Raw genomic sequence first — 109887 nt, 5'->3', positions numbered from 1 at the left:
ATGAAATTGAATTAAAATCAAAGTTGCAGGAAATGGAGGAGACTTGCTGTATGCTTGTATTTTGCATTCTCCTCGTGGGTAAAATAACTACAGTAAATAACTTACTTCAAGGAAGCAAGTCGGTTAGATAAAATATACTATACATGTAAACTATAGAGTTTGTTTGCAAAAACCGATAAGTCCATTTTTGACGATTTGAAGTACGGTTTCTGTCATAAAGTACAAAATAATACCTTTTAAATGATATATTGGTCACTACATATACAGGTATATTTTTGAAGTTATGGTCAAAAGAAGCAAAAAATTTCTTATTATTCTCTCTATTTTTCTTGACCTTTAATTGCAAATATCTCCATTTGACAAATGGACTCATCGGTTTTTGCAAACAAACTCTTCATATATACAATGTATATGTGTGTGTGTGTGTGTGTGTGTGTGTAAATAGGGCCTATATAAGTACACACACTTCGTGTATACAAACAAAAAGAGTGGAGGAAAAGAAGAAAAAGAAGGAAATTCTCTTGGAAGGAGAAACAGAAAGAGACATGAGGACACTATACAGATTGCAGGGAAAAGGCAAGAAGGGAGAAGAGATGAAGGGTCTATACCAGCACACGCGAGGCACAGGATGTATGGATCACAGTGATAAATATATACATATAAAAAAAAGGAATAGGTAGAAGAAAATGAGTATGTCGAATAAAAAAGAGAACTCAAAGTTAAGGCTAACTAAAATGTAACTCATTCCACTATATAAGAATTAATGTATGAACAACTTCTTCAATTTGAATGTGAATGTGTTTAAACTTATACAGAGCTTTACTATTATCGAGAGAATTCCAAAATTTGGGGCCAGTAAAGGAAAACATATACTTAGCAAAAAAATAAGAAATGAAAAAAAGAAATGAGTTGGATTGCCGGATACATAGGGTAAAAATGAGCAGATTTATATTTAGTGAACATGGGCTCACTACAGATGGGAGAGAATTGTTGGTAAATTTGTACACAAATTGTCCTAAATGTAAAAATACAATTCTTTTAAACCTTTATATTGTATATTGTCATGAAATAAAACTTTAGTGTGACTCAGTTAACTTCTCCATGTTTACGAAGAACTTTTATTCTGTAACAAAAATAATTATTCTTTCTAAATGCGAGATATGTGTTTCTCCTGGCGAGTATACCATAACTTAAATGATATATAATGATAAATAGACTCTCATCATGAGATGAAATAAGCAGAGACTCCAACTCTCCCGTTTTCGACGGGAGATCTCCCGCCGAAAGCCCATTTTTGCAAAATCTCCCGTTCTCCCGTTTGAGATTTGATTTCTCCCGCCCTGGCTCTGTGTCTCCCGTTGGAAAGGATTTCTTACTTATTGCTATCGTATATCGGGTGAAAAAAATAAGCCTTAACATCTAGAACCCTAGGAACTTCGCGCTTCGCACACATCAACTTGGAGTCTCCCGTTTGCTAGGGGTTTCGGGCGGGAGAATCTCCAGATCAGAAGGTGCTTGGGGTTGGAGTCTCTGAATAAGTGAGATCAATGTGACAATAAAAGGATACGTTCTTGGGTAAACAACAGCTTTGATTTCATCACACCTAAAAAAAAAACAAAAGTATTAATTTTCTTGAACTTGTACGGCTTATGGAGTCAATATTCCAAGTGAGTTTATGGTCAAGAATCAAACCTAAAATTCTGATTGAAGAAACTCATTTTCAAAAGAATTGCTGAAAAATATACATTTAGTTTTTTGAAGATATATTGACAATTTCTTTGCTCTTATCAATGAGATTTCATTGTTTTAGTTACTCGTGATGGTGTGATTGAAGGAGCATACCTGCCTCATCATATTAGAAAGAAAACAATTCACCTAAGATTTTCTAAATTTTGTAAAAGGATTGTATTAGTCAAACGCGCGACACCTTCGAAACAGTCGATCCAAACGTCCTCGGCTGTCTCCTCGGGTAAGACCGTTTCGAAGGGCTTCGTGTGGCTTTTATAATCAATTAATGCCTTCAATACCAATGCATGATTCATGTGTATATCCAACAGTATGAAGGTTACTGTCAACGTGAATGATTTTGATTGGAGTGCGGATATCGTCACCATTAGAATGAAATAAGTCTTACACTTAGCAATTGTGAATTAATTCTCGAAAGAAATTATTCTTTTTCATCAGTTTCATTTATTATCGAATTTGAATACATATTAAATTAATTCCTTGACAATATTCAGTGCGAATTGATCGAGCCGAGTATTTTCGTGTTCACTTCTTGTAAACGATTTCTGCAGGGTGAAAGTCCGCCTCAGGATGTTTTTATTGTGGACAAGAATAATCATAATTTATTATTCTATTTTTATCGACGGAGCAGTATCTAGGTGACATGGCCATGGAGTGTAGAAATTCACGCAGGTGTGGCAGTGGCTTTTGACGCGCAGCTGCAAAGTAGCAATTAAATTAATGGTTAGGTCCCACGCTTTTCTCGGAGCTGTGTGATCATGGTGGGAATGAAACATGAAAAATTTGAGATTTTTTCCCCCTCCCTTTTGTTTTTGCCCCAAAAGGAGAAGCAGTCGAATTGGATAATGTATTGATCACACAATGAAATCAGTCATTCGTGAAAGCCGACAGTTTGCGAGGACTGCCGATCACCGGCGCGGCGGCGGGTGGCGGTCACGGAACTCTTCTGTGGTGGCGGTCCGTGTGAAGCGCACACACAGCAGTCTGCTCGTTGTATCGTTATCACAGGATTAGCCAATCAGAACACGGCTAGGCTTTGGCACGAGTCCGGGGGTGGTATTCTGTAAGCGCGATCCTTATTTCAATCCTAGGAGCGCGCGTAGGACAGAAAATAGGATACCCTTAGGACAGGCAAAATCGGTATTCTGTAAGCCTGTCCTAAGCCTATCCTAGGACAGTCATTTATGAATAATGAATATTAATGAGGAAAGACAGGACACGCCCTGCGCAGTATCTATAAGCCAATCATCTGGCTAATTTTACGCAATGCGCGCCCAAGATCTACATTGCTCAAACATGCGCTTCACGCAGCTTTACTGTGCAAGGAGTTTAAAATGTATTGTCAGTCTAATTTTAATAATAATAATAATAATAATAGTGGCTACTTGTATAGCGCACAGGTCCACTTTTCAGTGCTCATGGCGCTTCAAAAATGAAAAGATATCATATATCATATCATTTTACAGTTAAGAATACAATTTTGATTATCAAAGCTTTAGCACGCACTTAGCCCACCATAGTAAATGTGACCTTACGAGTTCCATTAATTTGCATTTAAAGTTTTTGCAGAAATTAGCTCAAATTTTGAACTTTTGGAGGATTTGATTTGATTGATTTGATTTTATTGTTCCACATCTCAAAGCATCAAACACGATACGATCGATTGAACATAAGATTAAACATAGCGTCGTAATTACAAAGAATACAAGAGAAGACAATTTAACAAACATGAAATGTGGGGACTTACTAAAAAGCAAAGCTTGTAATGTATAGGTCCCTGTATATATGAAAGTGTTGGTCTTCTTAAACAACCTAGTAACGAAAACTATGAAAGGAAGGAAAGGGACGTAAAAGAAAAGAGAGCAAAAAGAGCAAGAGAAAGGAATAAAATATACGAAAGCATAGCGAAATACAAAGTAGCCACCTGTATTGCGCTTACAAGACTCCTTGTCACCCGAGCAACAGTTACGTAACTGTAAGAATGCGCAAAAATGCATATGATACATAATGATTCATTAATTCAGGAATAGCCTTGACATAAATGACTCAGTAAAAAGAGACCGAAAAGCAAACTTGGAATACATATAATAAACAACGAATCTGATAAAGAAGAGGGAGTTCAAATAAAATTGCATGTTGTATTATTAGGTATAAGCCTACACATGGGATTTTTTTAGTTTACGTTTAAAACAATTCAGTGACAACGATTCAGTAATGTCGGAGTCAAGGCTATTCCATAATGTCGGACCTGTATGTACTATTGTTTTAAGAGCAAATGCATTTCTCACGGGAGAAAAGTGAAATGAAATTTTCCTGTCTTGTAGGGTAGGAATGTGTATTTTTTACAAACATGGCAGTGAAAGCATAAGGTAATTCGTCTTTAGTTAACTGGTTTGTAAATAAATATCCCAAGGGAGTAAGAATATACATCAAAAATCTTTAAGAGGTTATTACTTTTGAAGAGTGGGCTTGTCGGTGCTAAATAATTGGTACAATTGATAATCCTTATAGCTCGCTTTTGTATTCTAAAGATAGACTCCAGGCGTATTTTGGAACAATTCCCCTAGGCCAGTATGCTATAATGAAGATACGGCAATAACAAAGTCGCATATATAATGTACGTAATATATATATATATATATATATATATATATATATATGGGGAAAACATGCTTAAGCTTCTGTATAACACCCAAATTTCTTGATAATAACTTACATACATGATTTGAAGAGTTTGTTTTAAAAAACCGATAAGTCCATATTTGCCAAATGGAGATATTTGCGATTAAAAGTCAAGAAAAATAAAGAGAATAATAAGAATATTTTTGTTTCTTTTGACCATAACTTTAAAAATGTACCTTTATATGTAGTGACCAATATATCATTTAAAAGGTACTATTTTGTACTTTATGACAGAGACCGTTACTCAAAATCTTCAAAAATGGACTTATCGGTTTTTGCGAACAAACTCTTCATTTGTTTGTTCCTGCCAAGATAATTTACAATCAATTAAAAGACTAAGAAATTTAACTGAATTTGTCTGTTGTAAGTTTACTCCTGTGATTGAAATTGAGCCAGGTAACTAGTGATTGTATTACTAAGCACCATAAAATTAGTTTTGTTTAGATTTAGGGATAATTTGTTACTTTGAATCCAATCATTGACGTGATTCAACTCAGAGTTAAGCATATCAAGTAACTCAGTAGGATTTTTGTGCGTCAAAAAAAGACTTGAATCGTCCGCAAACAAGAGGAAAGAAAGGAGTGCGGACGACCTGGGCAAATCATTTATGTACACAATAAAAAGAAGTGGTCCCAAAAGGGAGCCTTGTGGAACACCACATGTTATATTTGCTGTGCTTGAATCAGAATCATTACTGTGTACAAATTGTGATCAATTTGTGAGGTAATCTCTGAACCACTCCAAGGCGCTGCCACGAATCCCGTAATGAGATAGTTTGTACAGTAATATTTCATGATCAATAGTGTCAAACGCCTTGGAGTGGTCCAGAAAAACTCCAACAGTGTGAGATTTAGCTTCGATAGCTTGAACAACTTTATCTATTAACAACAAAGCGGCGTGGGTAGTCGAATGTTTTTTGCGAAAACCAAATTGAGTGTCTACTAAGATATCATGATCATTTAAAAACTTGATAGTTCGGGAGTAGAAAACTTTTTCAAGTACTTTGGAGAATGATGATAAAAGAGATAGGTCTATAATTGCCCAGGTCGTCCTGTCTGCCTTTCTTAAAAACATGAATAATCTTGGCAACTTTCATTTTACTAGGAAAAAGGCCAGTCATTAAAGACAAATTAAATACATGGGTCAAAGGTGCGGCTACTTCATAAATGATTTGTTTAAGAAGAAACAGTGAAATACCATCATAGCCTGAGCTTCCGGCTTTACAATTATTTACAATATCAATAACATCCAATGCAGCTACGGGCGTGAAAAATATAGAACTAGGATTGGGATTCACAAGAAATGAATGAAATGTTTTTTCCGTTAGTGGAATATTTCTGGCCAAATTTGACCCAATATTTACAAAATACGTGTTGAATGCTTCAGCAATACCACGGGAGTCATCAATTATCGTTCCATTTTGTATCATTTTATCAATTCCCAGTTTCTTTCCATCATTCTTTTTTAATACATCATTTATAACTTTCCAAGTATAGACTTGATATCATTTCTATGGATTTGAAATTGTGCAGAAAAATAATTTTTTTTTCTCTTTTTTTTTTTTTTTGCTTTACGTAGCACAGAAGTCAAAGTATTTCGGTAAGCTGAGTATTTGCGTTTTGCTTCTTCTGTGCCACTGGACTTATATCTATAAAATAAATTATTTTTACGATTTATAGATCTCAAAATTTCAATTTCATTGAATATATCAAAAGCTATATCAGCGTCATTCGTATTATAAACAACAGACCAGTCGGTATGATCAAGACTCATTTTAAAACTTTCTATACGTTGTTGTGACATTACTCGAAATCCCTTTTATTATAAGTTGTTTTACCTTTTTCAAAAATATCATGTAACGTCACAAATATAGGGAAGTGATCCGATATATCAGAAACAATGATTCCTTGATCGGCAACGTGAGATAAATTTGTAAATGAAGAGTTTGTTTGCAAAAACCGATAAGTCCATTTTTGAAGATTTTGAAGTACGGTCTCTGTCATAAAGTACAAAATAATATCTTTTAAATGATATATTGGTCACTACATATAAAAGTACATTTTTGAAGTTATGGTCAAAAGAAGCAAACATTTTCTTATTGTTCTCTTTATTTTTCTTGACCTTTAATCGCAAATATCTCCGTTTGGCAAATATGGACTTATCGGTTTTTGCAAACAAGCTCTTCAAATATGTTGTCAATTAGTTGTATCAGAAACCCTTGTTGGTTTCGTGATACAAGGTATAAATGAATTATACATCATTGTATCTAAGAATTCCTGACACTGGGGCTTTTCATTATAATGAAATAGATTAATACTAAAGTCTCCCATCATATACAATGCTTGTTCATGAGAGAGGGAGAGTCAAGTATAGTTTGCAATACACCAACAAAATCGTTAAAATTACTATTTGGTGGCCTGTAAATTTCTCCAACTATAAGGTTTTTCGCATTTGGTATAACAATTTCTATAAAGACACACAAGGATGTTGGGTAAACTGGGATATCATCACTGCATGCCAAACTTCGCCCTTAATTCCAAGTTATTATAAAATATATAAGATTTTCTTAAATAAATATAAAGAATGATAATAATAATAATAGATGCACACACAGACACACACACACACACACACACACACACACACACATGCGCTCACATTATTCTATGATCGATATTCTTGTAATAATAATGTCTTGCTTATAGTTACTGTTTGTCCCACTTAAACCAAACCAATGTTCCACTTCTCCCAGGAAAAAAAAAAACCAATGATAACACAAATATGAGACTTATAGGAATATAGCGTAGCAACCCGTATGGCTAGCATCAAAAGTCTTTTGGTCCGATACATGTGTGCCCCATTCTAAATATCAGAAAGTTATTCGAGAAACTTCATCAAATCACAATTTTTGTCCCACTTAATTCACCCCGCTAGCTCTCCCCTATATATCTTTATGGTAGTATAGACTTACATGCAGGGCAATGATAGCAGAATAAATAAAGGAGATTATTGATAGATTAAACAAAGATATAAACATGGAGCTACTATATCTCCATGATATCCTTGTATACGGGTGCTGTTCGTTATTCCGAAGGTTCGCTATTCCGAAGGTTCGTTATTCCGAAGGTTCGTTAATCTGAAACACACAAATTCTCCATACCTAGAGGTTCGTTAATCCGAAAATAAAAAAGGGTTCGTTAATCCGAAAATGAAAAAGGGGTCGTTAATCCGAACATTATATTTGTGGCGTTATTTCGAAGGTTCGTTATTCCGAAGATTTGTTAATTCGAAAATGAAATTCGGAATAACGAACCTTCGGACTGGAAGAGCCTTCGGAATAACGAACCTTCGGAATAACGAGCTGTAACCGTACAAAACACGTAAGTTCACTACATTTTGATAAAAAAAAATGTTAACCCATGCACATGGATTGTTAGGTCACCGGGTTGCGTCACACACTATACGTACGTCTTAATAATAATGTGAGCGTATGGATCCTTGCGTTACTAGTACTTTACATGGCCGGCGGAACCGTGGGGGCCGTGGGGGCTCAGGCCCCCACACTTTTTGTGCACCATACAAAGAAATACATAAGGTGTCATCACTTTGGGCCCCTACAATTTTTTTTAACCCGGAAGTACGTAAGTGGCACTTAATAGAAATAGATAGAGATCTTGAAGTGTAGCGCGGTAAGGTTATGTTTTTCCAATGTAGACCTTTTTTTTTTTTAATTCGCTTGTCAGCTGAAGAAACCCTGAAATGGAAAGGGTGAGAGAAGCTGAGGACCTTTTTTTTTTTTTTCTTGTTAGCTCATGAAACCAGGAAGTATAGGCCCCCACGCTTTTAAAAACGTTCCGCCGGCCCTGCTTTATTCTTCACGCGACCTAGAAGCACACTGCCTACGTTTCTTTTTCTTTGGTTACTAGATCTTCATAGCAACGACTTCGAGGGTCTTGCAATGTGGGCGGCGAAGGTAGGCTACTTGCACTGCGTCCGCATGACGTTCGGGCAGACGTTGAGCATAATAACAATGATAACAACAATAATGACAATAATAATAATAGTAATAATAATAATAATAATGATAATAATAATCATAATCATAATCATAATAATAGTAATAATAGTAATAATAACAATAATAATGATAATGATAATAACAATGATAATATTAATAATGATAATAATCATCAATATTACAATATTAATTATAGATATAATAATAGCTTTTGTTGTTACTGTGTACATAATGTACTTTTTATCTATTTTGTGCCGAATAAAATGAAGTGTGAATTGAATTGAAAATGGCGAACAACAAACAAATAAACACATACCAGCTAGATAAAGAATACAATTGTTTCGAACATTATAGACTGCAGTTTTAGAATCCTCAGTATGAGAGGAACAGATAACTCTCTTGTTCATTTTCTTGTTCATGAATATACAAAATAAGAGACAGTGGGTCGTCAGTAGGCCTATATTCGCAATAGCCCGGCATAATCGCCAGAGAAAGATTGCCTAGAGGCTATCCTTATTTTTGCTCCTAAACTTGATCCTACTTGTGCTTACAGAATACCACTTATCTTAAGATCTCATTAACATCTAATTACATCTAATTAACATATCAAGTTACGCCCCTATCCTAAACTGGGAGAGAAATAAGGATCCCTGACGTCACTATCCTATTTCTCCTCCTACGCGCGGTGTTACAGAATACCAATCGCGTATTTAGGAGCGAGAGCTGTCCTAGGATCCTTGCAGAATACCACCCCGGCTGTTTTGAATTCAGCACATTATTGCACGAGACACTGTGATACCCGAACCGTGCTGTGTGGGTACGACTGACAGCGTGACAGGTGAGTACCATCAATATCGCTCTGGACCGGTACAGTTGATGTTTTGCGGACGTTTTTACAACCGGCTGGTGGTAGGGAATTGGGATGTGAAGAACACCGTTGTTGTTGCTGGAATCCATAGGCGGTGCTACTGTGTTTTTCTACTGCTGCAGAACACTGTATAAGGAGCGCGTGACCATTTTTAAAAGGTTTGTTGAGTGTTTTAAACTGTTTCAAAAGCAGTGGTTAGAGACAGAGTATTTCCTTCTCGGTGTCCTATTCCTTTGATTGATTTACGAGTAAGTTGTCAGTAATCCGCACCGATCAAGAAGGGGGCGGTGGCGGCGGACAACCGGTCTGAATGGTTGAACCGGCCCAGAGGACCTGCGCCTAGCTAGCGCTAGCTATGTGGATGAGCTTGCATGGGAAAAAATATGGGACAGATTACCAAAGGCAAACATCGCATGATTGTAAATTGACCGAAAGATCGGTCTGTATCTGTCCGTCGGGGAATGTTGCGCGGAGACTGCGTCTGGCTTCAGGAGGACAGCGTTAATGGCAAAATATGAAAGAGTCCTCCGGACAGACGGATCTTTCTGTCTAGAGCCTCTAGTCTAGATTGTAAACTGACTGGCTGACCTTACAGCTTAATAAAGGAACTTACAGTACTGGTTGAGGTGAGGATTCAGGTTTACAAGTATAACATTCCTAAGTGAGATAATGAGAAACCTCATGAAATATGAAAGAGCATGTAAATGTTAATGTATAGACTACATTTTAAGAAGGATTCAGTGTTTATTTGATGAAAATTGGTTTCTAGCTGAGATATATAAAAAAAAAGCGATAATAATAAAAGGCGACAGGCCACGCCTTTTATTAGGATCTCTTCACCTTGTTTTGGGATATCTCAGCCATTTCAAAAACCGATTTTCATCAAATAAACTTTTGATTCCCCTTAGAATTGTTTCTGAATATCTGGCAAAACAGATCCTTGCCTCAACCAGAACCGTACAGTCCCTTTAAAAAGACAAATAACAGGTATACAGTGTACTGCAGTATCATGGCTAGCTACACGCAGCCGCTGTAGCGACAGCGGCTGCGTGTAGTTATATCATGGCCAAATGTTAGGGGCCTGGCTAGCATAGTACTCTAAGTAGCAATCCAATGCTGTGCTGCCAGGTATAAAATGACAATAACTGACACCTGTTATTGGGAATTGGCCCTATTCCTACAAAAATGATGTTTGTTTATGATAGCCAAACCTCTAAATAAGATAAATAATAATAAAAGTGAATTGTGAGAATCATTTTTAATTCACTTTTCATCTTTAGATAGACCTAGAACTATTAATTAGTAGTACTAGACCATTATGAATGATGGCTAGCAATTCATGTGTTCATACACATTCATAAACTTCATAATTTGCATATTACCTGGTATGTATTGTCAACATTTGAAACCCTGATCCGTAGGGGCGTAGACGATCTGATGACACTTGATACAAACTATCAATTATATATACTATAGACACTACCGTTACTGTAAAAGTGGATATTTTTGTGCGACTAATTTTTTGCGCTCGGCGGGGCTAAGAAGAGTTTCGCATGTTTTTAATTCCATGGAATCAAGACATCAACTACTGGAACATATGGCAAGCAAAAATATTCGCGCTAGTTTAGGGTTGTGCGAAATGCGCGAAAATTTCAACACTGCAAAAATTTCCACTTTTACAGTACATTAGTCAGTAGAGACATCTAAGAATAATCTTTTTTATTTTCTACCCTGAAACACTGAGCCAGCATGTTCCATGTTTTTTTTTTTTTTACTGATCTTGATGAAGAATGCGCATTGATAAAATAAGAGACTATGAAATTTTTCATTCAGCAATAGGCCTACCATGAATGGAGATGTTCATACCCAATTGTTGGTGTATCCTGCATAGATCTATGGAAATCCACGTGGTTTAATAACACAAACACAAAGGTGAACTAAAGTACCCAGGTATTTACTTTGAACACCCAAAATGTTGTGTTATATGTGTAGTATATTACTGGATTATGCTTGAGTGCAGTAATGCTTGTTCTATATTGTGATGTAAATGAAGCGTACTTGTCTGCACCTGTTTTGTACTTTGAAATGGTGGGTCTCAGTTCAAGCACTTGTTCTGTCACCATGTTACGTTGCGCGGAATCGTGTTGCATTACAGTACATTGTTGCTACGAGATGGAAAACAATTTAAAGAAGATAAACTTAGTGTAATAAAAAAAGAAATCAATTAGAATAAGTCATAACCAACAAGATGACAAGATCACAGTAACTTGCTTGCATATGTATTGTATCTGGATATGGAGTTGCTCGCATAGTAGCCATTAACCTGGTAGAGTGTTGAGGATGAGTCCCGAGTATAGGCCTACTTAGGCAAGTGTCTATGGAAAATGCGTGCTGTAGCAAAATCAGTCCCTCCTCAATGGGTTAAAAACCACTGTGCATCCATGAAAGAAATTTGATATGAGCCTTTCAGTAAGCTGCGTAGTTTGTATGATCATCTCTCATTATCAAAATCTTTTCATGTGGTTGTATGATTTTTTTTTCCAGCTAATACCACTTTGAGAACAGATCCATGCAAGCATTTGTGTGTATGGGGGGGGGGGGGGGCTATACATTGTAGCAGTCTAGAGTAGGTGAGAAGGAAAGTTTTTTATAATACAACTTTTGTAAGTCTAAGTTTCAGTCTAAACTCAGCACATATTTGATTATTAAAGTAATATATTCAGTTTCAGATTCATTACAAGTGTTTCTCTGAAGGTGCATGGAAGATATGGGTAATGAAATATTGGAGATGGGTTTGATTTTTTATCAAAGTATCTAAAAAGTGTTTCAGAAGCTAAGAGGAAACTGAGATGAAGTGTCAAATAAGTTTAAACAAAAATTCACCAGACTTTGAAATCAAGTTCTGTGTGAAGAGATAAAAGTCATTTCTTATACACCAATATTTTATTGTCTGATTGTATTCTTTATTGCACTGTGAAACATTAATTTAATTCTCCGTGGCTTCCGGCTGTACACATGTAGGGATGAATGCATTTATCAATTGATGATTTTTTACATATTGTGTGAATGGGTGTTAACTTCTCATCGAATGAATGCCATATGTGTGACCTACTTTACTGCCACTGCGTGGCAGGTTGTACTGATGTACCAAGCCCACAGAATAATCGGTTGCCTGTCGTGACCGTGAAGACTGTTGGCTCCAAGTAAGGAAATCAATCCCTTTGCGGCCTAGCTGCCCTTATTCGGAGCTCTCACGTGACACAGATCAATAAATCTCATTGTCTTATGTATTGTGAGTACCTGCCATTCACCAGATGATTCAAACCTTCTGCAGCGATGGGATTTGGGTCAAAGGTAAACAGCGCCCTCATAAGACAAAAAGTTTGTAATGGGCTACATAACCTTGCTCTCTTGCCTTGGGTTCACATCTACTTCGATCCGTCCTTTGTCTTTTGCTTTTTTCTTTGTGTTGAAACCACAAATTGGTACATTTAACAGGCCTGATTTTTAATCGAGGATAAAGACAAGGACTTCTCAGTCAATTGAATTTCATTGAGTTGGATGGTATTTTGAAATAAGATTTTGTACATGGAGTGGGTACACAGTCTTGGTTTATAATTGTGGACACATTTGTTTGTTTGTTTTTTTTACATTGCTCTGATCATTGTGTGTTCTTGAAATGAAAATAAAGCTTTGAGGGTTTCAAATACCTGTAACTATCATTTCTTCCGAATATGACAGAGTGCTCGAAATACAGTGTATACATTGTAATTGTATGTTTGCATGTCACTGATCTTCCCTTTGCCTACAGTATTTTCAGAGACTCCAACCCAAAGTACCTTCTGATCTGGAGATTCTCCCGCCTGAAACCTCTAGCAAACGGGAGACTCAAAGTTGATGTGTGCGAAGCGCGAAATTCCCAGGGTTCTAGATGCTCTCTGGTGCTATCTAAGGCTTATTTTTCAACTTACGATAGAAATATGTAAGAAATCCTTTCCAACGGGAGACAAAGAGCCAGGACGGGAGAAATTAAATCTCAAACGGGAGAACGGGAGATTTTGCAAAAAAATGGGTTTTCGGCGGGAGATATCCCGTCGAAAACGGGAGAGTTGGAGTCTCTGTATTTTGTGGAAAAAAAACTGTGATGTCATCCCTAGCTAAAGGTATATTTCATTTCTCATCATAAATTAATGTAGGAATTCAAAAATTTTTGCAACAAACTTGAATGTGTGATGAGTCACACATTTTATACATTGTCTCAACCTTGTTATGATGACCCCTGATTCAAGTGTAACTGTTAATACACAAGGATTCATTTCATTCACTAGGTTAGTCTTCAACAAAGTCTGTTTGTCACACACACAAAATGAGAAGCTGCCAATAGGTACAATGTACCAAATGTTGGACCTGTGTTGGTCCTGTTGGACAGATAGCCAAGTATTATTACTACCAGACAATGTTTACCGGTAGACCTGAAACTGCATGCAGTGGTGCAAAGTTATTTTCCACATTCCAAGTGCAGATCATTCACAAATTCTTGCAATGCACAATTGATACCTTTGTTGCCAGTAAATGTCTCACTAATTCGCATTTACTCTGCGAGAAGAAATTCTTTTGAGAGTCAGTCATTTGTTTATTAAGTGTTTGTTTAGGAAGCTATCAACCTTGGGTAACCCCCGGGGCTACAAAACTTTCAAAAACTTGCAGGGCACTGTAGCGTAACAAAAACATGGATATCAGATTCTGTAACATGAGCACCAGGCATTCAGAAACGTGAAAAGACTAAGTTTTGCAATCCTAGAAAATAAAGTATAGATTTGTTTGTTTCTTCAAAAAACAACATACAATGCTGTTTAAAGCTCTCTTGTTGTGTCCCCTTCGATAGATATATGATAGATAATAATTTGCAAACCACCTGTGGCCCCCGTCACACACAATGCAGCTCACAAAGAAAAAAGAAGAACTTTCCTTGTGTACTTTATTTAGAATCTAATTCAAAAGGACGACATGGCATATGGGTAATTCCATGAAATAGGGACCCACTTTGTGACATGCCTATTTCGCCAATAGAATCAGAAAATCAGATTTTTGTTCAACATAACTTTAAAAAACATTCATATTGAGTAAGTCCCTTGAAAACTGACTGAAAATTAACATTTTAAACTGAAATTGAAGGAAGTCAGCATACCAAATTGCAGTGTATGGGGAAAAACTGGTTCACCTTGTAAAGGGGACACCATTGGTGTCCCCCTTACACGGTGAACCATCCATTTTGGCATCTTACCACATATTTCAAACTAGTTCTATGTTTGTTTCAATAGAAGTGATTATTTTGAAGTAAGAAATTAAGTATACTACTGAAAAAATGACACAACCCCTATTTTGGGCCAGGAAAAAGATTCTTCAATGTTTCTCATGTAAGGGGATACCAAATATTATTTTTGCATTTTTTTTTTTCAATTAATAGAGTGGTCAATTTTTGATACCTATTACAAAGAAACCACAGCTACATTGTAAAATATGCCAATGAGGAGCATTTATTGTTGAGATAAGACACAAAAAATTAGCTATCACTGTGCCCCGACGTAATATTTAGGGGGACACCAAAGCCACGTGTGTGAAAATTATAATTTGGTCTTTTTTCAAATGTATTTGTTTTACCCCAATTTTCTCTTTAAATCTTTAAAGCTATATGATTGCTACCAAAATAACAACAAACAGTTCAACACTGGTCCTTAATATGGATTCCACACTCATAAATCAAGGTTTCTCGTGTAAGCAAGTATGGGGACACCAAAACGTACACGTGAAACGTCTTTCTTGGGATTTACGTGCGCAAATGTGTATCAATTGATGCATGAACTATATTTATAGTGTTCAAAATTTGCTCGTCTTTTATAATTTTTGACCCCTTAAAATAGAGTTTAATCCACAAACAAGCTGTAAATCCGTCTAACTGGTGTTAAAGTAAAATGTCACAGAATTTTGCCCAAAAACGTTGTGATTTTGCACTTTTTGTCAAAATTCATGTGGAACTTTGAAGAAGCAATTTCTATATTTTACTTTGAAAAGGAAGATACTTACCTGAATAAGAGTATTCAGAAGTAAAATTGATTTAGGGTATGTAATTTTTAAGCAATGATAATATGAAGCAAATAGAAGGGGCATTTAACTAGTGGGACCCTTTTTAATGGAATTGCCCATATCCAGGGATCATAGTTAAGAAGATGACCACAAGGAAAAAATGTAAGTCACTAAAATATAATCTGTAAGATGAGAAAGAAATACAATTTAAACAGCCCTTCATCTTGTATTTCACTATTTTCATAGTTCTGTTTTGGATACAGTCTGACAAATTTATAAACACACTACAGAGTCACATATCTTTCATTGGACCCATAGATATTTTAATTCAAAATTGCCCACAGGATATTGATGTACTGTTCTTCAGCCTGCAGTATCTAACATAGAGCAGCCCCAAAAGTAACTTTGTACAAATAAAGATGAAGAATTTTGCATTGGCAATATATTTACACATTTATCTGAGATATCCAAAGGACACAACAGCCAGCTGATATCAATGATATTCATAATACAAAAATGCATTTTACATCAGCACAAATGGAATAGCTACTGAAAAGTAATCTCTTCGTAAGGAAATGCTTACATTTCAAAAATGAGTGTATAGACTGAAAAGAGAGAGAGAGAGCGAGAGGTTGAAATGACTCTTGATTTAAATCACAATTTTGGAGAGTTTCTGATGCATTTATGTAGCAGCAACACAAAAGGACTTACTGTCAGAGATCTTTCAGCACAGGCCAAATATGGCTGTATGTATCAGAAAGACAGTAAGATAATAATGATAATGAATAACATTTATATAGCGCTTAATACTGATGTTTCTAAGCGCATTCATCCGGAAAAAAAAAAGAAGTATGACATTAAAATAAAATACAGCATTATATAAATATACAAATTATGATATAACATGCAACAGCAAAACAACATAATTAAAGTTAAGAGATGAAAACTAGAAGCCACCAAAGTTACAGAAGTATACATAATGATGGTATCAGTGGATCCTGTTTACATACAACTGTAGCATGCAGAATGCTTCTGACTGTTTGTTAAGCTCTGCATTTTGTTGTCCCAAAGGCTAAAGCCTCTATTCTGCTATCAAGGATCAACTCTTATTCATCCAAGTCCAGGTGATCTTGTTTTGCGTTCTAGCTCCTCAGTATTGTGTTTTGTGAGGAGTGTACGCCCAAGAGGTTATTCATGAAATTTCCAAGAGAAGCAAAATAACTTACCGGTATATGTTAGAAATATATATCTTTGTAAAAGCCTTTCTTATCCCTGGGAAAATTACCCTGTGATGCCTGCATCACTCTTATGACTATGTTTTGTAGGTACTTGCTGTGCTCATTTACCACATGAGACCAATGAATTCTCAAGGACTTCACAGAAGACACTGATAATATGAGGACTATCACACATTACTGTACAATACTTTTGACTTTTTTGACATTTTAGAGTCCACTTTCCACTAAATATGTGTATGGAATACAGTTCTGTATGATATGCTGTATACATTTGGGTAATTCCATGAAGTTGGGGCAGTGTCCATGTAGCATTGTGATATTTGAAAAATACATTTCAGTATAACTCAATATTAATTATGCTATACATTTATTGTTTGTAGGCTTTACATTTGCATTGAGGCCACACATTTTCCTGGAAATTTTGTGCCATTCAGACTCAATTTTGATGAAGTTATTAAACAATATGTAACGGTGTCCTGTAGCATCATGACGTGTCCATGTAGCATCGTGAAATTTTAAAATTTGGTCCTAAGAGACAAATTATGGCAATTAGCTTGACCAAAATTTGATGCAATATGCATATTTACTAGATTAGGCAGATAGCTAAATATCTCAGATTTCCTGTACACAGTTCTAATTTTCTTGTAAAAGTAAAACTGTGGAAAGGAGAGTTAAGATATTTAGCTATCTGACTAATCTAGTAATTATGCATATTATATCAAATTTTGGTCAAGCTAATCGCATTAATTTGTCTTTTAGGACCAGATTTTAACTATCATGATGCTACATGGACACGTCACGATGATACAGGACACCGTGACATTTTTTAAAAAATAACTTCATCAAAATTGAGTCTGAATGGCACAAAATTTCCAGGAAAATGTATGGTCTCAATACAAATGTAAAGCCTATAAAGAATATATGTATAGCATAATTAGTATTGAGTTATTCTATATTGGCACACTTTGTGCCCCAACTTCACGGAATTACCCATTTACATAATGATAACATTGATTATGATTATTATTAGTAGATACAATACTCATACTATCTATAATACTACTGATATATTTCTTTTACTCTTTCTGATACATATTACTATGACTACAAAAGCAACAAAAATAACTGTAATAGTCGTTAAGTTTTTAATAATGAAGATGGCTTTTACATTGTATACTGTACTTCTTTTCCAATTTCCCTGTTCCTGTGGATGAGAAATTGTGACCTCCAGTTCCTGGATTACATGTCTGTCTGGAACTGTGAAATATTCATCTCTCTACTTTAATCAAGGCTGAATCAAACATGAATCACGTGCGACTGAAGTTGATTTGCGCATTTATAATTTAACACTTCTCATTGGCCATTTGTCGCTCCTTGTTGGTCATTTGTCATCCAGTTGAAGGAATGTCCCTGATATGCTCCGATTCCTCTGCACATGTATTGATTTCTAGCTACCACAATCCACCTTGATGTTGATTGATCTTTTTCCTCTTCATTATTCAATGCACATTATATATGGCAGGTTCAATATTCATGAGCTGAATTGCCTACAGTAGCTGCACACACCCTTTTTATTTTTTTTTATGTGTACTCATGTCTTTGGGTGTTTCTTTATTATTAATTTGACTATATTCACTGATCAAAATGAATGCAGAGCACATGTGCCTGTATTCTCTGTGGAGTGGAAGTATCAAAGTGTAGCAGAAAAAAAAAAGGTAATTGTCTGTGCTAAAATGTGTACAATTTATTTTAAATGTGGAATTAGTTTCTGTCACTACCTACTGTATATCTGTCTTTCTGTCTCCCTGCAGTCTTCTACCTCTGTCCGTCTGTCTGTCTTTCCCTTTCAATGTACATTGTATCTACAGATCCCTCACTTGCTCATCTACAAAGTATCTTGCACAGGGTTTAAAGGGAAAATCTCTCTATGTACCAACGCCAATTACTGCCACTCAGGTATTTAGGCGAACTGCTGGGACTGGCTTGTGTTGTCATGGCCACCCCGGCTGCAGCACTGGGTGTTGCCATGGAAACTGGAAGCCAACCCTGTCTCACCCCCCTCTCTCTCTCTTTCCCGGTGTTCCTATACGGTGTATTACCCCATGCTCAGGCTTGGCTATGTAATAAGCCACTGGATAACAAACAGCTGGGGGTTGTGATGGACTAATCCTTCTATTACAGTGCTCTGGAACACAAGTCCAAGTTGTGTGTTCAAAGATTTAGTTGCAGAAAAACTAGAAAACTTCTTCCAGGGCTGCAAGCACCCCTCATAGCTCAAAGTGATGTGGAAGTCATTGTAATACACTCTTCAAACACCCAAGGTCTTGTAGCATATGCCACTATGATCAAGTTCTATTCGTTCCATTTCATCTTTTATTCTTTTGCTGCTCAATACAAACACACTTTACAAAATATACAAGATGAATTGTAGTCTTCACAAATCTAATAAAAGGTGAATGAAAGTTGTTGCAAGCCATTAATATCAAGTATCACAGTGGAGAAAATGCATTTACAATTCAGATATGATTGTAATGAATGGTTTTGTAGTCAGTTTGTCTAATGACAATTAAATGGAAAAATCAACAGACACAATTGCCAATAATGTACAAGATATGCAGGGCACATTGTCACTATTCGTGGGACCATTTTGACACCGATATCACCTTCTAGCCGGAGTCTTTCTATTTGCTTGAACCGGGGATTGTTTGCTGGGCAAACAGAGGGTAGCGTCCGTTTTGGCTGTTTGCTCTGCACCCAGCTCTTCACAAAACATTGTATTAACTGGGAGCTCTTTTCAAATCATCCACTTGCTGTAATGAGTTTCACAAAATGAAGCTTGCTTTCGCCGGGGCATGCCAACCTTTGTCACTTTGGTGAGGTTCAATAATAGGTCCAATAGTGTATATCTATACAACAAGTTCTTCAGTAAATATAAATATTTCTTCATATCTTGAATGAAATAGTGAATTGTGTGGTGGAATAAAGAAACTTGACATTGAATAACCTCATAGGAGAGAACCTTTTTCCTAGCCGGCAGCAGTCATCTGCAGTCTCACCTATATAATGGCTACAGATTTTTCTCTTGATAAAGACAAAAAAAGAAGACTTGTGTCAGTATAGGCCTACATGATGTATCAAATTCCAACAAACTACCATGCACTTTACAGAGACAGGGAAAATATATCATGAGAAAACATCATGAGAAAACATTGAAATCCACTGTGAAGCTGAAACAAAGCAGGCAAAAATTGCTCTTATTGCTGAAATTGTAACAAACTTGTTTGTGCTCACAGGGAATAACAGTATATGTAGGTATGTAGGATTGATATCATTTTGATTAATAAAAAACACACATATTTATCTGCATGTTATACAGAATTTTGTCTTTTTGATTGGAATTTTCTCATCTGTTGCACACATAATATTTGTTGCAGCTAGCTTCCATGTGACTGTAAAGTATTAAAGGGACTGTACAGTACTGGTTGAGGTGAGGGATTCATGTTTTGAACAATTCTAAGTGAGATGATGAGAAACCTCTTATGAAATATGAAAGAGCATGTAATTTTAAGAAGGATTCATTGTTTATTTGATGAAAATTGGTTTTCAATTGGCTGAGATATCAAAAAAAGTGATAATAATAAAAGGCGACAGGCCACAACTTTATTAGTATCTCTTTGTTTCACCTTGTTTTTGGATATCTCAGCCAATTCAAAACCGATTTTCATCAAATAAACTTTTGATACCCCTTAGAATTGCATGCTCTTTGACATCTCATAGAGTGGTTTCTGAATATCTCGCAAAACGTTAAAAGCTAAATCCTGGCCTCAACCAGAACTGTACACACCCTTTAATAAGGATTCACATTAATGTTTGAATCTAGTATAATATTCTCTCTAAGTTTCCAAATACTTTCATACTTCTAGCTAGGAAGACATTTCACTTAATGAATGCTAAATTTACACAATGAATGTAGATCAGAAAATGTCTTCATGAAATGATATATTTGTCAGCTCCTTGCACAGTAGGCTCAAACAGTCGATGGCGTCCAATCCATGCTGTCAACACAACACCATGTGCTTCATGGAGTAGAATTTATCATATTTGCTGGGCAACTGGTAGCCTGTGTCAAAGACCCTTCGTTATAATAATTGTAAGAGGAGTGAGCGAAGGATTGTCCGGCAAGGCATATTTCAGCCACCATGGACAGGGCCTTTGGAGGCCAGTCCAAATTCCTTAACCCGTTCCATACTAAATTCTGAAATCCCCATAGCCTTGAATACCCAGGCCACCAGGTTCCTGTATGGAACGGGTTAACTTATACTTACCCATATTTGCATCAGCATTTCGTGGCAAAAGTCATGACCAGTCGGTGGGGCTCTGTTCCTAGAAACTCATGTATAATTCATGTTGCCCTGACAGAGGTATTATGGTTAACCTTGCAATGCCATTGGTTGAAGTGAGTGCTACACTGGCCAAGCTTCCTACCACCTCATAAATAATAATCACGTTGGCAGAGCTCAAAAGGCGCTCATGCTGATGCACTAGACTTCAGCTCTCTGTGCTTACAGCTTGATACATGCAAATAGCATAAGGGTCTTTGAGAAGAGGCCAGGCAGCTAGAAGATGTCTGAAAAGATATACAATAAAAACCAAAGGAGGTAATAAGTTCCCTTTCAGAGATGGATCCAGAGGGGGGCGCACCAAGTGTGCACCCCCTCTTTATTTTTTGTTAAAACAAAAGAAATAAAAAGGAAAAAATGGGAGGGGCGCGTGCACCCCCTTTGATTTTGTGAAGGCGCCCCCCCCCCCCTTTATGGAATTCCTGGATCCGCCCCTGCCTTTCCTTCTATAGTTTTAAGGAAGACATCACAGGTTTCCTATAAAGAAAATGAAACAAGGAGATATGATATATACTTCTCTAGCAATATGTCAAGTGTAATGAAGGTCGCTTCCACTCGGACTACAAAACATGGAAAATGTTTGATCTGATCATATTCACTTTGCCAATCTGATACAGTAGACTCCCATTATAATGCAGTCCTGAGGACCAGCAGTTTTCTTTTGTTATATCAAAATATCGCTATAACTGAACAATAAGTAATAAACAATTAACATTACATACATGTATATAGATCAGATAATGTTATAATTATTATTGTAATGTTATAATACTTAATGCTATTATTATTATCATTATAATGTTGCGACCTGAATTTTAATTTCGTTGTAACCAGAATTTCGTTTTAACAGTGTTCGATATAACAAGAGTGCACTGTATTAGATACTATTTTCAGATCAGAGAAAAAGAGAGAAAAGGGGAGGGGAGGGGGGGGGGGGGGGGGATAGGAGAGCACAAGAACAGAGATGGAGAAAAGGAAATAGAGGGGTGTAGGAATATTGGAAGAGCCAACACAAGAAGATAACTGCATGGTATGTATTTAAAAGCATAATTCCAAAGCAATTAGAGTTTCACTTTGGTGGACTCGGTATAATGCTTCAATATAGAAATATGATTTTTAGGGCATGAAAGAATTTACCAGTTGGATTATTTCATATCCTCTGAAAGCACCCTACAACACGTAGCTCAAACATCCTAATATTTTATTCCCATGCTGCTTTATCATCATTATTTCAAGAGTAAACGGTACTGTTGGAACTTGGGTCGTGGCATGGCAATTTGTTTAGTGCACCTCTTGATACTGCACTCATGCATTCCCGCAGAATTAATTGAAAAAATGCAATTTTAAATTTCAAGGATTTTAGCTGCAGGTATATTAAATGCCCTTGCTTGTTACAGTATTTAAGAGCGCTGAAATGAATCTATTTTGCACCCAAGTCCATTATGAAGATTGAAAGAATATGAAGCCAAATAGGTATTTTATATAGCAGAATGTGCAGCACAAATTTAGCTATAGATTATACATATCCTAGTGAAGCATGAAATAATTTTCAGCGTCAAGGTGTTACATGAATAATTAAGTTGATTAAATGGAGAAAAATTATTGTGTGGGGCCAAATGTGAAAGGGGGTCTGTTGTTTGAGACTACATGATGTGTGACCAGGCTTTGTTTCTCTTCAATATCTGGTTGCGCCACTTTGCTCATATTAAAAGCGCCTTGTAATGTGCCACTTTTGTGAAAGGGTCGCTGCACAAATTGAAAAGTGAACTCAGAAGGCAGCTCATGGGTATTTCATATATCTGAAAGGACTTCAATGGCATGGCTGGAAAGCTAGCAGACAACGATCAAAGTTGTTCATTAGGATGATTAATCCTATGAAATGTTAGGATGATAACAAATTAATCATGTAATTGCATGCTAAGATTCTTAACTTGCAAAACTATCCACCTGCCCAGAGATGCACTGAAGTTTTGATATATCTATAAAGTTACTCTGTGAGACTGCATTATCTATCAGTAAAGCATCTTAAACTAAAAAATACTGAAGACATGAAGACATTCCAGAAACAAGTTTTATGTGAGTGTTTGTGTGTGTGTGTGTGTTTTTTTTTTTTTTTTTTTGGGGGGGGGTTGTATTATGTCCTTTGTATCTTGTTATCACACACATTAATGAAACACCACAATCATACAGATATCCGTCAAATACTGCAAGCTGTCAGTCACTTATTAATACAGGAAGAACATATTCCATGTAGGGAAATATGCCATGATGTGTAGAAGGAATGATATGCAGTGATGATATGTGTACAAGTATATGTGTGTGCATGCAAGTGGGTGTGATGACATGCTTGGTTGTGAGTTTCTATTATAATGGCAGAGAAAATTGCAAAACTCCCTATAAAAGTGTGAATAGGCAAATATTTCTATATGTCAGCAGCTGAAACACAGGTAGAATGATGATTAAAGACAACAACAACAACAACAACTAACTTTAGTGTAGCATACTTGTAACTTATTCCCGGAAGAATTTGAGTCATTGAAGACCACACTTTGTGTGGGAAATCTTAGACCTGCTACTGGGTGTCTGTGAAGGGAAAGATCCCATTCACAATGACCTTTGACCTGAACATGAAGTCAAATCCGCAGAGAAACACAAGTGGGTATTATGTGTATTCCACTGACACCTCTTCACACGGCATGTGGGCATTGATTTTGGATTAAAGTGCAACAGGTTGGATCAAGTTCGGCTTCACCCGTGTCCTCTTGCTAACCGATGATGAAGGACGCCAAGAGATTGCGGAATAGCGGGCAAAGAGAATGCTGCTGGAACAATATCATACTGCAGGCCAGTGGAAGAGAGGAAATGAGCTTTCAATTTTCATAGGGGGCTCATTATGCAAGGCCAGGCACAGAGGTAAATAGAAGTGATGCAAGGGGACAGGAGGGTTTACTGGACGGCTGCATGGACTTTCCACAACCTATATATCTGATTTGTCCTGCTGCAAAAGAACTCTCATCCATTGTGCTCCCGCGGGTTAAACAAAAACTCAAGGTGGGAATGTTAGCAGAGTTTTGCAACATCACAATGACGGAGGCCTCGGCGCTGTGTTTGCCCAAATTGTGGGGCAGTACCATCAATACCTTTGAAAGTGGCTGCCGTGCAGGCTTTGCTCATGTTTGATGAGTACAAGCACTTATTCTGTGCCAAATCTCTCTGCTGCATATCAAAGTGCATGCTTCATGGAACTGTGCAATAACATCAATCTGAGCATCTGCTGCACTTTGTGCCTGTGGATATTTAGTGTGTGCGGGTGAGCTGAACACCTGGAGAGAATTACCTTCATAGAGATAATGTAACATAAGGAATACCATATGTGCTATCAAAATGAAGGGCACCCTCTACAGTCTGTCTGTGGCATGTCATGTGACCTAGAGAAATTATGCCCAAAGTGACGATCCATCTGACTATGATCGTAAGTATGATTAATCAATTCTGTTATCTCAGTGTAATTGCGTTGTAATTATCACTAGTATTTTAAAGCATCACCTCGATCTAGGAGATGCGCTAATTTGATGAATTATCAACAATTCTTTGTTTAATTCATTGTTTATGTAATTGTTTTGGATAGTGATTAACTGCAAACATTAATTTAATTGATGACTAATGATTGAACTACTAAAAAAGTTATTCCAGGTAACACCAAATGGTGTATCATTGTTTCCTCTTCTATACTGTTTTTTAAACTTTTCATTTACCAAGAAATTGTACTGACATTAGGGACCTACAGGTAATCAATAAATCATTGAAGGTTCGGGGTTTGGTTTGCATCAGAGTAGAAATAACTTGGAGGCCTATATAGGGGTAGGGGAGATGGGACGGGGAGATGGGACATAGTAATATATTTGTGTGTGTGTGTGTGTGTGTGTATGCATGTGTGTGTTTGTGTGCTCTGGGGGTCCAGAAATTGACATGGGAAATTGGAACCATTATCTCATATTTCATCCACATGACAAATGGAAGGTGTCTGTTTATAGACTGTGTGAATGCTAAAGGTCCATCCTACAACAACATCAACAACATGTCTCTACTTAGTCTCATTTTCTAGACTTATTATGACTGATGTGGAAAGGGAGTCATTTTCTCACTCAATACATATCCAATTCTCATTGAAAAACAATCTGGTATAATCTCTAAGTGGTATGTCAGCTTTTTCCAGACATAAAGCAATTTAACACAAAATTGGAAAAAAAGTTATTGTCATTTGGAGATATGAAGAAAGTGCAACTCACCTCTGTCATCTATAACTCATCAGAGATTTAGCCCACCAGGCTGTGACCCATTTGAATCGGGTGACTCCATTCCTAGACTATACCCTATGTATCACCAAAGAGCTCACTCGGTTCCAATTATGATTAGTAAGTGCACATTCATACAATTATGTGCAGTCTCTCAGAAAGATTAATTAATTTTTATAGATTACTTACATATACAGTATGTACATTTACAGTTTGGAAAAAGATTGATGAAATTTAAAGAAAATGGTAGCTTTTGGAAATCCTGCTGTATTTCTCATTTCTCTGTAGAATATAAAGATAAAAAGTAAAAATTATACTTTTATTTAAGATTTACTGAAGTGAGTTTAGCTTTATCATTAGTAAGCTGAATTTGTAACATACACATAATTCATGTTTATATTCTGCATGCTTTATGCATTTATCAATTGTGATTTTCAGTTAGATCATGTTCATGATTGCTTTTCCATTGAAGTGGTCAACATATTTACTTGAAGTAGATTGATAGTTACGCTCAATTGCAAGCAAAACTTTCTTATCTTGTCCTGGGAGATAGGCATCAATCGATCATCCCTATTGTGGGACTTTATGTGACTAAAATAGCATGCGTGCTTGCCTCAGGCCGGGTTATTTGCTTTTTCTTCCTCTTCTTGGGGGTGCCCGCTAAGTTTACTCTACTCTATTAGCATAAGAAAAGACAGACGGACGCTCGGTATCTCTTTGCCAAAGTTCTTAACTCGTTACCAAGCAACGCAACGCTTGAATCCAAGAATCTGCTGGGGGCCGCGTGGGTGCCGCCTCCCGTAAATTGACCTTTGACCTTGCCTCGTCGGTGTCTGATCGACGAGATCGAGTTTAGAATGGCTGCTGCAGCTACACTACACACACACACGTACACACACTCTCGATCTCACATGCATGCAGCGCTGATACGGTTGTAAACGCGCTGGCTATGCTGTAGTAAACGTGGGGGAGAGAAGAGGCGCAAGAGTTCGGAGAGCGTGGGAAAGGGTTCGTGTTGTGAATGGGATCAGGGCTGCTTTCACCGTACCGGAGTGATTTCTCTATACCTTCGGAAACACTGTTCAAGTGGGTACTGTAAATTTGATGGTATATTGTATATCGGATCATCTAAACATATTTTAAGCGCACTATCGTACCTGCTGCTGCTGTCGTATTTGTCACGGTACGCAACGGTTTACCGACTTCTTACCCGCCGCCGCGCTCCGCAGTATGTACTGCTGAGCTCACGTACCGCATATCGACCAGCTGTCGTTTTCTAACACGCCTTCATTTCGGCTCTGAACGGCCAAAATACGGAATTTGGGCGAACGCTGCACGTTCTAAACACAATCGATCGACCACCTTAACATATAATGTGCCAACATTTAGCTTCAATTTCGCTTATTTGACGGAGGATATAGCAAGGAAGCTAAAGAGCTAAAGCCAGAGTCGACTGTTGATTAAAAATGTCTGACAAGGACGAGCGATTGGAACGTGTTATACAGGTTAGTATCAAACAGTCCCAAACATTGCGATTTCTGTTGGTTGCAAGGTGAAAATGTCGCTTGTGTAAAATTTACAAGAATTGTACCTTGTATTGTAGTAGACACTCCATGACAGTTTGATTATGACTCTGAGATGGGTCATTGTAGCTGGTGGCACTTGTCTTAATTTAGGAATAGATTTCTAGAATCTAACGTTAATCGTCGTTAGATCTCTATGATGTTGAACTGAAATTGGAATTTAAACTTTAATTAAATTTAAATTTAAAATTTACCTTTTCTTTTTTCATTGCAGCTAAAACTCCTGTTTGTGTTGGGTGCAGATGAGTGTGAATGGTGCATTGTGAATTGCGCTACCACTTCAATTTTCATGTTGGACTTGTCAACCTGAAAACGGTGTGACTGAGACTTATGTTTCCCTTTCACTGTAATACCCTCGACTGTACTGATACTTTTTTCTTCAAAAGGTGAATAAAATGCTTGAGTGCTGTAGTGTATTGAAAGAGTGATGGTGTAACTTTTTGTACAAACAAGGAATTATCAGAATCACACAGAAACAGGGTTTGCCTCCTGAACACCTTTTAAGCATGTTCAGATTTTCATTACTGGCTGGACCATCGTACAAGTAAATGAGCATCACAGTACAATCTCCATCTGGACGTAGGTCTTATAATAAACACTCATTAACAGTTTGCATGTATCCACAACTGCTGGAGTCATAGCTACACCTAATCCACTGTAGAAAGGCACTAATTTACATGCCTAAAGTGCTATGCTTAGCTGTGCTCCCAGTATAGTTTCATGTACAAGTTGCTTCAAGGGATTACTACATCAAGGTATCAAGAAATCTGGCACATTGCCGTGTTCTCATCTTGTATACGATTACTGTACATGTGTGGCCAATGACAGGGTAAGCCAAATTTATCGAACATCACACTCTTTAAATGAAAGATATTATTCAGAGGGGAAGAAATTTGCATCTGAACCTTCACCCCCCCCCCCCCCCCCCCCCCCCTGAATAATATCTTTCTTTCATTTAATATGCCTTGTCCGCCTTGGACTACTTAACATAACAATGTCGGAATTTCGGAGCTTGGGTATTTGTTCCATGTTCATCGTGTCACTGCCGGCAACCAGGGACAGCCTGGTGGTAGTGTCGCTGCCCGGATAGCAGTAGATGACAGGTTCGAGTCCCGCTGGTTCCTTTTTTCCGACATGTTTGTCAATTTACAGATCAGCAGTTGCGATCTTAATTTGTAGAGGGAGACAAAGTGAAGAAATTTGCATCTGATCACACTCTTTGTTACTGAATATTGCTACAAATTTGTATGTGGGTGAAATGACATAATAGCGATTTTTTTGTTTAAACTTGAATAGTGAAACATTGAACATTATCTAAGGAGTGTGTGGCGGTGATGCTCCATGACCGTGTGGTTGAATTATGTGTGGCCGATCTAATACATACAGTAGCAGTACATTGTATCGGCACCCGCACCAAGGTTTGACCCTACGTGCAAAAGCATTTAGTTTCTACATAGAGCAGATGGTCGAGTTTTGGATGGTGTTGTGGTCGAATTGTGGGCAGCTTATCTTAATCCATTTAGTGAATAAAATTCACCCCCAAAAATTAATAATAATAATTCAGAACCGTCAGAAAAATAAGAGCTCATACTGTAATCTAATATTGTCAAGAGCTGCTCATATTGGCAGAGGCTAGTGGACAATAATTTCATGTTAAATTTCATCAAGACAAAACACTCATGATGAAAGTCTTTGACTTCGTACAACTGCAACATTTTTTATGCTGGGTGTATCACAGAAGTCTCCAGGCTTGTTTGTAATGGGTTTCCCCTGATCCATTGTGCATTGTTATAACTTTACTCTGGAGTGAGTGAAGCCTAGTGAGTACTGTACAGTGGTGCTTCTCATTGAAAGATATGCTTCAGTGCACACTTAAGGTACATTGTAGCTACAGGTGGTAAGGCCTAGCTACATTTGTATACAATTGACCATGAGAAACCTGGCTTTTTCTTCTTCTTTAGGATACGTTGCACATATTTAAACAAATACAATTATTATAAATTGTTTGAATAGCAAATATCAAAGCATCCTGATATTTTTCAGACTGCCTCTGAAATGGGTGTCCAATAATGAAAAAAAAAAAGATTTTTGGCAATGTTTAAATTTCATGTGTGTCGATCATGAAGAAATTAAATGTTTTGTTTTGCCTGAAATCAAGCTATTGATTTTTATGGAGAGTTGCAACTATTTCTATCCTGCCCAAAGTTGTCCTAGACAGCTTTGCTTTTAACTGGCAGTCATTCTAATAAAGTCAAGTCACATCAAGGCCAGCCAGAGCACTTTCTTTGTTATATCCAGTGCAGAGCAAATTTGGTTAGTAATTGCCCTTCTTAGGAGAGAAAGAGCTTTTGTAAATCAGCAAAGCCTGAAGATGTATTGTAATCCAACACAGGGTTCAATGGTATGCATGAATGGAGCAGGCCTGGGAGCTTTCCCTTACTGCTGAGAACAGATAATTGAAAAGGGGCTCTGTACTATTTTTAAAGTCCATAGCTTTCTTGGCGGGAACTGCTCAAGTCTTTGACTGAATTGATCCCGCGTAAATTTACATAACACTTGAAAGACATTAATGTTATTAGATGTTATTTTTACATTCCAGGGGACCTCCTTTAATGTCTTGTAAACTTGAAACCTTTTAAGAATAGTCTTATTTGCCATAGTGCATTGTACATTGTTATCCAAACATTTGACAGAAATTATATTGTGAATTTAAATTAAAATTGAGTTAAGGTAAGAAATATTGAATCTAAATGGAGTTATGTTTTCCCCCAAATGAGAAGTTTCCAGAACACAAAATGTACAAACGCTGTGACATTACAATGCGCTTCACGTATTTAGGATTCATACGTGTACAGTACAATAGTTTGTCGTGCTCAGTGGGCTTTCTTTGTGATTATACATGAACTACGGTGGTGTATACATGGAACAGTTCAGACCTTAACTGTATTACCCCCCCCCCCCCCCCCCCCCAAAAAAAAAAAAAAATGCAAAGTTCATTCTAGCTCATTCAAAGCTTCAGCTGAATTCAGAATTCAAGGAGCAGGTTAAAGCCCATTGCTGTTTCTGTGTAGTAGTATGCAGCATGTGGACTGTGTATACTATTCACTGTGCTTGCACCCCAATGGGATAATACAAGTACCTTTAGCTGAAGCTACAATAGAAGTACAAGTAGAGTCAACAAGAGATCATGAAGTAAACTGGATTATTCAAGCTTTACCACATCAAAGACTCAGTAAAACTATTAAGCTAATAAAGTCAAGTTTGTACAAACGTGTTTGCCTGTTATCTGTGCCCAGGGTGTGTGTGACATACCACAGTCTCCAGGCATTCTGCCCATGTGCACAGTTGGAACTTGTTTAGGGTCACCATGGGAAACTAACTCGAACTGAGTTTGAGGCTTTTGTTAAAGAAAATATGGTTATTTGAAATATTTGTTGGGAGAAATATGGTACACTGACAGTAGACTTTAATAGTGTATAATGTATGGGGTATGTGTAGACCTGTATTTTCCTTTGATGTTCTCAGCCTTTAATAGGCATTTTTTTTTTTCATTTCTTTTCTTCTTCTTCTTCTTCTTCTTCTTCTTCTTCTTAGATGCTGATAAAATAAGAATAATAAAGGAGTCACTATTGATTTGTATTGTCATGTGTGAAATCAGAAATATACTCATTAGTTCATATTCAGTAAATGCATGATACATCCCAATATTAAGATGTTGCATTAAACTATAGAATAACATAAAGTGTACTGCTAATAGCTTGTAATTTTTTAGGAGTGTTCTATTGTTTAACTCTTTGACAATGCACCATACCTGTATGTTCTATCAAAATCACATATTAAAAGAATCAATGTGACACATCCAGTATGAATGGCTTTGTTACATTCATATTCTATTGAAAGTATCTTTTATAGAAGATGAATGTACAATGTATACAAATAGCATCAACAGGGTACTTTGTGACTTACAGTCTGTGTTATTTGATTCCCTCTGTCAACAAAGCATCTTTCAACAAGCCAGCCGTTGAGGTCTAGGGTTCTTGGTTAAATATTCTGATGCTACCTGCAAAGTCTCAGATTTATTTTCTTGCAAATCCAGTACGTTATCGCTTTATGTTCCCCTTGCATTCATTGGACATATTTGGGAGAAGAGACGGGGGGAGCAAAAGATGGAGCAATAGAGAAAGGAATGAGGGGGAAAAGGAGAAGAAATATTCTTCCTACAATGTACTCTTCAAGTTTGGCTAGCCCTGCAGGGGGTTGCTGTTTCAAAGCTGCCGGATCAGTACATTTGGCTAAGGATTGGAGAAAGATGGACAGTTTGAATCCAGTTTGTCGTCGTGCACATGTCTGTCATGAGAGGTTGTGTTCAGTATGCCTTATGGCCTTCTGTATGATTTTCAAACTTCGGTCTTCAATAATATACTGTAGTTTAGTGACACTGGTGAGATGAATGTTCACATTCAGGTTGCAGGAAGAGTCAATTTCAATCTGATGGTAAGTGTTTCAATCTAACTATTAACTGTAGATCTGAATTACATGCAGTAGATTGAAAAGATTACAACGGACTCCCTCACTTTGATCTAATAGGGAAAGAAGATTTGTTTTTCACTTTAGAGAGAAAAAGAGTGAGTAGCAACTTCATGGACAAAATTGTGTTTTGTGAACTGTTAGTAGATATTCGTCTCAGTTTACATTGTAATTACCTTTCCTTTTGAACTCAGAAATTGGAACAGACTGTACTATCTCACGAAAGCAGCAACGGAGAGATCACACCCCCTGTGAAGGGGGAAGGGGACACCACCACCAAGGTACCGGCCCGCATCCGGGAGATCGTCACCAAGAACCTCGCGGCCGACGACGCAGACCTCGACTTTGACGGGATGGCGGGGCGCCACCCCGCCGTGGACTCTCTCCAAGAGGAGAACCGCATGCTGCAGAACGAGCTGAGCAGGGTTGAGGACCTCCTCTCGGCCAGCAGGGCGGACCGGGATGAGCTGGCCATCAAGTACCAGGCTCTGGCAGATCGGGTAGGTATTCCAGACATCACAACCATTCTGAATTTGGAGGAAAGAATCTGAATTTTGACCATTTCCAGCACCTGATTCAAGAGGAGTTTCCTATGGATTCTTCCAGATAATTTTACTACACACTTCTATGGGAACTGCTCTTTCTTTCCTACTTTTGAGCCAAATCATCCCTATTTTTCAGTCAGAAAAGTTTGGAGGTATGGAATTGCATGAACTTCGAGACTTAAAAACTAAACTTGCTATAGATTTATAAGTGAACTTTCTCATTACTACTGGCGGTCAGGTATCACATGAACTTTGAGACTTAGCACCAACTTGTCATTTCAGTTAACCTCAAAATTTTAAATTTCCACCAGCAGCTGTGAAATGTGCTGTAGGAAGACATCAGTGGTCTTTATGCATTACAGCAGCTTTGAGAGAATCCAGAGCACATTTGAAAATATTTCACCCGAGTATTACAAGTGACTGTTGGGCTTACCGTTAAATGAAAAGATGAGTCTTTATATGTGGGGATGTTAAATCTCATCATTTCATGTTTCAGACACTCACAATGTATGATGAGAAAATTGAGCTGGATGCTACTACAGTGCACTTGTACTTTTAGTGACTTTAGGGCACCATGGGTAAACTACCATGCCTGTGTGTTTGCGAGTGGTGTACATGTATTTGAACCAGAGTCTTCTGCAGATGTCTGTCTGGAATGAGGGAACAAAATGTTTACCTAATCTCCCACTGTGACACAGTCTGGTCCAGATACAGATATGATGTGCCCAACGAAAAAGATCAGTGACATGGCCACTATAAAATGCAAAACCATATTCAAAATAGCGGTGCTAGTTTCTGGCTGATGGTATACTGTAGATGTGTGCACCAGTACTATGACTCATTGTAGCTCTGTGTTTGTAGGGTTGCTGGTAGAGAATTTACAGATATCTGGGTTATATCAAAACACTATCTGTAGTTCACAATTGATAGTGTTCAAACCGGTTTTAAAGGACTATAAAATGATGTGTCTGTTTAAGCGATGCACTAAAATGCAGGTTTAAAAATGAGCCTATTTCTTCCAAATTATTGTGCATTGCTCCGTACGCATAAATTTGTGTAAAAGGAGTCTGCTGTGTGTAGGACAGACTGAATGATCGCTCTCACGTCAGTTTGGTCAAAGCTGGCATTAATAGAAATCACAGGTGAATACAGAATTTGCTCATTGAAGAGAGACAGAAAAGAAAAATATTCAAAAGTCGACTTCATGACATAAAAGTGTTTCTACCCCAAATAAAACGTTGACAAAATGCTCCTTAATATTAAACAACAAGTGTAAGAGGAGAGACAAGTTTTCATTTCTCTTCAACTATTGTACAATGTGTCAACTTTTAATGATGACATTTTAGTTTTGCCTTGGTATGAAATATCTGATATTTAACATACATTGCAGTTGTTTGCACGAATGCAAGCAGATGTTGCCTAGCCACCAGCATTGTCTACAACTGCAATCTTGAGTAGCTGACCCTTTGTGTATGAATCTGACTTTGATCTTTGTGGAGCCAGATGAATGTTTCTATCAAGATTTGTTTTGTGGCATTATACAATTCACCATTAACAAGCAAACTTCAGGAAATAATCCTGACAGACATACAAACTAGCTGACAAACATACAGACAAGCTGGTGTGAAGAGGAAGTTCACATAAAAAACATTTGACTGACGCCATGGAGTGATTGTGAAACTGAGCTAATGAGTCGAAAAAGCGACGGGTGAGTACAGGGCCATGCTCATTTTGACAAAAGGACGTCTGGTATTGACCCAAAGGACAAGTGTGATTCTGGTGTGCCAGTTCCAGGACAGGTACTATACAACCTTCTGCTTATTGCAGCACACAAAGACATTTATGTTTCCCTTTGCCTTGAGAAGAAGATGGAACATGGGCGCAGACAATGGCCACCATTGATCTGTTGATGACTGAATGCTCCATCCCAAGGTCTGGGCAGTTCCATAATGTAAACAGAACTGCCGGAAACAATGGACTGGTTCCCCTATTGGGTGTTTTTCAAAACTCCAGGGTTAAAAACGGACAAATGCGACGCGGACGATGCCTCAAACACGTTCGGTAGTAAAGTCACTTCGTGCGAACTTTGACCTCATCATGCAATCTTAAGTGTTTGACATTCACACAGTTACTTTGAGCTATCAGCTCAGAAGGGCATGATTTAATGAACCCAAACATCCTGCACTGTTATCTGTGTGCATGGAGTCCAGTTTATATTTGAGCGTGGATGTGATGGTTTATTCAGATAGCATGACAGTTGTTTCCAAATGCGCATTACCCTACTACATGTAATACTCTGTGCAAGAGATTCAATTGTACACAGGGAGTATGTACAGTCTTTTTCTCAGCAAGTTTAGCCCTAAAGGTGGAGATTGTATGTCAAGCTTTACACCTCCTATAGCTGAATCCGTCTTGATCCAGTGAAATGTCATATTTCGGTGTATAATAGAAATGAAGATTCACAAACAAATAATACAAATGAGGAGGGTCAGCTACACTAAGTATTCAAAAGCCACTATTGAACTTTAAGATATAGTGCATGGTTATTTGCGTATTTAAAATAAAGTGCATGGTTATTTGCGTATTAAATGCACAATGTGTAGAACACCCGCCTAAATGCCCATCTATGGAAGTGGGAACTTTTTTTGTATTATTTGATTTATTTTATTCTTATTTTTTTAATGCCTAAATGTGGTATTCTGAAAATCTTCCTTGAGAAGTTTCTTCCTAAGTCAGAATGTTAAAAAGTGCCTAGGAAAGACAGATTTGGTATTCTGAAATTTCTCCCGAGAAACTTCTTAATGCAAATTAGGCCATCCTTATCCCCACCCACTGTTCTTTCTTAAACCAATACGAAATGCCATGTCATAAGGAACCAATCAATGACAATTGCATGGTATCAGGTTAACAATACACATGTGCTTGGCAGACTGTCCCATTTTTCCATGCTCTTTTCGCTCATGGTATATAAAGCACATGTTGCGCGCAGTGAATGACAACTGCAAATCATGATGTTTTGCAGCTTGCTATTATGATCTTAGCAACGTACCCTCAGGACAGGGGTGGGGCTTTCCTAATAATCTTCCTAAAATTCTTTCCTAAGTGCAGTTTATCAACTTCTTCCTGTAAGTCAGAAATTTGCATATCTTTCTAGGATTCATCCTCATTTGCATATTTTCCTAAGTTTTTTCCTTAGTTTAGGAAAAAGGTTAGGAAGAAACTTAGGAAGATTTTCAGAATACCACTTTGGGGAAAAAATCCTGACTTCGGCAGAAAAATCTTCCTAGGAAGGATTTCAGAATACCACCCCTGCTGTTTTGCAGCAAACCGATGGCATTCCTTGGGTTAAGGTATATTTACTGTAGTTGCAAAGTAATTAAAAGTGCCTAATGCAAGGACAGAAAGTGGAAGCAAATAGGAGGCAGTTTAATTATCAAGAGAGAGAGAGAGAGATATTATCAATTAAAAAAGAAGCAAGCAAACAACTGTTCATTAGGAGTATTACATCCAAAGTATAGTTTCAGGGCCATCATGGCAGGTTGTAGTATTATGTTCCATAGAATGGGTTGGGCTTTTAGTCGTTGTAGCTCTCAGACGTGTGTGTACTGATGGGGAACGCAGTGAGTAGAGGTGTTACAGGAGTAATCACTTGGCAGTTGGCACCCCATCAAACTCTAGTCAAGCATATCGTCAAGGTGAATTTAAATACTTAAAAGCATGAAAATGTGGAAGTTTATATAATGCTTGTTTGTAGTCATCGAGGTGCTATTCACACAGAGAGTGTCCACTTGTGCTGAGAAGTTACAGGAAGTTGTTCTGTTCCTGTCGCGAGTTTCCCTGAAAGACCGGCTTGCCACGCTCGCCGCTGTTGACTAATGATTAGCTTGGCCAGTTCCTGGACACGTTGTCAGGCAGTCTGTTCCTTGGGAATCACTTCCTAGGTCGGCCAGCCAAACAGGAAGTTTCCAATCTTAACCCTTCTGTGCACACGCGTTTGAAGTGCTCTACTACAGTTGTAGTTTCGATGGATTGTTAGGGCTTTACACTGTATGTGTGTAGCAAAGGCAAGCGTCAGTTGGGCTGTGTTTTAAAGCTGAACGTGTCGCAGAGCCAGCGGCAAAAGTCAAAAGAGGCAGCTTCTTCTATGCTTCAGGATGTAAACTTCGGGACTGATACCTCAGAAATGTGAACAAGGTCCATCTGATTGTTAAAATCATGGTAAGAAGTAAATCTTCAAATTTCATCTTGTCATTTCAAAGTACACTTTAGGTTCAAGTTGAGATTATTCTTGGTACCATGAATAGTCAATATTGCCATGTACATGTATACAGCTATGTGTGCAGTCTTCAGTGGTAAAGCTAGATATAAAAGTGTATGATACAAGTGGCAGCATAAACTGTTACAGCTGATCCACACGCTAGCTACAGTCTGTTTTGTTGTTCCATTATAGATTTTAGTACCTGCTGCAAAGTATTACAGCTGTACATGGGATGCAATATTCTTTCGATGAGTGTTTAAAAGCTGTACTCTATGACTTCAGTAGCATGAAGCCCATCTGTAGCCTCTGCAGCATCTTGGATCCCATTACTTTGATGTAGCTTCCTACAGTTTTCTTGTATTTAATAGTGCAAGGAAGCCAGCTTTTAATAGAGCACTGTGTTAAAACTGAAAGTGGAATGGCTGATGTGAAGAACATTGTAGGCTCTCTTTGTGCGGTCATGCTCGTGAACGATCATTTTTATTAGATACAACTTGTATCTAGTCATATGTGCCGCGCTGCATATCGATGTGAGTTCACCACTTCCTGTTGTTTGTTCGTATAGTGTGAAGGTTTTTTTTTTTTTTTTTCCACTAGATTCAGAACAGTTTTCTTGGCAATGTGCCAGTGGAAACAATGAACACATAAACAAGAAAGCAAACAGTCAACTGTACATTATGATCCACATTACGTTGTATGTAGCCTTTTGTGCAGGCCTTTCACATTATATTAGTAGTGAATCACTTTGTAATGATGTTCCGAGTTTGCATAAAAGCACGCTTCGTCATTGAACTTTGGTCCGTCTGTCAATCTCTCCGTTCCTCGGGGAGAGTTAAAGTTTGAATGCCCGATGAGTGCACTCTTGTGTATTTAGTCTCATTAATCAGGAAGACTGGCTGACCAAAGAGATGATTTTAATAGAAAGAAAGCTGTAGAGGCGGAGTGCTCACAATATATCACTCGGTGAAGGAGACGCTGGTCTTCTGCTTGTAGTGAGACAGAAAGCAACTGTACAGTAAACTCCTCCCCACCTGAATGAGTATGTACACACAATCTATGCCTTTTTGAGCTGGTAGTGTGGAGAGAGTGTATTGTGCCTTTATAATCATGCAAAGTGTACATTGTAAGCATAATTTATGCAATATGGTGATGAATCAGATCATGCAATTTCAGCATTGTACAGTAATTTGTCATTTAAAATATTTTGTGAAGATGGTATTTCACAAGCATTTCAGATAATCTCTCAATTGCTCCAATTCATGAGTAAGAATCACATCTTTTGGTAAATGAGAAATAAGTATTGCCATGAGAAAAATTTAGTGATTTCCAACGTACATGTAGACGGCCTTTACATTTCTAGAGAGCACAGTTACATTTCTGTGGTAGTACAAAAATTTGTGTAGGCGATATTTTCACCAGTTAATTTCACGTCACTCAATTGATATGAATCAGAAAAACAAGAAGACTATGGCAGGCTGATGTATTGTGGAAAGTAATGTAATGAACTAGATTCAGAAAGACGATTGCTGTTATAGATCATGCAAGGGAAGTGGCCGAGTTACAACAAATGCACACTACAATGTACATCGAAGAATACGTGCTGTCCTCTTTTCACTTCTGAACAGCTGAAGTTGAGCAAACTCAGTTCTCCAGGCTGGTCTTCAAGTGTTGTATCCACTTGCCCAGACACCTGGAACAGCATTGTAGACACTGACAACAAATCATGAAATGTACTCATTCCGCAATGTATTCGTAGAGCTGCATCATTTGATCTTGTTGTTTTTCCTGGAGTTCAGTGCATGTACAATAAGTATGCAATAGATCCAGTGGGCTCCCTGAGGTGTTCTGGTAGTTGGCCAGGGTGATTTCCCTGTTGGAATCCTTGGTTTCCCTTTTCACACCAGCTTTCATGGTTTCCACGACTGCAATCTTCCTTTGTTCATTTTATTATGACTGAATCACATGATCCTTACACTTGACCTTGGTCTGACCTTTGACCTTGATGTAAGCGTATATCCGTGGTACCAAGAATTTCCTTCAGAGATGCGTGCATGAAGTGCGCTATGCAGGTGTGCATCTAGGCATGCATGCATTTGAAAAACTATTACGTCTCAATACCTAATTGAAGGCCTATACCACATTACTGAAATCAGGTTTAGGAGTAATACTCATTGAATTTTACACCTTTTTTTTTCCCACTATCAATACTTATAATACTTTTGTACATGTACAACTCTGTACCTAGTGAATGGTAAATGTCCACTACGTCCTGTTTGAAGCTATGCATTGTAAGATTTGTAAGATTTGTAAGATTTTGTAAGATTTTATTGACTCTATCAACCCCCTCTCGGGGTATGAGAGTACAAACATATTTACAATGCATACAAAAATATAAGTGGTATGTACATGTGAAAATAACAGATATGAATAAATATGTTTACAAAACAAAGCGTAAAGGACGTTTAATAACTACTCTACCACTACAAACATGTACGTGTACAAACATTCACATCTACTTTACTTTCTACAAAAATACTGTCTTTCTTCTTTGGTATTGAAGAGAACTGAAACATATAATAATTCTGACAAATTTGGCTAGTTTTTTCAAATGGCAAGCATTAGTTGAATTGAATAATTTGGCCATATGTAATGCACTTGGTCTACTGGCCGTCAAGCTACAATGTACTTGGTAAATATAGTAATCTCTCTTTGTTGAAAAAGGGACAAACAAAAATATAATGAAATTCATCCCCTATATCGTCGGATGAACAGATAGTACAATGCAATTCATCTGTCAAGCTTGCATCAAACCTGCCCTTATTAACGGGTAATCCATTAGATCTCAGAGTGTGTAGATTAGGAATTTTTGCATTATTTCTATAATGTACAGTACAGTGTACAAAGCTGGGACCACCATTGATTAGGAATAGAGAAAATCTCTCTCTCTCTTTTTTTTTTTTTTTTTGGTGCCAATTGGAACTCTATTGTACTCCCTGTAATAGCACCTGTATGCAGTGTGCAAAGTTTGAACCACCATTGAATAGAAGAAGAGAAAACGTGGTCTTGAGAATGAATGTTGCTCAGCATGATCATCATGTATAAGGACAAAATATTTTACCCAAATTGTCCTTCTTGACCAATCTGTATAAATGGGTGCCTGGCAATCCCAGGGTGGTCAAATTAACAATGACAGGTCCCTCAGGTAGAGCAGTAGTACAGTGGACTCCCATTATAACAAAGTCCTTGTGACCAGCTGTTCTCTTTCATTTTATTGAGACTTCATTACGACTGAACAAATAAACAATAAAAATGAATGTAGAGCTGATAATGTTGCGGCCTGAATTTTTACTTCGTTGTAACTGAAATTTCGTTATAACCGTGTTCGTTGTTTAGAGTGCACTGTAATCCCAAAGAGGGACCTCCCTTGATCAATAATACCATGTTATTTTGATCATGATTATGAGGATATGATGATGATGATGATGATGATAATAATAATTACGACAAGGAGGATGAGGACAAGGAGAGAGAGGAGGATTCTAGATCGGTCATTATTACCTATAAATAGGAGAAGGCAATGAATATCTTTAATATTTAGTCATATAGTAGTAGTAACGATGATTATACAAAGTAACATAGTTGATCTATCAAAGTAACCAGCATTGGGTGGGTTTGAGTGATTCAGAATGTCGAGTAGGGATAAAGAAAAATTTATTCTGACACCTGTTGTCACAGATTCAAACTGCTCAGATCTTATCAGATGTCCTACATTTCTGTAGCCCAGTTTGCATTTTCACTATAATTTTCCAGAAACTCATATGACCTTCACTTTTTGCTTTTGGCGCATATCATCATTTTATAAGAGCCTCCAATGGCCAGGTCAGCACCCACCTCGATTAACCCCCCTCTTCTTCTATAATGTCTTCTATTCAAGATGATAATGTAGATTTCGCACCCAAACAAAAACCTGTACCCATTCTGCATTGATCTCCCCTGGTCAGTGGAACGATGTCAGTCCATTCAACAGCACGAAGCTTGACCAATTGTCCACCCCTTCTTGCTTGAGTAGTTTCCGAAAAAATAATCCCCCTCCACTTCCTATAAGAGGATTGCTCCTGAGTGCCTTTCCCTCAACATCTCATTTGCATATGAAGGGGGAGGGGACGCCATCCCTCTCAATCATGTGACCCCCCAGCTGAGTCCAAACTGTTAACGGTTAAACAGGCTGCCTATGCATATTCATGAAAAGCCAGGCAGCCAATCAGGAAGCTCCTGACACTGAAGAGTATACCTTGGAACACCTTTTGACTGTATGATCTGAAAGTCCCTGACTTGAGCAGTGAGAGTTAAACGAGATGAAGAATATGGCAGTTGTGAGATGAAAGAAGATTAAAGGTGAAGGAATGTTTCATTCTCACCAATTTTGAAACAGGCACTTGTCACCAGACAGCGTCATGCTCCTCAAGGGGTGCAAAGTTAACCTACTTACATCTCAATCAGATTAAAATGTCACAATAAGTTTGTCTCTGTGGAAACTACTGCCTAGTATTTCAACAGACACCAACTTGTTGTAATATGAGAAGTAGAGAAAACGGATGATGTCCCAAAATGTATGAAAATGGCATTCACCTTCGTGATCCATATTTCCAGATGTAGCCCCTGTCAATTCTCATTCTAATCATCTACCTGCCGATCTCGATCGGGAGAAAAACATGCTTAATTTTACGCATTGTGGTGGGGCACACAGGTTGATTTAAATAATCAATACGACCTTTTGTCAATGCTGTTGTAAGGGACGCTACATGTACATCAGTACGTACAATAAAAAGCAACTGCAGTACCGTAGAATGGTTCCTGCCATTAGGCATTTGACTTTAACGGGCTGGCTGTAAACACGCCGTGTTTAGCAGTCACCTGTCGGCGCGGTGAAAGTGAAGTGCCTTTGAACTTGGATGCAGTGAGTGGCAGGGTCCAGACGAGAACTACTTGACACGATGGATTACTGAATTAATGGATTAGTTTGATAGAGAGAGAGATTAAGAGCGAGATGGATCAACATCAGAGGAGAGCGTTGGGAAACAGGGACGAGCCTGGATGGGTCAAATCGCGGATACAGCAAGCAAGTTTTATGCACGACCTCATTGCACTTTGCACTCTAACCACATGTCTATCATTAAAAAGCATTTCAATTACAATTAATTTTTTATCGCATTTGTTGTTTGTCAGGATTAACTTTTGTTCTCTATAAACTGAGAGATTGCCATCTGATATATGTGATGTTTTCAGATAAAAATATTTACTGTTTAGAGAATATGTTTGAATTTTCCAAACCAAACTTGAAAAGAAATTCAGTTCAGGATATATGTACATTGTACAAGTTTATGTTGTGCTGCATACAACATTTATATGTCAGTCTTCTTTTTTTCTTTTTTTGTGTGCAAACAAGCTCATCATTTCAGATGCAAAGAGACAAACCAGAAGAAAATATCAATGAATTTGTGGGCAAAGCCAAGCTTGACTATGTTAATATGTTATATTAATTCACTTGTGGTATTTTAAACAGAACTCCTTTTATGTCTTTAATGATAAATAAAAAAAACCCAGCAATATACTGCACTAAATTTTAGATCATTGAGGAACTAAATGGCAAACACTACGATCTAGTTCAAATTTTACTGAACGTTTGCTTTCGTGCAGTTCACCTAGTCTTGTCATGATTTTATGCAAACCTGGTGCTTGCTGAAGAATTGCCATTATGAATGATTATGTACAGTGCTACAGGTGATGTCCCTCTTGGTAGAATGAAATAAAACAAAACAAAACCTGAAGTATCGTTTCTTTACAAATTTTTAGATCTGAACTGTTTAGGACCATTGATATCAGACGTTTATGATAGCAGTATTATTTACTTTGTGTGTGATTGGTATAATAGAAAGATCAAGTAAACACCTGTTTGTTCATATGTCTATATACAATGCTAGTTTTCCTTCTTTTTTTTAAAAAAGTTTTTGAGGTAAAAGTTGCAATGGAGTTTTAAATCACTAATGACACCAACAGTGTGCACATTTTATTCCTAACTTTATGATTAACTAATTCTGTCCCTCTCATAACTTTCTGTTACTACCGATGATAGGGGTATTTGAGATGAAGAAGATATGAACTAAAACCTCTGGATACAGTGAAAGTGAATAGCTACCAGTACATTCTTCTTGGTGGATATGATCATTGACTGTAACACTGAAAATGAAGTGTTCTCCAAATTGTCCCACATAAATATGTATACATACAGTATCCCCACATATGTGAGAAAGAAAAATAGAATAGCATGCAAAATTGGATTATCTGTACTCACTACCTGTTCCATGCACAAATATATCATCTTCTACTATGAAGTGTGGCAGAGGTGTGTTACTGTTTACACCCACAACTATTTACACTTTGTATGTGGGCACATGGCATAACTTTGTAAATATTTACTCTGCCATTAATCAGCATTTTATTCGTTCATTGCCAAGTGCATTTGTCAAAGTGAGGGTATTTATGTTGCATGCATGATTTAACGTTTCTGCATTCCATCAAAAACTCCGGCATGCAAAGGTTGTATAGCTTGTAAGCATTAAATGCCAAAAGCATTGGGCAAAGACTTGTAGTTCAATATCTGCATACCCATACTCTGTAGTATTAAACCCAGTGTTGCATACTGGCTCTGCAATGTGTATTGTTGAGAAACACCAATAATAGCTGGCCTTGATGTAGAGGGGCAATAACTTTTTTATGCATAATGTATATTTGGTATTGAATTACAAAGCAGGTTTATTGAGTGTGTGTTTCTGTGTTATACAACTGTATGCAGTAATGTACTCTCATCCTATCCAGATACTTAATCCCACTTTACCTGTCTGCAGTTGCATAGTATGTATTTTTGTGTCTTCTCTTCTTTCTCCTTTTCTACTTTATTGGTATTGCTCTGTGGCTGTTTTTCTCTCAATATATTAGGATCGTTCTCTTTCAGTCTGTTTTGTTTCTGTTGTTTTTTTTATATGACTCTTTTCATTTCATATGTCCAGTTGTGTCTGTGTGTTTGTTTGTTTGTGCATTTGTGTGTTCAAATTGTGTCCTTGCATTTCCCAGTTTTAATTTCCTGTAGTTATCACTCCAATCCAATAATCAGGAGTAGCTGTGTGGTCGGCCCTGTGTGGAAAGTCCCTAACTTTGATACTTCTCAATCTATTATCCATAGCCTTGATTAGATTCTCCCATCATGATGCAGCCGCATTGTGCTCAGTTTTCATCATAATGAGATATGAATGGCAATTATAAGAGATTATTACTTTTTCTCATGGCCACGGCTGTAGCAGTAAAAGTTATGGCACAATCTCAGGCCTTGTGCAGAGCTGACAAATTGATACATTGGTGCAGTGCAATTGCCAGTGGCGTTGTTTATCCATTGCTCTGTCTATGAAGTCCCTTGGTATTATGGTGATCATTCACAACACACAAAGCACTGACACTGCACAGATGTTTGTTGTGACCCCCAACTTAATTTGCAGCACAGTTTTCATGTCAATGCACTTGATGTGTTTATGTTGTTTTTTTAAACCCTCTTCAACGAGACTATCTGTGGAGCTGTCTTGTGCACCATTACATTAGTGATCAGATTTAGGAAAAGTGACTGATAGTAGGATTTATGAAAAAGAAAGCTGTTGTGAGAGATACTAACAAATTCATGGTTCATTTTCTGTCAAGAAACTTTGCAGTGCAAAAGTGGGTAACAAGGAAAGTGGCTGATGAAGACACTGTGCAATTCATGCAGGAATTAGGATATGAAAATTGTGGGGTTCATCCAAAGTGAGCCCAAAACGCATTAAAATAAAAACAGCAAACCTTGTCTGTGTCTGAAGAGTTCTTATAGCAGAGGAAACTATACTTGTGAAAAATGGTTATTCAAAGAAGTCAGAGAATGTACTCAACAAATTTTGTCAAAGCTCATAGATCAGTCATTCTGTATTAGACATTATGGTTTTACAGACAAATTATAACAGTGATTGTGTAGTTGATAGTACAAAGTAAAACTTTAAAAAAAGCAAAGCAAAACAAAAGCAAAAGTTAAAAAAGAATTAGATTAAACAGGCCATGACAATTTATTTTCTTTTACTTGTATGTTTATCTACCAATATTATCTGTAGCAAATTACGGAAAGGTAGCATAAACCTCATATAACTTGGTTGCACCTCATTGCGATTTCAAATCTCCTCTGAAGCAGCTGGTTGATTGTGTTTATACTGCCATTCAGGTGAAACAATGCTCAAAAGTGACATATAATGAGGGCACCATTTACTAAGCATGGGTGGCCTGGATCGTGTTCAATAAGTTGCACTGCAAAGTGTCGAGACAGAAATGGCTTCATGTGACCTAATTGAAGTGTTTTCCTTGCACGCAAACACACGCGCACCCTCGCGATAGTGGGAAGACACGATCCGCAAGACAGACTCGCGGTACGCGGACGCGACGGACGAAGAGCTGACACAACATGTCCAGCACCTGCTGGATCAGCACGGCCACGACCGGCGGCACTCCGACTACAGCCTCATGGGGTTCTCCTACCTGCCGCCGAGCCCCACCCAGCAGGAGAGACTGTCGCCACGGAGACACTCCTCCCTGGTGGGCTACGCCCCCAAGATGCCCATGTACGAAGAGGGGCGGATGAGGTCCATGGAGCTCGAAACGCCCCTCGAGGAGGACGAACTCGAGGCGGAGAATCTCGAACGTGACGACGAACGCGGTGCCAACGGCGAGGCGGATGGGGACTTCGACAGCGAAGACCACAATCACAAACATAACATGTACAATGATTACATTGACGGCAATAATTACATCACTCATCATCAATCAGATTGGTATGAAAAGGAACATCTAGGTCCCCATGAGGGGATGGACTTCGACGAAGACCCAGAAGAAAACGCTGCAGAGCAATATGTATATATTACGATGGTGAATGCCAGCTGTGATACCAAAGAGGTGCTTTTTTTCACTCATCTTTATCTTAACCACCTATTTGTCTGATTATTGCCTAATTCTTTTTCTTTTTTGGGGGGAGGGGGGACAGGTATGAAAAAAAGATCAGGTGACCTTTTCCTTTTGGCAATGTCCTGGTTTGATACATTTTTAAATATTCACTCATGTTCTAATGGTTAAAATCTGGTTTGCAAGTGATGTAAGGTATCCATGGCAGTTTAGAGGACTTTGGTAACCAATTCAATCTGGGAAAGATCATCTTTGCTCTGCCATAAAAAAAAGACTCTGCAATAGATGCAAAGTGTCTGGCATCTGGAAGAGAGTAGATACAAGTGCTTTTATTCTCATGTCTGTCTTGGTTACAGGCATTCGTCTCTTTGGTTTCTTGTGATGTACTACTACTTCCAGTCGAGTCTGCTGTGCAATTCTAACATTTTGATGTCTACAGGTCAATCAGAGTTCAGAGTTGTAAGTGTGGAAGGGGTATTAAACTATGGTGCATTTTTTGAAATTCAGAAAAAAAAAATGGCAAAAAAAAAAATCTTGCACGCAGCATTTTTTGTGTAACTTAGGATGCCCAGTCTCCTAAAGAGGGGATGACAAATACTCATTGAGTCCCATTCTGACAGTCTCCAAGCTTGTTTCAGTCTTTGATAAATTATGTGTGTAGTTAAACTCTTTGTAAATTCTGTCCACTTCGCAGCGTGTGGTAGAGGTGAGACTCGTAGTTTGCTTGCGCACAAAAAGATTGAGCTGGAGGAAATAAAAGATTCAATCAATTGCCAGTCTCTTTGTTCTGATTGTAAAATCCCACTCGAGCAGAACAGACTAACAAACAATGTTTTTGAATGAATTCTAGCTCTCCCTCAACTCCATTGATGGTCCGTATCAGTCCATGTTTGTATTTTTATCAAAAGTTCGACGGCATTTATCAATTGCCAAGGTTTTTACTGTTGCTTTTAATATCTGTCTGATATGACCGTATCTTTCTGTTGTCTGTCTATTCTGCTTGAGAATTGGCTGTGTATAGACTGGCCCTATCTGCACTGACCGCTCAAGCTGATCAGTGTTTACATTCACAAAATAATGCCACACCATTTCATGCATATCAGTAGACCTCTGACTTCCTAGACAGGTAAAGCATGCATAGTATTTTGCAGTTTTCTATACCATGTGCTCAAATTGGTGTCAGAAATTTCCATTGAACAGCTCAGTGTATACATGCTGTGAAATAAGGACAAGGGGAGGCAGCATTTTGACATCATAATTCATGATACTGACAAGTTTTATTCATTTTTCTATTTATTCATTTTCTGTACCCAGGGTAGCCCCATCAATGGTTTATACACTTGGGGGCCCTGCAACAAACTAACAACGTAGCAATTAATTCAAGATACACTAGGTAACAAATCAAGAATGGTATGTTGATAAACCAACTCCTGTTACCACTTAACACTTAACATGTGGACTTTGTTTGATTAAGCATTGGGACAGAATACAGATCCGTTTCTCAGAAAATGATTTTTTATGACCAAGAAGCTATGAATGACCAGTGATAGTTATACTTTGTAAAGCATCGAACAAGCTTTACATAAACAAGCTTGTATAACTATCTGAGTTCAATGATCAATGCTACAGTTCAGTCCCTTTGGAATTCCTTGAACTTGCAGGGGGTAAATACAAAGTCTACACTTGTACAAATGTACTTGCATCTAGATCAAAAGAATTGGTAGAATTATTCACTTTCATTGACTATTTTATTCCAGATCTGAACTCAGATATGGGTGTCTAGTAAACTGGTTGATAAAGAATACATTGCAATCTTTGACTTTTAAAGATGTTGGATAGGTCGATTGGTTAGGTGAGTTTTGTAGCTATTTTTGTACAAGTTGCAGCCTGTGTACAACAGTTTGGTTTGAGACTGTCGCCAAAAGTAGGAAAAATTTATAGTACCTGGTATCTTTCTTATTGGATTCCAAACTACAATGTTGACATTTCATATTCGTAGCAGCTGTTACAGGAAAACCTTGCAGTGGGGCTCACTCTTTATGAAGCTCTGCAGATGAACTTGCAGCTGTTTCTGGTTTCTCTGTTTGGGTAGTGATGTTAAATTTTATTTCAAATTTAAGGCAGAATTTCACTTTTTTCCCCTTTCAACCTCAGATTAATTAAACTCAGTCTCAACCAGTGCCTTTACTGGCCTGTCACAGCTTAATGACACGTAGACCACCTAGTGTGTGTGTGTGTGTGTGTGTGTGTGTGTGTGTGTGTGATGATGAAGGAGATGTACACTGTAGCCCCCTCTCCCTTAATTACAACAGCATAGACGGGACTCTGTCAGCCAAATTGGCTACAAAGATTAATGGCAGAGGAGGAGCCGTTGCAATATGTCTGTGCTACCACTTAGCATAACAATATGAATTTGAAAAAGGAACAATTTAAGCTCTAACCTTGAAAAACAACTAGTCATCAATTTCAATACGTAGTGTTAGTCTAATGTTGCAAAGAAAAATATACTATATTTGGGTTGATGTTAAGGTGTTATTAGTTTTCGCTCAGTAAAAGTGCAATGGGACGATGACATGCAGTGTGCAACCTGTACGCACGCAAAGTGATAGATTACTCTGCGGTCGTTTCCCTCCTTCCCCGCCTTTTGTGCCTATAATGGTAGTGAGAAAGAGTGGACCGATCTGACGATGTCATTCTGAATATTCAAGTGTGTGATTGGATAATTGCCGGGCATGTCCACTGCAACTCAATCCTCGCTAATGGCATTAATATGTGGAGTCACGTGTATGTTTGCTGATTTGGCCGTTGTTTAAATTGCTTGTGTGTCATTTCCATTCACAATTAGTTTGAATCAGCTCTTGAGTTTTAGGAGATTACTGGTAATTTATTTGTGCGTGTGGCTGGTATGATGGAGAGTTATTCGCACTGTGGTGCAATGGCATTTGGATGCCATGGAATGCACTTTTAAATTTGAACAGCAGGTGTAGATAAACTACAAATGGATGCCCTCTTGAAAACAAAAACCATTCAATGCATGATAATCATTTTTTATTTGTAAAATATTCCGTAAAGCAGGGAATACATGAATATTGATACATTGGCTATTGTATTTGTCATGGTTCAAGATGTAGAGTTTGACTTATGCCTACAAGTATATCCCAGTAGTTTTTCTTTGTGTGTGTGTGTGTGTGTTTGTGTGCAGAAGTGTTAAAAAATGGTTAGGATGACATACGAAACCACTTGTGCTGGATTACAGCATGCTTGTAATTTACTTCTCTGATGCTGTAATCATTGATATTTTCAATTAATTTCTGGCACTGAGCTGCTCAAAAACATTTTGGTGGGTTCTTGAGTTTACGCTTTGCAATAGTCAACCCATTGAAAATGAGCAGAGAAAATTGTGAAGATATTTTGCAGGTTTAGAATTTGTGCTTGCCAAAAATAGCGCAAAATATGTGAAAATTAATGTACGCCACAAAAATTGAACTGCATTTACAGTAAAAGATACATTGTGCAAGTGGTCAATGCACAAATGAGTCGAAAACCTTCTAGGATTTCTGCTTTTAAAAGACATTTGATACAACAACATTGTGAGTGATCTTGATAATGAGACAACAAAGTGTTCTCAGCCTGTCACTTTTTCATTAACATTTTATGCAGTACTGTACTGCATCTGGCAATGAGAGAGGTTAGATTTTAGTCTTGCTCATTGCCTTCGTAACAAATTATACCCTGTGAGTGTGAGGATGGAGATACAATGTATAATACCCCCTAAACCTGCTATCAGATTCAGCCATGAACATTTTCGAAGAAATTAGTCACATTGTTGAGAGTTGTTGAAAAGCTGGCGCAGAACGTGTCGGGTTACAAATGCTCGCAGATCTCAATGATAGGATTTCAGGGGCCTCCCGTGGAACTCTTGTGCGCCTGTGATTTGAGTTTTGTGATCATTCAGCCTTTTGATGGGATTCATCGCTGAACTTTTTCAAAGTCTAATTTTGGAACAAAGTATCTTATGTATCACTTTTACTGTATTTGGCCCCTGTACGTGTATGGATCTGATCGTATAATTGCTTGACACAGCTTGGGAAGACTCATTCTTTGTATGGAAGGCTATGCATGACACGGTGGATTTTGCTGTGCCCGTTTAGTAGAGTTTCTAATGTGAGGATCATTCCCTGTGAGCAGTTGTGATATATTACTCATGTATCTCATCAGCTTCAAGCGTTTTGGAACTGTGAGTGTGTGTTATTTTCATCCAGTGATAATGCTATCTTGTTTTAGTATTTTAGGGAGTAGAATGAGGTTTGGTGTGAGTTTACAGACAAGTTCAGCAGACCCTCGCATTTATTGATTTGAATGCATATTGTAATGACATTAGAATTGTATTGATTTAAATGCATGTTTTAATGAAATTAGAATTGTATTGATTTAAATGCATGTTGTAAAAAAATGAGAATTGTATTGATTTAAATGCATGTCGTAATAAAATTAGAATTGTATTGATTTCGAGCACTGATGTGTGTACCTTTGTACTACACATGCTATATAGTATAACTATTGTGTGTGAATTAGCTGTTTTTGTATAGCTGGATCAGTTCAGTTTGTGTGGGGGTCTGAAATACAAAAAGTCAAGTCTTGATTTCCACCAAGATAGACTTGTTTGCTTTTAGTCAGTTGATGTTAAAAGTACCTCTATGTAATTTAGTCTCTCTTTGTTGGGAGTTTCCAGTGTGCATTTTCTGTGAAAGAGTTGACATTTATTAGTCATACTGTACCAGGTAGACAGTGAGATACATGAAAAAACAGACATTGTTGAATTAGTGAGGTTTCCAGTAAATCGTCAAATGTGCTCTCTCTTTACTTAATATTTTGCCTCTACCATCTGCCTCATTTCAAGAATTTTTCCTCCATATTTCACAATCAATGTTGGTTAATTTGTCTGTAAGAGAAATATTTACAAAATTCAATTTACTCTTACCTATATTTTGTTTTTTCCTCCCAGCTGGAGCAGAGTTACAAGGCTGATGCGGGTATCGAGCGGGAGCGGGAGGAGCAGAACCGGAGCCTCGTGTCGCAGAATGTGGAGCTGCGGCGCAAGCTTGAGGATGAGCACGCCAGCTACAAGCGCAAGCTGCAGGCCTACCAGGACGGCCAGCAGCGTCAGGCCCAGCTGGTGCAGAAGCTTCAGGCAAAGGTGAGCCAGGGCAGAGTGTGTGCTGCACTTGGACAGTCTACGTTATGTATGTACAGTCATCACCGCGTAGGTGTCTGTATGTGGGACTACATGAGCACTTCACTATGCTCTGACTGTAGAGGTTACTTTCGGAGGTATACATAACAGATTATAGTTCTCTCACTTTGAAACAGACATACTGGGATATGACATTTATAACCAAAGATAAATGCAGTGAAGATAGCTTATACTTTACAGACTATCTTTTTCTTTTTTTAAAGCAAATATTTTGACAGTAGATTGCTTGATTTTGCACCTTACATCCTTGTTTATTTGTGTACATAACATAACAAAGAATTACATATCATTCAGCATCAGTTGAAATATCATTTGACCATTGCCAATTTTCACCTTCGTATAAAGGGGAGGCAAATTTACAAAATGCTAAACATTTAACTGCAATCAGTTATCGAAAGCTTTTGTTACAAACTACATTGTGCATCATTTGTCTCTTCTCCCAGGTGCTGCAATACAAGAGGAAATGCGGTGAGCTGGAAGCACAGCTTCATGACAACCTCAACGACACTGAAAGGCAGAAGATTTCTGTGAGTATGAAAAGGACATGTAACAACTGCACATTGGAACATGCAATTCTCTCTGCTGCATTCTCAATACCCCACTTGATTAATTTCATACTTTCTTTTCTGCAGCTTTTTCATGAAGAGAATTTTACAAAAAAATGCATTATGCAGATCGTATGAAATATGACACTTAAGTGTACATGTTGAATATATGATGCAAGTTGATAAAATACAGACATCGTATTGTAAATAATGAGCAATTTAGTTGTATATTCTATTACAAAGTGTTTAATGGGATAACAGGGGTTGACACGAATTGTACATCTTGAACCTTCAACAACTCTGGAAAACATCTGTAATCTGTATTTGCTTTCTTAATACAAGAGATGCAGGTGCACCTATAAGTAATTTGAAAATCATGAGAAATCGTCAAAATATGAGAATCAGGACCACATACTCTGAAATGCTTCTTCTGTTTGTATGTGGTATGTATCTCATTGGCCTAGCAAAATCTACATGAAATGATAGAATTTAAAAGGAACAAAGAATGCAGAAAGACGCCACTATGTAAGAATGATGTCTGCAAAATTTTAGTTGCAGCGGGCAGGTCTATCTTGGATACCCCTGTGACAGTATTTTGTTAAAAGGGCTATTATCTCAGACACAATATGCCACTCACCCTATCAGAATCTTTCATCGAAAATTTGGGACTTCCCCTTTTCTAACCAATGGGACTTTCCCTTTACTTCCACCTCTCCGCCCTCTTTGTCATGTACAGCTGCAGTCCACCACAGACAGCCTGCAGACCCAGCTAGAGGAGGCTGAGACCAAGCTGAAGATCAGGGAGGATGAGCACACCACCGAGCTGGAGGGGACCCTCATTCGTCTGGAGGAAGAGCAGCAGAGGTAACTCCCCTCCTTACCTCCCCCCCCCCCCCCCCCCTTTCCCCTCTCCTCCCCTCTTCCTTCCCCCATAGCTACAATTATAATGCTCTAGCATCCCTTTCCCCATTGTGTGATTTTTTGTCAGACATTTTTTTTTTTTCATACAAGATCCCCCCCCCCTTTTTTTTTTTGCCTGGAATAGAACATAGATTTGCCATGTTATACATTTTGCGTGTAGTTGTTTTGATTTTTTTCCTTAGTTTTTAGTCAGAATGGAAACATTACCAAAACTTAAGTATTATTGATACATGTACATACAACTCGCATGCACACTGACATGCATACACATAATTATCATATCTCTTCTGTTCTATTGTTCTCTCAATACATAACTATTACATTATGTATAAACTATAACAATAAATGCTGAAAATCCCCATAAACTTTGTACTTGACTTAACAGATTTCATGTCTTTCAATGCTATATTGTAATGAGTGAATCAGGGAGACAAAAGAATGAACTACTGCATTTTCACCCTAAATTCAATTATAGCCATCCAGATATTGACTAAAAAACCTGTATACTATATAAGTGGTTATTTTTGCGAGGGTTTAATTTTTGTGAGGGTTTGATTTTCACGAATTTCGTGAATCACAGTTGGATCGGGAATTTAACAACATGCGAAAATGTCGCCTTATACTAGAATAACAATGCATGCAATATAGCGTTGATGTCTATTCACGAAAAACAACATCTCTCAAAAATGTCTGTGACCTTCTTATTCACGAAAATAACAGCTTATACGATGTAACAGTTCATACATCACAAAGGTAGTCTTGTAATGTTTGGAAGTGCTAGGTATGTTACGACCAAAATCATTACTCATGAAACACACGAAGCAGCTGTCTATAGATGATGGCACTGTGAGTTTTATTGATCATAAAAAAGTTGAATTGATGGTACATTTGATGTTACTCATTATTGCTAACTGTTTATGTTGAGAAAATATACAATAAGATCATCTCTCGCCAATAAAAGACTGGAAACATCTATTTCTTATAAGAATACACACCAAAAAATGCTTTATTTCGATTTCCCCCTTTTCAACAGTACCATTGCAACTTTTAGCAGCTGTCGGTAATCTTTTTTTTTTCTTCTTCTTCTTCTAAATTTGCAAGGCAAAGATATATGAAATAAATTAATACTCTTTTGAAAATATTTAGACATTTGTATGTCAAAAGCTTGTGTGATCCTGGAATACTAATGGTACATTTTACTAAATGAAATAGAAAGTGTCTGCCTTTTGCTTTTTATTGAAGTGATAAGATAAAAACAAGACCACCTAACATGGCCACATTCTCATGTTCATTAAATTTGCAAGATGAAGTAAAACAATCTCTCACAACCAATTGGATATGTCGCTGGGAGAAAAAAAAAAGTGAATCGCATAACTCTGATATTAGTTCCCAGCAAATGCATGCAAGAGAATGGAGATGCTGTGTTGATGAGAAAAATTAATTTGCAAAGATCCCCCATCCCCTGTTCATGGGAGGCTCAGCAGGGTGTTACTGAACCCTTTTCAGCCGAGCTAATCACCAAAAAAAGCTGTCTTTCACTCTTTTTTCATACATAGAACACTATTGTGGGGTTGATTAGATGGGATGAGGGATGGAGGGAGAGGGGCACGCGATTGTTTCTGGGAATAAAATATATATGACCTTGATAAACATTAATGGATTCACAGTCCAGCGACTCCCAGCAGTCATATTGATTTCAGGGGAGATGATATATCTAGTCTGACTCGGCAGGCCCTGTTTGGTCGTACGAGCATTTGATTTAGCAGTGAATGAATGTCAATTTAACTGCATCTGTCAAGTCTTTTGAGTATGTACTGTTCATGTATATTAAAATCATTAGTTTTAAAAGTCATCTAGTCTTTCTGGGCTCTTTGCTTGGTATGATATGATATCAATTTAAAAAGAAATTGTTTTGTCTTTCTCCTGTAAGAGTCAATAATTGTTACGGTCTATGTATTACTTTGGAGTATAAATGTCTGCCAATAGTCAATAACACGATTTGTTCTGTGAAAGTTATCTAGGCATGAATGCCTTCTTTGAAGGCCTTACAAATGAGTTTAATCATTCTGAATATAATGCCTTTCAGAGTTCGTATTGTGACCATACTATTCATGTGTGTATTCTTTTCTGATGAAACCAGAATTCTTGCTTTTAACTCATTTGACGCAGAAATCCAGTTTAGCATTAATGTTATTGTTCGCTCTGTTATAACTACACTGTACAAATGGTATGGCAGGGAAAATGTTTAATCCTATTTCTTATTATTTGATGCTTGCAAAGTTTAAAACTGCAGCTCAAAGATGAACTTGAAAGGTAACTTGCGTTAACAATTGTTGATTTTTTTTCTTTAAGAGCAGAAGTCATCCATTAGTCTTTGGCAAAAGCTCTCGCTCGTGCAGTTTCACAGCTAATTCTGCAGTTGATTTGTGAAGCAGTGGTCCTTTTCGTTGTGGTTCAAAGAAATACACCCTTTTATTGTGATCAGCAAAATACTTCCCCCATTCCTATAATTCATGATTTCTAACGTACAAAGTGCTCTCTTCTTCTCGGTCGCCAGGGGAAAACAGAAAAAAACTCTACAACACTTCTCTTCTGCAACAATAATGTTTACCTGCTTCAGTGTTCACTTTCTGAATGCATGTTTCTTCACTCTCAATGACATGGATGTCCTGATCAATTTATGCAGTGTACTTTCTTTGTATACATGTACAAATGTTTTGGCTTCCTCTCAGAAGATTAGAGAAAAAAACAATTTGAGTAAAGGTGTAATTCACACCCTTCTTTTTTCACTCACTATCATCTGTGATAATAGAAAAAACTTGACCTCTTTTGGGATTATAATCTGTCTAAATCTTGTGACTGAAGTGCTTTTATTACTTTTTGAATAGACATCCAAATGATATGCATCTTTGGAAAGTCACGGAGGTACCTAGAAAGTCCAAATTATCCCTAGAAGTAAGAATAAGCATTAGCCCCACTGAAAAAGAAAAGAAAAGATAGAAGTTTGGAAATTTACGAAGGTTGACCAGAAAATCCAAATCATTTACTAAAAGAAAGAATAAACATAAGTTCCTCTTAAACAGGAGTCAGAGAAGTTCATCTCTTGACCTCGTGCTCATGAGGTTAAGGGGAGGGGATTGTTGCTGTAAAGTAGACCTATCGCTGGTGGTGGTATTATCATCATTGACTGTGTAAAAAAGGAGATAGGCCTCATATCATGCTGTATTGCAAAGTTTTGCTGAGCCTCTCCGGGATTTCTGCAGATTTTACATGTACATTGATGTGTGTCATCATTCGTGAACTCAGTTTGAGTAAAAGCATCTAGATGCAATCATAAATCCTATTCTGTAAAACCGGAAATTTTGTATGCATGAAACTTTGGTGAATTTTCGTGAGCAGCCAAGATTCACAGAAGTGCAATGCATGTAAAAGTTTTACAAATTGCTTTTTTAGTACACTCTTTAATTTTTCATTGTTGGCAATTTGCAAAGGATTTGTGCTGTGGAAAAGGCCATCAGCTCCAGTGAACAAAAGTTTCATACCATGAATATTTCTGGCTTTAACTTCATGCATTTTGTGGGCCAATTTTCCTTGATTAATAGTTTGCTTCTTCTGGCAATCCCCCTCAGCTCTGAGAGAGAACATCCGTACATTGTGTCCAGTAGGGGGATTCATGATTGCAAATATCTAACATGTGGCTGCACATGTAGAAATATGTCCAACCAATACACCATCAAGCCTACTCTTTGGCCAACCTTTACACAAAGCATAGTCAATATATTCTATGTCACTCTCATCACCCTACATGGTGCATGTACTAATAAAGTCCATGGCCTTTCACTCTCGCATATCACTTTGTCAAGTGCTGTTGATATTGCATGGAAATTCACTCGTCTTTCTGTTCGTGACTTGCGTGTACATTGAGATTTAATGTGCGTCAAGATTTTCTCGAAATGGAAATTTGCATGGATTCCGTCATTTTGCCTTTCCTTTTTAATCTTGTTCTGATTTGCAGCAGTCCTGAAATAGACCATTCTTCCTCTTAATACATTCCAGTGCGTAGACTGAGATTCGTCAGTGCAGATGTTTCTGAGGTTGTGGAAACTTGTGCATTGTCGGGTTATTTCAATTCTGATGGCGTATATGTACGAGAATCTCTGTTCTACAGTCTAGTTCTTAGCCCCATTCTTTGCAGCCTGCATGTAGCAAAGTCTGTCTGTTCGGTTGACTACTTTACTTCAACTGTAGTGTTAGAAAATGGTATTAGCAGACTGTATTAGCTGACAAAAGTTCAACTAACATCACTTCAGTCTTCACATATTAAGCTAACTTTTAATAAATCCTTGTTAGCTGTGGTATATTTTAGTGGTGGTGTAGGGTTTCCTTTATAATTTCACTTTCAGCTGCAGCTGAAAATAGAAAACGACAAAAAGTGTTTAGTTCCACTTTGAAAGTTAAGCAACATCATTATGTATGATACTGAGAAGTATGAATGACTATGATTCTTTAAGTACATATATTTGCAGAGTTTCTTTGTTCATTAGAAAGTATTTTGTGTGTTCATTGTTGCTTAGAAGTGATGATTAGTGGATCTGTGTAAGGGGGTATCTCACTAATGTTTGCAATCGTAGCAAATTTTAGTGAGTGCTAGGTTTCATCAGGGTTCATTAACAGTTGCAATCAAATATACAAACAATTCTCATTGCCACTGTTTTTCTTGATGCAAATGAAAACTGTTTGCAAACTTAATTCCAACTGTGTACAAACCCTGACAAAGCCTAAAATTCACTTCGTTTGCAAACATTTGCTGCTCAGTGAGACACCCCTTGTAGCATTTGGAGAGTAAACATTTCTAAAGAACCGGAGAGCCAGATGATGTGTGACCTATTAAAGATTGATATCAAATACCCACAACAGGGATAAACTATTGAAAGACATCAACACACTACATTACAGAGTTACCTGTAATTTATTTAACCCTTTCTGTGCCAAGCACTCAAAGCACACAAAGGGGTATTAAAGGCATAATTTACCATTTGCAGATGAAACAAAAACCCAGCAAAGGTGCTTTAAAATTATACTTCCAAAATGTGAGTTTGGGATAGAAACAACCACTTTAAAAAATGTGACTCCATATAATCAATGTTAAGTATTGTTAAATAGACAAAATGTGAAATATAGTTATGATAAAAATGTTGCCAGACTAAACTGTCTACAGTTACTAGAAAAATGAGAAAAATAGTGATATCTCCTATATATTTAAGGCTTTATTTCATATGGTAGGATTTTCTGTGATACAACAGACCCGCACATATGCATTAAATGTGATATCTTGAACATTTTTTAAAATCACTGTTCCCAAAGGTAAACAGGACCTTTAAACCCTTTCTGTGCCAGAGACTTTGGACAGTGTGTTCAACGCTATGGGGTTTTCTGTGTCATTCGACACTCAAAGGGTTAAAATCCTACTTGTCTTTCAGGAGCACCAGCCTAGCCCAGGTGAACTCCATGCTGCGGGAGCAGCTGGACCAGGCCACCGCCGCCAACAGGTCACTCACCCAGGACATTGACCGGCTGAGTGGAGAGGTCAAGAGGTCGCAGGATGAACTGGACAACCGAGAGGCCGAGTGGAGGGATGAAGAGAAGGTGAGGGTGTGGCCAGGTTGCTAGGAAATGCAGTCCTATTTGATTCATTGCTAATCATGATAGGATGATTTGATAAATGTGTCAGGATTTTTTTTTTTCTATTGTTTCATGCATTTGTTATACTGCTGGTAGTTTCTAGCTGTATCCCAAATGCCCTACCAGGATATTACATGTATCTCACTATGGAGTAGAATGGAAGAATACTATATTTCCTCTATGTTTGAACTGTCTGAACTCTATTTTCCTACAGACATTTGTAGATTGATTATTCTCTATTAACGTAGGAATTTTCATATCAATCATTTAGTCAAAATCCACATATTTCCCTTTAAGTATCTGCTAGAAATCCAATTATCTCCTGATGTATTTGCAATAAGTAAAAGACGTCTTTTGTACCCATTTGATAATATGAAAAAGGAGAAGAAATTAGCTTTGTTGGGCTGTGTGCTAACTGAAAAGATCATTAGTGCATGCTGTCTCTCTCTCTCTCTGTTTCTTGTACTAGTCCTTCAATGAATATTTCAACAATGAACACAGTCGGCTACTTGTTCTGTGGCGCAACGTGGTGGCATTCCGGCGCAACTTCTCGGAGATGAAGAGTGCGACAGAGAGGTAAGTCCATCAGATACTCATCTGATACTTCGGTCTGAAGTTTCACAGAGGAACTGCTCTTGTGATGTGCCTTTGCATGTATACATATTTAACTTCAATTTTTTGTGTGTGTGTGTCCAATAGTCAAGATGTATCAGGAATCCTTTGTAAGAGCCTTTAAAGTTTTAAGTGTAGTAAATGAGTGTTTCATAGCTCGTAGGGAATTTGAGTCCAGGTCCAAGTTAACTTAAAAAGAAAGAATGCAGTAAACAAACCAAACAGTTGAAATTGCATTGAAATTGGGGAGTAAAATCAGGCAAGACATAAAGATTTTGTAAAGTCAAACATGTCTTCACAAGACAGGAATATCTTGTCATCATTGTATATGTTGAATTTAAAGCAGTGCTGGTATTACTTGCTCACATTTTGTGTATTGGTTTGCAAATGAATATACTGTTTATGTCTGAATAATATACAAATGACGCACAGGTCTGAGTGCGTCAGTCGGCTAAATTCCATAGTTACCGCATGCACACTATATTCCGACTGGACCGCACGAAAAGACATGTGCGTCATCTGATTTATAGAATGGGTAATTTTCTTGCCAAAAACCCATTTTTCTATCGTGTTACCCGATGACAAAATTACTGGATGCTTTTCCTTTTGGCTTGGCAGAGACGACCATGCATCAGTTTTTACTGGACGCACGGCCAGCCATGCATCAGTAAATACTGATGCATGGATGTTTTAGCCAATAGGCGTCTCGTACTGAGTGCGCAAACCTTTGTTACAAGTACGCGTACTCTTGCTACAAGTGCGCGATAACATGTTTACCACTGTGACTCAGCGTGCGGCCAGTAAAAATCAACACATAGCTCTCGACCAGTGAGATTGCAGGACTCTCGCTACCCATTCTACAGCTCTGTATAATACTTAAAAATGCATATCTTACTATCTCTGCCTTTCCCCCATCCCCCTCATGTCATTATCATAACCCAGGGACCTAGCCCAGATGCGGTCGGACGTGACGCGCACCTCGCGCAACACGCACTCGGCGTGCCTGAACCTGCAGTCCACCCAGCGGGGCTCGGAGACGGGCGCCGCCGTGGCCCTGGAGCGGGAACGGGGCGAGCGGATGCAGCTGGAGACGCAGCTGCGGGAGAAGCTGAAGGAGATGCTGGACATGCAAGCCAAGTTTGATGCCGAGAAGGCCGACCTCTCCTCTCGGTGAGTCACTGGTCTAGGACCGGGTCGGATGTTGCAAAATTTCATGAAAGAAGATGTTGCAAATTTACCCTTTGAGGAGCAAGATGCAGCAGGCAACAATTTGGTAGTGTCAAATTTGTCAAAGCAATAAATTCATAGTATCAAATTTGTCAGAGCAGTAAATTCTTAATATCAAATTAGTCAAAGCAATAGATTCTTAGTATCAAATTTGTCAAAGCAATAGATTCTTGAAAGCAAGGTATCATTCAGGGGGTGAAGGTTCAGGTGTGAGTTTCTGCCATTTGTCTCCCTCTGTACAAATGAAATTGGTTAAGATCGCAATTGCTGATCTATAAATTGATAAATTCCTAGTTTCAAATTTGAAGTTGGGCTCAAAAATAGAATGTAATCAGGACTGGTGGTTCTGATTCTCTTATTTTTTGTTGATGGTAAATGGGTTCGCAATTTCACTAGTCAGTTTACTCCTAGTTGTCTATATCTTCTATTCAGTAGTGTGCATATTATGCCAGGTATCTACAAATCATGAGAAACATAATTTACTGAATATGTGCAATGTGTTCCTTTCTCGATGTCCAGCATCAATGAGCTGACGATCGCCAACGAGCGCTACAAGATCCAGATCGCCGAGAAGGAGAACCAGATGCGGCAGCTCCAGCAGCGGTTGCCGTCCACCTCCTCCGCCGCCGGCGACCACCTGGACTCCGCCCACTCGGAGGCGTCGCACGACTCCTTCATCATCCCGGGGGCGGACGGGAGCTCGCTACGTGCCGTGCAGGAGGAGTGCGAGGCACTACACACCGCCCTCAGGGACATCGCGCAGGCGGTCATTCAGGACGCGGATGTGTCCGCGGCGGAGATGGGCGAGCCAGGTCTGGAAGGCGAGAGCATCTCGCTGGCATCGCCCTACGCAAAGTCAACCCCGCTCAGGTGAGACAAACACATTACACTGTGTGGGACATTACTGAAGACTTTTGCCAACTCATTTTCTTTTTAATCATAAGTTACGTTAGCCTGTCATGTTGTAAGTGGATTTCAGTCATTGGACGAATGATGAATAATTAATGTGTTGTGTAAAACAATGTTACAATACATTGCATCACTTTGTCAGTCCATGAAATACAGCTTAATATTTTGAATATCACCAAGAGTTTGGACTAATGAATACTGCTGGAATCGGCAGATACAAAGATTTTAGTTTTAGTTTTTAATGAGAGTTCTTTCCAGAATTTTGAATGCCGTTGTGTGTCTTTACTGTGATTGCATTGGTGATTGAACAAATGTCTCAATGAAGTGGAAGATCATGTTGTGATCTTGTGTGTCATTTTCTTATCAAAGTTTGTATCTTTCTCTCGTTTCTCTCACGCTCCTGTTTTGGATTACCGAATACCGTCCAACTCCTGTAATATTACAAATAAAATCTTATTACTTTTCACTACCAATGTATATATACCTTTTGATATTCAAATATTTTATGTGCACGCATGTCATCTGTCTCTGCTTCTATTGGAATGTGATTTTTTATGTTAATATTAACATTATTTCTAACTCTGTCGCCGTCTTCATAAACATTTCCATTGTGATGTTTAATTCCTCTTTTTTTTTTTTGAGTACGCTCAATCAATTTCTGGCAACTGCTTGAAATATTTTTCCTCTGACACCTATGTATAAATGATATTTGTTGTGACATTGTCCCACGCATGAAATGTATGTGTAATAATTGCTGTGCCTTCCGCTTGTCTTACTGCTTCTTTAACAAATTATTCTTTGTGAATTATGCTCCATTTTACCTCACGTCAAATTTCTCAACACCTGTGTTGTTTGATTCAATCTGTACGCACCCACACCTTTATTTGCTGGCTGCACAATTCTAATTTCAAACACACAAACAAATGTCGTGCTTGACCTTTGACCTTACCGCGAGTAGGTCCCACTCACATTCCCCGTCCCGTTACCTCCGTCGTCGCTCCCCCTCTCCCCGCAGACCCGTCACTCCGTCGCGGCGGTCTGTGTCCCCAAGCAGGGCGCGGTCCCCGGGTTTCCCCGACTCCACGTACTCGGCAGTCCAGGCGGCACTGCAGAAAAGGCAGCTGCAAGTGCAGGTGAGTCCAGACATTTCATCAAACGGATCGACTTTCTCACTTCAGTCTACTTCAAAGTGAAGAGTCCATGCCACATTCACTTCGGCTTTCATAAAAAGAGTTCAATCACACAAACAGAGCAGTAAAAGATGAATGTAGAATAAATAAAGGTGTGGAATTTAAAATTGGACACATTTTTATGCAATCAGTGATGTTCATCACTATCAATTACGTATGCAAATTAAGTAGAGGCGACGATGTCGTTACCTCACAACTCTTACATTAGTCTCTGCATGAAAGCAGTTCTACTTTTGAATTGAGAAAAAAGAAAGCAAAGGAAATTCAGGGAAGATTTCTTCACAGGTTGAAAAATTTTATAGCTGCACTATGGAGTACAACACTGTACTTGGTGGCAGTAGCTACAATATGTCGTGAATGGCACTACCAGTGGGAGATGGATGCCCATGTAACCATGTACCACAGACTTGCCACAATACTATTTGTCTTGACACCGTCTTCATGTTGATTGGGGTGTGGCCTATTGTTGTCGTCACCAGGAGCTGAAGGCCAAGCTGAACTCCGCCCGGGACCAGGCGGCCACGCTGAAGAAGAACCTGGATACGAGCGAGAACGAGCGACGCCAGGTGGAGCGCACCGCCCAGACCCACCGCGACAACCTGAGCCTGGCCCAGCGCCAGGCTGAGGAGGTGAAGAGGGACAGAGATAGGCTCAGAAACTCTCTGGAAGCCACTGGCAGGTACGAGACCGTGATGTCTCTGCTATGTATATTTGTGACCTCCCAGCTCAAAAGCCCGAAGAAAGTCACAGATTAGATTCTCTATAATGGACCAAACTCTGTCATGTTAGTTCTGTAATTTATTTCAATTTATGAATGTTTCTTTTCCTACAGCCGAATTACGTAGTATTTCATTCACCTGCTCCCTCCCATTAAGTTCCATAGGCAGGAATTCGCTCATTTGCTGCTAATTAGGGCATGTCTCTGGCAAGCTTTGTGGTTGTTACAAGCAACTTTTGTGAACAAAGCATGCATAAAATCTGAATCTACTTTGCAGAATCAGTCAATTATGTGTCATGTTTTCATGGATAGAAGGTGCAATATGTCAAGTCATGAATATAAGTCAAATTGGCAACCATATGGAAAGATATCAGACGAGATCTCTACAAAAAGCATTCACAATAATTGAGATCGCGATTGATAATGTCAAAATCCATGGAAGACAGTTGCTGATGTTGTAAATATGACTATTCATCAATATTTTAAATTGTTCATGGGCATCAACTTCTACAGTACAATATTTTAATATGAGCATTTGAAGGACAGCCCAGAACAATGAAATTGCAGCAATCTGCTGCTGCTCTTTTAAAAATTTCTCTGGTTTCACATTCAATATTTTCCCCTCTGCAATTTTGATTGATAGCGAGAAATCTGGACTGGAGAACCTTCGCCTGTCCCTCAATGCCCAGATCGAGTCTCTGAACGTGGAGAACGAGCGTCTCCAGGCGGCCAACTCGGACCTCCAGAGGCAGCGGGACCACCTTGAGGATGAGATGGAGGACAAAGAGAAGGACAGCCATCGGCAGAAGAAGGAGATTGAGAGAAGGTGAGAATGGGGAAATAAAACCTTCCTTTCATTTAGAGAAATACGCCCAGTTATTCTTCTTCCTCTTTAGTCTCCAAGGAGCTATGCAGACTGTCATGAAGATGAACTTAATTTGCTTGTTTTTTTAGAGGAACTTGGTCTTGCTCAGGGGCTTTTGTGAAATGGCCTATAAGGCGATTGTTAGATTTTAATTTTAATTTTAAAGTTTGATTTTTAAATGGAGCTTGGTAGATCATTCCACTCAGGTATTGATTGTTGAACAAAGGCAAATTTTTCTGTATCTCCCCTAGGATGGTATGTTTGGGGAGCCACGATATGATTTGTTTTTTGTTTTGATAGTACTTGACTGAAAAAAAAAACACAAACAAACAAATCATCTGAGGGTATTGTAGTGTTGATTCTATGTGCTGTCAATCAAGGGGATGAGGGGGTGTGGCTAGAAACTTACAGTTACCTGGTTGTGTCTTCTGCTGACCACTTCATACTGACAATTCATTGTCCTCTTAATGAGCGTTCTTCTGCTTCTTGTATGGTATTATGTGTGTGTTTGATAACGTTTCTTACCAACTACTAGTTACAAGAACTGAACCATGAGGTTTTAGTAGTGTTCAACTATTGTACAGAGTGTGTGTGAAACACAGTATTTCACCCTGGCATCCTGCAAGAAGTAATGGGTGATGGCCTTTATATATGTACCTGAGTAGTGACTATCATACACTTACGACCTCCAATACTGTGTCCCTGTAAACAGACCAAGTTTTTGCTTGCACACAGAGGATAAGACAGTAGGCAATGACTTAGCTTGCTTGTTATGGATTATCAGTCTAGAACAAAAATGAAGTTCAAAGCCTGTAGAATTTGCACCCTCCTTTTTCTCATGCAATGTTGTGTCATTGTTGGTTTTGTCTGACATATTTTTCCTGTCACCTCTTTGAATTACTTTCATTTTTTCCATCTTTGTTTGTTGAATTCTGTTTTGTCAAGCTCTAATATCAGTTTTGAGCTAGAAGTAGTGGTGTAACCGATCATCCGATCCGATGCCGATCCGATACCGATCATGCATGATCGGCAATTTTTTACCGATCGCCGATCTTCGAAAAAAATCGGTGGATCGGTGACGCATTTAGCGCAAAAAAAAAAACAAAAAAAAAAAAAACGGACCGCGTGTCACAGCGCACCGCTCATGAACGTGACTCTCACAAATACGAACATATCACTAAATTACAACTTACGATGAAAAATTTTACTTTTTGATAGTACAAAATTATATTATAAGGTGTAAAATATTATCCTTCCGTTTATGACATAACTATTGATACTTTTCACGTAACCGATGTTTATACTTGCATCGGCTTTTATCATTTAGGGGAATTTGCTTTTCAAGGAGCATGCAGGCAATTTTGAAGGAAAAAAAAACGAAAAATCGTAGGAAGGAGAAGAAAATATTGGTGCAACTAACGGAGCGGCATCGCGCTGCGTTTTGCTCAATTTTGCGGCGCTGAAATGACGTCTTATGTCCGAAATTTTCTTTAACGCAGTACCTCTTTGACATGATTATTGAGTATTGATGATAATCATAATCAGGGCTGCACACTAACCCATTTTTTCTGCCGGTCCGACCTGTCTCTGTAGGACCAGTAAATACCCCGTTTTACCAATTTTTTTATTGGTCCGAACAGAAAATTTACTGGTCAACAACAACCTTAAAAAGTATTAAATGACTTGCAAATTTATTTTCATGTTTTTTGTCGACACTAGTACCCCCCCCCCAAAAAAAAAAATACATTTTACAGATTAATATTTTGAAAACTTGCATTGTTTACGGATCATTACATTGAGAAGGAACGAAAAGGATCATTTGCGAATTGAATTGTTGATACAAAAAGGAAGAAAAAATAAAGAAGGGATTGAAATGCGGTTTTTAACTTTTCTCCGAAAATTTCTTCGCGTATCTTGTATGCGTTCTTGAAAGTACACTGCAGGGTCGAATTTGTGATGATTTGTACTCCTATCTCTTCTTCGTGCGTAAAATCATTTTAAAAGAATTGAATGTTTGCTTGTGAATTAAAGTGTAAAATGATTATGAACAAACTCAGATTGTATCAAATGCGTTTGTGACTTTTTGTAAACATCGGCGCACGTGGAGTAACACGCGTTTATCATACTTAACTTGCTGCGCATTTCACACAGCTGGACTGCGATGATTTCATGAATTATTTTAGCTGTAGTATTACTATTATCTGATGCACGTGCCAGAAGGGGTTCTTTATTTTTCTCCCGATATTCTCTTCGCGTTTGTGCATGCGCTCTTGAGAGGTATGTACGACAGGGTCGAATTCACGATCCTTTTTGCGCCTATTTCTACCTCAATATCAGCGGGATTGTGACGATTTCATGAACTACTTCGGATGTAATCTTTTGTGATGAACACACCAGAATGGTTGAAAGTGCGCCTTATATTTATCTCCCGATAATCTCTTCGCATTTCGTAAATGTGTCCTCTCGGATTAGAAGATTGACGCGGCCGAATTCATGATTCTTTTTGCACCTCTTGTTTCCTCAAACTTCAACGGGATTGCAATGATTTCATGAATTATTTCGGCTGTAATCTTTTATAATGCACGCGCCAAAAGGGGTTGAAAATGTGTCTTTTATTTTTCTCCCTAATATCTTCGAATTTCGTAAATGCGTTCTTAAAAAGATAATCAACATGGCCGAATTCACGATCCTTTTTGCGCCTATTTTTACCTCAAATTGTGACGATTTCATGAATTACTACGGCTGTAATCTTTTACGATGCACGCGCCAAAAGGGGTTGGAAATGTGTCCTTTATACTTTTTCCCGATAATCTCTCCGCATTTCATAAATGCATCCTCTCGGATTAGAACTGAGATATTCACGGCCGAATTATTCTTTTTGTGGCTATATTGTCTCCTCAAACTTTAACGGGATTGCGGTGATTTCATGAATTACTTCGGCTCTGAACTTTTGTGATGCACGCACCATGCTGAAGAGTTGAAAATGCGTTATTTTTCTCCCGAATATCTCTTCGCATTTCTGCATGCGTTTTTGAAAGATACACAGCATGCACGGCCGAATTAGAGATCCTTTTTGCGCCTACCGTTTCCTCAAATTTCAACGGGATTGCGATGATTTCATGGATTATTATTCGGCTGTAATCTTTATGATGCACGCGCTAAGAGGGGTTTTGAAAATGTGTCCTTTATTTTTTCCCGATATGAAGATTCTTCAAATTTCGTAAATGCGTTCTTAAGAGATATACAACACGACCGAATTCATGATTCTTTTTGCGCCTATTGTTTCCTCAAACTTCAACGGGATTGCGATGATTTCAAATTATTAATCGGCTGTAACAATTATGATGCAAGCGCCAAAAGGCACTGAAAATTTGCCTTTTATTTTTCTCCCGGTAATCTCTTTGAATTTCGTACATGCGTTCTTAAAAGGTAAACGACACGGTCGGCCGAATTCATGATCCTTTTTTTAATCTATTTTCTCCCTCAAAATCAGCGGGATTGCGTTGATTTCATGAATTATTTCTGCTCTAATCTTTTGTGATGCACGCACCAGAAGGGTTGAAAATGCGTTCTTCATTATTTTTCCTCCCGAAAATCTCTTCGGAATTGTTCATGCGTTTTTTGAAAAATACACAGCATGCTGGGCCGAATTCGAGATCCTTCTTGCGCCTATCGTTTCCTCAAATTTCAACGGGATTGCGATGATTTGATATTCGGCTGTAATCTTTATCATGCACGCGCCAGAAGGGGCTGAAAATATGTCCTTGATTTTTCTGCCAATAATCTCTTCGCATTTTTATGCGTTCTTAAAAGGTATAGGCCCTACGACTCGGCCGAATATCACGATCTTTTTTGCGCCTATTTCTACCTCAAATATCAGCGGGATTGCGATGATTTGTGCATGCTTTTTTTTGATAACCAACAGGGCATGCAGGACCGAATTCAAGATCCTTTTTGCGCCAATTGTTTCCAAATTTCAACGAGACTGCGATAATCTTATGAATTATTCTTTTTCCCGATAATCTCGTCGCATTTTGTGCACTTTTGTTACGTGATAAATACCAACGATCATGCATAAAAAACTTCTTTCACAGCGACGTTGATAGTGCGATGCCGCTGCGTTAGTTACACATTCTCATCTTCCTTTTTTCTTTCCGTTCTTTTTCTTCTAATCCGTGTGATCTTTAAAGTTATGAAATAGGCGAACGAAATGATACAATGCGATGCAAACATACCTTTACAATTGTAAGTACGTGATAACTATATGTCACAGAAGAGAAGATAATTTCTGACATTGGAAATCATCGCCACGCAAAGTTAAGCTAAAGCCAACATTGAAAGTGCGAAGGCATTTATACGTTAGTTGCGGCAATATTGTCTTAATTCTTCCTCCGAGTTTTCTTCTTTTTTTTACTTATAAATCGCGTGCACGTCCTTGAAAAACAAAATCGCCGAAAAGATAAAATCCGATGCAAGCATACACATTAGTTACGTAATTTTGTCACAAATGGATAAAATAATTTCGTATACTTTTAGTAACATTTTTCGTCGACGCAAGTTGTAACGTTAAAACTGTACGATCCACTGGTACTATTTATGTTCGTATTTGCGAGATTCATGCACGGTAAAAGAGGAGTACCAAAACGAACATTTTTTTTTTTTGGTAAATAATTTGCTTTAAAAAAATGCTAAAAAAAAAAACCATACCACGGAAGCGCGCCCGGGAACGGGGGGGGGGGGGGGGGGGGGGGGGTAGGGTCGTAAAAAACAAGCAAACAAACAAACAAAAGCCGCAAAACACGCGAAAATACGTTGCCGATCATTTTGCCGATTTCCGATCCGATACCGATTTATCGGAAAATTTGCCGATCCGATTTTCCGATCCGATCATAGCTTGAGCTTACACCACTAGCTAGAAGGGCATTAATGCTTAGTGTATAAACTCTTGACTTTCTGTTCGAGTATATATCTTACAATTTGCCTGTGATTCTCATCTAACAAGAAAACTGTTGATAAAGTTTTTCTCTCAAAACAATTTTTTCTCCCCTCTTTGCCCTCAATGTTCAGCCACAAGCTCCTTGAGCAAATGGAGGGGAAGAACTCGAACCTCAAGGAGGAGATTGTGACCTTGAAGGAGGCTCTCAACAAGGCTGTGCTGGAGAAGGAAGTGCTTGAGCAAGAAAAGGCCGAAATCAGTGAGTGACTCATTCTCCCCGTTGCCTCATTTACTCAAGACAGAACCAAGTTTCGTAAATGCCAGTACAATGGTAGTATGGTGCGTAGAATACCATGGTAGGACTGTGTGCTGCGCGGCTGGTGTATTGGATTCTCAGTTCAAGTATTCCAACCCCAACATGGTACCAATGAGTGCTGGAAGTGTTTGTAATATTGTCAGGCACAGAGTGTGCGAGAACCTTGCAAAATTTGCACTTTGTACAGAAGATTTTGATAATGATTACTTGAAATGGACGAGTTATCAAATGATGTGTTGCTCTGAAAAGAATACATACTCGACGTTTTGATTAGTTCTTCTTTTCCTGATCTCAATGCACATAAAACACGCATTTAATACTAGTCAAATCTGACACCAAGTCTTCCAATACATGCTTCAACAAAAATTATCTTGTATTCACTTCCTTCTGTCCATCCCTCTTTTATCTCATCCTCTTCCTCTACTCTTGCAACCTTTTTTTTTTTTCTCTCTCTCTCTCTCCCTCACTCCTCCTCCTCCTCCTCCTCCTCCTCTTTCTCTTCCATATTTTACCCTCTCTCTCTTCCCCTGGTATAGATGAGAGCCTCTCCCGTCTGGAGGTGCAGAGGGCTGAGCTGGAGCTGGAGCTGAATCGGCTGAGGACCGAAGAGGCAGGTCTACGGGATGCCCTGCTCAAGATGCAGGCCCTGAATGAGGGGCTAGGACAGGACAAGATTGAGCTCAACAAGATCATCATGCAGGTGAGGACACGAGCCTTAAAAACTCCCCTTGACCTTAGACCCATGAATACTTTGGAACAGTCTATAATTCTTCATCTGTAGCTGTTATTCCATCTCTGTCTTCCCATTATCTAAAAAACTTTTTGTGAAGTTCACATGAAAAATAAAGAGGTGTCATTGCTTCAAATCAAGATGGTTACTTAGTAAGATATAGCAAAACTGTGGACTTCTTACCTAGTCATTGAATATTACATATTGAGCTGTGGTATTTGATTTTGATCTCCCAGTTACAGCTACAGGGGACTCTTTTCATAACGAGGTCCTCGTGACCAGCAGTTTTCTCTCATTGTATAGAAATTTTGTTATAGTCTAACAAATGAAGTTTATAGATATTTTTGGAAAGCAATATTTGGACCTGAATGTTTACTTTGTTTTAATAACATTTCATTATGACCATTTTCTATTTAGAGGGAGTGCACTGCATTATCATCAACACAGCTGCTCAATTGACTATTAATCCCTTTCCTTCCCTTCAGCTGGAGAAAGAGAAAAATGGCCTCATCGAGAGCAAGGACGCCGTGGAGCACGAGCGGGCATCCATCCGGGACGAGCTGATGCGGGTGGAGAGTGAGAAGGTGGACACGGAGACGGAGAAGCTGGGCCTCAACCAGAGCCTGAGTCTCCTGGAGGAGAACCGCACCCGGCTGGAGGAAGAGATCGGTCTCGTCAGCCGGGAGAAAGGCGAGCTCCAGGAGAACCTCTCACAGGTGAGATCATCTCTTTCATTATTTGAATCGATCTTTGTTGATTTCTCATCGAATTGAATGAATGGTTTTTGCAATGTTGGGTCTGGGTTCGACAAACTTGCTTCTAAGTAGGTTCCATCATATTTCTTCAGCATTCATTCTCAGATTCCAACTTTCATAGATCAACCACTATGTTCTATGTGTTTACAATACTCTATTATGCCTCATAGCTGGATATCATTTACTATTTAATTTTGTAATATTTTGTCTCATAGCTGGATATCATGTATTATCTAATTTTGTTATATTTGATGTATTTTTTCATCGAGAAATATGACAACAAATTGAAATTGAATTGAAACCTGTAGGGTCATAACCAAATGAGCATAGTTATTTCTTATATAATGACTGCCCACCATGTTATGATAGATGATAATGCGTGATTGGGATGACATTGTCAAGTAGTACAGTCGCTCTTGATAAGCCTAATCAACCTTCGATGCGCCCATATGGTTTTCAGTTTGTGCAAAGGTGGGTGATCATCCAGTGGTGGATTTGATTGGTTTTCCCAAAACATCCTTGGCATGTTGTATTTGTTGTTTTTACATTGTTTATGTCACCTTCATGCCACTGCATGTTGTCATGTAGTATTTTCAGCTTAGTTTTCCTGTTACTTTGTCCCCTGTCGTAATCATTGGAGAAATATGAATTGACCTGTTGAGGACGGGCTAATTTTACTACTACACGCATTTCCTAAAGACACTTGCACAAGTATACTCGGGACTCGTCCTCAACGGGTTAAAATTATGACATTTATTTTTGGATAGAATGACATTACAATGACTGTGGATGTTACCATATTTTGCATGTTATGCTTTTAAATTTTGCAGCTTAATAGACAGAAGAACTCCCTGGCAGAGGAGCTGCTTCAAACCAGGAGGGAGGCAGATCGACAGGTGGAGGCTGTGACCCGCGTCACTAAGGAGAAGGAGGAGCTAACCAAGGAGAAGGCGGAGCTCGTGGTGCAGTTGACAGCGTCGGAGCGAGAGAACCGTGCTCAAGCTGAGGTGAGGCCTAGCCCCATTTCTTTCAGTTTGCCTTATGGAATTGAGGCTGATTCAGAAATTGTTGCCCCTAGAATGAATTAGTAACTTGTTTTGGAAAATAATGTACAGTGTAAGTGCTAGCTATTGCTCTGTTTTATACAAACTGTCTTTGTCAGGGGTGATGCACATTAATCACCACTGTTTTAGATGTGGACTGTTTGTTGATGCGTTGTCATGGAGACAAAGATGCATGTTTCTATAGCGTTTCAGTATTCAAGGGTCATTTTTCTTTCAGTGAATTCATCTCCACCAATTTTACTTTGTGAATGTAGCGTAGAGTGCTGTCATAGTCAAGTCTCAGTCTGTGGCTGTGAAAATTTCAAATGGGAAAACAACAAAATGTGTGGTGTTGAATCTTGAAGGGAATAAAATCCATCTGCTGTTGTAATTGAGTAAGATGGAAAGAGAAGATTGTGGTTATGTGATGAGATGGCTGTGAATAGATGAGGAGAAATAAGTGCCTACCGACGCATGAAAGTACATGTGCATCATCTATTTTATAAAATGGTATGCACACTTTCCCCCATAATCCATTTTTTTTTTTTTTTTTGGGGGGGGGGTAATTGCTGATGCATGGCTAGCCATCTGCCTCAACGTGCCCAAATGCTTGCTAAGTGCGCGATAGCATGTTTACATTTGCTACAGTTAGCAATTGTTATGATTATTTCGTATCAATCAGGTTGCCTGTAGAAATCAACACACAGCTCGCAAGCAATGAGATTTCAAATTTGTTTAACCTTTACTGTAATCATTCTTGTCTCTGCTTTCTCAGGTGATTGCGGCCATGAACACAGACAAGGAGAGCCTAGAGACAGCCCTGTACGAGCTCCAGCAGGCTCTGGCCAAGGTGGAGACTAAGAGAGACCAGTTAGAGAGTGAGCTCCAGGAACAGGGTGTCTCAAAGGAAGGACTCAACGGTAAGACATCCCCTGGATGTAGACCCCTCCTCTCTCTGGGTGACAGGTCTCATTTTCAAATTATTCCTCAGAGGTTGAAGGGGATTTGTATATGGTAGAGTAACACCTAGGGGGATAATGCCCATGGATATCATGTCAGCCATCAGCCTATCCTTTTTATGTTTAGTACTTCATGTTGATACTCACGGTAGCTATATTTTCATCAGGGCTGGCCATTATGGTGGCTGCACAATCTCTTATTATCTAAGACTTTTTGTTGTGAGCTATTAGTATCAGATTTTGTTAACAGCAGCACTGAGTTCACTGTTGACACATATTAAAGACAAAGTGTGGACTTGTTCTTGTCTCATAAATGTACAATTGTATGCACCACTGAAAATTACAAATATGTGGTAATTATGTAACTACTGCTTGAAGTATTTCCAGGAAATTTGGTCAAGCGAATAGTTTCACGTTTTACTTTTTCCAAGTAGGTGCATGTGAGTGTCACAAGGAAATACATATTTTGCACTTGAACCCCTTCTGTATTCAAATACAGGTACAATAAATGTTCAAAGAAGTAACTTAGTTTTTTTCAGTTTTGAAGCTGTCTGGTGGAGAGTCATTCCTATCCATGTTCTACCCCTCAGTGGAGCTCGCCAGGCAGCGCAAGGAGATGGAAATTGAGATGACAAGATTCCAGAAGGACATCCAGCTCCTGAACCAGCGCTTGGCCCAGCAGGAGAGGGAGTCCCAGCTGGCCCTGAAGCAGAGGCAGCAGGCACATGAAGAGGATGCAGAGCGGCTGGGCAGGGAGATGGTGAGAGCTAATAATGATAATAATGATGATGATGGTGGTGGTGGTGATAAAAATGATACTAGTCCTACTACTACTACTATTATTGTCCCCGCCGAACGAGTTCGAGCAGGGGACTATGAAACGGGCTCCGTACGTGTGTGTGTCCGTGTGTCCGTCCGTCCGTCCGTCCGTCCGTCCGTCCGTGTGTGCGTCCGTGTGTGCGTCCGTGTGTGATCAAAATCTTCAATTTGCTACTTCTCTGTCATTTATGAGCCAATTTTGATTCTGTTTGCTTTATATGATAGCACTACATGGGAGCTTTGAAACTTCTACACAGAATTTCAGTCGTGACCTTTGACCTTGACCTTTCACCTATATTGTACATTTTGCTACAAAATGCTACTCCTTCGCCATTTCTAACCCGATTTCGATTCCGTTTGCTTTATGTGATGGCACTAGGTGAGGGCTTCAAAACTTCTACACAGAATTTTGACCTTTGACTTCTTTGACCTTTGACCTTGATTTTTGACCTGTATTGTACATTTGGCTACAAAATGCTACTCCATCGCCATTTCTAACCCGATTTCGATTCCATTTGCTTTATGTGATGGCACTAGGTGAGGGCTTCAAAACTTCTACACAGAATTTTGACCTTTGACTTCTTTGACCTTTGACCTGGACCTTTGACCTATATTGTACATTTTGCTACAAAATGCTACTCCTTCGCCATTTCTAACCCGATTTCGATTCCGTTTGCTTTATGTGATGGCACTAGGTGAGGGCTTCAAAACTTCTACACAGAATTTTGACCTTTGACTTCTTTGACCTTTGACCTTGACCTTTGACCTATATTGTACATTTTGCTACAAAATGCTACTCCTTCGCCATTTCTAACCCGATTTCGATTCCGTTTGCTTTATGTGATGGCACTAGGTGAGGGCTTCAACACTTCTACACAGAATTTTGACCTTTGACTTCTTTGACCTTTGACCTTGATTTTTTTGACCTGTATTGTACATTTTGTTACAAAATGCTACTTCCGGCGGGGACATATATTACGCACCGCGTAATTTCTACTTTTCCTTGTTGATAATGAGATGATTTTTTTTTAATTGCTCTGGGTGGTGGGGGTACAATGGGTATATTTTGGCATCTTGCAAGTTGTTGGTGATCGTGTTGTCCCTTGTGTGGTATGAGAGTAATGTAAATTTCCTCTCTTCTTAATTCAGAGGAATGCAGGCACTCAACTCAATACATATGTGAACACAGTCCTCTTTGAGTAGACCCAAGGACCACAAATGTCATTAGACTTTGTTTTTGGGTCCCCCCTCCTTTTCTTTATAGTGTTGTAGCAGTGGGGAAAGTGACAAGGCTGCAGTTGTAAGACAGAATGAAAATGCACTGCACAGAAGACCAACGACAGATTAATCTCTGAAATTTATGGAAATTGATTGAATAAAGGGAATTTAGAGTACCGTCTTGATCATAATTGCTGGCTGTATTTTGGTACTTGCAGAAAAAACAAAGAATTTCTGCTCAGTTGTAAAAGGTCTGCTCATTTTCTTCTTCACAAGAGAGTTCTTGTTGTGACATTGACCATTTTCTTGTCATTCAGCAGGGGAGGTAAAGAGACATCTGCTTGTATCCCCCAATTTCAAAGGCTTACAGAAGAATTTGTTTGTATGTTTTTTGCTTCACATCTTGAGGTGAAGGACAAATAGTTTTTTACCCAAGGTGAAACAAATTTTGAGAGCTGCAGTGGATGCTTGGAGTTTGAAGCCATGACAATTGAGTATATGAATATAAGAACGACCCAAGTCCATGGAAGACCATTTCAAGTAAACTAAAAAAAACTTCACATCTTTTTTGTTTGTCCAATAATATTCTATTTAACTGTGATGGGAAGGCAACATTGTATATACAAATTAGAACATATATTATTATGACAATTAACATTAACATTAATTGTGGAGACGCCATTTTGTGTGATGGACTTGGGTCGTTCTTTGATTCATATACATGATATTCTGCTATAGAGATGAGAGAAGGACGAGAGAGGGCGCTATAATATGAATGTAAGAATGACCCAAGTCCTTCATTCTTACATTCATATAAGATTTACCTCATTTATTTCAGGCACTTCCGGGGGTAATTAGGACTTATCATTTACACACAAGATGAGTCCATGCATAAGCTACAATTTCCCATGTCAAACTGAATTTGGCCAAAAATTGGACTTGGGTCGTTCTTATATTCATATACTCAATTGTAAACATATGAGTGCTTCCTTTCTTGCCATGTATGAAACCAACAAAATGTACTGTCCCATTCATCCTGAATGTTCTTTCCCTTTCACAGGAGAACCTGAAGCTGGCGATGGAGGCAGAGAAGGAGGACATCATCCACCAGAGCAACCAGGAGAGGGAGGAGATGAACGTCAGCCACGTCCAGGAGAAGGAAGCCCTGACTGAGGAACTCCTGGGAATCCAGCGGGAGCGGGACGAGAGTCTCCTGCTGGCAGAGAACGACAAGCAACAGGTGCGGACTCTAGATCCTTTGCTTTATGACCATATCTCTTAGCCCAGAATGGTCAGTAACATGTAAATCTGACAAGCAATAGTTGAGATCTGTAAAACCTTTGCTTTTTTACCCGATCTGTTAGCCGAGAATGGTCAGTAACTTTTGAAAGAAACGAGCAACAGTTGAGAACTCTAGATCCTTACATTTTGACCAAGTTAGTAAGCCCAAGACTTGTTGTTATCTCATAGAACTGATAACGACAGCTTCGTGGCATTGATGCCTATTTTCGTATCTTGAATTTGTTCTTCCGTGGAAAGGGGTCATGAACTTGTAAGCAACTTGCCACTGGCCGTATGGCCTTGTTCTCATGATTTTATATGTGTGAATGGATAGCTAGATAGAAGTGTCTGTAGAAAGAGAAAATAAAGTGATTATTTGACTATGAGTGTGCCCACCTATCTGAAGGGAGCCATGATTCCAATTATCTTTGGTTGAATTTACTGCAGGCCCTGTCGCTGGCCCAGACAGAGCGCAACCAGCTGGTAGAGAAGCTGAACTCCTCCCAGAGAGAGCTGGCCAATGCCTCCATGGAGATGGATCGACTCAAGAGGGAGGCATTTACACGAGCCGAAACTGACAAGGTGGGCGATCATTCAATGTTTTTGTTGCATGTTTCTGCCAAAAACAGGCAACAACATTTCAGGCAATGTACAGGAGTTGTCAATGTCGAATAAGCAACAATTCCTAGCTGGTCATCATGAAGTACATGAGACTATTTATGTTTCAATGAGGACAGACGTACACTCAAATGCACATTACTCTGCTCTTATTACACAAGGTACACTTTACCTTTTGAACATGCATGATATGTATGCACAATTGCATGTTCATGAAAAGTGAAGGCCAGTTCAAATCATTGCATTTCAGCATGATGAAGACAATCATCTGTACTGTATGTGAAAAAGGACACCAAATTTTTGTTGAGATCAAGATTATTTTGAAAAAAAATCAAGAGAGGATGTGCTGCATTTTGGGTGTGTCATCTAGTGATAAAGGTGATTTACCTTTGTGATTTTTGATCCTCTTCCCATGTCCACAGGAAGCTATTCGAGATGTCCAGGATGAGCTGAAGGAGCTGCGAGCGAGATTTGAGGAGGCCACGTAAGTTTGAAACACATTTGTCACCTCTCCCCTGAAGCAACAAGTCGTCTTTGTGCTCTTTGTGTAATAGTCCTTGGAAGTTGCATCTTCGACCTGTTCCTGTCAATCATTTTTGTCCACGCCGAACGAGTTCGAGCAGGGGACTATGAAACGGGCTCCGTATGTGTGTGTGTCCATCCGTCCGTCTGTCTGTGCGTCCGTGTGTGATCAAAATGTTCAATTTGCTACTTCTCTGTCATTTATGAGCCAATTTTGATTCTGTTTGCTTTATATGATAGCACTACATGGGAGCTTTGAAACTTCTGCACAGAATTTCAGTTGTGACCTTTGACCTTGACCTTTGACCTACATTGTACATTTTGCTTCAAAATGCTACTCCTTCGCCATTTCTAACCCGATTTCGATTCTGTTTGCTTTATGTGATGGCACTAGGTGAGGGCTTCAAAACTTGTACACAGAATTTTGACCTTTGACTTCTTTGACCTTTGACCTTGATTTTTGACCTATATTGTACATTGGCTACAAAATGCTACTCCTTCGCCATTTCTAACCCGATTTCGATTCCGTTTGCTTTATGTGATGGCACTAGGTGAGGGCTTCAAAACTTCTACACAGAATTTTGACTTTTGACTTCTTTGACCTTTGACCTTGATTTTTGACCTGCATTGTACATTTTGCTACAAAATGCTACTCCTTTGCCATTTCTAACCCGATTTCACTTCCATTTGCTTTATGTGATGGCACTAGGTGAGGGCTTCAAAACTTCTACGCAGAATTTTGACCCTTGACTTCTTTGACCTTTGACCTTGATTTTTGACCTTGTACATTGGCTACAAAATGCTACTCCTTCGCCATTTCTAACCCGATTTTGATTCCGTTTTCTTTATGTGATGGCACTAGGTGAGGGCTTCAAAACTTCTACACAGAATTTTGACCTTTGACTTCTTTGACCTTTGACCTTGATTTTTTACCGATATTGTACATTTTGCTACAAAATGCTACTTCCGGCGGGGACATATTTTACGCACCGCGTAATTTCTACTTTTCCTTGTTTTTTTTTTTTTTGTCCTAGTGCTTGGAAAAACATATTCATGAATGTTGTTGGATTATCAATCTTCTGGCATCAAATTTTAAAATGATTAAATTCTACAATGCTTTGGTTGTTGTGTGTCAGATTTGGAAGATTATACTTGTCTCCATGACTTGTAACATTGTGTGCATATTCCCAAAGGTGCATTGATGTCACACTGATGAAAAGAGCATGTTTTAATCTGTCCCTCCGTGTGCTTCCCTCCCCCGCCCATGAATAGGAACTCCCGGGAGCGCCAGGCCAAGGATCTGACCAATCAGATCAAGGATCTGCAGAAGGCCAAGGAAGCCCTGCTGCGGGAGGTCAACGAACTCAAGACACAACTCAAAATGGCCGAGGAGAGCCGGGACGGTGTGCGCAGGGAGCTCATCGAGGCGCACCGCAAGATACGGGAGGGTAAGTGGGAGGTCCTCCTACCAGTTGATGAGGGGTGCATGGGCGTGGTTGAGGAGGGGGAGGGGAATTTCCCTCTGCTTTATATAGGTGTGTAGTCCCAGGAATGGTATTGAAATTGATGTGGATGTAGATTTGGAATTAGGGGTAATCCTTGGAAAAATGTACCAGTTAGTAGAAAAATGTTGATGCTCTGAAAGTTGTCCATCATCTTCAAAGAAATTTGTCAGATATGTTAAGTGTATCCCTTTCTTGGGAAGCCATCTCAAGTATCAAAAAATGACTCTTCTGCATTGCTGATGTTGTTATGTGATAAGGGTTTCCATTCATGAAATCAAGTTGGTTGGTATGTGAAGACGAGGTATAGATAGGAGGGTGCATAACCATCAAGTAATGATTGCAGCATTTTACACAAACAACAGTAATCTTTTTGTGCTGCAAGCTTTGATGTATTCCATTAATACTTCATCCACCTTATATATATTTGTATATTTATTTATTTATTTATTTATTTATTCATTTTTATCTCAGCCGATGAGGGCAGTGAGATTCAGCGCAAGGAGATCGCTGACCTCAAACGGCAGATGAACGACGAGGTGCGGGAGAAGGATGCCATCAACCGGGCCAATGAGGAGCTGCGGCAGAAGATCAAGAAGGTGGAGACGGACCGCATCCAGCTGAGCCGGGGAGTGGAAGATAAGAACCAGAAGATAGCAGGTGAGGGGTTTAAACAGTTAGAACCAACATGAATTACTATAAGTGGGACTACCTCTAAGTAAAACTCTGTAACTAGAATAAGTAAAAAAGTTTTGGTACACTGCAAATTATCAGGTTTTACATTTGTCATAACAGATTATGTGAATGGCAGTGGTAGTATAAGTTTCCTTGCTTGTAGTTTGGGAAGAACGGCGAGCTGCTGGTATGTGATTAGTCACCATAGCAACTGCAGTCAGTATAATTCACAATTGTGTTTACTTTTGTTTGGGAATGGATGATGGTCTTGGACCTGTGACAATATTTCCCCCTTTGACTGTCTGTACACACTAATACTTTTGTGTACAAACGTTTCCAGGAATCATGGCATTCAATTGGACACTTTTGTAAGTTGGTAATTTAACACTTTGTGGTCTTCTAATTTATGATAATTGCCAAAAACAAACAAACAAACACAAACCATCACAAGAGAGTGTGACTTCTCAAACTAACGGTCTTGTCAAAGAATCGCTTGAAAGGAAATTAAATCTCTCAGAATAAGTACTTGTATTCAAAGGATACGATCAGATGGCCTTATGGGAACAGCCCCTTTTAGTAATGGCTGGCAATGCTCCTTGTGATCACTGCTATTTTACGTAGTACGCCCTCTGTAGTTAACAAGTATGTAACCCCTTTGCCTCTATCACATCTAGTCCTGGAAGAAGGTAAGATTGCCCTGCAGAAGGAGTCAGGAGACCTGAGATCCAGTCTTAGGGAGGTGGAGAAATCTCGGCTGGAGGCTCGTAGGGAACTCCAGGAACTACGCAGACAGGTAAGGATCAAGTTTGCCCTCTTCACATCTTTTTTTTTTCTTTAATAGTAAACATTGTTATGTGATACACTTTCAGGAGCATGTAATTTCATGTAGCAAAACATTTTAATCAAAGTCAAGATGTAATGAACGTTATATATGCATTTTAGTAGTAGAAGGCTTTGTGGTACACCTCATATCTTTCTTGGATAGGTGTGTGGCCTCGTAAAGGGCCTAGTACCCACTCTCAACGTTTCAATGAGCATGTTCTTACCATTTTCAACATGCAAATATATAGCTATATTTGATATATTATGTACAGTATGTGTAATGTGATCACAAATGATATTTACTGTGAAATATTGCGACCAAATAAGTATATACTGTTCACACCTGTTGCCATACATCTTGTGCTTTAAAGGGGATGGCTAGTAACCGATCAGTGGGAATCAGTGGGAATGCTGAGGGATGATTGTTCCAATCCTTGTGGGATTCATTTAAGAGTACATTATATATCTACTGTTGTGTGAAAATTATTTGCTTCAGAACGGTCTCATATTCAAGTAATGTGCAGATTAATGCCCCGTCACTGACCAGGGACGCTTACCTGGAAACATTAAACTGCACATTACTTGAATATGAGACCATTCTGAAGCAAATAATTCTCACACAAGAATAGATATATAATGTACTTTTAAATGAATCCCACAAGGATTGGAACAATCATCCTCCAGCATTCCCACTGATTCCCACTGATCAGTTACTAGCCACCCCCTTTAACGCTTTTCATGTGTACTTGACTGAGAGGGAGGGGTAGTAATGGCAGTATAATTATACTCTTTGTCAATTTGCCTCCTGTGATTTTATAGCAATCTGGTATATGGTGTAATCAATGCGTCTTCAGATTTTTGACCCAGTAACTAAGCATGGAATGTGCAATTGCATACAACTAGGCTACACTAAGAAAGGTATCAAGCTATTATATGCATGTTTCCTCCCCCACCCCCCCCCCCCCCTCCCATGTCTTGAAATTAGGTCAAGACCTTGGACACAGATAAGGCCAAGCTCAGCAAGGACATCAATGACCTCCAGAACCGGGGTGCCAAGAACGACGAGAAGGATGAGGAGAATCGGAAGGAGATCTACGCCCTCAAGCAGAAGGTTTGTGGTCCTCTTATAGGGAAAGAGGAATGAGAGTGGTGGAAGGTTATTTGATGTAGTTTTTTATCTGCAGAGATGCCAACTCTTACTTTTTTTCTTTTTTTTGGGCAGTGTTTTGTGCTATGTTTTTGTCTTTATTTTTTGTTTTGTCATAGATATCTGTCATGCATTCCCCCATATTTGCTCGTCCTTCCATGTCATTGATGTCTTTTGCAAAGATGGATATCATTCCAGTTAGAAGATGACAAGGTGCGATAAGTTATGCATTGTAAGAAGCAAACACCGATATTGCTCTGTGTCTTTGTGGAACTTATTGAGTGGTTTATATGGGAGCTTTCTCATTTACTTTACAAACATTAGTGTCACTAATGTTTTAATTTGAAGGTAGAATGAAATATGCATTTAGAAGTAGGAGGATGTAATAGCATTCCTTCATAATCTGTATTACCATTGTCCTTTTCCCTCACAAGTGATAACACCATGGTACAAAGACGACTGAAAAAGTGATTCAAATGATGTAGGGATTGAGTGTGTGGATCCCCCATGAAGACTCTGATAAGGATATTCAAGCTTTCCCCGCCTGAATCTTCTCTCAGGTGATGGAGACGGAAGCCGAGAGGGAGTCTGCCCGCAAGGAGGTCCAGAACCTCCAGCGTCGCTATGGCGACCTGGAGGAGGAGCTCCGTCTGAAGGAGAAGGACTACAGCATGGCCGTGGACGAGGCGCGGGCCGCCGAGCGCCGCATCACGGAGCGGCTGCGGGGCAGCGAGATGAACCTGGACGGCACGCGGGGGGAGCTGGGTGACATCAAGCTCAAGCTGAGTGCAGCCGAGGGGCGGGTCAACGGACTGGAGGCCCAGCTGGCTCAGGTTGAAGGTGAGACTCGCAGCACTGGTTTCCCTCTACTGTAAAGTGGATATTTTTGCGTGACTGATTTTTCATGCTTTGCCAGGCAAGAAGAGTTTGGCATGTTTTTAATCCCGCGGAATCAAGACATCAACTACTGGAATATACGGCAAGCAAAAATATTTGTGTGTTTTTATTTTCACACTAGTTACTGACTTGCATGAAATGCGCGAAAATTTCAACACTGTGAAAATTTCCACTTTTACAGTATCAATATCGTATTGCTTTGGCATTATTAAAATTTAATCACTACTTGATTGCTTGAGATTAATCATTATAGCTATTTAAACAGTGACACATTGCTTTAATAGTGATGGTAGATTCTCTAATGTGATAAGTCTATCAGCCAACAAATATATCTTATATCAATTGAATGAGATCATTGCCCCTGTTGTATTTCAAGTTCATTGTTCATTTGTTCAGCTGCCTGCACTTGAACCGATTACAATTTACTACTAGCTGGCAGTACATGTCCTCCACCAGTTGGTTTATATAAAAGAAAGCACAAGTGCTGAGTAAACCAAAGTTTCTGAAATATGAAGTAGGGATCTAAGGTTTCATTGAACATTTCCCAATGAGATAATACTAAAAGATAAGATTGTTGCCCCCTGCCTGTTCTTACATAATATGGGAAATATATACAGTCTGGTGCGGTATTCCATGAGGCCAAATGGAATATGTCACCAGACAGTAGATATTATCCCATATTACGGGAACAAGCAGGGGGTAACTAATAATGAAGTGAAGTGCTGTGGATAGATCATGATGAGGAGGACAGTCATGATGGTCATGTGATAATGGGGCAGTCATGTGACAGTCATGTGATAATGGGGTCAATTTTGCTATTGAAGCCTAATTCCGCATTTGTCAAAGTTTTGATGGTTGTGCTAGGGGCGGGTTGGGTTATGACCCGTAGCATGATATATGTCATTTTTCTCAGTATTATGCGAGTTTGTTTAAGTGTAGCATACTGCATTTCAAAAATATTGCTGACCTTGGACAGAAACAAAAGCAGCAGCAGCTGTGAGATTTGTGAAATACCTACTAATAGATATGGTCACTCTGAATGTCTGCTTTTGGTGAAGGGAAAGACCAAAAAAAAAAAGAAAAAAAGGTGTGATATGTAAATCTGTATGTAAAATATATCAAAAAAGCCATAAGAATACATATAAAAGTGTATATATCTGCTTCTGTACAGATGATATAGATATGATCACTCTGTGTATCAGCTTTTAGTGAAGGGAAGGAGAAAAAAAAAGATGTGATACATGTATGTAAAACTGATGTAAAATATGTCAAAAAAAAGATGTAAAAATATATAAATGTATACATCTGTATATACATGTATCTGCTTGTAAGAATCTCAATCATGATGTACTTTACACAGGAGCAAAGCAAGAAGTGGAGTTCAAGTTGGGCAGCCTGCACTCCACCCTGCGCCGGACACTGGGCATCGGTGCCGGTGGCATGGGCAGCTCCACCAGCCTGACCAGCGGCATCTCACCGGGCACCAGGCAGTCACTCAGGGACAGGAGCCCCAGCCCTGTCAGGGGTCGCCGGACAAGGTCACCGGTTAAAGGTCAGTCACAAGACACTCAAGTCTCTGCTGGGTGGCTCATATTACAACTGGAAGTAGCAAGACCTCTCATAAAGTTAGTTATGTTGTAGTTCAGGAATATATGAAATAAAGTTGAAGATATGAAGAGGTCCATATGAGACAATGTGGATGATAAACTTGTGGTTAGGTGGGAACATATAAATCTCTGGTTCAGAAATAAAAGGATCTTACTTTTGAGCTCACTGTGAATTTCAGTATTTTTGCAATACATTGAAAGCCAGTTAGCAAGATTCTACATGTCTGTCAAGAAAACTTGGATAATGTATCCATGCACCAGCAGTTGGGAAGAAATTAGTGCCAAACTTTTTCTTAACAAGGTTGTCAGTTCCATCTGATAATGATAGTGTGAGTTTGTTTTAACAAAATAAGTTATGTCAAGTATATTTGACCAAGATATTTGCCTTTGATGACATGTTTCATCTTCTAGCAGTGTAGCGTAAACCCTCCGACCTGATAAGCAGTAATCGGGAGTCAACCTGTGACATTTCCCATACCATTCAGGTTTTGACAACACCTTTGCATCAACGGCCGAGGGTTTGGGCTCCACCATCCCCCGCATTGGGTCGCCCGAGTTCCAGGACCGCTCTGGCAGCCCCCTCCCCACCAGGAGTACCTCCCCAACAAGACTGGAGCAGCTGGTGGCTGACATCGACCCCGAGACGGTCAGGATAGCCCTGAAGGACTTCTCGCAGCAGCTCAAGGACACAGAGAAGGAGCGGGTGAGTTAGATGGAGCTTATTGACATTCTTAAAGGGATGGTATAGTTTTTGGTTGAGATTGGGATTCAGGTTTAAATTTTTGCTAGATGATTTGAAACTACTTAAATGGAACATTAAAGAGCATACCATTCAAAGAGGAATACAAAGTTTATTTGATGAAATCCAGCTGTGAAACGACCCAGATATCCAAAAACAAAGTAAAGCTAATAAAGGGTGGGACCCACCTTTTATTAGGACCACTTTGTTTTGCTTTGTTTTTGGATATCTCAATCATTTTACAACCAATTTCCATCGAATGAACTTTGAATCCCTCCTTGAATTGTATGCTCTTCAATATTTCATTTATTATAGTTTCGAGTCATCTCGCACAAAGTTAAAACCTGAATCCCCATATCAACCAAAACTATACCATCCCTTTGACAAGTCTGAAACACACTATACAGAAAACAGCTATCATTATCATTGTTGTTCTTGTTCTTATTTGTGGCAAAAGTACACAGACCCCTTTTAGATTTTCAGAGTTGATTTTTGAGAGGTTGAGTGACATTATGTTAGCAGTTTTAAAACCTCCTGCTAAGTTTTAGTGGCCTGATGTTGATGGCTGAACTACCGGCATCATGGTGGTCTGGTAACAAGATGTTTGCATCCATGGTAAAACCTCTGTACCGAGATATTACCTGGTGCTTATTGCAGTATTTTGTACTGTTTGTTTTTGAAAAAGAAAAAAAAAATGCAGGTTTCATGGAAAATACTGTTAATTCAATATCTTGCAAAATTACACATGTCTATCAGAGAAAAGGGTAAAAGTGCTGTTTTTCCACCAAAAAATAAACTTTTTTAGCCCTCAGAATACTGCAGTGCTGTTTACAAGGTAGGCATCCTTGCTGGTAAGAGATTTCATGGCACAAAGGTGATCCTTAATTTTTATGCCTCCGCCACGAAGTGGTGCCGGAGGCATTATGTTTTCGGGTTGTCCGTCCGTCCGTACGTACATCCGCTTTCGTTTACGCGATAACTTGAGTAATATTGACTGGAATTTTACCAAACTTGGTCAAAGTATAAAGTATGATGGGGCAATTATTTGATTAGATTTTGGGTGAAATCGGCCAAAGGTCAAAGGTCAAGGTCAAGGTCAAATCATGAAATTGTATCCGTTTACGCGATAACTCAAGACCGGATCAAGCAAATTTCACCAAACTTTGTCGGAGGATGATGTGTGATGGGGCAATTACTTGATTAGTTTTTGAGTGAAATCGGACAGAGGTCAAAGGTCAAATATCAAGGTCAAATCATAAAATTTATCTGTTTATGTGATAACTCAAAACTGGACCAAGCATCTTTCACCAAACTTGGTCCAAGGATGATGTATGATGGGACAATTAGTTGAGTAAATTTTAGTGACATTGGCAAGAGGTCAAAGGTCAAAAGGTCAAGGTCAAATGCTAAAAATGTTGCTATTTCCCCCATATCTATGCAATGCCCAAAGGTATTTTCTTGAAACTTAGTGTAGACATGTACTACTGCGTTAAGATTCTCCAGAGAGAGTTTCATGTCATAAGGTCAAAGGTCAAAAGGTCAGAGGTAGGTGAAAATGTTGCAATATCACTTTTCTCGCAAATGGTTCAATGTATCTTCATGGAACTTGGTACATATGCATGTACTGACTGGCAGGGATTATCTAGGGAATTTAGGGTCATGGGTCAATAGTGAGGGGGTCAAAGGTCAAGGTCAAATCCTCAAAATGTTGCTATTTCCCTCATATACTAGTATGCTTGCATTAGTAGTTTAAAAACTTAACATATACATACATTACCTAATGGAGATTCTCCGGGAAATTTCCAGCCAGAAGGTAAAAGGTCAAAGGTTAAGGGTCAAAGGCCAGGTTTCAATGCCCCCCCCCCAAAAAAAAAAAAAAAAAGTCTATTTTGTACTGTAATTACACTCTTTCTTCATACCTTGGAAATTACTCAATGCATTAAACTTATAAAAGGGTCCGTCAGAAGTCAAGTAAAAATTCTCAATTCCCTAAATACGTGTACCTGCACTCTAAGACAATTATAGCAAACCCAGTTCAAGGAAAGTGAACATATTCAAGGTATTTCTGACAAACCTGTCATTTCAGTATTTTGCCAGTTATGTGAAACTGTCATCACACATTGTGAAGACATTATACTATACACCTATTGGGAGAATCATGCATTATGGCGGAGGCATCAGTCGCCATAGCGACATTTCTAGTTCTTAATCTATTCTATACAAACGTATAATTGTAAGTGCCATAGATTTTACCCTCTCCCTTTTTCCTGACTGAAACCAATCTGTCAGAATGAAAACTCCTAAATTGAAAAAAAAAGAGAAGAAACAAAAGACAAACAAAGTTGGTTGCTAATGGCTCCGCCCACCTATGTCATGATTTTCTGCATCCAGGACGACGCCTTTGGGCGGATCCGCCTCCTGACCCAAGAGCTGGCAGAGAACGAGGAGGCCAGACACCGGGTGGAGGTGAGGCTAGAGAAGCTCCAGAAGACACTGGGTGAGGCGGAGGAGGGCAAGCGAGGGGCCGACGGACGGCTCAGCAGCGCGCAGACTGCCCTCATGCTGCAGGAGGAGACCATTCGGCGCAACGAACGGGACCGCAAGGGCATGCAGGTAGCCATCACAAATTCAACAAATGGGGGAGGGGTGGGGGAATGTCTTATTGATGTGGATTGAAACAGCAAATATTCTTTTGAGATGTGCATGGTTGCAGCACTCTTTGTGTATACGATATGTTTTGGCCATGTATTATTTTGAGAAACTGTGACTAGTGTCATATTTAGCATCATTTGCATGAAAAGTAGTGGTGTTGATGGTTTGAGATGTTCATTTCGTGAAGTTATGTGGACATATTAATTGTTCACAAATCAGTTATGTGTAGGTGGAATGAGATGAAGTTTCGGGATACTATATGTACTAGTTTACTGTAAACACAGAATTTTTTGCGTACATTAATTTTCGCGTAATTTTGTGCTACTTCTAGCTAGCACGAATTCTAAAACCCGCAAAAATATCTTCACAATTTTCTCTGCATATTGAGATGGGTTGACAACTGTGTGCAAATTCAACAACTGGCGAATATGTTTTTTAGCCGCTCAGCGAGAAAAATTAATCACGCGAAAATATCGACATTTACAGTACCTCGTTCACATCCCATCAATTTTCAGGAAAAGATCCATACCCTGGAACGCTCCCTCCAGTCCGCCGAATCCGAGAAGCGAAACCTCAATGACCGCATCAACAAGATGCGCCAGACCGAGCAGAAGGCCGAGGTGGAGAAGCGCAGCCTGCGCGAGGCGCTAGAATCGTCAGAGAACCGGGGCACGCAGCTGGAGCTGAAACGACGGGCACTAGAGGGCGACCTTCAACGCTCCCATCTCTCCATGACAGACAAGGAGACAGAAAGTCAGGTACACGCAAGACAGCAAATGTTACATCAGCTTGGAATATTTATTGCTGAGGCTCTTGCTGAAATTAGGAGTCTTAAAATAATTTTTTCTATGCACCTTGATATCCTGTTTTGATGTTGATACAGTGCACACCCATTATAACAAACACGTTTATAACAAAATTCCGGTTACAACAAAGTAAAGATTCAGGTCGCAACATTATCCACACTATGTATTTTTATTGTTTATTTGTTTGGTTATAAAGAAATTTTGATATAATGAGAGAAAACAGCCGGTCGCGAGGACTTTGTTATAATGGGAGTCCACTGTATGTTGGCATTGTGGAATTAGATCAGTTTTAGTATCTCATCTAATTTTTGTGCAGGTATGCTAACCCTGAACTGTGTCTATAAGAGTAAGATAAACATATAGTCAACCTTGCTTAAGTTTACCTCACATAAGTTGAATCTTAATCGCCTATTAGTCGAAAGTCTTTTCAAGTCCTCTTTTTATATATTCTAGTGATTTGAATCCCTCATAAGTCAAATTTTCTCTAAGTCAAAGTTGTTTTATCAGTCCAAATAGATTCGACTGAGGCAAGGTTGACTGTATAAGTTGCTCAAGACATAGTTTTGTGGTGCAAGTCACCCAAAGTCACCAAAGTTTTGTTTGCTTCTCTCTCCATATCAATCAGTTGGGCAAAACTGGAGAGATCCATGGATTCATTCTTTTCAGCAATCTCTGTCTTGCATGATCTCATCAATATCTTGGGTCTCTTGTCTCTCCATAATTATATTCATCTCTCTCTTTTCCTTTTTGTGCAAAGGTGCTGCAAGACCGGATTGAGTCCCTGATGAGACAGATCCAGGACCTGGAGAGCAGGAACACCTCCCTACAACTGACCATTGACCGACTGTCCAGCTCTCTGGCCAGGTCAGAGGAGGGGGAGAACACTCTCAAGGACAAGGTAAGACCAGTGGTCCCTGATGGTCATCTTTGGCTACTTGTGATCTAGGGACACGAGAAGTCATTATTCCAGGAAATTCAGTGCAAAAACAGCACATAGATTTGTTGTGTTAACCCTAACTAGGCTGGGCTATTTAGGTAGTTGATAGAGCCGGGGGGGGCCTCCCAGGCCCCCCCACCAGATCTCGGCCGTTGACCGCGCGATCGCGACGAAAATTGGCATACACATTGCCTATGATGTAATCTAAAATACCGTGAAGTTAATTTTTTTAAAAATCATCATTTATGCTAAATTATGCTAATTTATGCATGACGATGCATAAAATCAGACTATTTGGTATAAATCACAAAATAAAGGCATATTTTTTGTGTAAATATTCTTTTTCGTGTCCTTAGCAAATGTAATAAAAAGAATTTGTGATATCAGAAAAAATTCTTAAGTATTTTATTGTTTTTTGAATTTCTTATGTATTTCTTTGTTTTTTCGACTTTATGTTTTTCATTGTTTTTTCGATGAAATTTGTCCGCGACATCGCTCCGAACAAGAAAATATGTTATTCATTGATTTTCATCAATAAAACACCAAAATAATCATGCTTTTATGAAATTTGCCAGTAAGCACAGTTTGCATTGAAATTGTACAGGCCCCCCCACCAGATCTCGGCCGTTGACCGCGCGATCGCGACGAAAATTGGCATACACATTGCCTATGATGTAATCTAAAATACCCTGAAGTTAATTTTTTTTTAAATCATCATTTATGCTAAATTATGCTAATTTATGCATGACGATGCATAAAATCAGACTATTTGGTATAAATCACAAAATAAAGGCATATTTTTTGTGTAAATATTCTTTTTCGTGTCCTTAGCAAATGTAATAAAAAGAATTTGTGATATCAGAAAAAATTCTTAAGTATTTTATTGTTTTTTGAATTTCTTATGTATTTCTTTGTTTTTTCGACTTTATGTTTTTCATTGTTTTTTCGATGAAATTTGTCCGCGACATCGCTCCGAACAAGAAAATATGTTATTCATTGATTTTCATCAATAAAACACCAAAATAATCATGCTTTTATGAAATTTGCCAGTAAGCACAGTTTGCATTGAAATTGAACACGAATCAATGTTTTTGAGCAATTTTTGGTCTGACATGCATGTACATATTTATGCGTAACTTTGGAACCGCGCGCCCGGGCGTCGCAGATTTGGTGTCAAAAGATGCGGGAGACTCAGTGGCTTGTTATAGATGGCATCTGGTTTAATGCATTTTAACTGATGCATCAGTATTAACAGGTCATAAAGTTAAATGCTTCTGTCCAGTGAATGTTAGATGGTATGTAATGAGCCACAGCCACTAATAGTCCCACAGATTAACGCAAAGTATGTGAAATGTTTCGATGCACAGAATGGGCACTACTGTCCCCTTTGCCAATCATTAATTTCAAGACAAATAATTGCTTTTCTCTATTTCCCCCCCTTTCATTCTACTCGCCCCTACCCCTTCCTCCCTCCATCTCTCTCACCCTTCATGTACCCCTCCCCGCCCGCTTTCTGCCCCCAGCTCCAGTCCCTGTCCCTGTCCCTCAATGACAGCACCATGGAAGCCACCCAGAGGCAAGAGGAGATGCACCAGCTGCAGCAGACACTGGCCAGCAGCGAGAAGGACCGCAGGGTGCTGCAGGAGAGACTGGATGCAGCCAGGTGGGTCGGGGGTTCAAGTCAGGGGGACAACACATTTTCTTGTCCTTCTTGAAAACACATGGTCAATTTTGGCACCAAGCCTAGAACATCATCACAAAGGTGACAATTTATATACTTGATACGAGGACCACAAAACCCCCTATTTCAAAAAAGAAAAAAAAAATGTTTAAAGCTGGAAATATTCTGAGTAAGTTAGTGAATGCACTTTCAAGGTTATTTATAGTAGATCCAGGGGTCAATGGGAGTCCAATGGGGGTTGGGGGTGAAGGAATTTTTGCATTTACAGTATTTTAAGTCTGTGTTGTTTTTTTAACTGCATAGTAAAATGTTCTAAATATACAGTGAACTTGGCAGGTATTTCTTACCAGTGTGATGGAATATGTATATGGATACACATGTACCTTGCCCCCACAGAAGCCTTCAATGCTGCTCGCCCCCCAAGTTTGCAATGTTCTCAGGTAGTAGTCTGCAAGAATGCATGGGAGGTGAACTTGCAATCCTCAGATGAGCGTGAGACCCTCAGGTCTCTTGTTTTGATACAGAATCTGTGTTTCTGTTTTAGCCTTTCACTTCCTCTTGAGCTCATCTCTTTACTTTTCCTCGTCTATATCTCCCCCCCCCCCCTTTTCTCCTTTTTGTAATGAATGCCTGTTTCTCATATGATTCAAAGGATTTCAAAGAGATCTCCATCTTGATTCTGTCATTTCTTTATTTTTCTTTTTTCTTCTCCAGACATGGATCGAGCGATGCCAAGAAGCAGAACCACCAGCTGATGGAGAGACTCCAGCAGACCCAGAATGACCTAGCAGAGTGTGAGCTGAGGCGGTCAGAGCTGGAGCAACAGATCAGGTCCTCACAGCAGGTGGGCATTGCTGACCGGAACACCTGTATTTGGAAGAGAGAGAGAGAGGGAGATGGATAGATAGATAGATAGATAGATAGATAGATAGATAGATAGATAGATTAGATTAATAGATAGCTAGATGGGTAGAGAGATGGATAGATAGATAGATGAATTATTAAATTGATAGATTCATCATTAGATAGATAGATAGATAGATGAATCATTAAACTGATAGATGGATAGATAGACGGATAGATGGATAAATTGATTGAAAGATGGATAGAGAGATGGATAGATAGATGAATCATTAAATTGATAGATGGATGTATAGATGGATAGATAAATGGATGGATAGAGAGATAGATAAGTAGAGGAATCATTAAATTGATAGATGGATAGTTGGATAGATAGATGAATAGTTAGATGAATTATTAAGATAGCTACAGGAGATAAGAAAGAGAAAGAGAGACTTATAGCTCTGTCCTGAGTTATATGGATTTATAACCCTCATACATAATTTTGTTGTTGTTGTTGTTGTTGTTGTCGTCGTCGTTGTTGTGTTTAGTGCAACCGAGAATACTGGGAAATAAAACATTTCTTTTCAACCCAAATCTGTGCAGGTGTTGAAGCAGCACCAGGATTCGGAGGAGATGACGATGACACAGATCCAGCGGCTGCAGGCAGAGAAGCGCTCCCTCAAGGAACACGTCACCACCCTCCAGAAGGCCTACTCCAACCTGGAGCAGGAGAAGAGGGAGGTCCAGCGCAGCGCCGGCCGCCTCGAGAAGGACAAGACCGCCCTCAAGAAGACCCTGGACAAGGTATCATGAGAACTTTGCTGTTTCCTTCCTCTTGTTACATCCAACTTTTAAGAAATGTGATGTAGTGGATGAATCTGTGGACTCTTGATCAAGAGGTTCCCAGTTCACATCAATTTCTCTTTTCCTGAAATGCTTTACCCACTATATCACTTTTGACCCCATGGGTAAGAATTCCTGCCAGTGCTTGAGAAGTAATTGGGGCGGGGCCCTCCAGGAGAATTAAAGAGGCAACCATGTGTAGATATGATTTTATCAAACCAGCTTTAGATATGACCTTTGTGTCACAAATTCAAAGTATGATGAGATAGATAAGTGTTTGGCAGCAACAAAACTATTTTTATGCTGCACTCAAATTTGGAACTTTTGGAAACTGCCTATTCACTTTACACCCTTGTTTAACTCCTCATAAAGTGATCTTATCCAAAGGAAATCATAATTCATCTTTTTAGAGCCAAAAGGATGTTAGTACTATAGGCCTGTGGAGTACTTTCCTTCTGGTTTTCAACTAACCATTGTTCCAGATGTATATCCTAAGTATACCAGCAAAGGATTCAAATGCGGAATCCAGTCCATAAAATCTGGTGCATTGAAGATGCTTTTCACAAAGGGTTAGTCAAGAAATAAGAATATAACACAAAGCAAAAGAAGATCCAAATTATCAGTGTATATGCGATATCTCTCCCCCTTCCCCCTTCAAATTTCAAATTCACGGTGATTGCTTACATCTTTATTTGTATGGTTTCACAGGTTGAGCGTGAGAAGATGCGGCACGAGGAGGCGGTGATGAGGGCGACGTCTGAGAAAGGGGCCTTGGACCAGTCCCTCAGCTCTCTGGACCACGAGAATGCCGAGATGCAGCGTCAGATCCAAGCCCTGCAGGCTACCCTGGCCGAAACAGAGCAGCAGCATGCGCAGAGGTACGTATGTGCTGCCCTCGTTTGACCCTCTGAAGTGATGGTATCGTAGTGATCTTATATACAGAATTTTCCCATATTACCTTCAAGGGGTCCTCTCTCTGCTTGAATTTTTAGCTATTTTTGTGGTGTTGATTATCCCCATTGGCTCTACTTCCCTTCTTGCCCCCCTTAACAATGACCCATTTCTTTAATTTCTGTTTTGATGGAAGAAATTATATGATACCTTGAATAATGCATATCAGCATGTCTTCACATGGATTTTAAAGGAATAGAAAAGATGTGTGTATTGATGATTGCAACTTTCTTTTCTGTCACACTTACTTTGACTGTGACTTTCCATTTAGAAACAGTTCATTCAAAATTAAAAGTAATATAAGCCAGTTCAAATCAGTGAGAAGTAGATGTACAACCTGTAAGCAATTTCTAGTGAAGTAGAAAACTGTCCTTTTGGAGAGAAGTTATTTACCAGTGAAGTTTCCATCATAAATATAAGTGCATGCATTTATTAATTCATCCATCCATTTATCCACCAACCCATCCATTTATTTATCTACCCATTTATCCATCCATTCGTTCATTAATTTATTCATACATTCATCCATCTGTCCATCCCTTTATCCATCCCTTCATCTGTCCATTCATCAATCAGTCCATCCTTCCATTCAACCATCCATCCACCTATCCATCCATCCATCCCTCCATACATCCCTTTATCCATTCATCCATCCATCTATCCATCCTTTGGTAATCTTACAGTTGTAATATCTTTTCATAGTAGATAACAGTAGTAAGTTGTAATGGTGCTCCCTCATGACAATGATACCACCCTCACATGACTGGCATGTCAGTCACATTAACTCTCCTGGAGCCCAGACACTAATCACCCTCCTACCTCTCTCTCTGATCGGTAGGTTGATAGAGCTGACGACGAGACACCGGCAGGAGACCGAGATCGAGACAGAGCGGCTGCGGACGGCCCAGCTCCAGGCAGAGCGCACCCTGGAGGCCAGGGAGAGGGCTCACCGTCAGCGGGTCAAGGGGCTCGAGGAACAGGTGAGTTGGTGAAAGGGAATTCCCCTCCCCTTACCCTATTCCACAAAGTTGTTAACCCGTTGAGGATGGTTTGATTTTGCTATGACATGCATTTCCTGCAGACACCTGCCCGAGTATACTCGGGACTCGTCCTCAACAGGTTAATGAAAGGACACTAAATCATAGATGATGATATGAACACTTCTAATGGGCCATTATCTCTCATAAATAGATACTGGCGGTAGAGTGAAGATTAAAGAGAAGAGAAGATCAAAGGTTTTGATGCATCACTTTTTTATTGAACATCTCCATGTAAAGATTTTCTTTTCTCTACAGTATGATGCTGAATTAAATCACTTTGAAATTGTCAGTTCAATCTTCTAACCTAGGAAACTAAATGCAAAAAAAGAAGAAGAGAAATTCCAAGTTGTTATCTTGTGATACAGCCTTGATATTCTCACACATCGTATGCCACAAAAACATCCACAGGCAAAATGATGCCATGAAGCAGGTGCATGTGCAAGTTGAACTGAAATTCAGAAACAATGAATCAGTCAAAACTGTGTGAACACAGTCCTTTTTTTTAATGGGAGGATGCCAGCTCATGTGTTTTATATCTTGAATATGTTTTTATCCTTTCCTGTGATTGCGCCAATTTCAGAACTCCACCTTGAAAGACCAACTCCAGCGGGAGATCAAGAAGCGTCAGCAGTACATCTCCATGAGTTCTAAGACCAACGATGAGATCCAGGACCTACGCAACATGCTCAGTAAGTTTCTCAGCCAAGGCCTGTTCTTAGTTTTGTTTTAATCTGTTTTTTTTTCTTTTAGCTCAATATGAAAGATGTACTAAAAAAATCGTGTAAATTGTGACAGTGTTGTAGCAGGTAAATATCAATATATTCATTTCATCCTATGGTTCTCGAGACTTATTCAAATTAATTGCCAATTTCTTTTGCCATTCTACTTCATGAGCAAATTTCTGTTGATGAAGCTAATCATAATTGGTATCATGTGAAATACAGAAGGGTCTTTGTCAGTGTCTAGTGTCAGTGATAAAATCAGGAGGGCATTTCATGAAGCATTTTGTCAGATATTTTTTTCTGTCAATCTGTTATAAGCTACTAAAATCCTTGCATATGACTGGCTGAGAGCAAATTTGTCCGACAAGTTTGTCAGACAAAACGCTCTATGAAATGCCCCCCAGAATCCCAGGTACAAGACTGCTTGTTTTAAACTCCCAAACTTAACCTCTGACCCCTGTTCCATACGTGAATGTTTCTTTTCCCACACTAGGTGAGTCCCTCCACTCCGTCTCGCGCGACCCGACCCTCGACCCCATCCTGCTGGAACACGAGACGCGCAAGCTGGACGAATCCATGGGCTACGGCTCCGCGTCGCGGCTGTCGGCCCGGGGCCCCTCCCCACCCACCAATCTCTCCCCGCGGCTGGCCAAGGACCGCACCCGGAGTATATCCCCAGTCAGGCTGGGCCAGCCCTCCAACACCTCAACTCCTGCCTTAGGTTGGTGATCATAACATAGTTCTTTCACCCTTCACATGTACTGTAAAAGTGGATATTTTCATGCGAGTAATTTTTTTCACTCTGCTGGGAAAAATGAATTTTGCCTTCTTTTAATTCTGCAGAAAGAAGACATTATTTAGTGGAACATATGACAAGCAAAAATATTCATGTGCTTTAATTCTTGCACTAGATTTTGTAAGAAAATTTCCACTTTTACAGTATGCCCTTTAGAGAGGCTTGGTATTTGTTATAGTGTCGTTGAGATGGAGTACGTGCAACAAGTACTGACATGTCATAAATCTAAATATACGGTTGATTTCTTAAATTCTCTTCTATTCAAAATCAAAATCTGCTCATACTTTTAAATACCCATTAGTAACTGAACTGCCAGAAACTGCATGTCTTATTACTCCCTAAACCCCCCTAAACCGCCTGTCCGCTTTTGTATAGTTTTATGCTTTACCATTTTTATTGATTTTGTATAGAATGTATGATTATGTAATTTGAAAGAGGTCAAAGGTCACCAAAGCATGTAAGAAGTACTTCTGTGACACATCATTTTCTTGGTTAAGTCTAAATAGGCTTTCAGATAAACATAACTTGCAAATTTCACAAATGACTACAATGCAGCATATATACAGTATAACACCATCTCATAATGGGCATTATGTAGTGAGGAATAAATGCAACCCTGTAGATACAGAGAATGCCTTTGAAATATGATGCGAATACTGTCTTATTCTCAACTGATCAGATAAAGTTGCATTACATTTCGCCTTCTGATGGTTTAATAACGCGATATTTGTCTCCCTCTTTCTCTCTAGATACCAAGCTTCGAAGCAGCAGCGCGAGAACCCGCTCGGCTCGCGGCCTCAGCCCGACCTCGCTGCGCGGCTCGCTACGCAAGTGAGCACGCCCTCGTCTGCTCAAAATCCAGCTGCCATTCTTTTTTCTTTTTTTTTCGGCCCTCAGCAATATGTCAAGACATTCTATTAAGCATTCCAAGAAGAACAGAATGAAGTTAGACAGAGAGAGAAACGAAGAGGAAAGTGAAAAAAGAGCGAAGTGATATTTACTTCTTACATCTTGTTCTTTAGAGGTATAATCATGAAAAGGTACATTCCTGTAATATATGGTTTTGCCAATTTTCATTGCATGTTGTACAGTGGTGGGAATACACTCACAAGAAAAGACCAAGCCTTGGCCAAGATGAATGTTAAATCACTCTCAGTGTTCAGCTGTTTTCATAAGACCTTGCAAGTTTTGTACATTGTCGTCAGTGTAAGCCGGATCTAAGATGGTTCCTAGTCTTGTTTTCAGGTGTTTATAGATATTTCCATGTGCCCATGGTGTACAAAATGTCAATGCTTTCCTGGCTTTGGCCTGCTAAAGAGAGAGAACAGAAAATGTGATGAGGATGAACTTGAGGCCATTTTCTTAAGTGCCATCGAAAAATCAGCGGTCTGTATAAGTAGCAAGCGAGAAAGGGTTGGATATGTGGGGGGGGGGAGGGATGGGGACGACAAAGTGTGGACTGGAGTTGTGTAAAGTGGCAGGTAATGTTCACATGGAGTGAAATCTTCTGTTTTCAATGGAGAACTGTGGCTCACCTTTGGAGCACGATGAGATCTACAAGCTGTTTAACTGTTCGGCTTGCTAGCATGCAGCTTGAAAGCGTCAAAAACTGCTACTTAAGACTCGAGCCAGTGTTCTCTCCCATCGCACACACACCAGAATGGTATCTATAATGCCATGGTGCTCAGTAATTTATTCACAGAAACAGTAACTTGTTTTGTAACAGTAGTTTCATCAGGACAGCAGTTTTCACAAGGCTTTGCAGATACATTTCTGAAGGATAGGGAAGAATATAGAAATTGTAGAAATTGTAGAAAAGAAGAATAGAGAAGTTCACTTGATTTTTTTTTTTTCAGTATTAGGTGTAGCATGGTTGAATTGCAGAAAAGCTTTGTTGTCGCATGTAGATTCATTAGTTTTATTCAAGGAAATATGCAATTCATAGCACATTTTACACCTAAAAGGTCACTCCTCTGGAGAGGAAAGTAATCTTTGCTTCATACTCCCAATGAAGAAATTTCCAACCATTTGTGTTTAATTAGTCATGTATCACCATTTTGCAATTTGTGTATTTTGTGATGACATGTGTGTATTAAGTTATCGTATGCCAGGTGTTGGACCAGTCCGAAGTGTTTTACAGCAAGGTGCTCATGTGGCGTGACGCTTAGAGGTCAATGATGAGAAGAATACCTTGTCATTCTATGACTGGAATGGAAATTAAGACGTCTTTGATTGTGGTTTGTGAAGCCAGAAAATGTGTTTGGAAAGGATGTTGGTTGTTATCATCATTGTCATCTATCAGAAATCAAATAATCGTCATGATCACTGCTAATCTAAAAGAAAAAAAAGATATTGAATATGAGATCATCTAACAAGAAATATTTTTCATCAGGGCTTTCAAACATTTGTAAAGGGAAGACAGATTCTAAAATCTGTAATGAAATCAAATTGTCTTCGACCACTTGAAAAGTATCATATCATAAAACAAATTTCTAAGCATTAAAAAAAACTAATAATAATATGCCATTTTTTTGGGGGGGGGGATGGATATGAATCTCATAGTTTTTGTGAGGACTGTGGAAGATAAAAAACAACAGTGGAGGAATGAACTTGCTCGGTTTCTGAAGTAGGAATGTACCCACTGCTCTTTCTCTCAAAAAAGTTGGGGTAAGTTCTTACTACGTGGCATATATTGGGCACATGTTAGTTTTACACTACCATCGCGTCAATGAACACTTTTTTTTGAAGATGTGCAGTTTGTCCCTAATAATGTGACAGTCATTGTATTCCTTGCATGTTGCTGCTTGTTTGTATGTTCTTTTGCTGATTGTATAAAGTGTGTAACAAATGATTAAGTATGATTGTTCTGTTCTGAAGATAGTGGATAGGGTTTCTTTGCTTAGGAGCTCTTTTTGCATGCATATTTCTTGATTGTTTCACATGAAGGTTTATGTGATGCTGAAAGTGTCTTCTTTTTTCGGGGGGGGGGGGGAGGGTTATAGATGTCCTAGTTTTGTTTTTAATGAGAAGGATTCATGAAATAAGTCTGCTGTGCTTTATCTTTTCAAAGATATGAAGTAATGAAGGAGAAAAGTATCTTCTGTAAATTGAAGATGCTGAGATTGAGTGGCCTGCGGTACAGTGCGGTTTGACGTTTGTACGTTTTTGAATTTATGCATTTTCATCTAGTTCATGCGGGATTAGGGCGCAAATTTCAAAGCTTATGTCGCTGGTCTTTGTGTGTTCTATCGTTTGTCTCTTTTTTTTTTCCCCGATCGATTTCTACCCTGAACCGTTCTAGACGCTTGTTCTTTGTTTCTACCAGTTTCATGTGATGAAAAAAAAAAAAGTTTTGATTTTGTTTCTAGTGTGCAGTAGGATTTGTTTGCAATGAATCGCGTGCCAATCAGGAATGTAAATTTTTTCTTATCTCTGTCTCTGTTGTTTGCAGCATTTGAGAGGTTATTCAGTGTCATGCTCTCTATTATATAAAAATGAAAATGTGCAGTCGTGCAGTGTAGTGACTCCATTTGCAATCAGCAGAAAGATTGGGTTTACCGTGATTTAGTTCACTTCCTAGGAATAGCATTATTGTTTGTTTTTAGTGTTTACATAAACCTGGGTGTTTTTACCACTGTCCGAGGCTTACGGTTTGTGGAGTGGGTGGGGGAGGTTTGTTTGCTTCACCTTTGTTATTGTTGTTGTTCAGGTTGTTGTTGTTCAGGTACAAGTGTGTACGTGTCGGTATCAGCGAAGTCATCCGTGAACAAAGGAAAAGGGAATTGGTTGTTGTTGTTTTTTTATCCTAGATGCTGACTCGTCGAAGGGAAGTGAGAAGCGACTTTCAATCGTACAGGATTTCAATCATGAGCTTCTACTGCGACAATTCCCAATCAGAATGCTTTATGACAATTGGCGCCACAAACCTTGATTTGTTTTTTCTTCTTCTTTTATTTCCGTCCACTTGATTATATATCACTTTGTATTAAATTTTTGTTATTTTATGTATGTGAGAGAGAAAAAAAAAAACAGGTAGAAACTACAGCATTGTTAGCATCAGGGACACTTCTCAAACAATCTACATGTATTATTATCATCACAATGTCATTCTGTGGATGTTTTTGCACTGTGAATATTTGACCTCCCAACTGAAAAACAATCTTTCATTTTGTCAGAGTAGCAAGTATTAGTTGTCTCAACCCCTAGAAAAAATGGTTTGGTCCAGTGTGGATGATTGGCCAAAGTACCATTCACGGAATTCTCCACCTTAAAACAGGGGTTGCGTCTGATAAAAATCTTGCTCTCCTTGGGGCTTAATGAATCAGTCACATCCTTGTGGGAAATGCACCTTACAATATTTGCACAAGTGAGATACTGTATGAAATTGTATTTGTCCCACCCCAAATGAAAATGAGGTGAGCCCAGTGTGGGTGATCAGTGTGTACTACTCATGGAATCCTCCACCTTGAAAGAGGGGTGTGTGCTTTTGTGACTCTTATGAAAGCCTTAACTCTATGTGGCCTTGTAGGATCACTGCGTGCCATTTTTTAATATATATCAGCAACATCTGTGGCAGATGAATTATGACAGTGTGGCTAATTCATCCCCACAGTTTTTGATGCTTGAGAAAGGGGATGATACAAGATTAAGTGTGTTCGTTTTTAATCTCTTTGTAGTGTAGATAGATGATATGCAAGATTTTAATCCTGTCACTGTGTACTAGAACAAATTACAACTGAGTTTGCTTCATTCAATCAGGATTCTGGAAAAAATTATATGCAATCTTTTAATGAAACTTTTCTATTTTTACCATGTTGTCTACTATATGTATATACAGAGATAGGAGAAAGATTCCCGAAAAATGAATGTGATAATTAAGATAAAAGAAATTCAATGTGTGCTGTGTTTTAGCAAATTTCTGAGAAAGAAAATAAAAGCAGTGAAAAATTCTATCCGAGTGTCGTGCCTTGTAGCTAATACGTGTAGCCTGCCAACTGAGTATGTGATACCTGTGTAACGGTCCATAGGGAACGTAACTTTTGTCAATTCGAGTGAGCCGGAAGGTTTCTGGAGAAGTTTTCATTCTGTGTGATGTGAAGGTCTATGGATAACAGTCTTTGCTGCATTCTCCTTGATGTGAAAAAAGAAAAAAAAAAAATGACGATGAAATAAAAACTGTAAAGAATGAGTCCTGTGTTTATCGCCTCCCCTTCTCTTTGTGTTTTCATCTTGGCAATAACTGTTCAACTGGTATTTACAAATTTATACAAATCTGTCCCAGGATACTGCTAGGATATTTTCTTTCAGTTAAATTGTAAGGATTCCAGGAACTCTACGGCCCAAATTCACGAAGGTGGTACAAATGAAACCATGGTTTAAACCATGGACAAAAACTATGGAGCGCCAAGTGTCGCATGGAATATTTCATTACGAAATCAGTCATTTCGTCAATGAAATTATTATTTTGTGATGAAATGACATTTTGTATCTACATGAACATTTCGTCCACGAAGTGATAATTTTGTTAACGAAATGGTCATTTTGTCAAGGAAATGACCAATTTCGTAACGAATATTCCATGCGACACTCCATGGTTTTTGTCCATGGTTTAAACCATGGTTTCATTTGTACCACCTTCGTGAATTCGGGCCTACATGTCTAGTCAACTAAATTTTTTCGGAGTCTTGAATGCAAAATTGATGCATGTTGACTTGTGTGAATTCATGATGCCTTTAATATTGCTTATGTAGCCAAATGAATATCTGAATACATGTTATACTACACTGTAGTATATTTTATAAGAAATTTTCTATTTTTCTTCAGATTACTTGGATATGCCCCAAACACACAAACACACACATACACACACACACGCACACACACACACACACACACAACAAAATAAAACAACAACTTTCAAACCAAGATTCTCTCAGTGACATCATCTAGCAATCATTGCCATAGTACTAATATGATTAACAAAAGACATCGGTATGAACCTTACCCTCCACGGAGTATTAAAAAACTTGCTTATTGCCATGTTACTAATATGATTCTCAAAAGACATGGCAGGGGAACACTGTTCCATTATATTTCCAAGAGTATCATGCCCCATTATTATACAGGTCGTGCACAGTCTCGTAGTGGCATTGTGGCCAGTCACAGACCAGTGTATTTGGGCAGACTATTCAAAATCATCAGTTATGCCATTATTTCATCACGATATGGCAGTCAGTTATTTCCAATTCAAGTTACCTTCCTGGCATGCTCAAACTCAAATACCTCTGTTTACGTTCACTTTTTGTTTTGAATATTGCTCTATCACAACTAATTAATGCACCTTGCTTTACTTATGAGTCTATTCGATTATTTAACCCTCCCATTTTCAATTTTTCATATATCTAGTATTTTTCCACATCTATTTTTCATATTCATAATATACATTGTAAATGCACATTTTTATCTTTTCTTAAACCTTGGTCATAAAATACGGGCTACGACAAAGCATTGCATTCGAAGGTGCAGCCATGTTACTGCTTTCCCAGGCACTTTTTTTCCTTAAGCTTTACTTACATATTCTTCAGAGAAATATTCTGGGACAAATTATTTGTACAGGGCCTCGATTTTTTCTCTCTCTCTCTTCTTTCTTTCTTTAAAACAACAATATGTTTAGTGAAAAAAAAAACTAGTTGTAAATGTTATCCAAAATCTCTTTCCCCATCTACATTGCGGGGTCGAATGACAAATATAATGGTAAATTGACTCTCCCTTGAATTGTAATCATTTTGTTTAGGTTCATAATTCTGTATGGTGTTGTCATCAGATGGATCATAATTTTGTGAAATCATTGACAATTTAACCTCCGGCTACAAGGATGATCTTTATTGAATAATGGGGATATTATTAATCATAACGGAGGTTGAGAGGCACGAGGACCGCGATGACATGCACGGGGATCCATTTTTTTAATCTATTGCTTTGAAGAAAAGGTCAGAAGTTCTGAAGGTTGCAGGGAAAAGGGGGATTTCGGACAATTATGGCATGGATGCATCTTGAAATATTTCTCTAAAGAATATGCAAGTAAAGGTTAAAGAAAAAAATAGATTGCTTTGTAGTGCCCATATTTTAGGACTGGGGTTTAAGGAAAGATTAATATAGGTGTTCATGTTATTCGTGTCGAAACTATACTCGGACTGCATTCACAGAGAGAGTAGCATCTTATAGCACATGAATATTGCAGTCTGTCCTAACATTTCAACGATCCATATTATGTTCGTTGCCCGCCACCTTTGGCAGCTTGTTGAAGGAAAACGCGTAAAAACGGGTATCTGTTTTGATATCTGCGCTTTTGTGGGAGTTCCTTTCTCCATGTTGCACCTCACTGGTTTATTACGACGACAAATTTCGAGACGACAAATTTCGACTCTGATGTACACGCATATCATAATTAAGAGAATCATCAAAGTGATTACTTTAATGAACTTTGGTAGACATCAATACATGTATTTGCGTATATAAACAGTGCCTATATCACGATTTGGTAAACACGCATCGTATTAAAAAAAAACCGCTCAAAATTGGGCTCCATGCCATGATACACACATACTGCGAAACTAGTTTTTGTCTAACATACAACTGTAAGACAGATCATCCCCCATACACACAATGTAGACTGTTTTGATATAGCCGTCAAGAGTCCAATATTAACGGAGGCATTTATACTTCGTAACTACATGTATTAGTTCACATGAAAAATTCCAAGGTTAGATTTATCGCAGCGTAAGGGAATCTCATCGACACGTATCAGATTTCGAAGAGAATTCGCAATAATCCATATTCATAACTTATTTCCATTTTTGTTTCAAGAAAGAGCAATGTTATGATCACTTTGTGCTTATCATTTTTCTCTCTCTCTCTCTCTCTTACATACATACATACACACACACACACACACACACACACACACACACACATGTACACACACCAAACTATGTACAATAGCCTCTAGCAAGCTCAACCTTTTGCATCAGGTATGTTCACATACACAAAAATATAAATGCTACCCCTACCCCCTCCGACTTTTAATCAATGTATCCAAAAGTGGGGATACACTTACTGTTGGTACGAGCGTTGAGATCTGTAATTCTTTTTTACCTTCTACGTAGTCATACACTAAAAGTTATAAAGTTCTGAACACCATGATGATAAGTCAGAAAAGGTTTCTTATAATTTGAACTTTCCTGATTTCAAACATCACATAGGAGGTGTATGGTTAATTTCTCCCGTTGTTGATGACCCGTTTATCACAGAAAGAAGAAACTAGTGCATCTGCAAGCCTTATGAAAAATATAATATGTAACAGCAATAGCAGTCATTCTTCCGTGACTTCATAACCCAACAACAAAATATGGCACAATAACAGGAAGTTTGCACAGTCACAACAAATAAAACTCCCACACCACGGGTGACAATGCCGATATAGAAGTTCACCAAAAAAATAAATCAGGCGTGGGTAGCTTGCCAAAGGAAGATAGAGCGGCACATACAAACAAATTGTGGCGTTAAGGTAATGTGGAGGCTGATTCTGGAATTCTTTTGTGTACCGTATTCCCCTAAATAGAATTACAACGGGGCCCTCCGCAATGATATCTTTGAAAATATTGCATCAATCTAAATACAAATTCAGGGTATGAAACTATAAGTCACTGCCCACATCGTAAAACCATATTCGATATGCTTTAGTGGTCAAAGAGAAATACAGAATTTTGTTGAGGATGTCGGGAATCTCTTTCCTCCAAGTTCTGTCTATTATTCACACATAAGATCATCGAAGTGCTAAACTTGGAAGAATCAGACTCATGATATGCTTTACAACAATCCACATTTCTCTATGACCACTTAACCAAATCGAATGGGGATTTCAGCAAAATAGAACTAAAATGTTATGTTTAAGACCCTGAAGTATCATTTAAAGATTTAATCATATTGGGTGTTATCAATGCGAAAATCTGATTGTGTGTTTTTTTTTTTGTTTTTTTTTGTTTTGTTTTGTTTTGTTTTGTTTTGTTTTGGTTTTTTTTTTTGGGGGGGGGACATACTGCAGTATGTCCCCCCAAAATTACAATCAGATTTTCGAATTGATAACACCAAATATGATCGACCTGTCTAAGTGCTACTTCAAGGTCTTAAAATATAACATCTTTCTTAAATTAGAATTAGTATGGCAAGTGCTGTATATAGTTATATCTATATGCTGCTTATAATAGTCGACTGAGCGTCTTAAAGTCGTTTTTTTTTAAATCAAAATTGATGCAATCATAAATAAAGTCGCTAAAAAAGATGTCGCTAATACAATGAGGTCATGAAAATATTTGGCAGCGCCATGTACCTCACCCATGCATTAAAGACACGTTGCTTGCTCTGGCCCAATAACAATTAGCTTGCTCATGTTATCACCAGCGTGATGTCGATAGAAGGAAATCACGGTGGCATTGAGTGTATATTACAAAAAGGTGAATGGATATTGGAAAGTTTGCTCTAATCGAGAGTCACTTTGAACAGTTCATTGTTTTCACTGGAGCCGGGTCGGATGGACAGACGTTGGTAACCGGTAACCTCCGTTCATAAGGCTTGCGATATTCCATTCACGGAGAAACGTGAAGTGATTTGGAGTCCCTTGCATAGCTCCCACGCAGGCAATAATTGAAAAGTCAAATTCCCATAGAGCGTTGATCCCGTGCAGAAGGATGCATCACGTAGACACCCATTAACTCTTCCGCTCGTCGGAAACCATATCGCTTTATATGTGCCAGTGGTAATTGTCCGATCATGTGATGTCGAAGGGGTTAATCTTGGAGGGACAAACGTCGATTCCGGTGGGCTCCATGCAAACACTACGACTGCTTATTCGAGCGTCATGACTTGCACAAATTCTGGAGGGACCAAAGTATCAAAATGAGTACGATGATGACGCTATGCTAGCAAAAGTTCCAGCTGACTTCCAGATAATGATTATGTAATGTAAACAATAACAACGATGAGATAGTATCAGCGTCATTCGAAAATGACAAAACAAATGCAATTCTGATGATGTGAAAACTGACAAGAGAGTCATATCGGTTCAAAATACCTAAACTATAATAGAAACAAAAAATCACGAGCAAGAACAAAAAATACTCTATATAAAACATTGATGACGACAACTTATGTGTAGCCTATACTATATGGTAATGGTTATTTACACTGAGAGGGGAAGTAACTATGTAGGCACAACTTAAATCTTACTACTGTTTAGCGATAATACATTGCATTATCTGTACTCTAATATAAGAAAGAGATAGTGTTGATATTGAATATTAATTTCTTCTGAGATTGGGATTGTGGAAGTATATATATGGAGACAAGAGCAAGTTTGAAAAGTGAGATGAATTTGGAAGAAAAGTGGCCCCATAATTGATCGGAAAACTTGCTATCTTAAGGAGGTACGCATTGTAGCATGTTGTAGAATGTTGACATATTCAAAATAGCTTCTTTTCTTAATTTTGTTTTTATTGGAACAAATTAAAATCGATTACAACATTTACAACAATCATTAAATGATTACAAATCGCACAAAGACAAATTAATGGCTACGCAAAATAAAAAGGTATATCAGCAAAAATATACTACCTTTAATTAACATCCCCCATCCCCATGGCCCCCCCCCCAAAAAAAAAAAGAGAAGAAAAAGGCAAGTGACGACTTGATATAAGTTTAATCAAAACAAAATTAAGTGATTTAGTAAATATTAGAAATTTACAAAAAACAAAACAGATAAAAATAGCTGGATTTATGCAGTAGTTTTCTAGCAAATAAAATGATAACATTGATAGACACCAGCTGGTGATAAAAAACAATATACATGCCAGTTTCAATTACTACATCAAATAAACTGAATTACAATTACTAAACATGAGTTGTTTCATAATAAGTCGGACATAAATCTACGAACGAAAAAAAAAATCCTGCTATCCATGAAGGAGAGATGAAACGAGGAAATGATCAGAAAAGTTACAAAAAAATGGCAAACGTGTACGATTGATGCACTACCTCACCTTCGTACTCGATTTTACCGTCGCCGTCGATATCGGCGTCATTCACGAACTCCGTCACCTCGTCCTTGTCGATTCCCAGGCTGACGAGCACATGATGGAGAACCGAATTTCTGCGATGAACATTGTCGATAGTTATTTAATCACTATGGTTACAAAGATTATCCAGAAGTCTGACTCCAAGGAAAGCTTTGTTTTACTATGTGAACTTGGTTAATTTTGTGACAATCTGTGGTACTAGTAACTTGGATGTTTAGAGAACCTTGGAATGTATGATTGCAGTAGAAATGATGGTAATGGTGTAATATCAACAGTAGTAGGCCTCGTAGTAGTAATGATGATGATGATAACGATGATGATAATGATACTACTACTACTACTAGTACTACTACTACTACTACTAATAATAATAATGATAATAATGATAATAAAGAATAATAATGACAATAACAATAATAATTGTTAGAGTAAAAACTCATCTATATTGGAAATTTGTGTGACAACAAACATGTGTTACTAGAAATAAAATTTCATTGAATTTCATCAAATAATCAGCTGTCAACGCCACAGCCTTCATCAAAAGTTGAACACCAATTTCAATAATAATGTTCCTAGAGCTGATTGGTGACCTTTGAACTCACTCGATATATCCTTGTCCAAACTTGTCGAACACCCTGAAGGCTTCACGAATCTCCTCCACGTCCGTCTCTTCCTCCATCTTCTTCGTCATCACCATTAGAAACTCCGAGAAGTCGATCTTCCCGTTTCCTAAAACCATTGAGGACAAGAGAAAGAAGTAGGTAATACTCGAGACCGATGAATTTTGTCGCTTCATCTACCGTCAGTTCTAATTTAGACCTCGTTTACAGTGAGTGAAAAGCCACGGCCTTCATTTCACTGTAAACGCGCAAAAGGCCAAATGCGGTACCAAAATTGGCCGCGCATTTGGCCAAGCTCAGGAGGTCCGTTAACAGTCCGCGGCTTGGCCCGGCCCTGCACTGTAAACGGGGTCCTAGACGATATTCAGCAACACTATCAACATCCTCAACCGACTGCAAGCATTCTGAAAAAAAAGTTTGCGACCGACAATTACCGATACAGCACCGCAAAATTGTGGTCTGACCTTAGCTCATTTCCATTTTCATTTCATTTCAATACGGTAATAAAAAGGAATTTGCTCAGCCATCGGCTGTTATTCTGCAAGTCCGTGCATGTATACAGTATAACAGAAAAAAAAAAACATAGATTCATAGATTTAATGCAATAGCAATGATTAGAAAAAAAGGAGAAAAATCACAAAGAGAGAGAGAAATATATATATATATATATATATATATATATATATATATATATATACATATATATATATATATATAACAGCACATGAAGAAAATACAGACATTGGCAAGAGATTGACATAAAACAAATGTCAACTAGATCTGTCGTCTTTGGGACATGATACATATATGGTATAAGTTTGAAATTGATAGGCAGAGGACTTTCTGAGCTAACCTCTACACAACTTTTGAGGAGAAATAAGAAGAAGAAGAAGAAGAAGAAGAAGAAAAAAAAAAAGAAGAAGAAGAAGAAGAAGAAGAAGAAGAAAGAATCCGTACAAAAACAGAAGGTGATCCGAGAGGATACTCGGATCACCTAATAATACTCATCGCTTAATATGATATGAAACTTTATGATATACTGATATGATATAATATGATGTATAAGTGAATATTAGACTACAACTGCTGCTGTTTTCAATGAAATCTTCTTCGAGAACACAAAATTCTCAACTCTACTGCTCACACATTTCATTTTGCTTAAATGCTTTAACCCCCCCCCCCCCTCCCTTACTCCTTCAGCTCCATGCCCTTGACTTCTAATCCATCCCTTAGCCCTTCCCTGACTGTGCTGGTTGTGTGTAGTCCTTATGCATGTAATGTGTTTGCTTTCCCTGTCTGTTTGTCATTTTGCTTCTGACGAAGATTCTGCAAGGATCGAAAGCCAGGCCACCTTTTAACTACATTTTATTTTCGTATACTCTTAGTCTTCTACCTTATGTCAAAATCTGTGTCCATTTGAAAAACGAAATGAAAGTGGTGATGCCAATTATGACGGTGATTATAATATAGGCCTAATAATGACAAGATGGATGATGAATGATTGTCATTTTTTAGACTACCGAGAAGAAATAGCACCAAAAATCCTCTAACAATGTCATGTTTATATTATTGAAACATTTACACTTTGAGAGCATGAGTTAGTAACTTACCGTACTTCCACGCCACCTTGAAATTGACATAAATGAATAGTGAAACAGTAGACCACATTGGTCGAAATTTCGTTATGTGTACAATAATGTTCCCTAAAAACTAAAAACTGTGTCTATGGTCGATAATCAATAACTATAGCCCTCTTCTCCTAAGAATTATTATTATCAGGTTATTGTAACACAACAGCAATTTAGGACGAAGGGTACACGTTTCTTGTCTTCATTTCATGTTACAAGAGGCAATTTAGGAAAGATTACATTCTGAGAAGGAGTAGTATCATGATGTAAGATAATGATAAAATGGTTTATATATATATATATATATATATATATATATATCTATCTATCTATATATATATATATATATATATATATATATATATATCTATATATATATATATATATATATATATATATAGTCTAGGTCCAAACATGTTGTGAATTCACGTATTGGCTCCAATGTAACGAAGAATAAACCGGTAATGCAATATTTCGCCAATATAGAGTTACTCAATAAACTCTATATTGGCGAAATATTGCATTACCGGTTTATTCTTCGTTATATATATATATATATATATATATATATATATATATATATATATATATATATATTTACAAACTTGTCTTAACGACCACCTATCCATAGCGGCCACCTGTCTTATAACGACCAAATTTTCGACTCCCTTGGGTGGCCGCTATAATAGACAGGTTTGACTGATATATGTTTTTCTTTTCATTGTAACTGACCATTTATGTCGACTTCATTGACGATCTCCTGCACTTCGCTCTCCGTAGGGTTGAGTCCCAGTGATCTCATCGCGCTGGTTAGTTCCTTTGACGTGATCTCGCCATCGCCGTCCTTGTCGAACAGCGCGAAGGCCTGTTTGAAGACTGTCAGATAAAGAAATCATACAAGAAGTAAATATCCAGTGTGAGTTTCTTGCAAGGACACACTAGAACCATGTTATTCTTTTTTTCTTCTGTTGTGGTTTTCAGGAAAGACTTTGAGATCGCCACGACATTTGTGCTCTCTGAAACGTAATAGAGGTCACTCTTTGAAAGCTCTATCTGCGCAGAGTTTGACACGTCTTCTTCTGCTCTGACGTCACGTCATAGTCCACTTAAAGGACAAGTCCCTGTTGAATGTACCCTAGTATGTAAACTCAGACAAGATGAAGATTTTACGAAAACTTCTAACTGCCAACGAGAAGAGAACATAATATCACTTATTTTCTACCTCTTTGGACAGGTCCGAGAAGTCGAGAATGCAGTGATCTCACAACTCGCCATGGATCTCGCGTTCACGAATGCGATTATGACGAAAAGGTCTTATTTTTCTCTACTTCTCGCTGTTTCATACTGAAGAGATCGGCAAAACGAAACGAGATGATATATCTTGCATTTTTTCAATTCTTGACACTCAACGCTATGTTAACATGTGCTATCTTAATGAAGTTTGACAAAAGCTTACTTTTTT

General features: G+C 38.6%; 1 protein-coding gene and 1 pseudogene across 1 annotated transcript; one reads left to right on the top strand and one right to left on the bottom strand.

The window, feature by feature from the left end:
• Positions 1 to 26332: 26332 nt before the first annotated feature.
• LOC139744011 (uncharacterized) lies at positions 26333 to 96171 on the top strand (annotated as a pseudogene).
• Positions 96172 to 104951: 8780 nt separating this feature from the next.
• LOC139744010 (uncharacterized) lies at positions 104952 to 109302 on the bottom strand. Its single transcript, XM_071654476.1, has 4 exons — positions 109158 to 109302; positions 106780 to 106906; positions 106142 to 106251; positions 104952 to 104980 (listed from the first exon to the last, which is right to left on the bottom strand). The coding sequence occupies exons 1-4, from the start codon at positions 109225 to 109227 to the stop codon at positions 104952 to 104954; spliced, it is 336 nt and encodes a 111-aa protein (XP_071510577.1). The 5' UTR covers positions 109228 to 109302.
• Between the last annotated feature and the right edge of the window lie 585 nt (positions 109303 to 109887).

This window comes from Diadema antillarum, unplaced genomic scaffold, assembly GCF_040938485.1.
Source record: "Diadema antillarum isolate AM-2024a unplaced genomic scaffold, OU_Dant_1.0 seq00001128_RagTag, whole genome shotgun sequence".
Taxonomy (NCBI): domain Eukaryota; kingdom Metazoa; phylum Echinodermata; class Echinoidea; order Diadematoida; family Diadematidae; genus Diadema; species Diadema antillarum.
The sequence above is the reverse complement of the archived record's forward strand: the minus strand, read 5'-3'. Positions and strand labels throughout refer to the sequence as shown.

Coding starts and splice junctions, on each gene's coding strand:
- LOC139744010 (XM_071654476.1), bottom strand. CDS start 109,227: ATGAGATCACTGGGACTCAACCCTACGGAGAGCGAAGTGCAGGAGATC. Junction 106,252..106,779: donor TTTGGACAAGGATATATCGA/GTGAGTTCAAAG, acceptor TGTTCATCGCAG/AAATTCGGTTCTCCATCATG. Junction 104,981..106,141: donor CGGTAAAATCGAGTACGAAG/GTGAGGTAGTGC, acceptor TGGTCCCTCCAG/AATTTGTGCAAGTCATGACG.